Consider the following 126,641-nt stretch of genomic DNA (forward strand, 5'->3'; position numbering starts at 1 on the left):
TATTGTATAATAAACCCTATGTCATTTCCCCACAACAGCACCAATGATGAACTCCTGTCAAAACATACTCAGCTGAATTACTGCAGGTCTGGTGGTAGTAGAACATCCAGAGGTGATGACAGTTGAGGGTTATCTGAGGATAGCTTCAAGGGATCTTAGATGAATAATAAAATAATTAACAGAATAACACTGCCACTTGTCTTTTCCTACTAGCACTGACTTTGCTGATAACTACTTTATTGGAGGCAGGGTTGGGTTACTTTCTAAATGTAATCCTTTACAGTTACTAGTTACGTGTCCACAATTGTAATCAGTAACGTAACTTTTGGATTACCCCAAATAAGTAATGTACTTTTAGATTACTTTCCCTTTAAGATGCATTAGAAGAATACAAAAATGTATATTTCCAATTTAATGAATTGTATTGCAGGATAAATCTATTTTAGAGGTTACAAAGCTGGCCATAAATGGATGTTGTATTTTACTTTATGGGTTGGTTATGTAGGCTCCTTCTAAACCATTGCTTTCTACCACAGATAATAATAAAATGAGGCTATATCTCTACATTAAAAACCAAAGTCTGTCAGATTTCCAGTCATTCCAATTCATTTAATTCTCCTTGATCTTCAAAAATGGGACTTGGAAAAAGACAAATAACCCTTGGAAGACATAGCTTGGACTGTAGCCTACAAAAGCCTTTTCCTGCTCTTTTCCCTCAATCCATCAAACACATTTTATTGGTCATCATATAGTAATGATCTCTGACTTGTGCTCAGACACGCTCAGACAGACCAAACTTAAAATTGTGACTCTTTTCATTGATATTTTGAATAACACTGAGAAAAAAGAAAGGTGTTAAATATTTTTCAAAAACATAATTTCTAAATTTGATGTTAGCAAAATAATAATAATTGTACATCTTTTTCAAAAGTATCTGTTTGCAATATTTTTCTTAATAATGCAACGTATTACAGTTACAATCCATTACCCTGATTGGGGGAACATGTTCTTTGTCTGTGATATATGGTTGTCTCACCAAAAGTTATCTTAAAATGGAGGCATTAACTGTAAGTCTCTTTGATAGTAGCATCTGCTAAATTGAATGTACGTGCAAATGTAAAACCAGATTTCACAAATTCCATAATATTTTTACATTTTCTAACCTTAATCAAAAATGTTGTTACTTTAATGTACACATTTTCTCACCTTAGTTGTTGAAAAGTGATGAGAAATGAATTTGGAAATTGTAACCACGTCTTCCACTCAGTTTGTTGTTTGTTATCTGCGCAATTGTACTTTATCTTTCACTTTCACTCTCCTCTCTTCTCCCCTAAACTGCAGTACCACATAACACCACAGAGTGGCAGCACTATATCAATATATCAATGATCACCTGTATATCATAAGCAGTCTTTTTAGGCACCACAGCATTGAGAAATGGGAGCAGTGTGTTTACTCAAGCAGCAACAGCTTGGCCATAATGCCTTTTTAACCCAATGGGGCGATATCATAATGTATAACACCTGATTAAACTAACAACGCAAAATTGATTTTTAATGAAAATAATATTACAGCAAGGTACTTCAAGATCACCAGCTATGGTTAATGTACCAACTGGTGATGTCACCAGGCAGGCCAAAACTCCATCCCACCAAAACAGGCAAACATTCCAGGTGGCCTCATAGTGTGGAAATATATTGAAAACACAGAAAAATCACGTGTTTGACTGCACAGGACCATTAAAAAGGCTCTGAATATGTAGATTGTCACATGTATTTTTATGATGCTCATTAGAAAAACAAGATTTCAGTCTTGGAGGTGTGTTTCCTAAACGATTCGGCATTTTGGTAATGAGCCTATTTCACTTCCTCAAAATCCCCAGAATGAATCTAAGATAACTCAAGAATGTTTTAGTTGTGAAATTTTAAATCTAATTAAGGTGTTCGGTGCAGTGTTTCTAAAGTAAAAAATGTGTGACGTGTTGTCTTATGTAAACAGTCGGAGCTGCTGAGCAGGTCTGTCACACTGTCTATGCTATTGGATAGAGACCAATCACTGCAGTAATCAAACCCCAACCTTCATTTACCTGTTGTGACGCATGGATGTTCCAAACTCCATTTCAGCCCAGACGGACTTTATATACAAAATTGTCCTATTTACACTTTGTAGTCAATTTTGACACCCAATAACTTTTTCAGACTCATATCGAAGCAACATAGGCCATTTTTAAAGGGATTTGTTGCTTTTTAAAGGCATTCCTCTTTAAAGGACAACTCCACTTTCCAACCTCATTTCCATTATCTACAGAACATTTTTTTTTGCAAAAAAATATGAAGATCAAAAGTGAAAACATTTTAATAGCAGTGATATTCAAACACTTTGAGATTCACAGTGACGTGGGATCAATAAAATACCCTCCATTGGGCTAGAAACTCATGACAGGTTTTGAAAATCACCGTTTTGAACTTTTAATCCTACCCTGTGATGTCACAGAGAAGCATTTTTTATGATCTTAATTCTCATCTTTTTAACCACTGATCATATAAATGTGTTGTTTTCACATGTGTAGACACTGGTTTGGTGCTAGAGATGATGAAATGAACATTCAATTCTCTGGCAAAAGCCTTGGTGGACATTCCTGCAGTGAGCATGCCAAATACACGCTACCTCAACCCTTGAGACATCTGTGGCATTGTGTTGTGTGAGGAAACTGCACATTTTAGTGGCCTTTTGTTGTCCCCAGTGCACCTGTGTAATGTTCATGCTGTTTAATCATCTCCTTGATATGCCACACCTGTCAAGTGGATGGATTATTTTAGCAAAGGAGAAATGCTCACTAACAGGGATTTATACAAATGCGTGCACCAAATTTGAGAGAAATACACATTTTGTGGGTATGAAACATTTCTGCGACCATGAAACATGGGACAAACACTTTACATGTTGTGTTTATATTTTTGTTCAGTGTAGTTTAGTAACAAGCACGTTCAGAAGAATACCTCATTTATTATAGTGCATAAAAATACCTTACTGGATTGAATATCAAGACAACAACCATATTAAGATCAAAACTAATTTCACTGTTTGCATGCCAGTGATGCCATGAAATTGTTAACGACGTGTGTTTGTGTCAAATCACAAATCGTTAAACTGTTGAATAATTCTAAATCCCTGTCTTGAAAACATGATTTCAGTTGAATAAGAGAACGTCAACTTTTACAACAAGAAGATCAAACTTCCTTGACTTGTGTTTAGATTTTTACTTCTTTCTCTGTCAGGATACGGAGGAGATTTTAATTATTTTATTTAATCTTTATTTAACTAGGCAAGTCAGTTAAGAACCAATTCTTATTTACAATGACGGCCTACCTAAAGGCAAAAGGCCTCCTGCGGGGACGGGGGCCTGGGATAATTTTTTTATAAAAATACAATATAAATATGGGACAAAACACAACAAGCGAGACAACACAGCACTACATAAAGAGAGGCCTAAGACAACAACATAGCAAGGCAGCAACACATGACAACACATGGCGAGGGAACATGGCAAGGGAAATGGTGAGGGAATGGGCAGTGTGAGGCCGTGGAGGGGTTTTTGGTGGAGAGCAGACTGGTGAGTAAATCTGGACGGGTTGGTTATTCAATACACCTGTTCAACTCTTCTCACCTCTTGTGCCCTAAAATAAATGTGACTATTTCATACCTTGAAGTTATAGTATGAAGCTTGTTGTCAGGTAGTTGCCCACAAAGTAATGTAGGTAATGATGTGTAAGGGGTGCGTAACTGGTGGCAGGGAAGTCAGACGCAGGAGAGCAGAACTTGGTAATAGCCGGAGCAGTTTAATGTCAAAACCACCGGCATACAAAATAACAAACACATGGGTACAAAACCCGTCGCGCACCAGCAAACATGTGCACAGGCACTTACAATAAACAATTCCGGACAAGGACATGGGGGAAACAGAGGGTTAAATACACAACATCTAATGAGGGAGTTGAAACCAGGTGTGTGGGAAAACAAGACAAAACAAATGGAAAATGAAAAATGGATCGGTGATGGCTAGAAGACCGGTGACGTCGCCCACCGAACACCGACCGGACAAGGAGAGGAACCGACTTCGGCAGAAGTCGTGACAGTATGTGAACAGTTTATGTAGAGGTTTATTTCAAATGTAGCTCAGGAACTGTGTTGGCATGGCATTGTTGTCTGTTGACATTCCTTCAGAGCTATGAACTTTATGTTCCTAGTTTCAGGGTAGGTGATTGAACACAAAGGATTCCAGCCTTGCAACCCCCTCTGATAAAACAGTATGACATGTTCCTGACGACCCCTCACAGAACCAAACGTGATGTTCCTCAACCTACCCTTACTGCCCTAAAACATGGTATGCTCAAGCCACATCCATGTCCCCCACACAGACTTCCAATGGTTCGCCCCTGTTACAGTAATTTACAGGTCTCCTTTCTTACATCTTCAGACTCTTGTTTATTTCTAATGTGAACTGTATTTCTTTCACTGCAAATAATGACATGCTGTTGTGAACTCTCAGGTGAATCCCCCAACGGACCTCCCAAACCGTCTCCTTCGAAAAAGATTACCCAAGCTATCAAGTCATGTACGGACGCCACCACTGTCATCAGAAGCAATATCACCATTGTGTTTGTCCCTCTCTCACTACTGAATGGTCAACATGGACAGAAACATTGGTGAACTTTTATCTTTGACTGTCTTATTGCTGTGTGTACTGCAGAAAGAAAGAAATATATTTTATTGTCCACGCCAGATAGGTGCAGTGAAATGTGTTGTTTTACAAAGTCAGCCATAGAAGTACGGCACCCCTAGAGCAAATTAAGGTCAAGTGCCTTGCTCAAGGGAACATCAACAGATTTTCCGCATTGTCAACTAGGGTATTCGAACCAGCGACCTTTTGGTTACTTGCCCAACACTTAACACTAGGCTACCTGCCACCCTGGGGTAACTGAACTGGGGTAACTTTGTGGAACCCAAAACAGGAGCAGTACGTGGAGGATTGGCCTGGAGACCATCCTGAGCTCAATCCTAACTGGAAACCTGTAAGAAACATACTTATTTAATGGCTTTACTACATGTTCATTGTGTGCATTAAATGATAAACTCTTTGCCACATTCCTACCCATGCTACTATCATTTATTCAACAAACTTATTTTTCATTGACTAGCCTTAAAGTTCATTAATAACTGTTTGATTGATTATCTTTCCCCTCTTCAGTCTGGCAAGCTGAGGCTTACGGTAGGAGGGAGTCAATGAAAGTAAGGTCATCACTTCACAGTTTATCTGAAATGTGTGCATAGTGAAGGTCAGTTGATACTGAAGGAGTGAAGGTAGATGATATTTCTGTTCCTCGCACATCCGCTCTCTCTCTCTTCCGCTGTCTCGCTCCCCCCATTTCCCTCTCTCCCTTCTTCCCTCAGATGGCAGCAGACTGATGGGGGACGTGTAGAAGAACTGTAAGCGAATGGTACTGGGAAACAAGTCTTCCACTCTTTGTTTCTATAGGATGAATGAATATATCTCTTCTATACTGTCCAGATTAATATACAATGACTTGTTGTGTTTATACAGTATTAATGACGTTCTATATGTTTTCTAGGAGGGCTTTCTGGAGGAAGACTTCCCACAGGAAGTGATGTCTTCTCTGCTGATGATGAAGATAAGGAGAATTGGAGCAGAACAAACCACTATTTCTTCTTTTCATACCTGTTAACCAGATAGTTTTAAAGTCAGTTTGTTCTCTAGTATCGTAATAGTTGGTACTTCCTTTCCCCTCAACAGAACAAATCATTAAATTTAAAAATGCCCACTGTGCATCGCAGGTAAGAGTTATTAAAGAATGACTGGTGTGTTCTTTATCATGTAATTATTTGTTAGAGACAATCTTTCTCTCTTGTTGTTCTTTACGAAACATTTTCAGCTGAGTGTCTTGAAAAAGCTTCAGGCCTACATTTGCCTTAATATAGATCAAAGGCATATTTTTCATGTCTGTGTATGTTTGTAAAGAAAAAGAGCAATATATCGGTGTGCAAAATCAGTGTTGACATATTCCTGTGGTATGTTTTCCAGGAGGGCTTTCTAGATTACTTTCCTCAGAAGTAGCAGGTTTCCTATCGTCAGGAGAATGAATTTGAAGAACAGAATGGGATGGAAGACTGCAAACAGGTACCTATCTTCTTTATACCTATAGTTCTTGGTTGTTTGTAATTCTGAAAGACGCATTCAAATTTATACAGATTCTATTGCATAAATGTTGTGATGACAAAATTGGGGTGCTAACATTGATCCCTGTGGAACACCACATTTGTTTTCTGGTTTAACAGGCTGCGGGTTTGGATAAGAACTCTGAAGAGGAGGAAGAACATGAATGGACAGGTGGATTTGTATGTTTTCTTCTCATGCGTTAACACTTTAAGGAAGTTGATTGCCATTTTGTATGGTTTGGTCTTGCAAAAGAACGGATAAAACGTCTATCATTGAGACCTTTTCCATCTCCAGAAGAGAAGTAATCAGGTCAAAATAAGTTTGTGCCTCACAGAGGGTTCGCAATCAGCCTCGAAAATGTAAGGAAGGAAAAAGGAATGTGCACATGCTTCTGTATTCATGCCATTTTTAAATGTCTGTATGACGCTGAAAATATTTTTCTTGTAGAGTTCCCACGATGAACCAAAAGGTGCTCATGGATACACACCTTGCAGAGACTCCAAGGTGCTTCATGTATTTATACTGTGTATGTATGCCTGTGTGTGACACTACATTAGTTTCTTTACACTTTACACAAAACGTGCATCCACATACACAAACAAACACACGCGAGGACACACACAGTTTGTAAGCTGGTGATTGTCATGTCTCTCAGAATGGGATGAGCTGCCATCAGATGAAGACAAGACGGTGAAGGACAATCAGACACAGTATTTCCTCTTAGAGATACTAATTATTTGATAAGAACACAGGCCTACTGCTATAGCAGAATGTTTAGAGAGACCCAGCACTACTCTGGGGACTCGGAGGTCCAGAGGGCCGCTCAGATGGTCGGTGTCGAGGGCCACAGAAGGAGCCGCTGTGGCCCTCAGGGGTATCTTCAAGAGAGTGGATAAATACTTTACTAAGGATTCCTGAGCTGAAGAAGGGGTTTAAGAAAATGATGGTGTTGATGATTAGGCAGGTAGCTCAGGTGCTGCATGAGGGCCTGTTGGAGCTGAATGCTATCAGGGAGGATCTGCAGGATGCTAATGGTAGTATATGAAAAACTACAACTCCCACAATGTAACTTGTCTGATGTGTTACACGACCCCTCTCTGGTCAAACTGAGGATTTGCCTTCAGGATCTCATTTGAATGTTTTTTTGTGGGACATACACCAAACAATGACTTTCCCAACATATTAAGTTCCTTTTATATTGGTCCTCTTTAAATGAAAATAATAAACTGAACTTTTACCTTGTGATCAAATTTGTTTCAAACTCTGATTGTATTCAGCAAACAGTTCTGACAACTACCTCTTCTGACAACTATGCTGCATGGGAAGCTTTTAGTTATAAAGGGCATGTATAAATTTACTGGATTGTAAGTGAAGTAGTCAAAAACAAAAAAATTAAGAAAATCACCTGACATAACTCATATGACCATATGACTTACACTTGTGTGAGGGACAATTGTATTGTCTGAAGAATTGTGAACAGTATCTCCTCTTACTGTATCTTGGTTCGTGCAGGTGATTTTGACCTCCTCAGACCAATTAGCAGTACGCCCAGAACATTGTTCTGGGAACCAAAAGAAGTATCTCAGTTTCAAGATCCTAGCTTTGAGAGAAGAAGCCTTGTGAGGTTTCAATCAGTCATGTGCAGGAACCAACGTTAATAATGAAAAATGTAAATCATGCTTGTATGACTTGTTTGTGTAGCAGTAAATAAGAACTGAGAGGGAACGCCCTTGTCAGAGTTTTCATCAAGCTTGGATTGAGTTTGTGAACCTCTCAGGCCGTGATAATAAAGATTGATTCATTTACAGTGAGTTTGAGTCCTTAGTGGTGAATTTCCACTACACTTGATTTAAAGATTTAGCTACACCCCTCATTCACCCTCAGATACGCCCCAAGTTACTGTGTGCTGGTTGTTTGTGTTGTATCTTTAACAAAGTTATAATTTATTTTTTATTATTTTTGTAGCCAGATAAAGATATATGCTTGGTGTTATATAGGCCTATATTCATTGATCTAATGATGGTATCCTTTTAAAACCGGTTATACAGTTTTTAAATGTTAATCAATGGGCTATTTATCCTGTAATCAAATGAAATGTCCAATATTGATCAAATAAATGTGCAGTAAGGTAACTATTGTAGTTGTGTTAGTAAAGATAACAATAATTATGCATTTGAACTTATGTTGTAATCTTTCCACTGAACCTTACATTTAAATAATTTAGCAGACACTCTTATCCAGAGCGACTTACAATATCTTTTCAAGCTTGACTATCACTGATGCCAAAATAATGGAAACATAATGGAAACACTTGAGTAAATGAGGGATACAAAGTATATTGAAGCAGGTGCTTCCACACAAGTGTGGTTCCTGAGTTAATGAAGCAATTAACATCCCATCATGCTTAGGGTCACGTATAAAAATGCTGGGCAGGCTATTATTTTGGCTACCATGGCTATGCCCCCATCCACAGTGCATGAGTGGTCATTGAATGGTTTGATAGGCATTAAAACAATGTAAACCATATGCCATTGCTGTCTCAGTCACCAGATTTCAACCTAATTGAACATTTATGTGAGATTTGGAGAGATGCCTGAGAACTTGTTTTCCACCATCAACAAAACACCAAATTATGGAATTTCTCTAGCCGACATCTCAAACTATTCAACAGCACAGAAACGGGGCTTTTAGAGTTTTGACTCGACTGACTGGTGTATTGTTCCCATTTGAGCTAAGATAAACCTTACCATGTAACCGGAGCAGATAGAACGTTGAACGCAGTCATGTTTGTTCAGACCGTATTCTGTTTGTGGACGTCAGTAGGCTAGTTCCCATGTGCCGGAATTAATTATTATATACTGTATATATATTTTTTTCCATAGCCCTACAGTAAATGGAAAGTCAAAGTCATCTCAACGGTAGTTATCTGATCCCAGTGGTTATAGGGACACATTTAAAAGAGAAGATAATATACAATATCAAATATCAAACCCAATTTTATTGGTCACATACACATGGTTAGCAGATGTTATTGCGAGTGTAGCGAAATGCGTATGCTTCTAGATCCGACAGTGCAGCAGTATCTAACAGGTAATATCTAACAATTCCACAACAAAACCTAATACACACAATCTAGTAAAGGAATGGGATGAGAATATATAAGTATAAAATATATGGATGAGCAATGACAGAGCGGCTGAGATGCAATAGATAGTAAAGAATAGATAGTGAAGGATACAGTATACATTATATACATATGAGATGAGTAATGTGAGATATGTAAACATTCTTAAAGTGACATTATTAAAGTGACTAGTGTATTAAAGTGACTAATACCTGATTTGTTTGTGTGTGTCTTGTCCTTCCACATATTGTGTTTGCCATGTATCACTTTTGTGTCCCTCAGGTCAGTATGAATATCCTCAGAAGGGACAAGGCTCCTCCAGTGGTTCCACCCAGACCCAGCAGTGAGGTAGTGTCCTGTTGAGTCCAGTGAGCTCACATTACTGTATATGGTCGCGTGAATACTGATGCAAAGAAGTTTCCAATTAAATGGACGAATAAAGCGCTTGATCTTTCATTCACCCAATCATTCATTATTTTATTCATTCGGTCCATGATATTGATGTGTGCATTATGTCAGTCCACAGGATATGAGAAACCCAATCGACCACAGTAGATTACATTTAGAAAGTAACCATTTACAGTTACTAGTCACCTGTCCAAAATTGTAATCAGTAACGTAACTTTTGTTATACCCAAACTCAGTAACAAAATCTGGTTTACTTTAAGTTACTTTTAGATTATTTTCCTATACAGAGGCATTAGAAGAAGACAAAAAGGAACATTGGCAATTGAATTGTCACACCCTGATCTGTTTCAATTGTCTTGTGCTTGTCTCCACCCCTCTCTAGGTGTCGCCCATTTTTTTCCATGAACCCCTGTGTTTTGTTTTTCTGTTGCCAGTTCGTCTTGTCTCGTCATGCCTACCAGCGTGTTTTTTCATACTCCTGTTCTCTTTAGTCCCTGTTTTCTACTTCTTCCGGTTTTGACCATTCTGCCTGCCCTAACCCTGAGCCTGCCTGTCGTTCTGTACCTTTCTGACTCTGCCCTGGATTACCGACCTCTGCTTGCCCTTGACCTGTCGTTTGCCTGCCCCTTTTTTTGTAAATAAACTTCTGTGATTCGAACTGTCTGCATCTGAGTCTTATCCTGAGTTCTGATAGAATGACATCTGTTGCAGGAGCAATCACGTTAGATTTGACATAGCTTTCCATAAATGGATGTTGCATTTTACTTTGAGATAGGTATGATTCTAAACCATTGCTTTCTACTTCAGTACAGATAATAATATGATTATATCTGTATATAATAACATCTTCACATTAAAAACCAAAGTCTGTCAGATTTCCAGTCATTCCATTTTATTAAATACCCCTTGTTCTTCAAGAATAGAACTTTGAAATATTTTTACCTGTCCTGATGTAACGGCTGTCAATGTCGTTCTCCTCCTCAGACGAGGAGGAGCATGGATCGGACCAAGATGCGGAGTAGGAGGTATTCATGATTTTAATGGCAAACCAACAAACACTACAAATAAACAAAACAACATACGTGACTAACCTGCAACAGTCCTGTGTGGCCCAAACGCTAACACAGGAAACAAACACCCACAAAACACCAGTGAAACCCTGGCTGCCTTAGTATGACTCTCAATCAGAGACAACGATACACACCTGTCTCTGATTGAGAATCATACCAGGCCGAACACAACATCCCAACATAGAAAAACAAACATAGACAACCCACCCAACTCACGCCCTGACCAACAAAGACATACAAAACAAGAGAAAACAGGTCAGGAACGTGACACCTGAACATAACCCAAAAACAAAGGACTTATTAGCTTACTCTGTTGTTTATGTTGTTATTGTCATGGATGACTGATTGGGCCCATTGCTTTAAAACGTTGTTGAAAAATAAATGCTGACTCATGGAATGGCATGCCTTGAGCTCCACCGAAAAGGGATATATGCATGTGAAAAATTAGCGCCATATGTTGCTTTTGCTATAGGCCTATTGTTTGTTTTTATTGGTGACACTTTGATATCTCGATCATTTCAGCTGTTGAAGTCTATTAAAATTGCACAAGTTTGAGCATGTATCAGTTAAGACTATCGAAAAAATATTGAATTGTCACGAATTGGATTAAGCAATAAAAAGCCCCAATTGATGTTCCTAAATGAAACTCATTTTTGACAATACAATGACCACAACATCACAGAGGAGTTTATAAGGGAGGAATTCCCTCAAACTTGTATTCCATAGGCTGGGATGCACATTATCGGCGCAAAATCAAGGACTTATAGGCAGCTTAGGCTACACCTCTTCAATTCAACAATTATTGAGTTACATAAGTTACATCTGGGCTACATTTATACATTTGTGAACAGTCGTTCACAACAACTACAACCCGTATGGTGTAAATAGTTGAGAGAACAGCAGTGCAATTCACTTCAATGCTACGTAGCCAAGATAGGCTATCAATAATAAGCCAAGTGATATCAGTAGCTCATGCGAGCTACATGGCCATAGGCTACACCATTGCTGTTGTCCTTACCTTCAAGCGTTAATTCTATGGAATGCCGTTTGGGTTTTTGCGTGTCAAAAAAAGATACAAGTCAAATAACACTATTTGACACGTCAAATAACAATATGCAAACTATATGCACATGTTGGTCAATCACAAATAAGGCACATGTGAAGCCAGCTATATGAAAAACATATCATTCATTGTTAATCATCATCACCAAGAAACAAATAAGTTATGTCAAACCTTGAAAACATGAGAGACCGCTTTTTAAGTTTTGCCAGCCAAGTACAACCACCTTCACAACCACCCAGGAGGATCGGGTGGTTCAAAGGTAGGATTCATTCTGGTAGGTAATATAGTCATTTTTTTAGTAGCATATTGTGAAATAATAATGTACTGAAACAAAATCATTAAAACCTTTAAAGGAACCTATAATCATACCTGTATAGCATGAGAAAAGCCCGTATATAAAAGAAGTAGACACGTTGTAATCCAGATGCATGCCTGGATAGGAAGTGTCATAATCAATATAATGAATGCACATATGAATATAACCTGGTGAATGCTGATACACTCGAACATACTAAAGTGTACTTATGACTTTTGCCTAGCAGGGGCCCCTGTTCTTTTTTAAACTAAACTGTCAAGGTTGCGCTAATAAGATTGCGCCACCAATATAATTGGTTTAGTGATTTGTAGAGTGTTTTTATGATCTGGAGGGTCATGAGAAAGGGTGCCCAGTGTTTAATGATACGTAGGGGTGTAAGGAAGCGCGTACCAGAGAAAGAACTTAGTGTGGGAGATAATAGTGGTGCAAAGCCAATAAGAGTGATGATTAACATAAAGGGACAAACAATGAGAGGTGTGTGTACTTGAAACTGTATAAAAGGAGGTTGCTGAGACTTGGAAAAACAGTTGCTTCATGAACCAACTCGGCTTTTGGTTACTTTGTAATAAAGTCTATTTGAACTCACAAGCTCCGGTATTTGAGAAATATTATTGACTGAATATTTCCACAACATAAATACCTGGCTAAAGTCAACATTGACCGGCACAGCTACCTAAAGTTAACGCGTAATGCTCCCACCTTTCCATTATAAGCCTATCTACCTAGCTAGCTATGTTATCATTTGTTATTTAACAGTATGTCTGTTCGACTAAACTAGGCCTTTCTAAGTGCTATTATGTTGTGTTATAGCTACATGTTGTGAATGATTTTGTTGACTTTTTCTTCAAATATCACTTGAACATGAAGCGTAATTGGACTGAACTGAACTAACAAGCTAGCCTACAAAAGCAGCAGCTACCATGGGGTGTGCAAGAATGGGCAGCTTCGATTATGCTGAGTGTGATTTTTGTAACTTTTCTAATGTTTGCACCTGTCAGATTTAAACCATTCAGGAGACGGAATAATGCTGGAGTCCAAAGGCGGCAAACAGGGAGAGGCCGGGTGATAAATATGAGGGTTTGCCTGATCGCTGACTGTACCATCCAGCAGCTGAACTGGATAAGTGCATTTGCCCTATATCCATGCAGTACATGAGGACGCACACACACTGCAGTGCACAGTGCTTTGCAAGTAAGCTAGGTGTGAATCAATCTTGTGATTAAACATATACTTATTGAAGGTTATTTTACTGATTAACGATCATGGACTGTTTCCCTGTGTATATTAGGATACTTTTTATTAGATGATTTTTTTTTTTTTACATATCACAGTACCTTTAGAGTATCCAGTGTGGCAGATCAAAGTGCCCTGTAGTCATGAGGACAATAGCAGCTTCTTGAAGGTTTTGGTGGAAACATTCCCTCAGATTAATCCAAATGTAGAGGCCTGTAAAACAGATAGGAGGAGGCTTCTGGTTGCCCTGCAGCTGGACAGCACGTGTCCAGCTGCAATCAAATTAGCTGGGCTAGGGAGGTCTGCCCTGTACTTAAGATTGAAGGTATTTGATAGTTTGTGTGTTTTGCCAGTGGTAATGAATTCATTTGAAAAGAAACTAGACTTCCCTCTGTATACAAACGTAATAAAGTATTTGACTAGTATAACTAGTGATTTATTTAATTTTTATGTTAAAGGAAACTGTAATGGAGGAGACAACCTCGGAGCCAGAGACTCGGCCTCCCTTTTGCCCCACCACAAGCTTCAGTGACACTAGAGGTTTGGCATTTTTAAATGACCTTTTCCACTTTTAGCATTAAATTATGAAATATAGTATTAGTTATAGGATTCTTCTTCTAACTTAACAAGGCTTTGATTATTACTGTCCCTGTATTGATTTCAGTCTCTAGAGGAAATGCGGCCAGTCGGGGGCAATCTTGTTGTGGCCTGTAATCAGGAAGTGAAGGTCCGTCTCTCACAGTTGAAGTGTACCTATGATAAAAATTACAGACCTCTACATGCTTTGTAAGTAGGAAAACCTGCAAAATCAGCAGTCTATCAAATACTTGTTATCCCCACTGTATATATATCTATATGTATATACAGTGGGGAGAACAAGTATTTGATACACTGCCGATTTTGCAGGTTTTCCTACTTACAAAGCATGTAGAGGTCTGTAATTTTTATCATAGGTACACTTCAACTGTGAGAGACGGAATCTAAAACAAAATCCAGAAAACCACATTGTATGATTTTTAAGTAATTAATTTGCATGTTATTGCATGACATAAGTATTTGATCACCTACCAACCAGTAAGAATTCCAGCTCTCACAGACCTGTTAGTTTTTCTTTAAGAAGCCCTTGTCACGTTCTGACCTTAGTTCTTTTGTATTTTCTTTGTTTTAGTATGGTCAGGGCGTGAGTTGGGTGGGTTATCTATGTTTTGTGTTTCTATGTTGGATTTTTCGTTTGGCCTGATATGGTTCTCAATCAGAGGCAGGTGTTAGTCATTATCTCTGATTGGGAACCATATTTAGGTAGCCTGTTTTCTGTTGTGTTTTGTGGGTGGTTGTCTTCCGTGTCTGTGTGTTCCACACGGAACTGTTTCGGTTTTCGTTCGTTCAAATTATTGTTTTGTATTTCAGTGTTCAGTTTGTTCTATTAAAGATTCATCATGAACACTTACCACGCTGCGCATTGGTCCTCCGATCCTTGTTACTAGGACAGCCGTTACAGCCCTCCTGTTCTCCACTCATTACCTGTATTAACTGCACCTGTTTGAACTCGTTACCTGTATAAAAGACACCTGTCCACACACTCAATCAAACAGACTCCAACCTCTCCACAATGGCCAAGACCAGAGAGCTGTGTAAGGACATCAGGGATAAAATTGTAGACCTGCACAAGGCTGGGATGGGCTACAGGACAATAGGCAAGCAGCTTGGTGAGAAGGCAACAAACTGTTGGCGCAATTATTAGAAAATGGAAGAAGTTCAAGAGGTTGAGGTTCAGGCCAGGGCAGATGGTGAACAGATCGCCAGGTGGAATCCAAGCAGAATAGCAGCAGACAATGGGAGTAGGTGTCACCCACTTGGGAGAAGATTTTATTTCTTGAGGCAGATTTCTTGTAGAAAATGCCAGTGGATGGTCTTTGGACAGCAGTAGGGGGCTTCAGACTAAACATTACTCACTCAGATCCAGGTTGGATGGTGTTTTCAGGGATCTGGAGCATCAGCGGGTAAATAGTACCCGCAAAACACCAGTCTCAACGTCAACAGTGAAGAAGCAAAACACCAGTCTCAACATCAACAGTGAAGAGGCGACTGTGGGATGCTGGCCTTCTTGGCAGAGTTGCAAAGAAAAAGACATATCTCAGACTGGCCAATAAAAATAAAATATTAAGATTAAAAGAACACAGACACTGGACAGAGGAACTCTGCCTCCTCTTCACTGTTGACGTTGAGACTGGTGTTTTGCGGGTACTATTTAATAAAGCTGCCAGTTGAGGATTTGTGAGGCCTCTGTTTCTCAAACTAGACACACACACTCCTCCCACTCCTCTTTCTATTCGGTTAGAGCCAGTTTGCGCTGTTCTGTGAAGGGAGTAGTACACAGCGTTGTACGAGATCTTCAGTTTCTTGGCAATTTCTCACATGGAATAGCCTTCATGTCTCAGAACAAGAATAGACTGAAGAGTTTCAGAAGAAAGTACTTTGTTTCTAGCCATTTTGAGCCTGTAATCAAACCCACAAATGCTGATGCTCCAGATACTCTACTAGTCTAAAGAAGGCCAGTTGTATTGCTTCCTTAATCAGAACAACAGTTTTCAGCTGTGCTAACATAATTGCAAAAGGGTTTTCTAATGATTAATTTAGCCTTTAAAAATGATCAACTTGGATTAGCTAACACAACGTGCCATTGGGACACAGGAGTGATGGTTGCTGATAATGGGCCGATGTAGATATTCCATTAAAAATAATTTACAACAATAACAATGTCTACACTGTATTTCTGATCAATTTGATGTTATTTGAATGGACAAAAAAATGGCTTTACTTTCAAAAACAAGGACATTTCTATGTGACCCCAAACTTTTGAACGGTAGCGTATTTCACCGAAATTCCCTCATATTTATTTTAATTTATTATTTTAAGTTTATTTTGAGATGTATTACACTACTTTCAAGAGTGAACTATTTTATTGTATTTATTTTCTAAATTGTGTTAATGCTGTGATGTCATCAACAGGAGCCATGCATTTACTCCTCAGTTTGCTCAGAGCGTGATGAGGAGAGGTATGTGTTATGTATGCAACGGTCTTTTGAATGTTCACAAATGCACAAGAGAAGGCAAGCGACAGTTTTACCGTCACATTACTGTTTATAGGAATATATATTATTGTGAATGGGATAATGTTCGAATGCAACTTTGCAAGGCTAGCCCAGCTACTGCTAGCTTTGTTGCGGGAGAGGGTCTCTTTCAGTTGTAGACGGCGTGAGTTTTCTAATGATTTTCTCACGGGAATTCTGCATTCTGTTTTGTTTTTTATCAGGCAAATATACTTGTATGGGAGTCCAGGTAGCAGCATTAACGTTTGCCTTGTATTTGTATCCATTCCATGCAGGTATGTTGTGAATTGTGACGATTTTATATTTCATGTAATGTGCCCAAAATGTTGTTCATTTTGTTACCTGTTCAGGCATTTAAAAAATGGCATTGTTGCCACATAAGTATGCCTCAGTTATAATGGTACAATAGTACACTCTTACACAAATATTTAACACTTATTAGCAAAGTATTAGTGTATTGGTGTAGAACATTTATAAAACAATGTTAGTCTTGAAAATATGAACATGACCTTTTTTGTTGATGTGGGAGTTTGCTCAGAGCATGATGAGGAGAGGCAAATATACTTGTATGGGAGTCCAGACGGCAGCAGTAACTTTTGCCTTGTATTTGTATCCATTCCATGCAGTCATTAAAAGAGAGACAGACCGGCAGAATTGTGTCCAGAGCGTTGTCTTCCACCTACACCTTACCAGAACACAATGCAGGAAGAACCGGTTACATATGCCATTCAAAGGGGGAATGAGCAGACAAAAGCTTTAAGTGCCAAACCTGATTCTAATAATTAGCGGGTGGATAAGCAGAATCAGGTTAGTTATAACTGGGATTGGATTGAAAACATACAGGAGGACAGCTATCCCGGAACAGGGTTAGAGAGCCCTGCACTAGAGGATAAACTTGTACAGAATATGTCCTAATATATCCTATATAGTCCCCCAGGACACATATGACACACACAAATTGTTATATATATATAAACCTTGCTTTACTGCACCAAATCTAAATAAAGAGAACTTTTAACCCTCAATTCCTGCTTTGAGGGCACACCTTAACATCATCATCTTGGCTCAGTGCCGATGATTAGCTCATACTCAGAGCTGAACGGTAAACCTAACTTACAGGTGGAGCAGGTTTGACAGAAATTGGTTTAATTAACAATAACATTTCTGGGATGATGAAGTCATGAGAGTTGGAAATCACATGACTTTTCTATGGTGGTGATCGTTTACCACATGATTCTGGTGCCATGTGATAGAACACAGCACTGACGCTACAACCAATGAAATGTGAAACTGTAAATCACCTGTAAATTAAAATATAACCTGACGTTCTCAGCCAAACAGAAAAAGACAGAAGACAGTGGTTCAATGAGTTACTGCTTGTTTGCAGTAGTGTAAACTCTTGTTATCAAATGAGAGATGAAACAAAGGTAGAAGTACAGGATCATGTAAATGTATTTTTTTTTATAAAGGAATAAGACATTACTGTAAGTTGTAAATGAAGTTACAGAACTGAACAAAAACGTAAACGGAATGCTCTGGATCAACATGTACGACAGCATGTTCCAGTTCTCACCAATATCCAGCAACTTCACAGAGCCATTGAAGAGGAGCGGGACAGCATTCCACAGGCCACCGTCAGTAGCCTGACCAACTCTATGAGAAGGAGATGTTTTGCGCCGCATGAGGCGAATAGCGGTCATACCAGATACTGACTGGTTTTCTGCTTCACGCCCGTCCTTCTTTTTACGATATCTGTGACCAACAGATGAGTATCTGTATTCCCAGTCATTTGAAATCCATAGATTAGTGCCAAATGAAAATATTTCAATTGACTGATTTCCTTATATTAACTGTATCTCAGTAAAACCTTTTAAGTTATTGCATATTGTGTTTATATTTTTGTTCATTATATATCTTACACCTTTCTGAAACAAATATGTAATATACATCATCAGAGCCAATGACAATACTGTATCTCCTATCCCTTTCATATGACTTTTATTTGTTGAGGCTGAATAAAAGCATGTGAACAATAAACTAGCCACACAGAGCTCTATGTTCTTGTCATCTGACCATAGCACCGGTTCCAATCCAAGTACTAATGTTGTTTACCAAACTTCAGGTGTTTACATTTGATGGATGACATGAAAATCGATCTTTTTGGCCACGCTAACTAGTGGTAGGTTTGGTGTTGAAATAAGGATATAAAGCAGAAAAGAACCACATACCTACTGTAAAATATGGTGGTGGATCTGTGATGTTATGGGGCTATTTTGCTTCCGCTGGTCCTGGGGCACTTGTTAAGGTCAACGGCATCATGAACTTTACCCAGTACCAGGACATTTTAGACAAAACACTGGTTGCCTCTGCCAGGAGGCCGTAACCTTGCCGCAAGTGGATCTTACAGCAAGATTATAACCCCAAGCACACATCTAAACCCACAAAGAAATTGTTAATTGACCACAGAATCTACATTTTGCAATGGCCATCTCAGTCTTCGGACTTGAAACTATATTTTGAATTGAAAGGACAGTCCATAAGCGAATATGAAGGATATCAAGGATCTGGAAAGATTCTGTATGGAGGAATGGTCTAAGATTCCTCCCAATGGGTGTTCTCCAATCTCATAAAACATTGAAAGGTGTTTCCAATCGTTTTGATACATACATACATTTGCATAGCCTATACATACAGTAAACCCAGTACACAGGTCATGGCAAAGACAGATAAAAAAGGCAACAATAAAGGGATTGACATTAAAGGTGCAATCAGCAGTTGCTACATCCATTTTTGGACATTTAAATATATAATTACCCATTTATTCTTGACGAATAGAGCTTATAAATGCTTCATGAGCTTAGTTCAACTGCCATACCACATCAGAACCCAAAATATAAGCGTGTTTTACTCCAATGATATGAAACAATGTAAATGCAAACAAACACTACATTCAAAACATGGCTAGAACTATCATTGTGATATCATGGATGGTCAGTCCTTAGATACATAGCTCTGTCAATGAATTTGAGAGTGGTTACATTTCTCCAGCCCCATCCTTTAGCTTTTTATTCAAACAGTGGCGGGGAAGGCACTTTATTATTATTTTGTAAATAAATAATAGTTGTTCAATTTTTTAAGCTAAACATTCTGATCCGTTCCATCAGCCTCATTAATATATATGGTGTAAACCTCCACTCCACTACTTTCATACGCATCGTGGGGATGAAGAAGTGGGTATACAGCAAAGCCACTGAAAAATAAGTAGGTATACACGGTGTATACCTGCGTATACCCTCCACTACACCACTGGTGCACAGCCATACTTAAGAACCCACGAGTAGATCACAGGAATACACTTAATTATATGTAGAAGTCAGACAGGAAGACAGACAGGAAGGCAGGCAGACAGACAGACTGATATAGGAATGAAGTGGTGGTACATGAATGATCAGAATGACGCAAACAAACACAAACTGTCACCTCGTCAACAAGCTCACTGTCAACAGAATCTAGTGTGTAGTTACCATTTGTCGTTGACATGTCAGAGGCTAAACGTATCGTTTTTACCAGAAACCATCAGAGGCCTGTTGGACAAAAAAAATTAACTGACAGTTAGAGGAAGAGACGATGGAATGACAAATATGTCTTTGTAATAGTTATCATAGAGCAGTAAGAGGAATTTACTCTGGAGTGATAGATGAGCAAATATGTAAGATGGAGTACTGTTCAGGTGAGATGGGGACAGGACTTGGTGAATAGGGTTGATACTGTAACTAACTGGTGGCGCTGCTTCCTTATTGAGAGTGATGCTTGAAAACATTAGAATGAAATGTTGCAAATTGACGATGACATCCACATAGATTTACATGTGCCATTCAGAGGGTGAATGATATTTACCATCTACTTTTTGTTCTATTCAGCACTTCAAAACGAACTGTTTAGACAATTGTATCTTGTATCCTTTGGATTTAATGTTTAGTTAAAATGACAACTGGTGAGCTGATGTATTGGTGACTAAATGAAACGTTCTCATGGTGTTTTCACAGAAAACATTGATTTTGAATGAATGACCCAGGGGTGAAAGATGTGTGAAACCCCAATGAATGCACAGTCAAAGGTTCTGAACATAAGAGCATGACAAGAGATTCCATTTTAGAGTTTTGTACTTAGAGTTTTGAACATTTACCACATACTTGTGAAAATAGCACCAAAGCGATTGGAGAAAAATAAATGGTATTTTGGATCAAAATTACACCCATTCCAAACAGCTAGACAGAGTTAAACCACCTCAGGCTGCCATTCTGTTTAAACAAATGGAATGCACACTCCTCTTCCATGAAACGGATGTTTTCTGAAGAGAGAGAGTCAATATGTATTATTTTAGTTTGACATTTACATGTACAAGCTGACGTTGTGTGTGTGTGTGTTTATGTGTCTGTGTACTTAGGCCTGTGGGACTGTTGTCAGAAAAGTAACATTCAAATGAAAAGAGAAGGGGAGCGAGAGAGAGAGAGAGAGAGAGAGCGAGAGCGAGAGCGAGAGCGAGAGAGAGAGAGAGCGAGAGAGAGAACTAGATCACCTTTAATTCTTGTGGTGAAACTTGATTCAGTGTTAAGGCCCCTGTCATGTTGCTGAACAGGTGGGACTGCATTTTTGTGGGGCATCAGAAGATCTATACACCCAACCCTTCTGTCTCAACTACTATCCACCTTATCCTGGTGGCCGGATCTGTTTGTGCCTTGACCAACTCTTACGAAATGTACTTGTGATCCAGCAGTTGGTTAAGAACCAGGCTAAAGTATATCCAACTTATAACATACACTGGTTTATTTGATAGTTTTTTACAATAATCTTGTAATAGTTTTGGGTCCACCCAAGCTGGATGATCAAGAATTACATTTATTGGAATCACATACAGTTTGTTGTTTAAATTGAACTTGGCCTTTATATCAGCTCTAAGGACCAAGGACGGTCCTTAAGACTGCACCTGTCCATGGCATTGTGTGTGTGTGTGTGTGCACCTGTTGGCACATTGCTACCAGAAACTATTCAGACCTGTACAGAAACTATATGAACACACCAAGAAATGTCAAAGCTCTATCCTGCCTGTCAGCATACCTATTTATTTATTTATTTAACCTTTATTTAACCAGGTAGGCCAGAGGAGAACAAGTTCTCATTTACAACTGCGACTTGGCCAAGATAAAGCAAAGCAGTGTGACACAAACAACAACACAGTTACACATGGAATAAACAAACACAGTCATTAACACAATAGAAGAAAAAAAACAGTTCTGCCCACACATTTTCTATAGGATTGAGTTCAGGGTTTTGTGATGGCCACCCCAATACCTTGGAAGTGTGCTTGGGGTCATTGTCCATTTGGAAGACCCATTTGCGTACAAGCTTTAACTTCCTGACTGATGTCTTGAGATGTTGCTTCAATATTTCAACATAATTTTCCTTTCCTCATGATGCCATCTATTTTGTGAAGTGCACCAGTCCCTCCTGCAGCAAAGCACCCCCACAACATGATGCTGCCACCCCGGTGCTTCACGGTTGGGATGGTGTTCTTCAGCTTGCAAGCCTCCCCCTTTTTCCTCCAGATATTACAATGGTCATTATGGCCAAACAGTTCTATTTTTGTTTCATCAGACCAGAGGACACTTCTCCAAAAACTACGATCTTTGTCCCCTTGTGCAATTGCAAACCGTAGTCTGGCTTGTTTACGGCGGTTTTAGAGCAGTGGCTTCTTCCTTGCTGAGCGGCCTTTCAGGTTATGTTGATGTAGGACTCGTTTTACTGTGGATATAGATACTTTTTGTACCTGTTTCCTTCAGCATCTTCACAAGGTCCTTTGCTGTTGTTCTGGGATTGATTTGCACTTTTCGCACCAAAGTGCGTTCATCTCTAGGAGACAGAACGCGTGTCCTTCCTGAGCGGTATGACAGCTGCGTGGTCCCATGGTGTTTATACTTGCGTACTATTGTTTGTACAGATGAGTGTGGTACCTTCAGGCGTTTGGAAATTGCTCCCAAGGATAAACCAGACTTGTGGAGGTCTACAATTTTTTTTCTGAGGTCTTGACTGATTTCTTGAGATTTTCCATGATGTCAAGCAAAGAGGTACTGAGTTTGAAGGTATGCCTTGAAATTCATCCACAGGTACACCTCCAATTGACTCAAATTATGTCAATTAGCCTATCAGAAGCTTCTAAAGCCATGACATCCTTTTCTGGAATTTTCCAAGCTGTTTAAAGGCACAGTCAACTTAGTGTATGTAAACTTCAGACCCACTGGAATTGTGATACAGTGAATTATAAGTGAAATAATCTGTCTGTAAACAATTGTTGTAAAAACGACTTGCGTCATTGTAATGGCTGTCAAAGTCGTTCTCCTCCTCAGACGAGGAGGAGCATGGATCGAACCAAGATGCGGATTGATAATTGTACATGTTTAATGTAAATAACAAGAAAACACTACAAACTACAAAACAACAAACGTGACATACCTCAAAACAGTCCTGTGTGGTCCAAACACTGACACAGGAAACAAACACCCACAAAAGCCTACTGCCTATGGCTACCTTAAATATGGCTCCCAATCAGAGACAAATGAATGACAGCTGTCTCTGATTGAGACCCAATCTAGGCAGCCATAGACATAACTAGACAACCTAACAAACACTATCCCATACACATACAACACCCATAGACTAACCAAACACACACAACATACAATGCCCACCCCAACTCACGCCCTGACCAACTAAACATAATCAAAATAACATAAAAATAGGTCAGGAACGTGACATAACCCCCCCCTCAAGGTGCGTACTCCGAACGCACCACCAAAAGTCTAGGGGAGGGTCTGGGTGGGCATCTGTCCACGGTGGTGGCTCCGGCTCTGGACGCTGTCCCCACACCACCATAGTCACTCCCCGCTTCCGTATCCCCCACCCAATGACCACCCTCCAACTAAACCCACCTAACTGAAGGGGCAGCATCGGGATAAGGGGCAGCACCGGGATAAGGGGCAGCACCGGGATGAGGGACGGCAGCTCCGGGCTGAGGGACGGCAGCTCCGGGCTGAGGGACGGCAGCTCCGGGCTGAGGGACGGCAGCTCCGGGCTGAGGGACGGCAGCTCCGGGCTGAGGGACGGCAGCTCCGGACTGGCTGGCGGATCCTGGCTGGCTGGCGGATCCTGGCTGGCTGACGGATCCTGGCTGGTCATGGCTGGCTGACGGCTCTGGCTGGTCATGGCTGGCTGACGGCTCTGGCTGGTCAGATCTGGCGGAAGGCTCTGGCTGATCCGGTCTGGCGGAAGGCTCTGGCTGATCCGGTCTGGCGGAAGGCTCTGGCTGATCCGGTCTGGCGGAAGGCTCTGGCTGATCCGGTCTGGCGGAAGGCTCTGGCTGATCCGGTCTGGCGGAAGGCTCTGGCTGATCCGGTCTGGCGGACGGCTCTGTAGGCTCATGGCAGACGGGCGGCTTTGCAGGCTCATGGCAGACGGGCGGCTTTGCAGGCTCATGGCAGACGGACAGTTCAGACGGCGTTGGGCAGACGGGCAGTTCAGGCGCCGCTGGGCAGACGGGCAGTTCAGGCGCCGCTGGGCAGACGGGCAGTTCAGGCGCCGCTGGGCAGACGGGCAGTTCAGGCGCCGCTGGGCAGACGGGCAGTTCAGGCGCCGCTGGGCAGACGGCAGACTCTGGCCGGCTGAGACGCACTGTAGGCCTGGTGCGTGGTACCAGAACTGGAGGTACCGGGCTAAGGACACGCACCTTCAGGCTAGTGCGGGGAACAACAACAGGGCACACTGGACTCTCGTGGCGCACTCTAGGCCTGGTGCGTGGTACCGGAACTGGAGGTACCGGGCTGAGGGCACGCACCTTAGGGCGAGTGCGGGGAGAAGGAACAGTGCGTACCGGGCTCTGGAGATGCACAGGAGGCTTGGTGCGTGGTGCCGGAACTGGAGGCACTGGGCTGGAGACACGCACCATAGGGAGAGTGCGTGGAAGAGGAACAGGGCTCTGGAGATGCACTGGAAGCCTGGTGCGTGGTGTAGGCACTGGTGGTACTGGACTGGGGTGGGAAGGTGGCGCCGGATATACCGGACCGTGAAGGAGGACACGTGCTCTTGAGCACCGAGCCTCCCCAACCTTACCAGGTTGAATGGTCCCCGTAGCCCTGCCAGTGCGGCGAGGTGGAATAGCCCGCACTGGGCTATGCAGGCGAACCGGGGACACCACCTGTAAGGCTGGTGCCATGTACGCCGGCCCGAGGAGACGTACTGGAGGCCAGATACGTTGGGCCGGCTTCATGGCATCCGGCTCGATGCCCAACCTAGCCCTCCCAGTGCGGCAAGGTGGAATAGCCCGCACTGGGCTAAGCACGCGTACTGGGGACACCGTGCGCTTTACCGCATAACACGGTGTCTGACCAGTACGACGCCCTCTCACTCCACGGCAAGCCCGGGGAGTTGGCTCAGGTATCCTACCCGGCTTCGCCACACTCCCCTTTAGCCCCCCCCCCCCAATAAATTTTTGGGTGAGCCTCTCGGGCTTCCAGCCTCTCATACCTGCTGCCTCCTCATACCAGCGCTCCTGGGCTGTGGCTGCCTTCTTCTCCTCCCGCAAGCGGCGATTCACACCAACCTTAGCCCAGGGTCCTTCTCCATTGAAAATTTGCTCCCAACTCCATTCCTCTTCTCTCCATTTCTTTAGTTCTTGCCCTCCTTCCTCAATCCGCTTGGTCCTGTTGTGGTGGGTGTTTCTGTAATGGCTGTCAAAGTCGTTCTCCTCCTCAGACGAGGAGGAGCATGGATCGAACCAAGATGCGGATTGATAATTGTACATGTTTAATGTAAATAACAAGAAAACACTACAAACTACAAAACAACAAACGTGACATACCTCAAAACAGTCCTGTGTGGTCCAAACACTGACACAGGAAACAAACACCCACAAAAGCCTACTGCCTATGGCTACCTTAAATATGGCTCCCAATCAGAGACAAATGAATGACAGCTGTCTCTGATTGAGACCCAATCTAGGCAGCCATAGACATAACTAGACAACCTAACAAACACTATCCCATACACATACAACACCCATAGACTAACCAAACACACACAACATACAATGCCCACCCCAACTCACGCCCTGACCAACTAAACATAATCAAAATAACATAAAAATAGGTCAGGAACGTGACAGTCATGCACAAAGTAGATGCCCTAACCGACTTGCCGCACTGAAGTTTAAGAAAACAGCCCCCACAATCTTTTTATCATCATAATTTCTCTCACTGTAATGGGATAGGGTGCCATTTGGGACACAGTCTATAGGCGATCCGTGATAGTTTCTCAATATGATGAGCATGAGGGCTTTCCCCTTATATACTGTATACTGTATACTTCTGGCCCTTCTTTGGACACTGTGTTAACAACCCTCCAAACGAGCTTCAATGCCATACAACTCTCCTTCCGTGGCCTCCAATTGCTCTTAAATACAAGTAAAACTAAATGCATGCTCTTCAACCGATCGCTGCCTGCACCTGCCCGCCAGTCCAACATCACTATTCTGGACGGTTCTGACTTAGAATATGTGGACAACTACAAATACCTAGGTGTCTGGTTAGACTGTAAACTCTCCTTCCAGACTCACATCAAACATCTCCAATCCAAAATTAAATCTAGAATCAGCTTCCTATTTCGCAACAAAGCATCCTTCACTCATGCTGCCAAACATACCTTTGTAAAACTGACCATCCTACCGATCCTCGAATTCGGCGATGTCATTTACAAAATAGCCTCCAATACCCTACTCAATAAATTGGATGCAGTCTATCACAGTGCCATCCGTTTTGTCACCAAAGCCCCATATACTACCCACCACTGCGACCTGTACGCTCTCGTTGGCTGGCCCTCTATTCATACTCGTCGCCAAACCCACTGGCTCCAGGTCATCTACAAGACCCTGCTAGGTAAAGTCCCCCCTTATCTCAGCTCGCTGGTCACCATAGCAGCACCCACCTGTAGCACGCACTCTAGCAGGTATATCTCTCTGGTCACCCCAAAACCAATTCTTCCTTTGGCCACCTCTCCTTCCAGTTCTCTGCTGCCAATGACTGGAATGAACTACAAAAATCTCTGAAACTGGAAACACTTATCTCTCTCACTAGCTTTAAGCACCAGCTGTCAGAGCAGCTCACAGATTACAGCACCTGTACATAGCCCATCTATAATTTAGCCCAAACAACTACCTCTCCCCCTACTGTATTTATTTATTTATTTATTTTGCTCTTTTGCATCCCATTATTTCTATCTCTACTTTGCACATTCTTCCACTGCAAATCTACCATTCCAGTGTTTTACTTGCTATATTGTATTTACTTCGCCACCATGGCCTTTTCTTTGCCTTTACCTCCCTTATCTCACCTCATTTGCTCACATTGTATATAGACTTATTTTTCTACTGTATTATTGGACTGTATGTTTGTTTTACTCCATGTGTAACTCTGTGTTGTTGTATGTGTCGAACTGCTTTGCTTTATCTTGGCCAGGTCGCAATTGTAAATGAGAACTTGTTCTCAACTTGCCTACCTGGTTAAATAAAGGTGAAATAAAAATACAAACATGTAAATGGTTGTTGACATAATATGCTGCTATGCTGACAGTATCTCGTCTTATTGTAAAATGTCACCAGACACCTCTTTAGTTGAAAGCTTTCCTTCTACAAGGATGGAGAAGTTGTTTTCTGAGACAGAGGCAAAAGCAGAGGCAGCAGTGTTTTAGTCATGTCTCGTTAAAGTTTAGGTCTTCAGTATCAATAGAAAGTTGTTAGGGCCTTGGGAAAGGTAACATTGGGTGTGGTTTATGTCATGTAAGAACAGCAAGTGAGTTTGGTGTTAGTTGTCTTCCTATTAAGTAGTAAAGTAGTGACAGAGTACCTGAACCAGCCAGACAGGATCCAGATACCGGCAGATAAAATCAGGTGTGGCATCTTTAACCGTCAGCAGTCTCACACCTGTGACTTAAAACCAAGGTGTGTGTGTTTCTGTGTGCGTGCATGTTTGTTTCACCCTTACAATTCAAGATCAGGAGACTTGAGGTGTGTGCGTGTGTGTGAGTCATATAAATCTGCCAACGTTCCACGGTGTCCAAGTTTATTGCAGCCCTGAATGATTTATTCCTTCTCGTCTTCCATCGTCGATCTGTATGTAATTGTGTAAGTGAGAAGATAAGGAGAGGGGTATGTGTGTTCCACCACATTGATTGAACAAACCCAACCCTCTCAGGAATGTATTTGAACTAGGCCTTGGGTTCTTGTTGTATGGACTGTTATTACGCAGTAGTTCAATTCCTATTTGACCTTATTTCCTCTCCCCATTCCTATCTGCTTAATTCATAACCATTACTTCACAGCTCTCTCATACCATCAGACTTTATGAGTCATACCATCAAACACAGTCATACCATCTCACTTTATCAGTCATACATCTCACACATCTCTCACATCATACAAAATACATTTTACAAATATTTAGCATTTCATAATACACACACTACTGGGTTCATAATATTGCACTTTCTTTATCTGGCTTGTTAATGAAAATAGGACATCCATATCTTAAACTTCTGTCACCTCCAGAAACATTTTTCCATTTTAACTATAGCTAGTATGCTTTTTTTTTTATTCACCAAAACTAGTATCTAACCCTTTGGGCAACTTGACACAATCAAGATTGAATTCAAAAGACTGCCTGCCCTCATTCACTGTGTGAGGCTCAACTCAGCTAGATCAAACAAGCAAAGCAAGATTAATGTGTTACTTGAGTTGGACAGGTGTGAATGACACCATGTTATGGCCCCGGGATGAATCACAGAATAAATAAAACATTTAATTATTAAATGTCGTTTGGCTTTGAATGTGGATTATATTTAGTCCTAAATTATATTTAGTTCCCTTTCTTTGCAAATACTCTTGCCTGTAGTCGCCAGCATATTTAATACAGATATAAGTGAATGGAAGAAATTGGAGCCAGGAAGATGGGTCTTTGGGAAAAGGCAGCAGTGACTGGACACAATCTATTGTCGGAAGTCAGGAGTAGGCTTAAAAACATCATTCTTTCCATTGAGTGTCGTCGCCAGTTTACCCCTCCCCCGCGAAGCCTATGGTGTCACACGTACCTGCATGCTATTGTGAACCCCCCCCCCCCCCCCCCCCCAAAACGGAGGAGAAAGGCAGGTTTCTCCATCCATATGTTGTCCCTCCCCTCGCGAGTGTTGCTTTAAATAGCGAGAGAGAGCTCAGCTGTGACATCGACACAAAGACACTTGTTGAGAGCATCTCCTCGAGCTCACCTTACAGTCACGCTAAGGACAACTTGTTCAAGGAGAACCACGACGCTATTTTCCTTCAAGAAACCTTCAAGTCACGAAATTACAGGTAACTTTTCCATCTCTTTTATCTGATGATGACCATATAAAAAAACTCGATGTATTTGTTTTTAACGTTGTTTTTTTTTACGTTTCACTGCATGATGGCATTTTCAACAATGAGTTAGTGGTTGTTTATTATTTTCAGCTATTGGCTTGATTAATGGTTAGCCTACACTATCAGATCATAAATTATACACTTTTTGGTTTTTGTCTGATTTAATTTAATTAAGGGATCTACTAATTAACAGTGGTGGAAAAAGTACCCAATTGACATATTTGACTAAAAGTAAAGATACCTTAATAGAAAAGTCACAGTAAAAGTCTAAAAGTTTTTGGTTTGAAATATACTTAAGTATGTATTTATTAAAATATACTTAGATGTCAAAAGTAAAACAAAAATCATTTCAAATTCCTTATTTTAAGAAAACCAGATGGTAAAATTGTCTTGCTTTTTAAATGTATTTGTGGATAGCCAGGGGCACACTCCAACACTCAGACATAATTTACATACGAAGCATTTGTGTTTTGTGAGTCCGCCAGATCAGAGGCAGTAGGGACGACAAGGAATGTTCTCTTGATAAGTGCGTGAATTGGATCATTTTCATGTCCTGCTAAGCATTCAACATTTAACGAGTACTTTTGGGTGTCAGGGAAAATGTATGGAGTAAAAATAACATGATTTTATTTAGTAATTTAGGCTAGTGAAGTAAAAGTTGTGAAAAATATAAATAGTAAAGTACAGATTCCCCGCAAAACGACTTAATTAGTACTTTAAACTAGTTGTATTTAAGTACTTTACACCACTGCTAATTAATAATGTAAAAAAACAATTCTGGTCTATTTTAATTCAACAGTGTTACCAATTCACTATGCAATGTTTTGCTGTCTAGTACACCACCATGAATGAATGACCAATTACCACAATAATATTAGGCCTATGTTTATTGACAGGTATTTTAATGTATTTATTCACGCTGGCACAATAGTTTCATATTCCCAATGATACAACTCAAAGCTTTTGAAATAAGCAACATCATCGACAACATGTGCAAGCATGTATATAAAGTATAAGCATGATAGTGCAATGCATCTGAATGTTGATGATTACATTTGTAAATATTGAATTGTATTGATTTTTAACAAATACATTATTATTAGTAGTAGTAGTAGTAGGAGTTTATCCTAACCATCTGGATCTCCGTTACTCTATCAGGAATGGACAATAGCAACAGACTGATGTTCGCAGTCGTCATGGTAATAGCGTACATGGCGATGGGAGCCCAGACCCAAAACTCCACAACGGCCCCGAACGTCACAATGGCAGCTAATGTTACTACTACAGGACCCAACATAACAACGAACCTTAGCACAACACGTTCCCCGGGCGTAAACATCACAATCAATGGTACCATGGCACCCAACACAACAATGTCTCCGCCGGCTGTGGTACCTGTTGTCAACACCACCGTCACAGCTCTCACGGTGAGTTGCCTAGACTATATGTCTCACTCCGTCTCCCAGAGTCTAGAAAAAGGAAGCACACATTTCTTCTCAATCTTTCCTTTCAACTAATTATCACTACTTCCCCTCTAAACGTATCTCTCTCTCTCTCTCTCATCAAACTTTATTTAAAGTGAATTTGAAGGATCTCAACGATAAATCTCACACACTGCCATGGAAACTGAAAGCAGATTTAGCAAAGTGCCTGTTTGGGAGTTTCATTTGCACTCATATGCTACACTATTTCCAAAGAAATGACAACCATGACAGCAACTAATGATGAACTCTTCATACACAGGTAAACATCTCAAGGACAGAATGTGGAAACTCTCAGCTCTGTGCTGCTCAGCCGAAAAACTGTGATCCGGCCCTGCCTGGTTCCTGTTTCTTCGTCTCCACCCAGCAGTCCTCGGGACAGACTTTCTCCTTCCAGCTACGAGGAGTGTCCAGCGGCTACATCGCTGTAGGCTTGTCCACAAACCTCACACTGGTATGGAAAACTGCCTTCAGAATTACTATACTTTTTACAAAACAAGGGAGTTGGTGTTGGGTTATTGACATTGACATTGGGAAGAAATGGCTAAAATTAATACTTTTTAAATTATTATTTATTTGGATTCATCCTCTCTCTCCTCTACAGGATGGTAATGCCACCATCTATGTGTGCGCCAACAACAACAACAATGTGAAGTTCTTCACCGCTCTCCTCGACAAAGGAAATCTGACCATCAACAACGCAGTGAGTTGGACCAATCAGAACACAGTGTTTCATTTGTGACTTTCTGGAATAATTTTCAGGGCGTGGTTTGATTCCAGGCAAATTCAGGAAGTTAACTTTATTCAATCAGTGAGTTTTAGGAGTTAGACAAGATATTGAGAACAAAAGTATGAGTATTCCATATGAATTCCATATATTCTTGGTGGTCATAGATGTTGGATATGACCTCGGTTCTGACTCTTACTCCCTGCATATACACTTGGGTGCCATTCTGGACAGTGTCTGGGAGAGTAACAGGGTACCTGACTAATACTAATACTACACTGTAGGCTTACTGACATTTGACTAATGTTCATTGTGGTAAAACCGTTGTGTTGGGTAGCTGCCTGTGGACTCTGTGAAGGGCTCAGTCAACGGTCAGATCATCCAGTGCACCTTCTCTGCTACTGTCCCCAAAGCTACGGCCACCCGGAGCATCGACACCAGCTTCTACCTCTCCATCTCCAACGGGACTTTTATGAACGGTGAGACACTCATCCATACACGCTCCTGGTGAAGTTTCCCTTAGGTACAGATCTAGGATCAGCTCCCCCTACCCCAATCCTCACTTTAACAATTACTGGAGGAAATGCTAAACTGACCTCAGATCAGCATATAGGGGTCCGTCTTCAACTCTCTTTCTCTAACTCTCTCTCTCCTTGTTCTCCTCCCTCAGGAATACTGGGTGATCCAAATATTGTCATGCTCAGTAATATAGCTGTGGACCTGTCCAACTCCAAAACTACTGTGATCAACTCTTTGAACAGCAACACCACCCCCAGCCACGCCTTCGGCCTGCAGCACACCCTGTCTCAAGGTAATAACCACATAAGAAGCACCACTAACACTTTATAATAATAACTCATAACATGATTGTATTAATAGACTATTTATAAAGAAGTATTTCATTATTCACTTATAAACATTAAAAGCAATTGATGAATAAATAATATATAATTATTTATTACGCATTTATAAATGTGTATGACTATTCATAACGTTGTAATTCATGGAAGTTATTATAAAGTGTTACCGTAGTAACTAATATAATCCCACATTACCTAGAGTAGACAACCAATATGAACGGGTATATCATTTCCTCTCCTCTCTTACTCTCCCTTTTCCATAGCTCTTCTGACCCTGCTAGGTGTAGTAGGTTTGATGATGCTGTAATGCAGGTCTGAAGGTGAAGCACCATGCACTCAGGAATCCTGTCTTCTTCCCTTTACTCACCTTGGCCAGGTTGCATCCCTAAATGGCACCCTATTCCCTAAATACTACTGTACTTTCACTATGTAGGGAATAGGGTGCAATTCTGGACTCAATCTGATACCAGAACAAAGGACCATGTCAGATCTGAAGTTATATGCTTATAAATGCAATCATGTTTTTCCATATACTCAATAAAACACCTAGTTGAGGGTAGTAAGACATTAACCAACAGAATGGACCCAGTGATACAAGGCCAAGTACTAACATATTGTGTTGATAGACAATACCGTTTAAAGGAAAAAAAAGTATAAATTCAACTTCACATTCATCATCTCCAGCAACACTCCCAACATCAACACTTAACTTCTTCTCTCGTTGACCACAAAACATAGAAGGCCGCCATTTTAATATATGTTGATGTTGGAGTGTTGCTGGAGTTGATGAAGATGAACTGTCCCTTTAAGAAATAAGAACTGGGTGTCAAAACAGATTCTCCATATTTGTACTGTATGTCATCCCCTACATGTAACTCATTTATTTGTGACAGAGGAAGACTTTTTATAATTCTGTATTTGCTGATGTCCTGTTATGAAGGAAGACTTACGTTTGTCTGTGTTTCTTAGTGGATGTGTGTGAGTGAGAGTGTGACTGTGTGTAAATATTTGTGTAGTGATGAGAGAGTCCACACACATACCCACACTTGGGACAGACGTCAATTCAACATCTACTGCATTCCACATCGGTTCAAAGTAATTTCATTGAAATAACATGGACACATTGATTAAACCAGGGTTTGCCCAGTGGGACGTAGATTAAGTCACAAAGGCTGCATTTAGACAGGCAGACAAGTTCTTATACTTTTTCCAATAATTGGTCTTTTGAACAAAAACATCAGTTCTTTTTCAGAGCTGATCAAAAGACCAATTAGCGTGTGTGCGTGTGTGTGTGTACTATGATGAAGCCACTGGATGGTGAACTGTTCTTCCTGACAACCCTTTTAATTTAAATATTTGCATTACACAATAAAAATAAAAATGAACTTGCAATACAATCATGTTTTATTATCTTTCATGGGCATATTTTTATTGAATCTATTGACACTAAAAACCGACAACATTTAACATACTGTAATATACATGCACAATCTGACACGGCTCGTGTCAGGTAGCCAAACTAGGTAGCCAAGCGGTTAAGAGCGTTGAGCCAGTAACTAAAAGGTTGCTGGTTTGAATCCATGATCCGACAAGATGAAGAAACTGTTGACGTGTCCTCAATTAGGCTAGGCACTTAAATCTAGTTGTTCTGTATAACAAAGTCTGCTAAATGGCTATCATTTAATATAACGTTTTTTTCAAGCCACATCATGAAATCTGAAATCCTGCATCTACTATAAATCAAGTACTATCTTTCTCCAACCATGGATCCTCTACTAATCTACAAAGTCATGAAGCAGATTTTCAAATTTACTTCTATCTCCATTCATAAAAATATGAACAGAAAAGCTTATTTTTATACCTTTTCACGTAAGATATCACAAAGCATACTTAATTTGTATATATTGTTAATATTGTTTTACTACATCTGGATATATGTATCGGCTTAACAGCCTTCTTTTATTTCACCTTTATTTAACCAGGTAGGCTAGTTGAGAACAAGTTCTCGTTTGCAACTGCGACCTGGCCAAGATAAAGCAAAGCAGTTCGACATATACAACAACACAGAGTTACACATGGAATAAACAAACATACAATCAATAATACAGTAGAAACATCTATTTACAGCATGTGCAAATGAGGTAGGATAAGAGAGTTAAGGCAATAAATAGGACATGATGGCAAAAGAATTACAATATGGCAATTAAACACTGGAATGGTAGGATATGCAGAAGACGAATGTGCAAGTAGAGATATTGGGGTGCAAAGGAGCAAGATAAATAAACAAATGCTGTATGGGAATGAGGTAGATTGGATGGGCTATTTACAGATGAGCTATGTACAGGTGCAGTGATCTGTGAGCTGCTCTGACATCTGGTGCTTAAAGCTAGTAAGGGAGGTAAGAGTCTCCAGCTTCAGGGATTTTTGAAGTTCGTTCCAGTCATTGGCAGCAGAGAACTGGAAGGAGTGGCGGCCAAAGGAAGAATTGGCTTTGGGGGTGACCAGTGAGATATACCTGCTGGAGCGCGTGCTACGGGTGGGTGCTGCTATGGTGACCAGTGAGCTGAGATAAGGCGGGGCTTTACCTAGCAGGGTCTTGTAGATGACCTGGAGCCAGTGGGTTTGGCGACGAGTAAGAAGCGAGGGCTAGTCAACGAGAGCATACATGTCGCAGTGCTGGGTAGTATATGGGGCTTTGGTGACAAAACGGAGGGCACTGTGACAGACTGTATCCAATATGTTGAGTAGAGTGTTGGAGGCTATTTCGTAAATGACATCGCCGAAGTCTAGGATTGGTAGGATGGTCAGTTTTACGAGGGTATGTTTGGTGGACATGAGTGAAGGATGCTTTGTTGCGAAATAGGAAGACAATTCTAGATTTAATTTTGGATTGGAGATGTTTAATGTGAGTCTGGAAGGAGAGTTTACAGTCTAACCAGACTCCTAGGTATTTGTAGTTGTCCACATATTCTAAGTCAGAACCGTCCAGAGTAGTGATGCTAGACGGGCGGGTGCGAGCACCGATCGGTTGAAGAGCGTGCATTTAGTTTTACTTGCATTTAAGAGCAGTTGAAGGCCACAGAAGGAGTGTTGTATGGCATTGAAGCTTGTCTGGAGGTTTGTTAACACAGTGTCCAAAGAAGGGCCAGAAGTATACAGAATGGTGTCGTCTTCATAGAGGTGGATCAGAGCATCACCAGCAGCAAGAGCGACATCATTGATGTATACAGAGAAAAGAGTCGGCCCGAGGATTGTACCCTGTGGCACCCCCATAGAGACTGCCAGAGGTCCGGACAACAGGCCCTCCGATTTGACACACTGAACTCGATCTGAGAAGTAGTTGGTGAACCAGGCGAGGCAGTCATTTGAGAAACCAAGGCTGTTGAGTCTGCCAATAAGAATGTGGTGATTGACAGTCGAAAGCCTTGGCCAGGTCGATGAAGACGGCTGCACAGTATTGTCTTTTATTGATGGCGGTTATGGTATCGTTTAGGACCTTGAGCGTGGCTGAGGTGGAGAAGAGCGGAGCGGAGAAGATACGGTGGGATGGTCGGTGATCTGTTTGTTAACTTGGCTTTCGAAGACCTTAGAAAGGCAGGATAGGATAGATATAGGTCTGTAGCAGTTTGGGTCTAGAGTGTCTCCTCCTTTAAAGAGGGGGATAACGGCGGCATCATTCCAATCTTTGGGGATCTCAGACGATATGAGAGGTTGAACAGGCTAGTAATAGGGGTTGCAACAATTGTGGCGGATAATTTTAGAAATAGAGGTTCCAGATTGTCTAGCCCGGCTGATATGTCGGCGTCCAGCTTTTGCAGCTCTTTCAGAACATCAGCTATCTGGATTTGGGTGAAGGAGAAATGGAGGAGGCTTGGGCAAGTTACTGTGGGGTGTGCAGAGCTGTTGACCTGGGTAGGGTTAGCCAGGTGGAAAGCATGGCCTGCCATAGAAAAATGCTTATTGGAATGTTCAATTATCATAGATTTATTGGTGGTGACAGTGTTTCCTAGCTTCAGTGCAGTGGGCAGCTGGGAGGAGGTCCTATTATTCACCAGAGACTTTACAGTGTCCCAGAGCTTTTTGGAGTTTGTGCAACAGGATGCAAATATTCTGTTTGAAAAAGCTAGCCTTTGAATTCTTAACTGCCTGTGTTTATTGGTCCCAACTTCCCTGAAAAGTTGCATATCACAGGGGCTATTCGATGCTAATGCAGTACGCCACAGGATATTTTTGTGCTGGTCAACAGCAGTCAGGTCTGGAGTGAACCATGGGCTATATCTGTTCTTAGTTCAAATATTTTTTTTTAATGGTACATGCTTAATTAAGTGTGGTGAAGAAAGAATGTTTAAAGAATAACAAGGCAAGCACTACTGACGGAATGAGGTCAATATCCTTCCAGGATACCCGGGCAAGGTCGATTAAAAAGGCCTGCTTGCTGAAGTGTTTTAGGGAGTGTTTGACAGTGATGAAGAAACATTGTTTGACCGCAGATCCATTACGGACTCAGGCAATGAGGCAGTGATTGCTGAGTTCCTGGTTGAAGACAGTCGAGGTGTATTTAGAGGACAGTTTGGTCAGGATGATATCTGTGAGGGTGCCCGTGTTTACAGATTTAGTGTTGTACCTTGTAGGTTCCATGATAATTTGTGTGAGATTGAGGGCATCTAGCTTAGATTCTAGGATGGCCGGGGTGTTAAGCATGTCCCAGTTTTGGTCACCTAACAGTACAAACTCTGAAGGTAAATGGGGGGCAATTTATTCATATATGGTGTCCAGGGCACAGCTGGGGGCTGTCTATAAGAAACGGCAACAGTGAGAGACTTATTTCTGGAAAGGTAGATTTTTAAAAGTATAAGCTCGAACTGTCTGAGCACAAACCTGGAAAGCATGACAGAACTCTGCAGGCTAACTCCACCCCCTTTGGCAGTTCTATGTTGGAGGAAAATGTTGTAGTTGGGGATGTAAATTTCCAAATTTTTGGTGTCCTTCCTAAGCCAGGATTCAGACACGGCTAGCAAATCAGGGTTGGCGGAGTGTGCTAAAGCAGTGAATAAAACTAACTTTGGGAGGAGGATTCTGATAACATGCATGAAACTAAGGCTTTTTACTGTTACAGAAGTCAACAAATGATAATGCCTGGGGAAGAGAAGTGGAACTGGGGGCTACAGGGCCTGGGTTAATCTCTACATCACCAGAGGAACAGAGGAGGTGATGGTAGCCCAGGCCCAAAACTTCACAATGGCAGCTAATGCTACTACGGAACCCAACTTAACAATCAAATCAAATTTATTTATATAGCCCTTCGTACATCAGCTGATATCTCAAAGTGCTGGACAGAAACCCAGCCTAAAACCCCAAACAGCAAGCAATGCAGGTGTAGAAGCACGGTGGCTAGGAAAAACTCCCTAGAAAGACCAAAACATAGGAAGAAACCTAAAGAGGAACCAGGCTATGAGGGGTGGCCAGTCCTCTTCTGGCTGTGCCGGGTGGAGATTATAACAGAACATGGCCAAGATGTTCAAAAATGACCAGCAAATAATAATAATCAGAAAGAGAAAGAAAGAGAGAATTAGAGAGAGCATACTTAAATTCACACAGGACACCGGATAAGACAGAAGTACTCCAGATATAACAAACTGACCCTAGCCCCCCGACACATAAACTACTGCAGCATAAATACTGGAGGCTGAGACAGGAGGGGTCAGGAGACACTGTGGCCCCATCCGATGATACCCCCGGACAGGGCCAAACAGGAAGGATATAACCCCACCCACTTTGCCAAAGCACAGCCCCCACACCACTAGAGGGATATCTTCAACCACCAACTTACCATCCTGATACAAGGCCGAGTATAGCCCACAAAGATCTCAGCCACGGCACAACCCAAGGGGGGGCGCCAACCCAGACAGGAAGATCACGTCAGTGACTCAACCCACTCAAGTGACGCACCCCTCCTAGGGACGGCATGAAAGAGCACCAGTAAGCCAGTGACTCAGCCCCTGTAATAGGGTTAGAGGCAGAGAATCCCAGTGGAGAGAGGGGAACCGGCCAGGCAGAGACAGCAAGGGCGGTTCGTTGCTCCAGAGCCTTTCCGTTCACCTTCACACTCCTGGGCCAGACTACACTCAATCATATGACCTACTGAAGAGATAAGTCTTCAGTAAAGACTTAAAGGTTGAGACCGAGTCTGCGTCTCTCACATGGGGAGGCAGACCATTCCATAAAAATGGAGATCTATAGGAGAAAGCCCTGCCTCCAGCTGTTTGCTTAGAAATTCTAGGGACAATTAGGAGGCCTGCGTCTTGTGACTGTAGCATACGTGTAGGTATGTACGACAGGACCAACTTGGAAAGAAAGGTAGGAGCAAGCCCATGTAACACTTTGTAGGTTAAGTAAAACCTTGAAAAACCTTGAAATCAGCCCTTGCCTGTCACGATCGTGTGGGAGTGAGACGGACCAAAACGCAGCGTGTGGAAAATAAGCCATCTTCTTTTATTTATGAAGAAGGCAAAACGAAACAAAACACTTACAAACTATCAAAACAACAAACGACCGTGAAGCTATAAACGTAGTGCACACACACAGGCTACAAACGTTCACCATAGACAATTCCCCACAACAAACTAAAGCCTATGGCTACCCTAAATATGGCTCCCAATCAGAGACAACAGAAACCAGCTGTCTCTAATTGGGAACCCATTCAGGCAACCATAGACTTTCCTAGACAACTACACACAACATAGACACAGCTAGACAACTATACTAAACATAAACCCAACTACTCTAAATAAACCCCCTAAACCTTACAATCACCCTGGACACTACAAAACCCACATGAATACCCATGTCACACTCTGACCTAACCAAAAATAATAAAGAAAACAAAGAATACTAAGGCCAGGGCGTGACATAGCCCCCCCCTTAAGGTGCGAACTCCGGGCGCACCAGCACAAAGTCTAGGGGAGGGTCTGGGTGGGCATCTGACCACGGTGGTGGCTCAGGCTCAGGGCGAGGTCCCCACCCCACCATAGTCAATCCCAGCTTATATCTCCCCCTACAAATGACCACCCTCATATTACCCCCACTGACACAAGGGGCAGCACCGGGATAGAGGAATAGCTCAGGACAAAGGGATAGCTCAGGACAGAGGGATAGCTCAGGATAGAGAGGTAGCTCAGGATAGAGAGGTAGCTCAGGATAGAGGGGCAACTCCGGACTGAAAGGCAGCTCCGGACAGAGAGACAGCTCCGGACTGAGGGGCAGTTCTGGATAAATAGCCGCTCTGGGCTGAGGGACAGCTCATGACTGGCTGACGGCTCTGGACGCTCATGGCTGGCTGACGGCTCTGGACGCTCATGGCTGGCTGACGGCTCTGGACGCTCATGGCTCACTGACGGCTCTGGCAGATCCTGTCTGGTTGGCGGCTCTGGCAGATCCTGTCTGGTTGGCTGCTCTGGCAGATCCTGTCTGGTTGGCGGCTCTGGCAGATCCTGTCTGGTTGGCGGCTCTGGCAGATCCTGACTGACGAATGGCTCTGACGGCTCTGTACAGACGGGCGGCTCTACTGGCTCGGGACAGACGGATGGCTCAGACGGCGCTGGGGAGACGGATGGCTCAGACGGCGCTGGGGAGACGGATGGCTCAGACGGCGCTGGGGAGACGGATGGCTCAGACGGCGCTGGGGAGACGGATGGCTCAGACGGCGCTGGGGAGACGGATGGCTCAGACGGCGCTGGGGAGACGGATGGCTCAGACGGCGCTGGGGAGACGGATGGCTCAGACGGCGCTGGGGAGACGGATGGCTCAGACGGTGCTGGGGAGACGGATGGCTCAGACGGCGCTGGGGAGACGGATGGCTCAGATGGCGCTGGGGAGACGGATGGCTCAGACTGATCCTGTCTGGCGGAAGGCTTTAGCGGCTCCTGTCTGGCGGAAGGCTCTAGCGGCTCCTGTCTGGCGGAAGGCTCTGTAGGCTCATGGCAGACGGGCGGCTTTGCAGGCTCATGGCAGACGGGCGGCTTTGAAGGCTCAATACAGACGGGCAGTTCAGTCACCTTTGGGCAGACGGCAGACTCTGGCCGGCTGAGACGCACTGTAGGCCTGGTGCGTGGTGCCGGAACTGGAGGTACCGGGCTAAGGACACGCACCTTCAGGCTAGTGCGGGGAACAACAGGGCACACTGAGTTCTCAAGGCGCACTATATGCCTGGTGCGTGGTACTGGACTGATGGCACGCACCTCAGGACGAGTGCGGGGAGAAATAACAGTGTGTACAGGACTCAGGAGACGCACAGGTGGCTTAGTGCGTGGTGCCGGAACTGGAGGCACTGGGCTGGAGACACGCACCATAGGGAGAGTGCGTGGAGGAGGAACAGGGCTCTGAAAACGCACTGGAAGCCTGGTGCGTCGTGTAGGCACTGGTGGTACTAGGCTGGGGCGGGGAGGTGGCGCCGCAGGCGTACTGGCTCTCTTGAGCACCGAGCCTGCCCAACCTTACCTGGTTGAATGCTCCCCGTCGCCCGACCAGTGCGGGGAGGTGGAATAACCCGCACCGGCCTATGTAGGCGAACCGGGGACACCATGCGTAAGGCTGGTGCCATGTAAGCCGGCCCAAGGAGACGTACTGGTGGCCAGATATGTAGGGCCGGCTTCATGACATTTGGCTCAATGCCCAATCTAGCCCTACCAGTGCGGGGAGGTGGAATAACCCGCACTGGGCTATGCACCCGTACAGGAGACACCGTGCGCTCTACTGCGTAACACGGCGTCTGCCCGTACTCCCGCTCTCCACGGTTAGCCTGGGAAGTGGGCGCAGGTCTCCTACCTGCCCTTGGCCCACTACCTCTTAGCCCCCCCCCCAAGAAATTTTTGGGTAGTACTCACGGGCTTTTCAGGCTTCCAGCCACGTCTCCTTGCTGCCTCCTCATATCTCCGCCTCTCTGCCTTCGCTGCCTCCAGCTCAGCTTTGGGGCGGTTATATTCTCCTGGTATTTCTCGGTCCAGAATTTCCTCCCAATTCCAATAGTCCAGTGTAGGTGGGTCCTGTTGTTGTTGCACACGCTGCTTGATCCGATGTTGGTGGGGAATTCTGTCACGATCGTCTTTAGGAGAGAGAGATGACCAAGGCGCAGCGTGTGAGAAATACATCTTCCTTTTAATATAGATGAAGACGTAACACGAAAAGAAACACTTACAAAAAAACTAAAAAAAACAAACGACCGTGAAGCTATAAACGTAGTGCACAGGCTACAAACGTTCACCATAGACAATTCCCCACAACAAACTAAAGCCTATGGCTACCTTAAATATGGCTCCCAATCAGAGACAACAGAAACCAGCTGTCTCTAATTGGGAACCCATTCAGGCAACCATAGACTTTCCTAGACAACTACACACAACATAGACACAGCTAGACAACTATACTAAACATAAACCCAACTACTCTAAATAAACCCCCTAAACCTTACAATCACCCTGGACACTACAAAACCCACATGAATACCCATGTCACACCCTGACCTAACCAAAAATAATAAAGAAAACAAAGAATACTAAGGCCAGGGTGTGACATTGCCTTCACAGGCAAGCCAGTGTAGAGAGGCTAGCACTGGAGTAATATGATCAAATTTTGGTACTAGTCAGGATTCTAGCAGCCGTATTTAGCACTAACTGATGTTTATTTTGTGCTTTATACGGGTAGCCGGAAAGTAGAGCATTGCAGTAGTCTAACCTAGAAGTAACAAAAGCATTGGTTAATTTTTCTGCATCATTTTTGGACAGAAAGTTTCTGATTTTTGCAATGTTACGTAGATGGACAAAAGCTGTCCTTGAAACAGTCTTGACATGTTCGTCAAAAGAGAGATCCGGGTCCAGAGTAACGCCGAGGTCCTTCACAGTTTTATTTGAGACGACTTTACAACCATCAAGATTAATTTTCAGATTCAACAGAAGATCTCTTTGTTTCTTGGGACCTAGAACAAGCATCTCTGTTTTCTCCGAGTTTAAAAGTAGAAAGTTTGCAGCCATCCACTTCCTTATGTCTGAAACACATGCTTCTAGCGAGGGCAATTTTGGGGCTTCACCATGTTTCATTGAAATGTACAGCTGTGTGTCATCCGCATAGCAGTGAAAGTTAACATTATGTTTTCGAATCCCCAAGAGGTAAAATATATAGTGGAAAAAATAGTTGTCCTAAAACGGAACCTTGAGAATCACTAAAATGTACAGTTGATTTGTCAGAGGACAAACCATTCACAGAGACAAACTGATATCTTTCCGATAGATAAGATCTAAACCAGGCCAGAACTTGTCCGTGTAGACCAATTTGGGTTTCCAATCTCTCCAAAAGAATGTGGTGATCGATGGTATCAAAGGCAGCACTAAGGTCTAGTAGCACGAGGACAGATGCAAAGCCTCGGTCTGACGCCATTAAAAGGTAATTTACTACCTTCACAAGTGCCATCTCAATGCTATGATGGGGTCTAAAACCATACTGAAGCATTTCGTATACATTGTTTGTCTTCAGGAAGGCAGTGAGTTGCTGCGCAACAGCTTTTTCTAAACTTTTTGAGAAGAATGGAAGATTCAATATAGGCCGATAGTTTTTTATATTTTCTGTGTCAAGGTTTGGCTTTTTCAACAGAGGCTTTATTACTGCCACTTTTAGTGAGTTTGGTACACATCCGGTGGATAGAGAGACGTTTTTTATGTTCAACATGAGGGCCAAGCACATGAAGCAGCTCTTTAAGTAGTTTAGTTGGAATAGGGTCCAGTATGTAGCTTGAAGGTTTAGAGGCCATGATTATTTTCATCATTGTGTCAGGACATATAGTACTAAAACACTTAAGTGTCTCTCTTGATCCTAGGTCCTGGCAGAGTTGTGCAGACTCAGGACAGCTGAGCTTTGGAGGAATACGCAGATTTAAAGAGGAGTCCGTAATTTGCTTTCTAATGATCATGATCTTTTCCTCAAAGAAGTTCATGAATTTATTACTGCTAAAGTGAAAGCCATCCTCACTTGGGGAATGCTGCTTTTTAGTTAGCTTTGCGACAGTATCAAAAATAAATTTTGGATTGTTTTTATTTTCCTCAATTAAGTTGGAAAAATAGGATGATCGAACAGCAGTGAGGGCTCTTCGATACTGTCTTTCCAAGCTAGTCGGAATCCTTCCAGTTTGGTGTTGCGCCATTTCCGTTCCAATTTTCTGGAAGCTTGCTTCAGAGCTAGGGCATTTTCTGTATACAAGGGAGCTAGTTTCTTATGACAAATGATTTTAGTTTTTATGGGTGTAACTGCATCTAGGGTATTGCGCAAGGTTAAATTGAGTTCCTCAGTTAGGTGGTTAACCTGTTTGGCGTGCAAGCCCGACGTCGGTACACTTATGACAACAGCCAGCTCAAAGTGCAGGGCGCGAAATTCAAAATATATATTTTTTAAATATTTAACTTTCACACATTAACAAGTCCAAGACACCAGATGAAAGGTACACATCTTGTGAATCAAGCCAACATGTCCGATTTTTAAAATGTTTTACAGGGAAGACACAATATGTAAATCTATTAGCTAACCACGTTAGCAAAAGACACCACTATTTTTACTCCATCAGTTTTTTACTACATCAGTAGCTATCACAAATTCGACCAAATAAAGATATAAATAGCCACTAACCAAGAGACAACTTCATCAGATGACAGTCTGATAACATATTTATTGTATAGCATATGTTTTGTTAGAAAAATTTGCATATTTCAGGTATAAATCATAGTTTACATTGCAGCTACAGTCAGAAATTGCACCGAAAGCAGACAGAAAAATTACAGACACCAACGCCAAATAACTAAATACTCATCATAAAACATTTCTGAAAAATACATAGTGTACAGCAATTGAAAGACAGGCATCTTGTGATTCCAGACAATATTTCTGATTTATCAAGTGTTTTACAGCGAAAACACAATATAGCGTTATATTAGCTTAGCACAATAGCAAACATAACAACAGCATTGATTCAAGGCAAAAATAGCTATAACGTATAAACCACCAAAATGTATGAATTGTTTCACTAACCTTCTCAGAATTCTTCAGATGACAGTCCTGTAAAATCATATTACACAATGCATATAGAGTTTGTTCGAAAATGTGCATATTTAGCGGCACAAATCGTGCTTATACAATGAGAATAGTGTCCATAACGTCAAGCAATCTGTCCGGCGCCATCTTGTAAAGGCACCTTTTCTTATCGAAAACTATTCATAAACTTGACAAAAAAAATACAGGTTGGACAGCAATTGAAAGACAAATTAGTTCTTAATGCAATCGCTGAATTACATTTTTTAAATTAACCTTACTGCGCAATACAGGCTGCGATAACGCAAGGCTACACTGCAGGAAATGGCGTCTTATGCATTTGACATTTTTCAACAGAACAATGAATTATCAGCATAAATAGTTCTTACTTTTCGATGAACTCCCATCAGAATCTTGGGAAATGTGTCCTTTGTCCAAAAGAATCGTTGCTAGGTTGGAGAACGTCGTCTTCAACGTTGCAATTAGCAGTAAACAATAGCCATGTGGGCCAGAGATACCCAACTTCCTACAACGTCACGAAAATAAATACCCGAAAATCGCAATATACTGACATAAACTGATATAATTCGGTTTAAAATAACAACATTACGATGTCTTCAACACCTATATCGAATAAAAACAGAGCCGGATATATCTAGGAGCTAATACGGGAGCTTCTAAAATGACATGCCAAGACCCTCCCTGCGTCAGAGCGAAGAGTGGAAAGATGGGACACTTCGGTTCCAAGCAATTTATAACCTTTGGGAACTACATAGAAACTCCATTTCAACTCTCCCTATTCGCTGACACCCAGTGGAAGGCGTATGCAGTGCATCTCAACCAATAGAGGACAGGCAAATTAATACACAGGTCTCAGAACAGCCAGCAAAATTCTGCATTCTGACATACACATAGGAAAATTGCTCTAAGTCCAGTTCTGTTTCACCCACAGATATAATTCAAACGGTTTTAGAAACTAGAGAGTGTTTTCTATCCAATAGTAATAATAATATGCATATTGTACGAGCAAGAATTGAGTACGAGGCCTTTTTGAAATGGGCACCTTTTATCTGGCTACTCAATACTGCCCCTTGAGCCCAAAGAGGTTTAACTGATTTTTGTCCTCTGACGTCCTTGGGTAGGCAGAAGGAGTCTGGAAGGGCATCAAGGAATCTTTGTGTTGTCTGAGAATTTATAGCACAACTTTTGATGCTCCTTGGTTTGGGTCTGAGCAGATTATTTGTTGCGATTGCAAACGTAATAAAATGGTGGTCCGATAGTCCAGGATTATGAGGAAAAACATTAAGATCTACAACATTTATTCCATGGGACAAAACTAGGTCCAGAGTATGACTGTGGCAGTGAGTAGGTCCAGAGACATGTTGGACAAAACCCACTGAGTCGATGATGGCTCCGAAAGCCTTTTGGAGTCGGTCTGTGGACTTTTCCATGTGAATATTAAAATCGCCCGAAATTTGAATATTATCTGCTATGACTACAAGGTCCGATAGGAATTCAGGGAACTCAGTGAGGAACGCTGTATATGGTCCAGGAGGCCTGTGAACAGAAGCTATAAAAAGTGATTGAGTAGGCTGCATAGATTTCATGACTAGAAGCTCAAAAGACGAAAACGTCTTTTTTTTTTTTGTAAATTGAAATTTGCTATCGTAAATGTTAGCAACACCTCCGTCTTTGCGGGATGCGTGGGGGATATGGTCACTAGTGTAACCAGGAGGTGAGGCCTCATTTAACACAGTAAATTCATCAGGCTTAAGCCATGTTTCAGTCAGGCCAATCACATCAAGATTATGATCAGTGATTAGTTCATTGACTATAACTGCCTTTGAAGTGAGGGATCTTAATCTACATTAAGTAGCCCTATTTTGAGATGTGAGGGATCAGGATCTCTTTCAATAATGGCAGGAATGGAGGAAGTCTTTATCCTAGTGAGATTGCTAAGGCGAACACCGCCATGTTTAGTTTTGCCCAACCTAGGTTGAGGCACAGACACAGTCTCAATGGGGATAGCTGAGCTGACTACACTGACTATGCTAGTGGCAGACTCCACTAAGCTGGCAGGCTGAATAACAGCCTGCTGCCTGGCCTGCAACCCTATTTCATTGTGGAGCTAGAGGAGTTAGAGCCCTGTCTATGTTGGTAGATAAGATGAGAGCACCCCTCCAGCTAGGATGGAGTCCGTCACTCCTCAGCAGGCCAGGCTTGGTCCTGTTTGTGGGTGAGTCCCAGAAAGAGGGCCAATTATCTACAAATTATATCTTTTGGGAGGGGCAGAAAACAGTTTTCAACCAGCGATTGAGTTGTGAGACTCTGCTGTAGAGCTCATCACTCCCCCTAACTGGGAGGGGGCCAGAGACAATTACTCGATGCCGACACATCTTTCTAGCTGATTTACACGCTGAAGCTATGTTGCGCTTGGTGACCTCTGACTGTTTCATCCTAACATCGTTGGTGCCGACGTGGATAACAATATCTCTATACTCGCCAGTTTTAGCTTTAGCCAGCACCATCTTCAGATTAGCCTTAACGTCGGTACCCTGCCCCCTAGTAAACAGTGTATGATCGCTGGATGATTCGTTTTAAGTCTAATACTGCAGGTAATGGAGTCGCCAATGACTAGGGTTTTCAATTTGTCAGAGCTAATGGTGGGAAGCTTCGGCGTCTCAGACCCTGTAACGGGAGGAGTAGAGACAAGAGAAGACTCGGCCTCAGACTCAGACTCGATGCTTAATAGGGAAAACCGGTTGAAAGTTTCTGTCAGCTGAATGAGCGACACCGGTTGAGCATTCCTACAGCATTTCCCTCCAGAAGCCATGAGAAAGTTGTCCGGCTGCGGGGACTGTGTGAGGGGATTTATACTACTATCTGTCTGTACTTACTGGTGGCACAGATGCTGTTTCATCCTTTCCTACACTTAAATTACCCTCGCCTAACGAGCGATTGCGTCTGAAGCTGGGCTTGCAGCACAGCTATCCTCGCCATAAGGCGATCGTTCTCCTGTATATTATGAGTACAGCGACTGCAATTAGAAGGCATCATGTTAATTTTACTACTTAGCTTCGGCTGTTGAAGGTGCTGACGAACCATGTCCAGATAAAGCGTCCGGAGTGAAAAAGTTGAATGAAAAAAAAAAAAGTTGTGAGGGAAAAACTAAAAATATAAACGGTAACTAAAAAGTAAAAACCGTAAAGTTGACAGGTAGCAAAGTAAGGTTGGCAACAAAACACACATCAACACGTCTGCAAGTTCAAGAGGAAGTGACGACAACAAGGAAAGAAGACTCACTGCCAAAGGTGCTTCAACAAAGTACTGAGTAAAGGGTCTGCATACTTATGTAAATGTTATATTTCCACATTTTTTTACCTGTATAAATTTGCGAACATTTCTTTGAATCTGTTTTTGCTTTGTCATTATGGGGTATTGTGTGTAGATTGATGAGGGAAAAAAACAATTGAATACATTTTAGAATAAGGCTGTAATGTAACAAAATGTGGAAAAAATCAAGGGGTCTGAATACTTTCCGCAGAAAATGTATACAGATTTTTATTGTTGACATATATACACTTTGGGCCTTGACTAACCCTGGACATAAAGCCTGACCAGGAAAATCTCAGCACTTAGTGAAAGTGCAACATTGGCACCATTTCATACTACTGATGACAGAATATTCTGTCCTGCGTCCTCTGAGCGACACAGAGTCACGATTCAAATACCTGCCGACTCGTTACAACCTTGGCTTTAAGCACAACATTTTAATGCCTGTGTGACAAAGAGAAAGTGGTCTTGTTTAAATTCTACGAAATTAAACTTTTTCATGTTGGGAACTGTAAATCTGAGCTCGATATTGTTGCATTCTCTAAGTTCCACCCTTTCATATGCCTGATCGCAAGAGGGACTCCGATGCTAATAGCCAGAGGAAATCGATCCTTTGTCTGGATAGGCCAGAAAATGTGACATGTCACCTCTTATGCAAATGAGGTATCCGATTGCAAACTCTCCATCTCACCTTCTCGCAGGCAGCAACAACTGAATGGGGAGACTCAGCTGTTTCACTGAGCATAAAGCCGATATCACATGAAGCAATCTGGACTAAATGTATGATGCTTGCAACAATGTTGCATCGGTGTTTCTCTGTGTGTCACGTCCCCAAAAATGTTCTGCAACTTAGTTGCATCACAAGAGATAGACTCAAACTTATTTCACACAACTGACTATACTGTGTCCAATCAGTGAGCAGAACAAAGTGTGCATGTCATATCATTGTTCACAGAGCACTGTGCTCACAAAGTGGCGTTCGGGACGGATCCAGAAATGCTACTAGTCCCCTATTTAGGGACTTGACATCGAAAAGGTTTTAAAAATATAAAATTTTCAGAAAGGTTGTCACAATAACTTGTCATGTGATGTTAGAGTATTGTGGGTAATTAAACATTTTAGACTTTATGTTACCTTACACAATGTTGTATGCATGTCTGTAGAACGAGAAGAAAATGTCTATATTTATATGAAATACTTTGTTATATTTGCTGTAATGGATCATGATAATCAGGTTCAAAAACCGCTGTGAAAATGGACTATTGCGGTGTCATGGTGTATTTGTAAAGTAGATCCACTGTAGATTATTTCACATTGATATCACAGTAGCAGGGGGTTAAGAACCCATCACACCTACTCCCTACCAGCTCCCCAAGAGCTGTAGATGTAGTAGGAATAGTAGTTATTGTAGTTGCACAATCGTTGTTGTAGTAGTAGGAGCAATAGTTGTTATAGTTTGAGTTGTTGACGAAATACGTTGTTATAGTAAGAGTTATAGTAAGAGCCGTAGTTGTTGTAGTAGGAGCAGTAGTTGTTGTATTAGGAGCTGTAGTTGTTGTAGTAGGAGCTGTAGTTGTTGTAGTAGGAACTGTGGTTGCCTTAGCAGGATAAGTATATACTGGGATTGGATTGGAATAGTTTTATACTCTATATTATGTACATTTCAACAAGTAATAAAAAATAAACACTAAACAAAACATAATTGACAAGAGAAAAGATACATACATATATTAATAAATATGCACGACTACAGTATATAACAAAATACAGTGTTATTGAACAAAAATGGCCAAATCAATAAAATGTTGAACTTGGCTGTAAAGTCCTCCTTTGGTAGCTCAGCAGGTTTAGGGCAGAAGGTTGAAGAGGTTCCAACAGACCAACGTCATCAACAGGCCTGGAAAAACGAACAAACCAAAAATTTTAAAAAATCAAGAAAACCCTGGTTACTTTCAACAGGACTTTTCAACACTGACACCTACTGGTTGACTCAAGTAGTCATCAACAGGCTCAACAGCATTTAATCCTACAGACTACAGTGCAATGACCACAGTCCACAATGACCACACTGCACAATGACCACAGTCCACAATGACCACAGTCCACAATGACCACAGTCCACAATGACCAATGTGCACAATGACCACAGTCCACAATGACCACAGTCCACAATGACCACAGTGTACAATGACCACAGTCCACAATGACCACAGTCCACAATGACCACAGTGTACATTGATCACAGTGCACAATGACCACAGTCCACAATGACCACAGTCCACAATGACCAAAGTGTACAATGATCACTGTTTACAATGACCAAAGTGTACAATGACCACTGTTTACAATGACCACAGTCCACAATGACCACAGTGCACAATGACCACAGTCCACAATGACCACAGTGTACAATGACCATAGTCCACAATGACCATAGTTCATGATAATTGACCAAAAGTCGACTTCACTCACCGTGAAAAAGGGGTTTCCTACAGCTTGAGGAAACCTGACTGGAGAGGCCTGTCAAAAGTGTGATGGAGGAAGGGCCAAGATCACCTGCAGGAGAAGACCAAGGAAACACGTTTTGGAAAAGTCCACAATCTTTCAAAGTCACAGAACACTTCCTCTTTCTTAGGTGTCTGTGTGTGTGTGTGCTTGTGTATGTCTGTGTGTGTGTGTTTATGTGTGTGAGTGTGTGTGCCTGCAGGTGTGCATTCATGTCTTCCTACCTTGCCAAGACTACAATGTAAGGACTACAATGTCCTGACAATTCACACGAGTATGTGTGTGTGTGTGTGTGTGTGTGTATGTGTGTGTGTGTGTGTGTGTGTGTGTGTGTGTGTGTGTGTGTGTGTGTGTGTGTGTGTGTGTGTGTGTGTGTGTGTGTGTGTGTGTGTGTGTGTGTGTGTGTGTGTGTGTGTGTGTGTGTGTGTGTGTGTGCACGCTTGTGTACGAGCACTCTTGCATTATGCAAAAACAGTTGTGTTATCATAGTCAGCAAATGTACATTTTAAATAGCATTTTATGGTAGACATAAAAGCATTTATTTAAGAAGATGCACTCCTGAATCTTACCATTATCCCCAACAGATCCCCGGACAAAGAACACTTTTTGAAGACCAGTATCTATTACACGTCTGGGCGTTAGGGTCAAGGTTTTGAGCAAAAGTGGAGCCAAATTATCAGGGATGATGAAACTAAATTGGATTATTTTTATATCAGGATCATAAGCAAGTTCTTTGTACGTCACTTCCACCTGAAAGAAAAGTATGAAATAATCAAACTATTATATAATGTAAGTTCAAACAGGACTGTCTGGTGCACCCGAGGAGAATGAATCCATTGTATCGGTAATTGGTAATATCACTAAAGGCTTAAACTTACTTGTGTTTTGTTGATAAATGTGGCTCCATTGTACAAGGCCTTTTGAACTGTAAATGTTCCACTTTCGTACACAACAATCATTGACTCATTGGACTGAAAAAAAATCAACAATATTTAACATCAGCAAGTTCATCAGATTTTGTTGTTGTAATTAATGAAGCATGTTTTGTTGATGAATGGAGAGGTTCCTGTAATGTCTAAGCATCTGATTTCTAAGTGGTCGATGTGGGTTGCCATACACAAGGTCACTGGTTTGAATCCCTTCCTAACCTTAACAAATTAGAATGACTTGCCTTAATTTAACTAATCGCTAAACGTACTTGCTTAAACTTTACACCTTCATTGCCGTTCTTCAAATAAAATGAAATAAGGAAAACTGGATGTGTTGTGTTACCTTGATTTGATTAGTTAGTATTTCACTGATGATCCCCAGGTATCCCTGAAGTGTCTCTGCAGGTGCACTAATCTCCACTATGTAAGGTGGGCTGGTTGTGACAGAGATGTAAGTGCAGTTCCTGGGGTCATCTGTAGCATCGCAGCCCTTAGGTTCAGAGTAGCGATTTCTTTCTCTCAAACTCTGTGTGGAAAACAGGCACTTAAACAAATATACAGTTGAAGTCAGAAGATGACATACACCTTAGCCAAATTCATTAAACAGTGTTTTTTTTTTTACAATTCCTGACATTTAATCCTAGTAAAAAATCCCTGTCTTAGGTCAGTTAGGATTCCCACTTTATTTTAAGAATGTGAAATGTCAGAATAATAGAGTGATTTATTTCAGCTTTTATTTCTTTCATCACATTCCCAGTGGGTCAGAAGTTTACATACACTCAATTAGTATTTGGTAGCATTGCCCTTAAAATGTTTAACTTGCGTCAAACGTTTCGGGTAGCCTTCCAAATTGGGTGAATTTTGGCCCATTCCTCCTGACAGAGCTGGTGTAACTGAGTCAGGTTTGTAGGCCTCCTTGCTCGCACACGCTTTTTCAGTTCTGCCCACAAATTTTCTCTAGCATTGAGGTCAGGGCTTTGAGATGGCCACTTCAATACCTTGACTTTGTTGTCCTTAAGCCATTGTGCCACAACTTTGGAAGTATGCTTGGGGTCATTGTCCATTTGGAAGACCCATTTGCGACCAAGCTTTATTTCCTGACTGATGATCTTGAGATGTTGCTTCAATATATCAGCATAATTTTCCTCTCCTCATGATGCCATCTATTTTGTGAACTGCACCAGGCCCTCCTGCAGCAAAGCACCCACACAACATGAACATGATGTGCTTCACGGTTGGGATGGTTTTATTCGGCTTGCAAGCCTCCCCCTTGCCTCCCCCTTTCCTCCAAACATAACGATGGTCATTATGTCCAAACAGTTCTATTTTGTTTCATCATACCAGAGGACATGTCTCCAAAAAGGACAATCTTTGTCCCCATGTGCAGTTGCAAAACGTAGTCTGGCTTTTTTACCGCGGTTTTAGAGTAGTGGCTTCTTCCTTGCTGAGTGGCCTTTCAGGTTAAGTTGATGTAGGACTCGATTTACTGTGGATATAGATACTTTTGTACCCGTTTCCTCCAGCATCTTCACAAGATCCTTTGCTGTTGTTCTGGGATTGATTTGCACTTTTCGCACCAAAGTAGGTTCATCTCTAGGAGACAGAACGCGTCTCCATCCTGAGCGGTATAAAGACTGCGTGGTCCCATGATGTTTATACTTGGGTACTATTGCTTGTACAGATGAACGTGGTACTTCAGGCATTTGGAAATTGCTCCCAAGGAAGAACCAGACTTGTGGAGGTCTACAATTTATTTTCTGAGGTTGTGGCTGATTTCTTTTGATTTTCCCATGATGTCAAACAAAGAGGCACTGAGTTTGAATGTAGGCCTTGCAATACATCCACAGGTACACCTACAATTTACTCAAATGATGTCAATTAGCCTATCAGAAGCTTCTAAAGAAATGACATCATTTTCTAGAATTTTCCAAGCTGTTTAAAGGCACAGTCAACTTAGTGTATGTTAACTTCTGACCCACTGGAATTGTGATACAGTGAATTATAAGTGAAATAATCTGTCTGTTAACAATTGCTGGAAAAATTACTTGTGTCATGCACAAAGTAGATGTCCTAACCGACTTGCCAAAACTATAGTTTGTTAACAAGAAAGTTGTGGAATGGTTGAAAAATGAGTTATAAAGACTCCAACATAAATGTATGTAAACTTCCGACTTCAACTGTACTACAAAAAAGATAAAGCGCTCACCTTTTTGTTTAAAATGTATATAAATAGCTGAGGTGTACTATACTCACTTTTGAGGACACAAGCTCAATTACATAGTACAAGTAATATGAAAATAATAAATATCATATTCAATCATTTTCCTATTCAACAAAAGTGGGTGAATCGGGCTTGAAATAATGTAAATGTTTTTAAATATAGTAGCAATCAAATTCTAAAGAACTTACTATTTCATTTCACCTTTCTTATAACTGTCAAATAAAAATGATTACTTAGTGACAGTGCAAGATTGGCACCATTTCATACTACTGATGAAAGAAAATATTCTGTCCTGCGTCCTCTGAGCGACACAGAGTCACGATTCAAATACCTGCCGACTCGTTACAACCTTGGCTTTAAGCACAACATTTTCGTCCCTGTGTGACAAAGAGAAAGTGGTCTTGTTTAAATTCTACGAAATGAAACTTTTTCATGTTGAGAACTGTAAATCTGAGATCAATATTGCTGTATTCTCTAGACCACCCATTCATATGTCTGATCGCAAGAGGGACTCCGATGCTAATAGCCAGAGGAAATTGATCCCTTGTCTGGATAGGCCAGAAAATGTGACAGTTTGCCTCTTATGCAAATGAGGTATCCGATTGCAAACTCTCCATCTCACCTTCTCGCAGGCAGCAACAACTGAATGGGGAGACTCAGCTGTTTCACTGAGCATAAAGCCGATATCACATGAAGCAATCTGGACTAAATGTATGTTGCTTGCAACAATGTTACATCGGTGTTTCTCTGTGTGTCACGTCCACAAAAATTGCTTGCAACTTAGTTGCATCGCAAGAGATAGACTCAATCTTATTTAATACAACTTAGCAAACAGTGTCCTATCAGTGAGCAGAACAAAGTGTGCATGTCATATCATTGTTCACAGAGCACTGTGCTCACAAAAGTGGCGTTCGGACCGAGTCCACAACTGATACTATTCCCCTATTTAGGAGACTTGACATCGAAAAGGTTTTAAAGCTATTTAATTTTCAGAAAGGTTGTCTCAATAACTTGTCATGTGACATTAGAGGATTGTGGGTAATTTAACATTGTAGACTTTATGTTACCTTACACAATGTTGTATGCATGTCTGTAGAAAGAGAATTTAATGTCTATATTTGTATTAAGCACTTTGATATACTTGCTTTAATGGATCATGAGGATCAGGTTTAAAAACCGCTGTGAAAATTGACTGTTGAACTACAAGAGACCACACCAGCCAATCTGGAATTAGCACTACACTCAACAATGCCTGCTAAATTAAGTTAAAGTAGTACAAGTATTCTGTATTTATACTTGTGTCTGAGGACGTTACCGTAAGTCTAAGAGGAATTGGAGCAGTAGTAGTAGTTTGAGTTGTTGATGTATTAGGAGTCATAGTAGTAGGACTAGGAGTAGCAGATGTAGCAGTAGGAAGCATAGTTGTGCTGTTCAAAGCTGTTTGGTGAAGGATCACGATTTGATGTTGTAGAGCTGTAGTAGTTGTGGTAGGAGCAGCAGCTGTTATAGTAAGAGCCGTTGTTGTTGTATTAGACGCTGTCGTTGTTGTATTAGGAGCTGTGTTTGTTGTATTAGGAACAGTAGTTCTAGTCTTAGGAGCTGTAGTTGTTGTAGTAGGAGCAGTAGTTGTTGTTGATTTAGGATCTGTAGTTGTTGTATCTGGATATGTAGTTGTATAAGAACCTGTAGTTTTTGTATTAGGAGCTGTAATTGATGTATTATGAGCTGTAGCTATTGTATTAGGAGCAGTTGTTGTTGTGTTTGGTGCAGTGGTTGTTGGTGTCTTAGGAGCAGTAATTGTTGTATTAGGGGCTGCAGTTGTTGTAGTCGGAGCTGTGGTTGTTGTACTAGGAGTTTTAGTTGTTGTATTAGGAGTTTTGGTTGTTGTATTAGGAGCTGTGGTTGTTGTACTGGGAGCTGTGGTTGTTGTATTAGGAGCTGTGGTTGTTGTATTAGAAGCGGTGGTTGTTGTATTAGGAGCTGTGGTTGTTGTATCTGGATATGTAGTTGTATAAGACCCTGTAGTTGTTGTATTAGGAGCTGTGGTTGTTGTATTAGGAGCTGTATTTGTTGTAGTAGGAGCTGTAGTTGTTGTATTAGGAGCTGTTGTTGTGGTAGTAGGAGCTGTAGTTGTTGTATTAGGAGCTGTATTTGTTGTATTATGATCTGTAGTTGTTGTAGTCGGAGCTGTGGTTGACTTTGTAGGAGCAGTAGTTGTTGTAGTAGGAGTTGTCGTTGTTGTATTAGGAGCAGTGGTTGTTGTAGTAGGAGCTGTAGTTGTTGTTGTAGTTGTAGTGGTTTGAGCTGTAGTTGTTGTAGTAGGAGCTGTAGTTGTGGTAGTAGGAGCTGTAGTTGTTGTATTAGGAACATTGGTTGTTGTAGTTGTAGTGGTTTGAGCTGTAGTTGTTGTTGCAGGAGCAGTAGTAGTTGTTGTAGTAGGAGCTGTAGTTGTTGTAGTAGGAGCTGTAGTTGTTGTAGTAGGAGCTGTAGTTGTTGTAGTAGGAGCTGTAGTTGTTGTAGTAGGAGCTGTAGTTGTTGTAGTAGGAGCTGTAGTTGTTGTAGTAGGAGCTGTAGTTGTTGTAGTAGGAGCTGTAGTTGTTGCATTAGGAACTGCAGTTGTTGTAGTAGGAGGTGTAGTTGTTGTATTATGATCTGTAGTTGTTGTAGTCGGAGCTGTGGTTGACTTTGTAGGAGCAGTAGTTGTTGTAGTAGGAGTTGTCGTTGTTGTATTAGGAGCAGTGGTTGTTGTAGTAGGAGCTGTAGTTGTTGTTGTAGTTGTAGTGGTTTGAGCTGTAGTTGTTGTAGTAGGAGCTGTAGTTGTTGTAGTAGGAGCTGTAGTTGTTGTAGTAGGAGCTGTTGTTGTGGTAGTAGGAGCTGTAGTTGTTGTATTAGGAGCTGTAGTTGTTGTAGTAGGAGCAGTAGTTGTTGTAGTAGGAGCTGTAGTTGTTGTAGTAGGAGCAGTAGTTGTTGTAGTAGGAGCTGTAGTTGTTGTATTAGGAGCTGTAGTTGTTGTAGTAGGAGCAGTAGTTGTTATAGTAGGAGCTGTAGTTGTTGTATTAGGAGCGGTGGTTGTTGTATTAGGAGCTGTGGTTGTTGAATTAGGAGTTGTAGTTGTTGTATTAGGAGCTGCAGTTGTTGTAGTCGGAGCTGTGGTTGACTTTGTAGGAGCATTAGTTGTTGTATTTGGAGCTGTGGTTGTTGTAGTCGGAGCTGTGGTTGACTTTGTAGGAGCATTTGTTGTTGTAGTAGGAGCTGTATTTGTTGTAGTAGGAGCTGTAGTTGTTGTAGTAGGAGCAGTAGTTGTTGTAGTAGGAGCTGTAGTTGTTGTAGTAGGAGCTGTAGTTGTTGTATTAGGAGCTGTAGTTGTTGTATTAGGAACATTGGTTGTTGTAGTAGGAGCTGTAGTTGTTGTAGTAGGAGCAGTAGTTGTTGTAGTAGTTGTCGTTGTAGGAGCTGTAGTTGTTGTAGTAGGAGCAGTAGTTGTTGTAGTAGGAGCTGTAGTTGTTGTAGTAGGAGCAGTAGTTGTTGTAGTAGGAGCAGTAGTTGTTGTATTAGGAGCTGTAGTTGTTGTAGTAGGAGCTGTAGTTGTTGTAGTAGGAGCTGTAGTTGTTGCATTAGGAACTGCAGTTGTTGTAGTAGGAGCTGTAGTTCTTGTATTAGGAGCTGTAGTTGTTGTAGTAGGAACTGCAGTTGTTGTAGTATGAGGTGTAGTTGTTGTATTATGATCTGTAGTTGTTGTAGTAGGAGCTGTAGTTGTTGCATTAGGAACTGCAGTTGTTGTAGTATGAGGTGTAGTTGTTGTATTATGATCTGTAGTTGTTGTAGTCGGAGCTGTGGTTGACTTTGTAGGAGCAGTAGTTGTTGTAGTAGGAGTTGTCGTTGTTGTATTAGGAGCAGTGGTTGTTGTAGTAGGAGCTGTAGTTGTTGTTGTAGGAGCAGTAGTTGTTGTAGTAGGAGCTGTAGTTGTTGTAGTAGGAGCTGTAGTTGTTGTAGTAGGAGCTGTAGTTGTTGTAGTAGGAGCAGTAGTTGTTGTAGTAGGAGCTGTAGTTGTTGTAGTAGGAGCAGTAGTTGTTGTAGTAGGAGCTGTAGTTGTTGTAGTAGGAGCTGTAGTTGTTGTAGTAGGAGCAGTAGTTGTTGTAGTAGGAGCAGTAGTTGTTGTAGTAGGAGCAGTAGTTGTTGTAGTAGGAGCTGTAGTTGTTGTATTAGGAGCTGTAGTTGTTGTAGTAGGAGCTGTAGTTGTTGCATTAGGAAATGCAGTTGTTGTAGTATGAGGTGTAGTTGTTGTATTATGATCTGTAGTTGTTGTAGTCGGAGCTGTGGTTGACTTTGTAGGAGCAGTAGTTATTGTAGTAGGAGTTGTCGTTGTTTTATTAGGAGCAGTGGTTGTTGTAGTAGGAGCTGTAGTTGTTGGTGTAGTTGTAGTGGTTTGAGCTGTAGTTGTTGTAGTGGGAGCTGTAGTTGTTGTAGTAGGAGCTGTAGTTGTTGTAGTAGGAGCTGTTGTTGTGGTAGTAGGAGCTGTAGTTGTTGTATTAGGAACATTGGTTGTTGTACTAGGAGTTGTGGTTGTTGTATTAGGAGCTGTAGTTGTTGTACTAGGAGCTGTAGTTGTTGTATTAGGAGCTGTAGTTGTTGTATTAGGAGCTGTAGTTGTTGTACTAGGAGCTGTAGTTGTTGTATTAGGAGCTGTAGTTGTTGTATTAGGAGCTGTAGTTGTTGTAGTAGGAGCTGTAGTTGATGTATTATGAGCTGTAGCTATTGTATTAGGAGCAGTTGTTGTTGTGTTTGGTGCAGTGGTTGTTGGTGTATTAGGAGCAGTAATTGATGTATTAGGGGCTGCAGTTTTTGTAGTCGGAGCTCTGGTTGTTGTACTAGGAGTTGTGGTTGTTGTATGAGGAGCTGTGGTTGTTGTACTAGGAGCTGTGGTTGTTGTACTAGGAGCTGTAGATGTTGTATTAGGAGCTGTGGTTGTTGTATTAGGAGCTGTGGTTGTTGTATTAGGAGCTGTAGTTGTTGTACTAGGAGCTGTCGTTGTTGTATTAGTAGCTGTAGTTGTTGTATTAGGAGCTGTGGTTGTTGTATTAGGAGCTGTAGTTGTTGTACTAGGAGCTGTCGTTGTTGTATTAGGAACAGTGGTTGTTGTACTAGGAGTTGTGTTTGTTGTATTAGGAACTGTGGGTGTTGTACTTGGAGCTGTGGTTGTTGTACTAGGAGCTGTATTTGTTGTAGTAGGAGCTGTAGTTGTTGTAGTAGGAGCTGTAGTTGTTGTAGTAGGAGCTGTAGTTGTTGTATTAGGAGCTGTAGTTGTTGTATTAGGAACATTGGTTGTTGTAGTAGGAGCTGTAGTTGTTGTAGTAGGAGCTGTAGTTGTTGTAGTAGGAGCAGTAGTTGTTGTAGTAGGAGCTGTAGTTGTTGTAGTAGGAGCTGTAGTTGTTGTAGTAGTTGTTGTATTAGGAGCTGTAGTTGTTGTAGTAGGAGCTGTAGTTGTTGTAGTAGGAGCTGTAGTTGTTGCATTAGGAACTGCAGTTGTTGTAGTAGGAGCTGTAGTTGTTGTATTAGGAGCTGTAGTTGTTGTAGTAGGAACTGCAGTTGTTGTAGTATGAGGTGTAGTTGTTGTATTATGATCTGTAGTTGTTGTAGTAGGAGCTGTAGTTGTTGCATTAGGAACTGCAGTTGTTGTAGTATGAGGTGTAGTTGTTGTATTATGATCTGTAGTTGTTGTAGTCGGAGCTGTGGTTGACTTTGTAGGAGCAGTAGTTGTTGTAGTAGGAGTTGTCGTTGTTGTATTAGGAGCAGTGGTTGTTGTAGTAGGAGCTGTAGTTGTTGTTGTAGGAGCAGTAGTTGTTGTAGTAGGAGCTGTAGTTGTTGTAGTAGGAGCTGTAGTTGTTGTAGTAGGAGCTGTAGTTGTTGTAGTAGGAGCAGTAGTTGTTGTAGTAGGAGCTGTAGTTGTTGTAGTAGGAGCAGTAGTTGTTGTAGTAGGAGCTGTAGTTGTTGTAGTAGGAGCTGTAGTTGTTGTAGTAGGAGCAGTAGTTGTTGTAGTAGGAGCAGTAGTTGTTGTAGTAGGAGCAGTAGTTGTTGTAGTAGGAGCTGTAGTTGTTGTATTAGGAGCTGTAGTTGTTGTAGTAGGAGCTGTAGTTGTTGCATTAGGAACTGCAGTTGTTGTAGTATGAGGTGTAGTTGTTGTATTATGATCTGTGGTTGTTGTAGTCGGAGCTGTGGTTGACTTTGTAGGAGCAGTAGTTATTGTAGTAGGAGTTGTCGTTGTTTTATTAGGAGCAGTGGTTGTTGTAGTAGGAGCTGTAGTTGTTGGTGTAGTTGTAGTGGTTTGAGCTGTAGTTGTTGTAGTGGGAGCTGTAGTTGTTGTAGTAGGAGCTGTAGTTGTTGTAGTAGGAGCTGTTGTTGTGGTAGTAGGAGCTGTAGTTGTTGTATTAGGAACATTGGTTGTTGTACTAGGAGTTGTGGTTGTTGTATTAGGAGCTGTAGTTGTTGTACTAGGAGCTGTAGTTGTTGTATTAGGAGCTGTAGTTGTTGTATTAGGAGCTGTAGTTGTTGTACTAGGAGCTGTAGTTGTTGTATTAGGAGCTGTAGTTGTTGTATTAGGAGCTGTAGTTGTTGTAGTAGGAGCTGTAGTTGATGTATTATGAGCTGTAGCTATTGTATTAGGAGCAGTTGTTGTTGTGTTTGGTGCAGTGGTTGTTGGTGTATTAGGAGCAGTAATTGATGTATTAGGGGCTGCAGTTTTTGTAGTCGGAGCTCTGGTTGTTGTACTAGGAGTTGTGGTTGTTGTATGAGGAGCTGTGGTTGTTGTACTAGGAGCTGTGGTTGTTGTACTAGGAGCTGTAGATGTTGTATTAGGAGCTGTGGTTGTTGTATTAGGAGCTGTGGTTGTTGTATTAGGAGCTGTAGTTGTTGTACTAGGAGCTGTAGTTGTTGTATTAGGAGCTGTGGTTGTTGTATTAGGAGCTGTAGTTGTTGTACTAGGAGCTGTCGTTGTTGTATTAGGAACAGTGGTTGTTGTACTAGGAGTTGTGGTTGTTGTATTAGGAACTGTGGGTGTTGTACTTGGAGCTGTGGTTGTTGTACTAGGAGCTGTATTTTTTGTAGTAGGAGCTGTAGTTGTTGTAGTAGGAGCTGTAGTTGTTGTAGTAGGAGCTGTAGTTGTTGTATTAGGAGCTGTAGTTGTTGTATTAGGAACATTGGTTGTTGTAGTAGGAGCTGTAGTTGTTGTAGTAGGAGCTGTAGTTGTTGTAGTAGGAGCAGTAGTTGTTGTAGTAGGAGCTGTAGTTGTTGTAGTAGGAGCTGTAGTTGTTGTAGTAGTTGTTGTATTAGGAGCTGTAGTTGTTGTAGTAGGAGCTGTAGTTGTTGTAGTAGTTGTTGTAGTAGGAGCTGTAGTTGTTGTAGTAGGAGCTGTAGTTGTTGTAGTAGGAGCTGTAGTTGTTGCATTAGGAACTGCAGTTGTTGTAGTATGAGGTGTAGTTGTATTATGATCTGTAGTTGTTGTAGTCGGAGCTGTGGTTGACTTTGTAGGAGCAGTAGTTGTTGTAGTAGGAGTTGTCGTTGTTGTATTAGGAGCAGTGGTTGTTGTAGTAGGATCTGTAGTTGTTGTTGTAGTTGTAGTGGTTTGAGCTGTAGTTGTTGTAGTAGGAGCTGTAGTTGTTGTATTAGGAGCTGTAGTTGTTGTATTAGGAACATTGGTTGTTGTAGTAGGAGCTGTAGTTGTTGTAGTAGGAGCTGTAGTTGTTGTAGTAGGAGCAGTAGTTGTTGTAGTAGGAGCTGTAGTTGTTGTAGTAGGAGCTGTAGTTCTTGTAGTAGTTGTTGTATTAGGAGCTGTAGTTGTTGTAGTAGGAGCTGTAGTTGTTGTAGTAGGAGCTGTAGTTGTTGCATTAGGAACTGCAGTTGTTGTAGTAGGAGCTGTAGTTGTTGTATTAGGAGCTGTAGTTGTTGTAGTAGGAACTGCAGTTGTTGTAGTATGAGGTGTAGTTGTTGTATTATGATCTGTAGTTGTTGTAGTAGGAGCTGTAGTTGTTGCATTAGGAACTGCAGTTGTTGTAGTATGAGGTGTAGTTGTTGTATTATGATCTGTAGTTGTTGTAGTCGGAGCTGTGGTTGACTTTGTAGGAGCAGTAGTTGTTGTAGTAGGAGTTGTCGTTGTTGTATTAGGAGCAGTGGTTGTTGTAGTAGGAGCTGTAGTTGTTGTTGTAGGAGCAGTAGTTGTTGTAGTAGGAGCTGTAGTTGTTGTAGTAGGAGCTGTAGTTGTTGTAGTAGGAGCTGTAGTTGTTGTAGTAGGAGCAGTAGTTGTTGTAGTAGGAGCTGTAGTTGTTGTAGTAGGAGCAGTAGTTGTTGTAGTAGGAGCTGTAGTTGTTGTAGTAGGAGCTGTAGTTGTTGTAGTAGGAGCAGTAGTTGTTGTAGTAGGAGCAGTAGTTGTTGTAGTAGGAGCAGTAGTTGTTGTAGTAGGAGCTGTAGTTGTTGTATTAGGAGCTGTAGTTGTTGTAGTAGGAGCTGTAGTTGTTGCATTATGAACTGCAGTTGTTGTAGTATGAGGTGTAGTTGTTGTATTATGATCTGTAGTTGTTGTAGTCGGAGCTGTGGTTGACTTTGTAGGAGCAGTAGTTATTGTAGTAGGAGTTGTCGTTGTTTTATTAGGAGCAGTGGTTGTTGTAGTAGGAGCTGTAGTTGTTGGTGTAGTTGTAGTGGTTTGAGCTGTAGTTGTTGTAGTGGGAGCTGTAGTTGTTGTAGTAGGAGCTGTAGTTGTTGTAGTAGGAGCTGTTGTTGTGGTAGTAGGAGCTGTAGTTGTTGTATTAGGAACATTGGTTGTTGTACTAGGAGTTGTGGTTGTTGTATTAGGAGCTGTAGTTGTTGTACTAGGAGCTGTAGTTGTTGTATTAGGAGCTGTAGTTGTTGTATTAGGAGCTGTAGTTGTTGTACTAGGAGCTGTAGTTGTTGTATTAGGAGCTGTAGTTGTTGTATTAGGAGCTGTAGTTGTTGTAGTAGGAGCTGTAGTTGATGTATTATGAGCTGTAGCTATTGTATTAGGAGCAGTTGTTGTTGTGTTTGGTGCAGTGGTTGTTGGTGTATTAGGAGCAGTAATTGATGTATTAGGGGCTGCAGTTTTTGTAGTCGGAGCTCTGGTTGTTGTACTAGGAGTTGTGGTTGTTGTATGAGGAGCTGTGGTTGTTGTACTAGGAGCTGTGGTTGTTGTACTAGGAGCTGTAGATGTTGTATTAGGAGCTGTGGTTGTTGTATTAGGAGCTGTGGTTGTTGTATTAGGAGCTGTAGTTGTTGTACTAGGAGCTGTCGTTGTTGTATTAGTAGCTGTAGTTGTTGTATTAGGAGCTGTGGTTGTTGTATTAGGAGCTGTAGTTGTTGTACTAGGAGCTGTCGTTGTTGTATTAGGAACAGTGGTTGTTGTACTAGGAGTTGTGGTTGTTGTATTAGGAACTGTGGGTGTTGTACTTGGAGCTGTGGTTGTTGTACTAGGAGCTGTATTTTTTGTAGTAGGAGCTGTAGTTGTTGTAGTAGGAGCTGTAGTTGTTGTAGTAGGAGCTGTAGTTGTTGTATTAGGAGCTGTAGTTGTTGTATTAGGAACATTGGTTGTTGTAGTAGGAGCTGTAGTTGTTGTAGTAGGAGCTGTAGTTGTTGTAGTAGGAGCAGTAGTTGTTGTAGTAGGAGCTGTAGTTGTTGTAGTAGGAGCTGTAGTTGTTGTAGTAGTTGTTGTATTAGGAGCTGTAGTTGTTGTAGTAGGAGCTGTAGTTGTTGTAGTAGTTGTTGTAGTAGGAGCTGTAGTTGTTGTAGTAGGAGCTGTAGTTGTTGTAGTAGGAGCTGTAGTTGTTGCATTAGGAACTGCAGTTGTTGTAGTATGAGGTGTAGTTGTATTATGATCTGTAGTTGTTGTAGTCGGAGCTGTGGTTGACTTTGTAGGAGCAGTAGTTGTTGTAGTAGGAGTTGTCGTTGTTGTATTAGGAGCAGTGGTTGTTGTAGTAGGATCTGTAGTTGTTGTTGTAGTTGAAGTGGTTTGAGCTGTAGTTGTTGTAGTAGGAGCTGTAGTTGTTGTAGTAGGAGCAGTAGTTGTTGTAGTAGGAGCTGTAGTTGTTGTAGTAGGAGCAGTAGTTGTTGTAGTAGGAGCTGTAGTTGTTGTAGTAGGAGCTGTAGTTGTTGTATTAGGAGCTGTAGTTGTTGTAGTAGGAGCTGTAGTTGTTGTATTAGGAGCTGTAGTTGTTGTATTAGGAGCTGTGGTTGTTGTATTAGGAGCTCTGGTTGTTGTACTAGGAGTTGTGGTTGTTGTATTAGGAGCTGTGGTTGTTGTATTAGGAGCTGTGGTTGTTGTATTAGGAACTGTGGTTGTTGTACTTGGAGCTGTGGTTGTTGTACTAGGAGCTGTGGTTGTTGTATTAGGAGCTGTGGTTGTTGTACTAGGAGCTGTAGATGTTGTATTAGGAGCTGTAGTTGTTGTATCTTGATATGTAGTTGTATAAGACCCTGTAGTTCTTGTATTAGGAGCTGTGGTTGTTGAATTACGACCTGTAGTTGTTGTATTATGAGCTGTGGTTGTTGTAGTAGGAGTTGTAGTTGTTGTATTAGGAGCAGTGGTTGTTGTGGTAGGAGCTGTAATTGTTGTAATAGGAGCAGTAGTTGTTGTGGCAGGAGCAGTAGTTGTTGTAGTAGTTGTCGTTGTAGGAGCAGTAGTTGTTGTAGTAGGAGTTGTAGTTGTTGTGGCAGGAGCTGTAGTTGTTGTAGTAGTTGTCGTTGTAGGAGCAGTAGTTGTTGTAGTAGGAGCAGTAGTTGTTGTGGCAGGAGCTGTAGTTGTTGTAGTAGTTGTCGTTGTAGGAGCAGTAGTTGTTGTAGTAGGAGCTGTAGTTGTTGTGGCAGGAGCTGTAGTTGTTGTAGTAGTTGTCGTTGTAGGAGCAGTAGTTGTTGTAGTAGGAGCTGTAGTTGTTGTAGTAGGAGCTGTAGGAGCAGTAGTTGTTGTAGTAGGAGCTGTAGTTGTTGTAGTAGGAACTGTAGTTGTTGTAGTTGTTGTAGTAGGAGCTGTAGTTGTTGTAGTAGGAGCAGTAGTTGTTGTAGTAGTTGTCGTTGTAGGAGCTGTAGTTGTTGTATTAGGAGTTGTAGTTGTTCTGGCAGGAGCTGTAGTTGTTGTAGTAGTTGTAGTGGTAGGAGCTGTAGATGTTGTAGTAGGAGCTGTAGTTGTTGTAGTAGGAACAGTAGTTGTTGTACTAGGAGTTGTGGTTGTTGTATTAGGAACTGTGGTTGTTGTACTTGGAGCTGTGGTTATTGTACTAGGAGCTGTGGTTGTTGTATTAGGAGCTGTGGTTGTTGTATTAGGAGCTGTAGTTGTTGTATCTGGATATGTAGTTGTATAAGACCCTGTAGCTTTTGTATTAGGAGCTGTGGTTGTTGAATTAGGACCTGTAGTTGTTGTATTATGAGCTGTGGTTGTTGTATTAGGAGTTGTATTTGTTGTATTAGGGGCTGCAGTTGTTGTAGTCGGAGCTGTGATTGACTTTGTAGGAGCATTAGTTGTTGTATTTGGAGCTGTGGTTGTTGTTGTCGGAGCTGTGGTTGACTGGGTGGGAGCATTTCTTGTTGTAGTAGGAGCTGTAGTTGTAGTAGTAGGAACAGTAGTTTTTGTAGTAGGAGCTGTAGTTGTTGTAGTAGGAGCTGTAGTTGTTGTAGTAGGAGCTGTAGTTGTTGTAGTAGCAGCTGTAGTTGTTGTAGTAGGAGCTGTAGTTGTTGTAGTAGGAGCAGTAGTTGTTGTGGTAGGAGCTGTAGTTGTTGTAGTAGTTGTCGTCGTAGGAGCAGTAGTTGTTGTAGTAGGAGCTGTAGTTGTTGTAGTAGGAGCTGTAGTTGTTGTAGTAGGAGCAGTAGTTGTTGTAGTAGGAGCTGTAGTTGTTGTAGTAGGAGCAATAGTTGTTGTAGTAGGAGTTGTGGTTGTTGTGGCAGGAGCTGTAGTTGTTGTAGTAGTTGTCGTTGTAGGAGCAGTAGTTGTTGTAGTAGGAGCAGTAGTTGTTGTGGCAGGAGCTGTAGTTGTTGTAGTAGTTGTCGTTGTAGGAGCAGTAGTTGTTGTAGTAGGAGCTGTAGTTGTTGTGGCAGGAGCTGTAGTTGTTGTAGTAGTTGTCGTTGTAGGAGCAGTAGTTGTTGTAGTAGGAGCTGTAGTTGTTGTAGTAGGAGCTGTAGGAGCAGTAGTTGTTGTAGTAGGAGCTGTAGTTGTTGTAGTAGGAACTGTAGTTGTTGTAGTTGTTGTAGTAGGAGCTGTAGTTGTTGTAGTAGGAGCAGTAGTTGTTGTAGTAGTTGTCGTTGTAGGAGCTGTAGTTGTTGTATTAGGAGTTGTAGTTGTTCTGGTAGGAGCTGTAGTTGTTGTAGTAGTTGTAGTGGTAGGAGCTGTAGATGTTGTAGTAGGAGCTGTAGTTGTTGTAGTAGGAACAGTAGTTGTTGTACTAGGAGTTGTGGTTGTTGTATTAGGAACTGTGGTTGTTGTACTTGGAGCTGTGGTTATTGTACTAGGAGCTGTGGTTGTTGTATTAGGAGCTGTGGTTGTTGTATTAGGAGCTGTAGTTGTTGTATCTGGATATGTAGTTGTATAAGACCCTGTAGCTTTTGTATTAGGAGCTGTGGTTGTTGAATTAGGACCTGTAGTTGTTGTATTATGAGCTGTGGTTGTTGTATTAGGAGTTGTATTTGTTGTATTAGGAGTTGTATTTGTTGTATTAGGAGCTGCATTTGTTGTAGTACGAGCTGTAGTTGTTGTAGTATTTGTAGTGGTAGGAGCTGTAGTTGTTGTAGTAGGAGCTGTAGTTGTTGTATTAGGAGCTGTAGTTGTTGTAGAATGAGCAGTAGTTGTTGTAGTAGGAGCAGTAGTTGTTGTAGTAGGAGCAGTAGTTGTTGTAGTAGGAGCAGTAGTTGTTGTGGTAGGAGCTGTAGTTGTTGTAGTAGGAGCTGTAGTTGTTGTATTAGGAGCTGTAGTTGTTGTAGTAGGAGCTGTAGTTGTTGTAGTAGGAGCAGTAGTTGTTGTAGTAAGAGATGTGGTTGTTGTATTTGGAACTGTGGTCGTTGTACTTGGAGCAGTGGTTGTTGTATTAGGAGCTGTAGTTGTTGTATTAGGAGCTTTGGTTGTTGTATTAGGAAGTGTAGTTGTTGCATTAGGAACTGCAGTTGTTGTAGTAGGAGTTGTAGTTGTTGTATTATGATCTGTAGTTGTTGTAGTAGGAGCTGTTGTTGTTGTATTAGGAGCTGTAGTTGTTGTATCTGGATATGTAGTTGTATAAGACCCTGTAGTTTTTGTATTAGGAGCTGTGGTTATTGAATTAGGAGCTGTAGTTGTTGTATTATGAGCTGTGGTTGTTGTATTAGGAGTTGTATTTGTTGTATTAGGGGCTGCAGTTGTTGTAGTCGGAGCTGTGGTTGACTTTGTTGGAGCATTAGTTGTTGTATTTGGAGCTGTGGTTGTTGTAGTCGGAGCTGTGGTTGACTGGGTGGGAGCATTTGTTGTTGTAGTAGGAGCTGTAGTTGTTCCAGTAGGAGCAGTAGTTGTTGTAGTAGGAGCTGTAGTTGTTGTCGTAGGAGCAGTAGTTTTTGTAGTAGGAGCTGTAGTTGTTCTAGTAGGAGCTGTAGTTGTTGTAGTAGGAGCTGTAGTTGTTGTTGTATTAGGAGCTGTAGTTGTTGTAGTAGGAGCTGTAGTTGTTGTAGTAGGAGCAGTAGTTGTTGTGGTAGGAGCTGTAGTTGTTGTAGTAGTTGTCGTTGTAGGAGCAGTAGTTGTTTTAGTAGGAGCTGTAGTTGTTGTAGTAGGAGCAGTAGTTGTTGTGGTAGGAGCTGTAGTTGTTGTAGTAGTTGTCGTTGTAGGAGCAGTAGTTGTTTTAGTAGGAGCTGTAGTTGTTGTAGTAGCAGCTGTAGTTGTTGTAGTAGGAGCTGTAGTTGTTGTAGTAGGAGCAGTAGTTGTTGTGGTAGGAGCTGTAGTTGTTGTAGTAGTTGTCGTCGTAGGAGCAGTAGTTGTTGTAGTAGGAGCTGTAGTTGTTGTAGTAGGAGCTGTAGTTGTTGTAGTAGGAGCAGTAGTTGTTGTAGTAGGAGCTGTAGTTGTTGTAGTAGGAGCAATAGTTGTTGTAGTAGGAGTTGTGGTTGTTGTGGCAGGAGCTGTAGTTGTTGTAGTAGTTGTCGTTGTAGGAGCAGTAGTTGTTGTAGTAGGAGCAGTAGTTGTTGTGGCAGGAGCTGTAGTTGTTGTAGTAGTTGTCGTTGTAGGAGCAGTAGTTGTTGTAGTAGGAGCTGTAGTTGTTGTGGCAGGAGCTGTAGTTGTTGTAGTAGTTGTCGTTGTAGGAGCAGTAGTTGTTGTAGTAGGAGCTGTAGTTGTTGTAGTAGGAGCTGTAGGAGCAGTAGTTGTTGTAGTAGGAGCTGTAGTTGTTGTAGTAGGAACTGTAGTTGTTGTAGTTGTTGTAGTAGGAGCTGTAGTTGTTGTAGTAGGAGCAGTAGTTGTTGTAGTAGTTGTCGTTGTAGGAGCTGTAGTTGTTGTATTAGGAGTTGTAGTTGTTCTGGTAGGAGCTGTAGTTGTTGTAGTAGTTGTAGTGGTAGGAGCTGTAGATGTTGTAGTAGGAGCTGTAGTTGTTGTAGTAGGAACAGTAGTTGTTGTACTAGGAGTTGTGGTTGTTGTATTAGGAACTGTGGTTGTTGTACTTGGAGCTGTGGTTATTGTACTAGGAGCTGTGGTTGTTGTATTAGGAGCTGTGGTTGTTGTATTAGGAGCTGTAGTTGTTGTATCTGGATATGTAGTTGTATAAGACCCTGTAGCTTTTGTATTAGGAGCTGTGGTTGTTGAATTAGGACCTGTAGTTGTTGTATTATGAGCTGTGGTTGTTGTATTAGGAGTTGTATTTGTTGTATTAGGAGTTGTATTTGTTGTATTAGGAGCTGCATTTGTTGTAGTACGAGCTGTAGTTGTTGTAGTATTTGTAGTGGTAGGAGCTGTAGTTGTTGTAGTAGGAGCTGTAGTTGTTGTATTAGGAGCTGTAGTTGTTGTAGAATGAGCAGTAGTTGTTGTAGTAGGAGCAGTAGTTGTTGTAGTAGGAGCAGTAGTTGTTGTAGTAGGAGCAGTAGTTGTTGTGGTAGGAGCTGTAGTTGTTGTAGTAGGAGCTGTAGTTGTTGTATTAGGAGCTGTAGTTGTTGTAGTAGGAGCTGTAGTTGTTGTAGTAGGAGCAGTAGTTGTTGTAGTAAGAGATGTGGTTGTTGTATTTGGAACTGTGGTCGTTGTACTTGGAGCAGTGGTTGTTGTATTAGGAGCTGTAGTTGTTGTATTAGGAGCTTTGGTTGTTGTATTAGGAAGTGTAGTTGTTGCATTAGGAACTGCAGTTGTTGTAGTAGGAGTTGTAGTTGTTGTATTATGATCTGTAGTTGTTGTAGTAGGAGCTGTTGTTGTTGTATTAGGAGCTGTAGTTGTTGTATCTGGATATGTAGTTGTATAAGACCCTGTAGTTTTTGTATTAGGAGCTGTGGTTATTGAATTAGGAGCTGTAGTTGTTGTATTATGAGCTGTGGTTGTTGTATTAGGAGTTGTATTTGTTGTATTAGGGGCTGCAGTTGTTGTAGTCGGAGCTGTGGTTGACTTTGTTGGAGCATTAGTTGTTGTATTTGGAGCTGTGGTTGTTGTAGTCGGAGCTGTGGTTGACTGGGTGGGAGCATTTGTTGTTGTAGTAGGAGCTGTAGTTGTTCCAGTAGGAGCAGTAGTTGTTGTAGTAGGAGCTGTAGTTGTTGTCGTAGGAGCAGTAGTTTTTGTAGTAGGAGCTGTAGTTGTTCTAGTAGGAGCTGTAGTTGTTGTAGTAGGAGCTGTAGTTGTTGTTGTATTAGGAGCTGTAGTTGTTGTAGTAGGAGCTGTAGTTGTTGTAGTAGGAGCAGTAGTTGTTGTGGTAGGAGCTGTAGTTGTTGTAGTAGTTGTCGTTGTAGGAGCAGTAGTTGTTTTAGTAGGAGCTGTAGTTGTTGTAGTAGGAGCAGTAGTTGTTGTGGTAGGAGCTGTAGTTGTTGTAGTAGTTGTCGTTGTAGGAGCAGTAGTTGTCGTTGTAGGAGCAGTAGTTGTTGTAGTAGGAGCTGTAGTTGTTGTAGTAGGAGCTGTAGTTGTTGTAGTAGGAGCAGTAGTTGTTGTGGTAGGAGCTGTAGTTGTTGTATTAGGAGCTGTAGTTGTTGTATTAGGAGCTTTGGTTGTTGTATTAGGAAGTGTAGTTGTTGCATTAGGAACTGCAGTTGTTGTAGTAGGAGTTGTAGTTGTTGTATTATGATCTGTAGTTGTTGTATTAGGAGCAGTGGTTGTTGTGGTAGGAGCTGTAGTTGTTGTAGTAGGAGCTGTAGTTGTTGTAGTAGGAGCAGTAGTTGTTGTAGTAGGAGCAGTAGTTGTTGTGGTAGGAGCTGTAGTTGTTGTAGTATTTGTCGTTGTAGGAGCTGTAGTTGTTCTAGTAGGAGCAGTAGTTGTTGTAGTAGGAGCTGTAGTTTTTATAGTAGGAGCTGTAGTTTTTGAAGTAGGAGCAGTAGTTGTTGTAGTAGTTGTCGTTGTAGGAGCTGTAGTTGTTGTAGTAGGAACTGTAGTTGTTGTATTAGGAGCTGTAGTTGATGTATTAGGAGCTGTAGCTATTGTATTAGGAGCAGTTGTTGGTGTATTAGGAGCAGTAATTGTTGTATTAGGGGCTGCAGTTGTTGTAGTCAGAGCTGTAGTTGTTGTAGTAGGAGCAGTAGTTGTTGTAGTAGTAGGAGCAGTAGTTGTTGTAGTAGTAGGAGCAGTAGTAGGAGCAGCTCTTGTAGTGGTGACAACTGAGGACAGTCGGTTTACTGTCACGCTAGGCACTGCAATCCAAAATACCCTGGAGGTCTGCATAAATGTTGACCTTGAAGAGGAAATAGATAATAGTACCAATATTAGACTGCACACAAAATTCCTGCAATGTTCCATTGTTGTAGGAATTCCAGTGCTCATTCGATCCTGATTCTGCAGATCCTTTTCTGGAAATCCTTGAGGTTATCGGAACATTTCTGGAATTTTGCAACCCAGGGCAAACATTTAGAGGGGAATCACTGGGTAAAAGTAGTTTAATCAACATTTTTTCTAGTAATTTCAACCCCAAATATCTATGTGATGACCTTGCATCCTCATAGAAAACTGAAAGGGTTTGGAGAAAGTAATCAACGTAAGGTCATTTCTACTACTCAACCAACGGTAAATGAAATCTAGATGTTGAACTGATGTCTGTGCATTTGGTTCATGCACCAAAATGTTTTTATACAACAAATAGATGTATAGTACTGTATTCTTTCCAACAGGCATGGCACCTCTGCAAACATTTTTGACAAATATATGTGATTTCAGTTGCGTCCTACAGAAAAATCATGTAAAAAAGAACTGTGTTGTGTTTGTGATGGCTTTATACAGAGACTATGGTTGCCAAATTCCAGTAACTTCCAAACAGGATTTATGGAAAACCTGGGAATTTGGAGAAAGTTACTGTAAATGTACAACTCTAGTAGAGACTCACTTGACTACGATGTTGCCCAATGAGGCTGAGGATGGTGATGTCCAGGTGACTGTTACTGATGTTTTAGCCTGGTTGTTGCTTTGACTCACCCCAGAGGCCTAACAGTAAAATAACAGGTAAAGCCAATCAATAAAGAACAATGACTTTGGTACATTGATGTAAGGTAAGGCACTGATCATTTCTTATTGGTGGTTCTAGCTACGTAAAGGTAACAGACTCTTGTCTAGGGTTGAACATTTACGTTAACTTGCCCAAAATACCCAGGTTTCAAGCAGTAAATCTGTAATCCACGAACTAGATTTCTGCAAAGCCTTGTAATTTTGGGAAGTTACCAGAATTGTTGCAACCCTAGTTTTCAGCACTGTGTAGCCTGACCAGTAAAAACTCTCCTATTATTTGGCTCAAGTCAGTTTCATTTGACATATTGATGAGTCATTATAATCCAATAAGTCAGTATGTAAATTGGTAACAGTGAAGACTGTGGCCAGAATGTCCTGTGCTGTATTGTAACTAGTGTTGCAAAATTCCAGAAACTCTCTGAAAATATCCCAGGTTTTCCAGAAATCCCAGTTGGAGGATCTCATGATTCAGGAGGGTAGGAGCAGGGTGGGAATCCTCCAACTGGGAAAGTTTCAGGAAGTTTACAACCCTAACAGTAACTCACTGTGATCCCATTGCACGGCACAAGAACGATCCCAGTCCTACTGCCGAGAGAGAACGTTCCCACAGCGGTGTTCTGTCCTTCCTCATGGGCCTCCAGAAGAAACCCTTTATAGCTGACTTTTCCTGACAGAGTCACTGAGAAAGAGAGAGAGGGAGAAATGGAGAAAGGGAGACAGAAAAATGTAAAAAGGGAGTGAGAAGGAGAAAGAATGAGATATTGAGTGCTAAAACGCTGGATGATATGTCTTTGGACTAAGTCATGATTCCCTGCCTCTTAGCAATCTTATATTGTCACGTTAACTGTGCTGAAATATGCTATGTGAAAGGTTCATGTCTGAGCAGGGACGGACTGCCAAAGGTCAATTCTGGTAAATGGTCTATCTCAAATCAAATCAAACTTTATTTGTCACATGCGCCGAATACAACAAGTGTAGACTTTACCGTGAAATGCTTACTTACAAGCCCTTAACCAACAGTGCAGTTCAAGAAGAAGAAAATATATAACAAGTAGGCTAAAATAAAAAGTAATAATAAAAAGTAACATAATAAGCCCTGTTAAAATGTTTATTTACATTTTCTCACAAAATTAACATTTTTTGCAGGTGCCTCAAGGAATGAAATGGGTTGTGTATTAGAAATGTCCAGACAGATTACTGTTCCCACTCCGTTCCTTCATCTGAGCCAATACAGTATGGATCGGGTAAGCCTAATAGTGTGTTCCTACCATCTTGGTGACTCACCTTGGATGGTGTCTCCTGGCTGGTAGGTGGTCTGGTTGACAGTGACAGTGTATGGTGAGGAAGAGCTCTGCCCTGTGCTGCCATGAAAACTATTACCAGGTAGCATTGAGCCACACTGAGAAGCAATGGAAGATCCTCCCCTACTGAAACCCTCCACTTGTAGAGCAGTCAGAGAGAGGAGAAGGCAGAGAAAACCCACCATGTCTCTATATAGCAGATCTACAATGTGTGTGGTTTGTGTGTGTGTGTTTGTGTGTGTATGTGTGTGTGTGTGTGCGCGCGTACGTGTGTGTGTGTGTGTGCGAAAGGGAGAGAGAACAAGAGTTAGGAGAAAGAATACAGGATATCTCATGTCATTTGACATGTGACCCAATGAATCAATTTATAAAGACACATCTACAAATGATAATATTTCTAATGAGATTATAGCCATTTTATAACTACAAACATACAGTATATAGGTAATGAACAGTTGCCCGGGCAGTACAGACAATGGAACTCAAACACCTGTGGAAATATAAACTCTGACCTTTTGTCATTAAAGCTCTCTTGTTTAGACAGAAAGTTTAACAGCAGTAACAACTATATAACTAGTCATAATTACACTGTAATAATAATTAAGTTTAAATAACAAATCTACAATGTTAACATATAAAGGTAGGGGAAAACCCCTGGAATGATCTTAATGTAAGAGCATACATGAGCCTCCATGTTAGAAGATATTGAAACAAATATCCAGTCTTGTTCAATAGAACTTCATCCAAAAGAAAGACAAGTATTCAGGTGAATTGTTTGGTGCCAAATTATGTATTAGGCTTTTTATTATCTGTCTCTAGCATGACGTCTTAAACCCTAATTTCTAACGTTACTGAGGACAATTATTATTATTGCTATTAAAACAACAAAAATACATTTCAAAGACAATGTGAATGGGTGCTCGCATCAGTGGTGCTCTGGTCAGTGGGAGCACTCGTCCCCACCTGCCTAAGATGCCGGTATGGCGTTGTCCCCTGCCCAAAGGGATTTTCCAGGGCGGGAGGGACCAAGCCCTGCCTGATGCCCAGGCTGGTATGGAAGCGAGCGCATCCATATGTCACGCCCTGATTAGTTTCAACTGTCTTGTGCTTGTCTCCACCCCCCTCCAGGTGTTGCTCGTCTTCCCCATTATCCCTTGTGTATTTCTGTGTTTTCTGTCTGTCTGTGCCAGTTCATCTTGTTTGTTCAAGTTTACCATTGTTTGTCCTGTCAGCTCCTGTCTTTTCCTAGTCTCTCTTTTTCTCATCCTCCTGGTTTTGACCCTTGCCTGTCCTGACCCTGTACCCACCCGCCTGACCTCTTACCTCTGCCTGTCCCTGACTCTGAGCCTGCCGTCGTGTACCTTGCTCCTGCCCTGGAATATCGACCCCTGCCTGCCTTGACCTGTCGTTTGCCTGTCCCAGTGTTACGATAAACATTGTTACTTCACACCGTCTGCACTTGGGTTTTACCTTGATTCCTGATACCATAAACACCACGACCAGCACACACACCTCTCAGACCGTGAAACCAAAACATATAACTAAACACACATTCTCACCCTGATCGGAGGAGCTTAAACATTTATACTGTTCATGTGTCTATGTATTTATTCCAACACATTAATTCCAACCTTCAGACAGTCACAGATCAACCCATCTTTCCCGGTAAATCATCATCCTACCATTTTCTCCTGCAACACTTCCCTCCATTCACTAGTGATGGACAATTATTTGTTAGTGTTATTAACATAGGCTTGTTAAATAGTTAGTAGTGAAAGTAGTTCATGAAAAGATAAACCATGGCTTACCAGGTTGATTTAACTTCAGCTAGACGAGTGTTGAATTGAACTGTTTCAAGGACATGATGTACAACTAAGTGTGAATCAGAGCTTGGCACACAGAGACCATATATGTCAAGTCCCACGTCATGGTAACAAAAATAAAAACCTGTCTTCCTCTACTTATCAAGAACTCCAATTCCTTGTGACCTAGTAACACACACACACACACACACACACACACACACACACACACACACACACACACACACACACACACACACACACACACACACACACACACACACACACACACACACACACACACACACACACACACACACACACACTTGTTTGACATGTTTTGAGTGCCCCTTGGCAAGGTTACATAGCTGTGACATGACAATAATGTTCATGTTAAAATATCACAGTAGATTGTTGTTTATCTAGCAAATTATTCATGTAGCTGTTTAAGACATATAATTAGCAAAGGAGGTCCTACAGTAAGGTATTATATATGGATCTTAATGTAGGTCCTTCACTATGAAGCAATAAAAGCTACATTGTTTCCAAATATAGTTTTATTTACTTTTGACACGCCTTACGCAGGAGGAATTCCAGTCTGACTCTGAATCAAGTCTGGTTGGTTTCACATTTGGATCTAATAGAAGAACCAAGTAAACAACCAAATGATAGGACACTGACACATACATTCCCTTTGTCATCAAGTCTCTGTTGACACGGCAATGACAAATCGTGTAACACATTTGTAAAACCCACAACAAGAAAGCTCTAATTAAATGTTTCCTCATTATGATTTGTGTTCAGAATCCAGAAGCAAAGTAACTCTACTCTTGAATTGTATTGCAACAGAGTGGTTGTGCTGCTGGTTCATTTTCAACTGTTCTGCCTGCGGCTAGGGAACCATGACCTGTTCAGCGGACGTGCTACCTTCTACCGCAACTGCTTTCTCGACCTCTGAACGCTCTGCTATGAAAGCCAACTGACATTTACTCCTGAGGTACTGACCTGTTGCACCCTCAAATACCACTGTGATTATTATTTTACCCTGCTAGTCGTCTATGAATGTTTGAACATCTGAAGAACAATCTGGCCTTAAATGGCCATGTACACTTATGATCTCCACCCGGCACAGCCAGAAGAGGACTGGCCACCCCTCAGAGCTTGGTTCCTCTTTAGGTTTCTTCCTAGGTTCCTGCCTTTCTAGGGAGTTTTTTCTAGCCACCATGCTTCTATATCTGCATTGCTTGTTGTTTGGGGTTTTAGGCTGGGTTTCTGTACAGCACTTTGTGACATCTGCTGATATAAAAGGGCTTTATAAATACATTTGATTGATTGATCGAACAGCGATCCTGGTTTCAAAAAACAGATAAAGCAACTCCTTTCCCCTATTTGACCTAAATAGTTTGTGTGTATGTATTAGTATGTAGTCTACATGTGACTTTTTAATTTTAATTTAAACCTCACTAAGGTAGGGGTCACTATGTTCACCTCCGTATGAAAAGCGTGCCCAAAGTAAACTGCCTGTTACTCAGGCACTGAAGCTAGGATATGCATATAATAGATAGAAAACACTCTAAAGTTTCCAAAACTGTTAAAATAATGTCTGTGAGTATAACATAACTGATATGGCAGGCGAAAACCTGAGAAAAATCCATCCAGGAAGTGGGATTTTTTTATGTTTGTAGTTTTCCATTGACTCCCTTTACAGTATCCAATGACATAGGACTCAGATTGCACTACCTATGGCTTCCGCTAGATGTCAACTGTAACGTCTGGAGAGTGATGGGTGTGGAGTCAGACGCAGAGAGCAGAAGGTTTACGGGAAAAACGCTTTAATGTCCTTTCATAAAGTAACCAGTTAAAAACATGGGTGAAGCCCAAAACACAGGCGCAACAAACCCAAAACCATAGTTACTAAAAAACCCGGACAGCGAAAACCCAAAAGAACACAAACACCACATACGTCAAATAACAACAAGCCCGCACAAACACCAGCGGGCTAAACAAACTTAAATAACACCCATCCCAAAACCCCAACAAGGAACAGGTGAAAACAATTAGACAAAAACAAACGAAAAGGAAAAAGGGATCGGTGGCAGCTAGTAGACCGGCGACGACGACCGCCGAGCGCCACCCGAACAGGAAGGGGAGCCACCTTCGGTGGTATTCGTGACATCAACAGCCTTTAGAAATCGTTTCAGGCTTGTATTCTGAAAAATGAGAGAGTAAGACCACTCTGAATGAGTGGACCCTGCAGTGTCCCAGACCTGTTTCCTGCCCGCGACCGAGAGCCGCCTTTCTTGTTTTTCTTTTATATTGACGAAGCTATTGTCCGGTTGAAATATTATTGATTATTATGACTAAAAACAACCTGAGGATTGATTATAAACATCTTTTGACATTTCTCTACTAACTTTACTGATACATTTGGGATTTTTCGTCTGCCTGTTGTGACCGCCTTGGAGCCATTGGATTACTGAACAAAACGCGCCAACAAAACGGATGTTTTTGGATATAAAGAGGGACTTTATCGAACAAAACAAACATTTATTGGGTAACTGGGAGTCTTGTGAGTGCAACCATATGAAGATTATCAAAGGTAAGTTATCGCTATTTCTGACTTTTGTTACTCCTCTACTTGGCTGGTAACTGTTTGTAATGTTTTGTGAGCTGGGCGCTGTCCTCAGATAATAGCATGGTTTGCTTTCGCCGTGAAGCCTTTTTGAAATCTGACACTGTGGCTGGATTAACAAGAAGTTCATCTTTAAACCGATGTATAACACTTATATGATTTATGAATTATTATTATTATGAGTATTTCTGGTTTTGAGTTTGGCTCGCTGCTATTTCACTGGGTGTTGTCAAATCAATCCCGTTAACGGGACTGGCGCGCGAAGGGATCACTAAGAAGTTAATAGAAAGTCACCCAGTAAAATACTACTTGAGTAAAAGTCTAAAAGTATTTGGTTAAAAATATACATAACTATCAAAAATAAATATATTTGTTATATATACTTAGGTATCAAAAGTAAAACTATAAATCATTTAAAATTCCTTAAATTAAGCAAACCAGATGGCAAAATTTTATTTTTTATTTATTTATGGATAGACACGTGCACACTCCAACACTCAGACGTTATTTACGAACTAAACATTTGTGTTTAATGGGTCCACCAGATCAGAGGCAGTAGGGATGACCAGTGATGTTTTCTTGATAAGTGCATGAATTGGACAATTTTCCTGTCCTGCTAAGCATTCAAAATGTAACGAGTACTTCTGGGTGTCAGGGAAAATGTATGGAGTAAAAATAACGTTATTTTATTGAAGAATTTATGCTAGTAAAGTAAAAGTAAAAGTTAAGAAAAATATAAATAGTAAAGTAGTACTTTAAAGTAATTTTATTTAAGTACATGTGAATAAATTGATGGTGTATTATATTTCAACAAAGTTCCCCATTCACTATGCAGTGTTTTGTTGTCTAATGCACCACCATGAATGAATGATCAATTACCACAATAATGGTAGGCCTATTTTTATTCACTGGTATGTTAATGTATTTAATTCACGCTGGTACGATAGTTTTTATTCCCATTGATACAACTCAAAGCTTTTGAAATAAGCTTGTATCATCGACAACATGTGCAAGCATGTATATAAAGTATAAGCATGATAGTGCAATGCATCTGACTGTTGATGATTACATTTGTAAATATTTAATTATATTGATCTTTAACAAATACATTATAATTAGTAGTAGTAGTAATAGTAGTAGGAGTATATCCTAACCATCTGGATCTCCGTTACTCTATCAGGAATGGACAATAGCAGCAGACTGATGTCCGCAGTCGTCATGGTAATAGCGTACATGGCGATGGGAGCCCAGACCCAGAACCCCACAATGGCCCCGAACGTCACAATGGCAGCTAATGCAACTACGGAACCCAACGTAACAATGCTCCGAATGTAACTATCAGCCAATGGTACTATGGCACCCAACACAACAATTCTCTGACAGGCTGTGGTACCTGTTGTCAACACCACCGTCACAGCTCTCACAGTGAGTTGCCTAGGCTACATGTCTCACTCGGTCTCCCAGAGTCTCTGACTAGAAAAAGGAACAACACATTTCTTATCACTCAGTTTTTCCTCCCAACTAATTATCACTACTTCCCTTTAAACCTATCTCTTTCTTTCCTCTCTCTCTCTCTTAATAATTGATAAGCATTAAAAGCAATTTATGAATACATAATTACGAATAACTTATAAAGCATTTAGAAACATGTACGACCATTTATAACGTTGTAATTTATGGAAGCTATTAGGTTTACCGTATTAACTAATCAAATATAATCCCATATTACCTAGAGTGGACAACCAATATGAACGGTTATCTCTCTCCTTCTCCTTCTCTCTCTCTCTCTCTCCTTCTCTCTCTCTCTCTCTCTCTCTCTCTCTCTCTCTCTCTCTCTCTCTCTCTCTCTCTCTCTCCTTCTCTCTCTCTCTCTCTCTCTCTCGCTCCCTCTCCCTCTCCTCCATAGCTCTTCTGATCCTGCTAGGTGTAGTAGGTTTGATGATGCTGTAATGCAGGTCTGAAGGTGAAGCACCATGCACTCAGAAATCCTGTCTCCTTCTCTTTACTCACCTTGGCCAGGCTGCATCCCCAAATGACACCCTCTCCCTTTCACTATGTAGGGAATAGGGTGCAATTCTGGACTCAATCTGGTAACAGAACAAAGGACCATGACAGATCTGAAGTCATATGCTTAAATATGCAATCATGTTTTTCCATATACTCAATAAAACACCTTCTAGTTGAGGGTAGTAAGACATTAACCAACAGAATGAACCCAGTGATACAAGGCCAACTACTAACATATTGTGTTGATAAACTGGTATTACAAGGCCAACTACTAACATATTGTGTTGATAGACTGGTATTACAAGGCCAAGTACTAACATATTGTGTTGATAAACTGGTATTACAAGGCCAACTACTAACATATTGTGTTGATAGACTGGTATTACAAGGCCAACTACTAACATATTGTGTTGATAGACTGGTATTACAAGGCCAACTACTAACATATTGTGTTGATAGACTGGTATTACAAGGCCAACTACTAACATATTGTGTTGATAGACTGGTATTACAAGGCCAACTACTAACATATTGTGTTGATAGACTGGTATTACAAGGCCAACTACTAACATATTGTGTTGATAGACTGGTATTACAAGGCCAACTACTAACATATTGTGTTGATAGACTGGTATTACAAGGCCAACTACTAACATATTGTGTTGATAGACAATACCATTAATAGGAAAAATGTAATCAATTCAAATTTGTATACATCATCTCCAGCACCACCCCAAACATCATATGTGAAAATTGTATGTTTCTATGGGGATAGAAGTATATGGAGGACATTTTTTAAATGATTTATTAAAGATACATTTCAACTTCACATTCATCATCTCCAGCAACACTCCAACATCAACACTGACCTTCATCTACCTTGTTGACCACAAAACATAGAAAGCAGCCATTTTAATATACAGTGATGTTGGAGTGTTGCTGGAGATGATGAAGATGAACTGTCCCTGTCCCTGTCCCTCCCACTTCTTACGGCTGAGATCCCGTTAATGGGATCGATATGACAACAGCCAGTGAAAGTGCAGGGTGCCAAATTCAAAACAATAGAAATCTCATAATTAAAATTGTTAATCCCACCACAGTGTCCGATTTAAAAAATACTTTACGACGAAAGCACACCAAACGATTATGTTAGGTCTGCACCTAGTCACAGAAAAACCCAGCCATTTTTCCAGCCAAAGAGAGGATTCACAAAAAGCAGAAATAGAGATAAAATTAATCACTAACCTTTGATGATCTTCATCAGATGACACTCATAGGACTTCATGTTACACAATGCATGTATGTTTTGTTCGATAAAGTTCATATTTATATCCAAAAATCTTAGTTTACATTGGCGCATTATGTTCAGTAATGTTTTGCCTCCAAAACATCCGGTGATTTTGCAGAGAGCCACATCAATTTACAGAAATACTCATAATAAACATTGATAAAAGATACAAGTATTAAACATGGAACTTTAGATAAACTTCTCCTTAATGCAACCACTGTGTCAGATTTTTTTTAAACTTTACGGAAAAATCACACCATGCTATAATCTGAGTACAGTGCTCAGACCAAATAAGCCATAAAGATATCCGCCATGTTTTGGAGTCAACAGAAGTCAGAAATAGCATTATAAATATTGATGATCTTCATCAGAATGCACTCCCAGGAATCCCAGTTCCACAATAAATGTTTGTTTTGTTCGGTATAGACCATCATTTATGTCCAAATATCTTAATTTGTTTGCGTGTTCAGTCCAGTAATCCAAATTCATGACGCACAGGTCAGACGAAAAGTCAAACAATTCCATTACAGTTCGTAGAAACATGTCAAAAGATGTATAGAATCAATCTTTAGGGTGTTTTTAACACAAATCTTCAATAATGTGTCAACCGGAGAATTTCTTTGTCTTCAGAAATGCAATGGAAAGCAGGTTGCTATCACGTGAGCGCGCATGTTCAGCTCATGCCAGACACCTGACTCAAAGAACTCTCCTTCCCTCATTCTTCACAGTAGAAGCATCAAACAAGGTTCTAAAGACTGTTAACATCTAGTTGAAGCCTTGGGAGTGCAATATGACCAATATCCCACTGTATATTGGATAGACAAACCTACAAACCTCAGATTTCCCACTTCCTGGTTTTTGCCTGCCATATGAGTTCTGTTATACTCACAGACATCATTCAAACAGTTTTAGAAACTTCAGAGTGTTTTCTATCCAAATATAGTAATACTATGCATATCTTAGCCTCTGAGAATGAGTAGCAGGCAGTTTACTCTGGGCACCATATTCATCCAAGCTGCTCAATACTGCCACTCAGCCATAAGTCATAAGTGTCATCCCCTACATGTAACTCATTTATTTGTGACAGAGGAAGACTTTTTATAATTCTGTATTTGCTGATGTCCTGTTATGAAGGAAGACTTACGTTTGTCTGTGTTTCTTGGTGGATGTGTGTGAGTGAGAGTGTGACTGTGTGTGTAAATATTTGTGTAGTGATGAGAGAGTCCACACACATACCCCCCACTGGGGACAGACGTCAATTCAACATCTACTGTATTCCACATCGGTTCAAAGTAATTTAATTGAAATAACATGAAAACGTTGATTCAACCAGAGAACTGCCCAGTGGGCCGTAGATGAAGTCATAAGGGCTGCATTTAGACAGGGAGACAATTTCTGATATTTAAAAAAAAAAAAAAATGGTCTTTTGAACAATAACATTAAATCTTTTCACATCAGATGTTTTTAATAGCTGATCAAAATACCAATCAGTGTGTGTGTGTGTGTGTGTGTGTGTGTGTGTGTGTGTGTGTGTGTGTGTGTGTGTGTGTGTGTGTGTGTGTGTGTGTGTGTGTGTGTGTGTGTGTGTGTGTGTGTGTGTGTGTGTGTGTGTGTGTGTGTGTGTTTGTGTGTTTGTACGCACAATGATGACTCCAGTGGATAATCTGTCGATGTGTCCTTTATTAACCAAGGCACATACATCTAGTTGCTCTGAATAGGTGTGTCTGATAAATGACTATAATTTAATGTAAGCGGTTTTTCAAGCCATGTCATGTTTGCTGAAATCCTGCATCTACTAGCACTCACTTCTGTCATCATGAAGTGATTTAAGAGGCTAGTTAAGGATCATATCACTTCTACCTTACCTTGACACCCTAGACCCACTTAATCTGCTAACCACCCCAAAAGATCCACAGAAGACGCAATCGCCATCGCACTGCACATTACCCTATCCCAACTGGACAAGAGGAAAACGTGCGTCAGAATGCTGTTCATTGACTACAGCTCAGCCTTCAACACCATAGTACCCTCCAAGCTCATCATTAAGCTTGCGGCCCTGGGTTTGAACTCTGCCCTGTGTAACTGGGTCCTGGACTTCCTGAAGGGCAGCCCCCAGGTGGTGAAGGTAGGAAACCACACCTCCACTTCGCTGATCCACAACACAAGTGCTCAGCCCCCTCCTGTACTCCCTGTTCACACATGACTGCGTGGCCACGCATGCCTCCAACTCAATCATCAAGTTTGCAGACGACACAACAGTAGTAGGCCAACGATGACAAGACAGCCTACAGGGAGGAGGTGAGGGCCCTGGCAGAGTGGTGTCAGGAAAATAACCTTATAACAATACGAAGGAGCTGATTGTGGACTTCACAAAAAGTAGAGGGAGCATACCCCATCCACATCGACGGGACCGCATTGGAGAAGGTGGAAAGCTTCAAATTCCTTGGTGTACACATCACTGACAATCTGAGTTGGTCTACCCACACAGACACTGTGGTGAAGAAGGCGCAACAGCGCCTCTTCAACCTCAGGAGACTGAAAAGATTTGGCTTGGCCCCTAAGACCCTCAGAAACTATTACAGATGCACATTTGAGAGCATCCTGTCAGGCTGTATCACCGCTTCGTACGGCAGCTGCACCGCCCGCAACCGCAGGGCTCTCCAGAGGGTGGCACGGTCTGCCCAATGCATCACCCTGCCTGCCCTCCAGGACACCTACATCACCCGATGTCACAGGAAGGCCAAAAATACCATCAAGGACATCCAATAACTGAGCCACGGCCTGTTCATCCAGCTTACATCCTGAAGGCGAGGTCAGTACAGGTGCATCAACGCTGGGACCAAGAGACTGAAAAACAGCTTCTATCTCAAGGCCATCAGACCGTTAAATAGCCATCACTAGCCAGCTACCACCTGGTTACTTAACCCTGTACCTTAGAGGCTGCTGCCCTATACACATAGACATGGAATCACTGCCACTTTAATAATGGATCACTAGTCACTTTAATAATGTTTACATACTGCTTTACTCATCTCATATGTATATAATGTATTCTATTGTATTTAGTAAATGCCACTCGGACATTGCTCGTCCTAATATTTAAATGTTTCTTAATTCCATTCTTTTACTTTTAGATTTGTGTGGATTGTTGTGAATTGTTAGATACTACTGTACTGTTGGAGTTCAGAACACAAGCATTTCGCTACACCCGCCTTAACATCTGCTAAATATTTGTATGTGACCAATACATTTGATTTACTCTAAATCAAGTTCTGTCTACAACCGTGTGTCCTCCTCATTCCCACACCTGGCTATGCTATTCCACAAAATCATGAAGCATATTTTCAATATGACTTATTTCTCTATTCGTAAAAATATGAACAGAAAAGCTCATTTTTACACCTCTTCACATTGAATGTGTGATGGGTCCGCACTCAAAAAGATATCACATAAAGCTTAGTTCATTTTTTATATATTGTTATTATTTTTACTACAACATGATAGCAGTACACAGACGTTTAGGCTTAACAGCCTTCTACAGTGTGTAGGTTCACAACTTTCTCAATCAGAAACAGTATTTATTACAGGGAAGACAGGTGAGTAAGTGGTGAGCAGCCGGTGCTTCTAATCAGCGTTGCGATTCATCAGCCAATCAGGGATGTGGCTCCACTGGTTTACCTTTATATGTGTTACCATCACAATGTCTGCGTTTCCACAGGAAGCCCAATTGTGATTTTTTTTCCACTAAATTGTCTTTTGACCAATCGCATCAGAACTATTTTTTCAAAGCTGATCTGATTGGTCAAAAGACCAATTAATACAAAATATCAGAATTGGGCTGCCCGTGTAAACGCAGCCAAAGAAATACCGAAATATAATAGCATAAATAGCATAAATTCTATTCAAAATATATGTGGACATTGTTATTGCATAAGAGTACACATTTCTTCACTTCTCTGGCTTAAGGTTTTCTAGAGGCATTCAAAACCCAACGCTCAGTTCCATATCAAATACTTGAAGTACTTAACTTGTACTTTCAGCTCCTAGTGGAGCGAATAGCCTTAAGGATCAGATACAGAGCATGTGTAAAACATCCTAATAAATCATATTTTCAGGACACAAAAACATTCATTAACGTATTTACATTAGCATTGATAAGTATATACTGGGATTGGATTGGAATAGTTTTATACTCTATATTATGTACATTTCAACAAGTAATAAAAAATAAACACTAACCAAAACATAATTGACAAGAGAAAAGATACATACATATATATGAATAAATATGCACGACTACAGTATATAACAAAATACTGTGTTATTGAACAAAAATGGCCAAATCAATAAAATGTTGAACTTGGCTGTAAAGTCCTCCTTTGGTAGCTCAGCAGGTTTAAGGCAGAAGGTTGAAGAGGTTCCAACAGACCAACGTCATCAACAGGCCTGGAAAAACAAAGAAACAAACAAGAAAACCATGGTTACTTTCAACAGGACTTTTCAACACTGACACCTACTGGTTGAGTCAAGTCGTCATCAACAGGCTCAACAGCATTTAATCCTACAGACTACAGTGCAATGACCACAGTCCACAATGACCACAGTCCACAATGACCACAGTCCACAATGACCACAGTCCACAATGACCGCAGTCCACAATGACCACAGGCCACAATGACCACAGTCCACAATGACCACAGGCCACAATGACCACACTGCACAATGACCACAGTCCACAATGACCACACTGCACAATGACCACACAGTACAATGACCGAAGTCCACAATGACCACACTGCACAATGACCACACTGCACAATGACCACACTGTACAATGACCACACTGTACAATGACCACACTGCACAATGACCACACTGCACAATGACCACACTGCACAATGACCACACAGTACAATGACCACACTGTACAATGACCACAGTCCACAATGACCACACTGTACAATGACCACAATGCACAATGACCACACTGCACAATGACCACACTGTACAATGACCACACTGTACAATGACCACACTGTACAATGACCACAGTCCACAATGACCACACTGCACAATGACCACACTGTACAATGACCACACTGTACAATGACCACACTGCACAATGACCACACTGCACAATGACCACACTGTACAATGACCACACTGTACAATGACCACAATGCACAATGACCACACTGTACAATGACCACACTGCACAATGACCACACTGTACAATGACCACAGTCCACAATGACCAATGTGCACAATGACCACACTGTACAATGACCACCCTGCACAATGACCACACTGTACAATGACCACACAGTACAATGACCACAATGCACAATGACCACAGTGCAAAATGACCACAGTGCAAATGACCACACTGTACAATGACCACACAGCATAGTGACCACACTGTCCAATGACCACAGTCCTCACTGACCACAGTCCTCAATGACCAAATCAAATCAAGTTTATTTTATATAGCCCTTCGTACATCAGCTAATATCTCGAAGTGCTGTACAGAAACCCAGCCTAAAACCCCAAACAGCAAGCAATGCAGGTGTAGAAGCACGGTGTCTGGGAAAAACTCCCTAGAAAGGCCAAAACCTAGGAGGAAACCTAGAGAGGAACCAGGCTATGAGGGGTGGCCAGTCCTCTTCTGGCTGTGCCGGGTGGAGATTATAACAGAACATGGCCAAGATGTTCAAAATGTTCATAAATGACCAGCATGGTCAAATAATAATCAGGAATAAATGTCAGTTGGCTTTTCATAGCCGATCATTAAGAGTCGAAAACAGCAGGTCTGGGACAGGTAGCACGTCCGGTGGACAGGTCAGGGTTCCATAACCGCAGGCAGAACAGTTGAAACTGGAACAGCAGCAAGGCCAGGTGGACTGGGGACAGCAAGGAGTCATCATGCCCGGTCGTCCTGACGTCCTGACTACAGTCCTCAATGACCACAGTCCTCAATGACCACAGTGCGCAATGACCACAGTGCGTAATGACCACACTGCACGATGACCACAGTCCACAATGACCACAGTCCACAATGACCACAGCCCACAATGACCACAGCCCACAATGACCACATAGCACAATGACCACAGAGTACAATGACCACACAGCATAGTGACCACACTGTTCAATGACCACAATGTTCAATGATCACAGTCCACAATGACCAAACTGCACAATGACCACATTCTACAATGACCACAGTCTACAATGACCACAATCTACAATGACCACCCTCCACAATGACCACCCTGCACAATGACCACAGTCCACAATGACCACAGTGCACAATGACCACAGTGCATGATAAATGACCAAATGTTGACTTCACTCACCGTGAAAAAGGGGTTTCCCACAGCTTGAGGAAACCTGACTGGAGAGGCCTGTCAAAAGTGTGATGGAGGGAGAGCCAAGATCACCTGCAGGAGAAGAACAACACATTTTACAAAGTTACAGAACACTTCCTCTTTCCTAGGTGTGTACAGTATGTGTGTATATGTATGTGTGTGTGTGTGTGTGTGTTTATGTCTGTGTGTTTATGTCTGTGTGTTTATGTGTGTGTGTATTTTTGTGTGTGTGTGTGTATATGTGTGTGTGTGTATATGTGTGTGTGTGTGTGTGTATATGTGTGTGTGTGTATATGTGTGTGTGTACGAGCACTCCTGCATTATGCAAAAACAGTTGTGTTATCATAGTCAGCAAATGTACATTTTAAATAGCATTTGATGGTAGACATAAAAGCATTTATTTAAGAAGATGCACTCCTGAATCTTACCATTATCCCCAACAGATCCCCGGACAAAGAACACTTTTTGAAGACCAGTATCTATTACACGTCTGGGCGTTAGGGTCAAGGTTTTGAGCAAAAGTGGAGCCAAATTATCAGGGATGATGAAACTAAATTGGTTTATTTTTATATTAGGATCATAAGCAAGTTCTTTGTCCGTCACTTCCACCTGAAAGAAAAGTATGAAATAATCAAACTATTATATAATGTTAGTTCAAACAGGACTGTCTGTTGCACCCGAGGAGAATGAATCCATCGTATCGGTAATTGGTAATATCACTAGAGACTTAAACTTACTTGTGTTTTGTTGATAAATGTGGCTCCATTGTACAAGGCCTTTTCAACTGTAAATGTTCCATTTTCATACACAACAATCATTGACTCATTGGACTGAAAAAAGATCAACAATATTTAACATCAGCAAGTTCATCAGATTTTGTTGTTGTAATGAATGAAGTATGTTTTGGTGATGAATGGAGAGGTTCCTGTAATGTCTAAGTATCTGATTTTTAAAAGGTTGATATGGGTTGCCATACACAAGGTCAGTGGTTTGAATCCCTTCCTAACCTTAACAAATTAGAATGACTTGCCTTAATTTAACCAATCCCTAAACATACGTGCTTAAACTTTACACCTTCATTGCAGTTCTTCAAGTAAAATGAAATAAGGAAAACTGGATGTGTTGTGTTACCTTGATTTGATTAGTTAGTATTTCACTGATGATCCCCAGGTATCCCTGAAGTGTCTCTGCAGGTGCACTAATCTCCACTATGTAAGGTGGGCTGGTTGTGACAGAGACGTAAGTGCAGTTCCTGGGGTCATCTCTAACATCGCAGCCCTTAGGTTCAGATAGGTGCTTTCTTTGTCTCAAACACTGTGTGGAAAACAGGCACTTAAACAAATATACAGTTGAAGTCGGAAGATGACATACACCTTAGCCAAATTCATTAAACAGTGTTTTTTACAATTCCTGACATTTAATCCTAGTAAAAAATCCCTGTCTTAGGTCAGTTAGGATTCCCACTTTATTTTAAGAATGTGAAATGTCAGAATAATAGAGTGATTTATTTCAGCTTTTATTTCTTTCATCACATTCCCAGTGGGTCAGCAGTTTACATACACTCAATTAGTATTTGGTAGCATTGCCTTTAAAATGTTTAACTTGGGTCAAATGTTTCGGGTAGCCTTCCACAAGCTTCCCACAATAAGTTGGGTGAATTTTGGCCCATTCCTCCTGACAGAGCTGGTGTAACTGAGTCAGGTTTGTAGGCCTCCTTGCTCGCACACGCTTTTTCAGTTCTGCCCACAAATTTTCTATAGCATTGAGGTCAGGGCTTTGAGTAGGCCACTTCAATACCTTGACTTTGTTGTCCTTAAGCCATTGTGCCACAACTTTGGAAGTATGCTTGGGGTCATTGTCCATTTGGAAGACCCATTTGCGACCAAGCTTTATTTCCTGACTGATGTCTTGAGATGTTGCTTCAATATATCAGCATAATTTTCCTCCCCTCATGATTCCATCTATTTTGTGAAGTGCACCAGGCCCTCCTGCAGCAAAGCACCCACACAACATGATGCTGCCACCCCTGTGCTTCACGGTTGGGATGGTTTTATTCGGCTTGCAAGCCTCCCCCTTTTTCCTCCAAACATAAAGATGGTTATTATGTCCAAACAGTTCTATTTTGTTTCATCAGACCAGAGGACATGTCTCCGAAAAGGACAATCTTTGTCCCCATGTGCAGTTGCAAAACGTAGTCTGGCTTTTTTACCGCGGTTTTAGAGCAGTGGCTTCTTCCTTGCTGAGTGGCCTTTCAGGTTATGTTGATGTAGGACTCGATTTACTGTGGATATAGATACTTTTGTACCCGTTTCCTCCAGCATCTTCACAAGGTGCTTTGCTGTTGTTCTGGGATTGATTTGTACTTTTCGCACCAAAGTAGGTTCATCTCTAGGAGACAGAACGCGTCTCCATCCTGAGCGGTATAAAGACTGCGTGGTCCCATGGTGTTTATACTTGGGTACTATTGTTTGTACAGATGAACGTGGTACTTCAGGCATTTGGAAATTACTCCCAAGGAAGAACCAGACTTGTGGAGGTCTACAATTTATTTTCTGAGGTTGTGGCTGATTTCTTTTGATTTTCCCAAGATGTCAAACGAAGAGGCACTGAGTTTGAACGTAGGCCTTGCAATACATCCACAGGTACACCTACAATTTACTCAAATGATGTCAATTAGCCTATCAGAAGCTTCTAAAGAAATTACATCATTTTCTAGAATTTTCCAAACTGTTTAAAGGCACAGTCAACTTAGTGTATGTTAACTTCTGACCCACTGGAATTGTGATACAGTGAATTATAAGTGAAATAATCTGTCTGTTAATCAATAGGGGGTGCTGTTTACACTTTGTAGAATTTTTGTTCCCAAATTAAACTGCCTCGTACTCAATTCTTGCTCGTACAATATGCATATTATTATTACTTTTGGATAGAAAACACTCTTTAGTTTCTAAAACCGTTTGAATTATTTCTCTGAGTGAAACAGAACTCATTCTGCAGTACACTTCCTGTCAAGAAGTGAGATTTCTGAGATCGAGGTCTCTGTTCCAGGGTCGGTTTATAAATTCCCTTGTAAGCTATGGGGCTACATGCACTGCATACGCCTTCCCCTAGATGTCAGTAAGCGGTGAGACTTTGAATGGAGTGGATAGCACCATCTGGGGGAGTATAAAGCCTCTTGGAACGGAAGGACCAACCTTTTCGACGTGGCGCCTGACGCAGGAGGTACACCAGCATGGCGTCCTGAAAAGCTTTCGGTTTAGCAGTTCTATATCTCCGGCTCTGATTTAATTTGTTTTTTGTCTTAAAAACTTCATAAGGTAGTTAATTTAAACCGACTTATAGCAGTTTATATCAGTTTATTGCGATTTTCTGGAGTTTCTTTGTCAGGCGTTATCGCGAGTTGGGCACCTCTCCGGTACATCGGCGTTGGCAGCTAATTTCTACAGGAGTAGAGGACATCTTTCAACCAAAAGACGATTGTTCTGGACAAAGGACCACTTGCCCAAGATTCTGATGCAAGATCTTCCAAAAGTAAGAGCTATTTATGATGTTAATTCGTACTTCTGTGGAACAGTGTAAAATTATTAGTCCGCCATTAATTTCAGCATGGTCTCGCTGTAACGCACGCTGTATGTCGAGTAACGTTAATTTTAAAAATCTAACACAGCGGTTGCATTAAGAACTACTGTATCTTTCATTTGCTGTCCAACCTGTATTTTTTAGTCAAGTTTATGATTAGTTATCGATTAGATTAGGTGCCTCTCCAAGATGGCGCCGGCCAGATTGCCTGAAATGTTGCTACTAATCACATTGTATAACCACGATTTGTGCCACTAAATATGCATATTTTCGAACAAATCCTATATGCATTGTGTAATATGATGTTACAGGACTGTCATCTGATGAAGTATATGAAGGTTAGTCAAAAATTATATATCTTTTGCTGGTTTGTTAGGATCGCTAACCTTTGCTGCTGGTAAACGGCTTGTGTTTCTGGCTATTGTGGTAAGCTAATATAATGCTATATTGTGTTTTCGCTGTAAAACACTTAAAAAATCTGAAATATTGGCTGGATTCACAAGATGTTGGTCTTTCATTTGCTGTACGCTGTGTATTTTTCAGAAAAGTTTTATGATGAGTATTTAGGTATTTGACGTTGGTCTCTGTAATTATTCTGGCTGCTTCAGCACTATTTCAGATTGCAGCTGCAATGTAGAACTGTGATTTATACCTGAAATGTGCACATTTTTCTAACAAAACATATGCTATACAATATATATGTTATCAGACTGTCATCTGATGAAGTTGTTTCTTGGTTAGTGGCTATTTATATCTTTATTTGGTCGAAATTGTGATAGCTACCTATGCAGGGAAAAAAGTTGTGTCTTTTGCTATCGTGGTTAGCTAATAGATTTACATATTGTGTCTTCCCTGTAAAACATTTTAAAAATCAGAAATGATGGCTGGATTCACAAGATGTGTATCTTTCATCTGGTGTCTTGGACTTGTAATTTAATGATATTTAGATGCTAGTATTTACTTGTGACGCTATGCTAGGCTATGCTAGTCAGCTTTTTTACTGATGGGGGTGCTCCCGGATCCGGGATTGGGACCAATTAGAAGTTAACAATTGCTGGAAAAATTACTTGTGTCATGCACAAAGTAGATGTCCTAACCGACTTGCCAAAACTATAGTTTGTTAACAAGAAAGTTGTGGAATGGTTGAAAAATGAGTTATAAAGACTCCAACATAAATGTATGTAAACTTCCGACTTCAACTGTACTACAAAAAAGATAAAGCGCTCACTTTTTTGTTTAAAATGTATATAAATAGCTGAGGTGTACTATACTCACTTTTGAGGACACAAGCTCAATTACATAGTACAAGTAATATGAAAATAATAAATATCATATTCAATAATTTTCCTATTCAACAAAAGTGGGTGAATCGGGCTTGAAATAATGTAAATGTTTTTTAAATATAGTAGCAATCAAATTCTAAAGAACTTACTATTTCATTTCACCTTTCTTATAACTGTCAAATAAAAATGATTACTTAGTGACAGTGCAAGATTGGCACCATTTCATACTACTGATGAAAGAAAATATTCTGTCCTGCGTCCTCTGAGCGACACAGAGTCACGATTCAAATACCTGCCGACTCGTTACAACCTTGGCTTTAAGCACAACATTTTCATCCCTGTGTGACAAAGTTAAAGTGGTCTTTTTTAAATTCTACGAAATGAAACTTTTTCATGTTGGGAACTGTAAATCTGAGATCAATATTGCTGTATTCTCTAGACCACCCATTCATATGCCTGATCGCAAGAGGGACTCCGATGCTAATAGCCAGAGGAAATTGATCCCTTGTCTGGATAGGCCAGAAAATGTGACAGTTTACCTCTTATGCAAATGAGGTATCCGATTGCAAACTCTCCATCTCACCTTCTCGCAGGCAGCAACAACTGAATGGGGAGACTCAGCTGTTTCACTGAGCATAAAGCCGATATCACATGAAGCAATCTGGACTAAATGTATGTTGCTTGCAACAATGTTACATCGGTGTTTCTCTGTTTGTCACGTACCCCAAAAATTGCTTGCAACTTAGTTGCATCGCAAGAGATGGACTCAATCTTATTTAATACAACTTAGCATTTTTCCCCCTATTTAGGGGACTTGACATCGAAAAGGTTTTAAAGCTATTTAATTTTCAGAAAGGTTGTCACAATAACTCGTCATGTGACTTTAGAGGATTGTGGGTAATTCAAAGTTTTTGACTTTATGTTATCTTACACAATTTTGTATGCATGTCTGCAGAAAGAGAAGAAAATTTTGATATTTGTATTAAGTACTTTGTTATATTTTCTGTAATGGATCATGATGATCAGGTTTAAAAACCGCTGTGAAAATTGACTTTTGAATTACAAGAGACCACACCAGCAAATCTGCTGTATTCTGCATCTCTTGACATTAGACTCTATTGCTGAGTTTTGCTACATGTTGGCAGCTACAGTATATCTCCTCTAAGTCATGATGGAATTAGCACTACACTCAACAATGCCTGCTAAATTGAATTAAAATAGTACAAGTACTATGTATCTATACTTGTGTCTGAGGACATTACCGTAAGTCTAAGAGGAGTTGTAGCAGTAGTTGGAGTTGTTGATGTATTAGGAGTCATAGGAGTAGGACTAGGAGTAGCAGATGTAGCAGTAAGAGCCATTGTTGTGCTGTTCAGAGCTGTTTGGGATAGGTCCAGTAGATGTTCTGTTAGGAGCTGTAGTTGTTGTAGTGGGAGCTGTAGTTGTTGTAGTGGGACCTGTAGTTGTTGTGTTAGGAGCTGTAGTTGTTGTATTAGGAGCCGTAGTTGAGCAATAGTTGTTGTTGTAGTAGGAGCTGTAGTTGTACTATGACCTGTAGTTGTTGTACTAGGACCTGTAGTTGTTATACTAGGAGCTGTAGTTGTTGTATAATGAGCTGTAGTTGTTGTATTAGGAGTTGGAGTTGTTGTACTAGGACCTGTAGTTGTTGTACTAGGACCTGTAGTTGTTGTACTAGGACCTGTAGTTGTTGTACTAGGAGCTGTAGTTGTTGTATAAGGAGCTGTAGTTGTTGTATTAGGAGCAGTAGTTGTTGTAGTAGGAGCAAGAGTTGGTGTTGTTTGAGCTCTTGTAGTGGTGACAACTGAGGACAGTCGTTTTACTGTCACGCTAGGCACTGCAATCCAAAATACCCTGGAGGTCTGCATAAATGTTGACCTTGAAGAGGAAGACAGATAATAGTACCAATATTAGACTGCACAAAAAAAATCCTGCAACGTTCTCAAATTACCCATGTTATTCAAAATCCATTGGTTGTAGGATTCCCAGTGCTCATTCAATCCTGATTCTGCAGATCATCCATTTCTGGAAATCCTGAGAGTTATCGGAACATTTCTGGAATTTTGCAAACCAGGGCAAACATTTAGAAGGGAATCACTGGGTAAAACTAGTTTAATCAACGTTTTTTCTCGTAATTTCAACCCCAAATATCTATGTGATGACATTGCATCCTCATTGAAAACTGAAAGGGTTTGGAGCAAGTAATCAACGTAAGGTCTTTTCTACTACTCAACCAACGGTAAATGAAATCTAGATGCTGAACTGATGTCTGTGCCGTTGGTTCATGCAACAAAATGTTTTTATACTACAAATAGATATATAGTAGCCTCATGCCTTCAATAGGCATGGCACCTCTGCAAACATTTTTGACAAAATATATGTGATTTCAGTTGCGTCCTACAGAAAAATCATGTAAAAAAGAACTGTGTTGTGTTTGTGATGGCTTTATACAGAGACTATGGTTGCCAAATTCCAGTAACTTCCAAACAGGATTTCTGGAAAACCTGGGAATTTGGAGAAAGTTACTGTAAATGTACAACTCTAGTAGAGACTCACTTGACTACGATGTTGCCCAATGAGGCTGAGGATGGTGATGTCCAGGTGACTGTTACTGATGATTTAGCCTGGTTGTTGCTTTGACTCACCCCAGAGGCCTAACAGTAAAATAACAGGTAAAGCCAATCAATAAAGAACAATGACTTTGGTACATTGATGTAAGGTAAGGCACTGATCATTTCTTATTGGTGGTTCTAGCTATAGTACGTAAAGGTAACAGACTCTTGTCTAGGGTTGAAAATTTACGTTAACTTGCCAAAAATACCCAGGTTTCAAGCAGTAAATCTGGAATCCACGAACTAGATTTCTGGAAACCTTGTAATTTTGGGAAGTTACCAGAATTGTTGCAACCCTAGTTTTCAGCACTGTGTAGCCTGACCAGTAAAAACTCTCCTATTAGTGGGCTCAAGTCAGTTTGATTTTATTTTAAATATTGATGAGTCAATATAATCCAATAAGTCAGTAGGTAAATTGGTAACAGTGAAGACTATTGTAACGATCGTTGTATTGTGGAAGAGAGGAGGACCAAAGTGCAGTGTGGTGCGTATCCATAATTTATTAGAATACTTCTCAATAATAACAAAAACAATAAACAGACGAAAAACCAACGACGCTACAGTCCCGAACTAGTGAACACAGAAAAAAAACAGGAATACACGAACAGGAACAATCACCCACAAACAAACAGTGAAAACAGGCTACCTTAATATGGTTCCCAATCAGAGACAATGACAAACACCTGCCTCTGATTGAGAACCATATTAGGCCAAACAACAAACCCAACATAGACACAGAAAACATAGAATGCCCACCCAGCTCACGTCCTGACCAACTAAACAAAGACTAAACAAAGGAAATAAGTGGACTAAACAAAGGTGGACATCTGTCCACGGTGGCGGCTCTGGCGCTGGACGTGGCCCCTACCCCACCATAGTTAATTCCCGCTTCCGTGGCCTCCTCTTAACGGCGACCCTCCAAATTAACCCCACTGGACTGATGGGCGCCTCTGGACTGAGGGGCAGCTCCGGACTGAGGGTCAGCTCCGGACTGACTGACGGCTCTGGCCGGTCCTGGCTGACTTACGACTCTGGCCGGTCCTGGCTGACTGACGGCTCTGGCCGGTCCTGGCTGGCGGACGGCTCTGGCCGGTCCTGGCTGGCGTACGGCTCTGGCCGTTCCTGGCTGGCGGACGGCTCTGGCCGGTCCTGACTGGCGGGCGGCTCTGGCGGCTCCTGACTGGCGGGCGGCTCTGGCGGCTCCTGACTGGCGGGCGGCTCTTGCCACTCCTGACTGGTGGGCGGCTCTGGCGGCTCCTGACTGGCGGGCGGCTCTGGCGGCTCCTGACTGGCGGGCGGCTCTGGCGGCTCCTGACTGGCGGGCGGCTCTGGCGGCTCCTGACTGGCGGGCGGCTCTGTTGGCTCCTGACGGCTCCTGACTGGCGGGCGGCTCTGGCGGCTCCTGACGGCTCCTGACTGGCGGGTGGCTCTGGCGGCTCCTGACTGGCGGGCGGCTCTGGCGGCTCCTGACTGGCGGGCGGCTCTGGCAGCTCCTGACTGGCGGGCGGCTCTGGCGGCTCCTGACTGGCGGGCGGCTCTGGCGGCTCAGGACAGACGGGCGGCTCTGTCGGCTCCTGACTGGCGGGCGACAGACGGGCGGCTCTGACGGCTCAGGACAGACGGACGGCTCAGGACAGACGGGCGGCTCTGACGGCTCAAGACAGACGGGCGGCTCTGACGGCTCAGGACAGACGGGCGGCTCTGACGGCTCAGGACAGACGGGCGGCTCTGACAGCTCAGGACAGACGGGCGGCTCTGACGGCTCAGGACCGACGGGTGGCTCAGGACAGACGTGCGGCTCTGACGGCTCAGGACAGATGGGCGGCTCTGACGGCTCAGGACAGACGGGTGGCTCTGACGGCTCAGGACAGACGGGCGGCTCTGACGGTGCTGGGCAGACGGGCGGCTCTGACGGCGCTGGGCAGACGGGCGGCTCTGACGGCGCTGGGCAGACGGACGGCGCAGGCGGCGCTGGGCAGACGGACAGCTCAGACGGCGCTGGGCAGACAGGCAGCGCAGGCGGCGCTGGGCAGACGGGCAGCGCAGGTGGCGATGGGCAGACGGGCAGCGCTGGGCAGACGGGCACACCTGTAGGGAGGAGACGGAGAGACAGCCTGGTGCGTGGGGCTGCCACAGGACCCACCAGGCTGGGGAGACCTACAGGAGGCTTGGTGTTAGCAGGTGGCACCTGAAGGACCGGGCTGTGGGGGAGCACTGGAGCTCTGGTGCGCAGTCTTGGCACCACTCCCCCAGGCTGGATAACTACTCTAGCCCGGACCCTCCAGAGTGCAGGCACAGGTTGAACCGGGCTGTGGGTGAGCACTGGAGATCTAGTGCCTACTACGCGCAGCTCTCCCTTAGGCTCCACTCCCACATTTGCCCGATACGAGCGGAGCGCAGGCATAGGACGCACTGCACCCTCCCAGCTCCCCGGAGACACAGCACGCAGAGCCGGCGCAGGATACCCTGGACCGAAACGGCGTACCGGAGACCAGACACGCTGAGCAGGCACAATACGCCCTGGCTGGATGCCCACACTCGCATGACACTTTCGGGGGGCTGCCCTATAGCGCACCGGGCTATGGGCACGTACTGGCGACACCGTGCGCTTAACCGCATAACATGGTGCCTGACCAGTAATGCGCTGCTTATAATAAGCACGAGGAGTGAGCTCAGGTCTGCTACCTGGCTTAGCAACACTCCCCGTGTGCCCCCCCCCAAAATTTGGGGGCTGCCTCTCGTACCTGTCGCGCTGCCGTGCTGCCTCCTCATATCGCTGGCTCCTCTCCCCGGCTGCCTCTCGTACCTGTCGCGCTGCCGTGCTGCCTCCTCATATCGCTGGCTCCTCTCTCCGGCTGCCTCTCGTACCTGTCGCGCTGCCGTGCTGCCTCCTCATATCGCTGGCTCCTCTCCCCGGCTGCCTCTGCTCTTCTAGCTGCCTCCACCTGTTCCCATGGGAGGCGATCCCTTCCAGCCAGGATCTCCTCCCATGTGTAGCAACCTTTGCCTTCCAAAACGTCTTCCCATGTCCATTCCTCCCTCTTGCGCTGCTCTTGCTGCCGCTGCCTGTTACCACGATGCTTGGTCCTTTTGTGGTGGGTGATTCTGTAACGATCGTCATATTGTGGAGGAGAGGAGAACCAAAGCGCAGCGTGGTGCGTATCCATAATTTATTAGAATACTTCTCAATAATAACAAAAACTATAAACAGACGAAAAACCAACGACGCTACAGTCCCGAACTAGTGAATACAGAAAAAAAACAGGAACACACGAACAGGAACAATCACCCACAAACAAACAGTGAAAACAGGCTACCTTAATATGGTTCCCAATCAGAGACAATGACAAACAATGACAAACCTGCCTCTGATTGAGAACCATATTAGGCCAAACAACAAACCGAACATAGAAACACAAAACATAGAATGCCCACCCAGCTCACGTCCTGACCAACTAAACAAAGACTAAACAAAGGAAATAAGGTCAGGAACGTGACAACTATGGCCAGAATGTCCTGTGCTGTATTGTAACTAGGGTTGCAAAATTCCAGAAACTCTCTGAAAATATCCCAGGTTTTCCAGAAATCCCAGTTGGAGGATCTCATGATTCAGGAGGGTAGGAGCAGGGTGGGAATCCTCCAACTGGGAAAGTTTCAGGAATTTTACAACCCTAACAGTAACTCACTGCGATCCCATTGCAAGGCACAAGAACGATCCCAGTCCCACTGCCGAGAGAGAACGTTCCCACAGCGGTGTTCTGTCCTTCCTCATGGGCCTCCAGAAGAAACCCTTTAAAGGTGATGGTTCCTGACAGAGTCACTGAGAAAGAGAGAGAGGGAGAAAGGGAGGGAGTGAAATGGAGAGAAATTTAAAAAGGGAGAGAGAAGGAGAAAGAAAGAGATATTGAGTGCTAAAACGCTGGATGACATGTCTTTGGACTAAGTCATGATTCCCTGCCTCTTAGCAATCTTATATTGTCACGTTAACTGTGCTGAAATATCCTATGTGAAAAGTTAATGTCTGAGCAGGGATGGACTGCCAAAGGTCAATTCTGGTAAATGGGCTATCTCAAATAAAATCAAACTTTATTTGTGACATGTGCCGAATACAACAAGTGTAGACTTTACCGTGACATGCTTACTTACAAGCCCTTAACCAACAATGCAGTTCAAGAAGAAGAAAATATTTAACAAGTAGACTAAAAATAAACGTAATAACAAAAAGTAACACAATAAGCCCTGTTAAAATGTTTATTTAAATTCTCACAAAATTAACATTTTTTGCAGGTGCCTCAAGGAATGAAATGGGTTGTGTATTAGAAATGTCCAGACAGATTACTGTTCCACCTCCGTTCCTTCATCTGAGCCAATACAGTATGGATCGGGTAAGCCTAATAGTGTGCTTCTACCATCTTGGTGACTCACCTTGGATGGTGTCTCTTGGCTGGTAGGTGGTCTGGTTGACAGTGACAGTGTATGGTGAGGAAGAGCTCTGCCCTGTGCTGCCATGAAAACTATTACCAGGTAGCATTGAGCCACACTGAGAAGCAATGGAAGATCCTCCCCCACTGAAACCCTCCACTTGTAAAGCAGTCAGAGAGAGGAGAAGGCAGAGAAAACCCACCATTTCTCTGTATAGCAGATGTGTGTGTGTGTGTGTGTGTGTGTGTGTGTGTGTGTGTGTGTGTGTGTGTGTGTGTGTGTGTGTGTGCGTGTGTGTGTGTGTGTGTGTGTGTGTGTGTGTGTGTGTGTGTGTGTGTGTGTGTGTGTGTGTGTGTGTGTGTGTGTGTGTGTGTGTGTGTGTGTGTGTGTGTGTGTGTGTGTGTGTGTGCGAGAGAGAGAGAGAGAGAGAGAGAGAGAGAGAGAGAGAGAGAGAGAGAGAGAGAGAGAGAGAGAGAGAGAGAGAGAGAGAGAGAGAGAGAGAGAGAGAGAGAGAGAGAGAGAGAGAGAACAAGAGTTAGGAGATAGAAAAAACAGGATAAATAAATCCATTTACAAAGACACATCCATAAATTATAATATTTCTAATGATATTATAGCCATTTTGTAACTACAAACATACAGTTATAGGTAATGAACAGTTGCCCGGTCAATACAGACAATGGAACTCAAACACCTGTGGAAATATAAACTCTGACCTTTTGTCATTGAAATTCTCTTGTTTAGACAGAACGTTTATTAACAGCAGTAACAACTTTATAACTAGTCATAATTACACTGTAATAATAATTAAGTTTAAATAACAAATCTACAATGTTAACATATAAAGGTAGGGGAAAACCCCTGGAATGATCTTAATGTAAGAGCATACATGAGCCTCCATGTTAGAAGATATTGAAACAAATATCCAGTCTTGTTCAATAGAACTTCATCCAAAAGAAAGACAAGTATTCAGGTGAATTGTTTGGTGCCAAATTATGTATTAGGCTTTTTATTATCTGTCTCTAGCATGACGTCTTAAACCCTAATTTCTAATGTTACTGAGGACAATTATTATTATTGCTATTAAAACAACAAAAATACATTCCAAAGACAATGTGAATGGGTGCTCGCATCAGTGGGAGCACTCGTCCCCACCTGCCTAAGATGCCGGGATGGCGAAGTCCCCTGCCCAAAGGGATTTTCCAGGGCGGGAAGGACCAAGCCCTGCCTGATGCCCAGGCTGGTATGGAAGCGAGCACACCCATATGTCACGCCCTGATTAGTTTCAACTGTCTTGTGCTTGTCTCCACCCCCCTCCAGGTGTTGCTCGTCTTCCCCATTATCCCTTGTGTATTTATACCTGTGTTCTCTGTCTGTCTGTGCCAGTTCGTCTTGTTTGTTCAAGCTTACCATCGTTTGTCCTGTCAGCGCCTGTCTTTTCCTAGTCTCTCTTTTTCTCATCCTCCTGGTTTTTGACCCTTGCCTGTCCTGAACCTGTACCCGCCCGTCCCTGACTCTGAGCCTGCATGCCCCTGACTCTGAGCCTGCCTGTCCCTGACTCTGAGCCTGCCTGCCGTCCTGTACCTTGCTCCTGCCCTGGATTATCGACCCCTGCCTGCCTTGACCTGTCGTTTGCCTGTCCCTGTGTTACGATAAACATTGTTACTTCACACCGTCTGCACTTGGGTTTTACCTTGATTCCTGATACCATAAACACCACGACCAGCACACACACCTCTCAGACCGTGAAACCAAAACACAAAACATATATAACTAAACACACAATCTCACCCTGATCGGAGGAGCTCAAACATTCATACTGTTTATGTATCTATTCCAACACTCATTAATTCCAACCTTCAGACAGTCACAGATCAACCCATCTTTCCCAGTAAATCATCATCCTACCATTTTCTCCTGCAACACTTCCCTCCATTCACTAGTGACTGACAATTATTTGTTAGTGTTATTAACATAGGCCTGTTAAATAGTTAGTAGTGTAAGTAGTTCATGAAAAGATAAAACATGGCTTACCAGGTTGATTTAACTTCAGCTAGACGAGTGTTGAATTGAACTGTTTCAAGGACGTGATATACAACTGAGTGTGAATCAGAGCTTGGCACACAGAGACCATATATATCAGGTCCCACGTCATGGTAACTGTCACGCCCTGACCTTAGGTTTCTATGTTTTATGTATTATTTTAGTCAGGTCAGGGTGTGACGAGGGTGGGTATGCTTGTTTGTCCTGTCTAGGGTTTTTTGTATATCTAGGATGTTTGTTAGTCTAGGTTTATTATAGGTCTATGGTGGCCTGAATTGGTTCCCAATCAGAGACAGCTGTTTATCGTTGTCTCTGATTGGGGATCCTATTTAGGTTGCCATTTTCCTTTTAGGTTTTGTGGGTTATTGTCTATGTGTAGTTGCATGTCAGCACTCGGTTTAAATAGCTTATTTGTTGTTTTGTTAGTTTAGTGTTTATTAAAGAAGAATGTATTCAAATCACGCTGCGCCTTGGTCTCATCATTATGACGAACGTGACAGTAACAAAAATAAATACCTGTCTTCATCTACTTCTCAAGAACTCCACTTCCTTGTGACGTAATCACACACACACACACACACACACACACACACACACACACACACACACACACACACACACACACACACACACACACACACACACACACACACACACACACACACACACACACACACACACACACACACACACACACACACACACACACACACACACACTTGTTTGACATGTTTTGGAGTGCCCCTTGGCAAGGTTCCATAGCTGTGACATGACAATAAATGCTCATGTTCAAATATTACAGTAGATTGTTGTTTATCTTGCAAATGTTTCATGTAGCTGTTTAAGACATTTAAATAATAAAGGAGGTCCTACAGAAAGGTGTCACGGATCGCTAGGAGTGGTGGGTGTGGAGGTAGGCGCAGAGAGCAGTGCTTCCAATGAATACGTTTTATTCAGCTGGGTCCAGCCAACAACCAGGCAAAATGACCAGTAAACCTATAAGTCCCCCAACCAGGGAAAATAACGGACAGCAAACACGTAAGAGCAAAACAATAATACACCACTGACATAAAGGATAAGCCCGCACAACAGCAGGCAACAACAAATAAGATACAGGTGAAAACCATCAAGACAAAACCAACAGAAAAGAAAAAGGAATCGGTGGCAGCTAGTAGACCGGTGACGACGACCGCCGAGCGCCGCCCGAACAGGGAGAGGAGCCACCTTCGGTGGAAGTCGTGACAAAAGTTATTATATATGGATCTTAATGTAGGTCCTGCACTATGAAGCAAACAAAAGCCACATTGTTTCCAAATATAGTTTTATTTACTTTTGACATGCCTTACGCAGGAAGAATTCCAGTCTGACTCTGAGTCAAGTCTGGTTGGTTTCACATTTGGATCTAATAGAAGAACCAAGTAAACAACCAAATGATAGGACACTGACACATACATTCCCTTTGTCATCAAGTCTCTGTTGACGCGGCAATGACAAATCATGTAACACATTTGTAAAACCCACAACAAGAAATGCTCATTATGATTTATGATCAGAATCCAGAAGCAAAGTAACTCTACTCTTGAATTGTATTGCAACAGAATAGAATCTCCTCCCCCAAAGTATATTATTCTTCATATTTTTCATTTCATTCTGCAACTTTTTCTTTTTTTTCCTAGCCTTTGGAATATGTTTTTTCCAGGACTGTGAATATTTCAGCATACTCTCTATGCCAAATGTCCTCCCCTATATGGTTTAGAAACCAAGTTGCCTCTCTCTTGTCTCTCTCTGCCTTCTCAGGTCCTGAAGCAGTGTGGATTTTCTATAGCAGCAGACGGCCATAGAGAGGCGCTGTGGAGCTCCAGAGGCTCACACTCCACTCACTGGCTCCAGATCAAGAATCAGCTTCCCCTCCCCCAATCATAACCATAACCAATAGTGGGGGAGATGAACAAATGGCCCAAGATCAGCGGCTAGGGGAAACTTCACCCCATTGACTGATTCTGTTGGAGAGTGTACAATCGGTTTAATCATTGCTCTGTTTTAAGGACTTGAACACTATTTTTGTCTGAAAATGTAATAATTAAATAAACATGTAACAAAAAACTTTGTTTTTATGTCACTTAAAACTAGTTAGGGTGTAAAATGCAATATCAATCAACTAACAATTGCAACTCTGTTGATGTGCAGCAACTTGTTAGGGCCAGGTTTGGGGTTTAAGGTCAAGGTTATGGTTAAAGTTATGGTTGGGGGGGACAGGGATCGGTTATGGTAAGGTTAGGGATAGGGTTAAGGTTAGTGAATAGTCAGATGAACAATTTCTTGAAGTTTGTTGGGAAACCATATGTAGGGGGACTTAGCTAATAAAGTGCACAAAAAAAAAAAATCTAGATATTTACTTAAAGATTAGAATAAGGGTCCAGAGAGTTTTATGAACAACATTATCTTGTGCTTTGAATATTGAAATGCATCTGTTGTGTTCCATGCCTTTACGGAAAGTAATATGTTGACAGACTAAACAGAGTACAAGACGAGAAGCTATGATTTACATGTTGCTAAGGCAACAACTTGACATGATAGATTAACAGACTTCATCCATAAAGTATAGTGATGAAGAGACATGCAGGCAGACCTTGGAGTGAGGAGTCACTTCACTGATCAAGACTGACTGAGATATCCTACTATTAAGAGGTGAGTGATACTTTTTACTGTAATAACTCAAAATAATTACATTCTTTACATTTTTCTCCCTATTTCTAATGTTATTGGAATGTGGTTGCTTTTGAATGCACCACAAACTGAAACAATACATTTCCACCAGTGGTGGGAAAATAACTAAATTGTCATATTGAGTAAAAATATCAGAACTCAGGATAAGACCCAGATGCAGACAGTTTGAATCACAGAAGTTTATTTGCAAAAAAGGGGGCAGGCAAATGACAGGTCAAGGGCAGGCAGAGGTCGGTAATCCAGGGCAGAGTCTGAAAGGTACAGAACGGCAGGCAGACTCAGGGTCAAGGCAGGCAGAGGTCAGTAATCCAGGGCAGAGTCAGAAAGGTACAGAACGGCAGGCAGACTCAGGGTCAAGGCAGGCAGAGGTCGGTAATCCAGGGCAGAGTCAGAAAGGTACAGAACGGCAGGCAGACTCAGGGTCAAGGCAGGCAGAGGTCAGTAATCCAGGGCAGAGTCAGAAAGGTACAGAACGGCAGGCAGACTCAGGGTCAAGGCAGGCAGAGGTCGGTAAATCCAGGGCAGAGTCAGAAAGGTACAGAACGGCAGGCAGACTCAGGGTCAAGGCAGGCAGAGGTCAGTAATCCAGGGCAGAGTCAGAAAGGTACAGAACGGCAGGCAGACTCAGGGTCAAGGCAGGCAGAGGTCAGTAATCCAGGGCAGAGTCAGAAAGGTACAGAACGGCAGGCAGGCTCAGGGTCAAGGCAGGCAGAGGTCAGTAATCCAGGGCAGAGTCAGAAAGGTACAGAACGGCAGGCAGACTCAGGGTCAAGGCAGGCAGAGGTCAGTAATCCAGGGCAGAGTCAGAAAGGTACAGAACGGCAGGCAGACTCAGGGTCAAGGCAGGCAGAGGTCAGTAATCCAGGGCAGAAAGGTACAGAACGGCAGGCAGGCTCAGGGTCAAGGCAGGCAGAGGTCAGTAATCCAGGGCAGAAAGGTACAGAATGGCAGGCAGGTTCAGGGCAGGCAGAATGGTCCAAACCTGATGAACTAGAAAATAGGGACTAGCGCAAACAGGAGTACAGCAAAAAAGAAACACGCTGGTAGGCTTGACGAGACAACACGAACTGGCAACAGACAAACAGAAAACACAGGTATAAATGCACATGGGATAATGGGAAAAATGGGCGACACCTGGAGGGGGGTGGAGACAAGCACAAGACAGGTAAAACAGACCAGGGTGTGACAAAAAGTACAAGAAAAAGTATACATAATTTCAATTATTATTATTTATATATTTTTTCAGATAGCCAGGGGGCACACACCAACACTCAGACATAATTTACAAATGAGGCGTTTGTGTTTAGTTAACCGCCAGATCAGAGGCATTAGAGATGACCTGGAATGTTCTTTTGATAAGTGCATGATTTGGGCAATTTTCCTGTTCTGCTAAGCATTCAAAATGTAACGAGTGTGTCAGGTGTCAGGGAAAATGCATGGAGTAAAAAGTACATTCATTTATTTTAGAATGTAGTGGAGTAAAAGTAAAAGTTCTTAAAAATATAAGTGGTAAAGTAAAGATACCCCAAAAACTTACTTAAGTAGTACTTTAACCTTTTCACACCTGAGTTCCAAATATCAAATTCAAATTCAAATTCAAGCTGCTTTATTGGCATGAAAAACATTGTGTCGATATTGCCAAAGCAACAATGTATACAATATACATTGTAATACAATTCTAAACAATGACAAATAATAATATAGAATGGCAGTAAATAATAATACAAAATTAAATATTAAAATAGTAACAATAAATGGTAACAGTCAATAATGGAATGTAATGTAATAAATATTTTTTTTAAATAAAAAAATGAAACTATAACTAACTTATAACTAAATAACGGTCATCTTCACCATTACATCGGTACTACAACTACTATCATCATTATCACTACTACCACCACCACCATCATTATACTGCTATCATTACCATTACCACCCATACCACTACTATTTGGAATGATAAACAACAATAACAATAATAATAGTAATAACAATAACAGTAATAACAATAACAGTCATAATAAGTAAGTTACTGCTTACTATGCAGATGTTATTATTCAGTGTCCCTCAGGCTATGGCAGGCAAATACATATTTGGCTGCAAGAGGAGCCATTGCTCCTTCGCCCATGAGTATTTTTAGTTTTTCCTCTGGGTTTAATAAGTTAAAATTTGGTATAAATGTAATCATTTCTGTGAATAATGAATCTCTTGCTGAGGAATATTTATCACAGTAAAGGAGAAAGTGCATCTCTGTTTCTACCTCCCCTGTCAGGCAGTGATCACATACACGCTCCTCTTTGGGTAGCCATGTCTTTTTATGTCTGCCGGTTTCTATTGCCAATCGGTGGTCACTCAGCCTGTACTTGGTAAGAATCTGTCTCTGCTTCGTATCTCTGACAGAGTAGAGATAATCAGCCAATTCATATTCTCTGTTTAGGGTCAGATAGCAATTTAGTCGGCTTTGGGATTTTGTTTCGTTTTTCCAATGTTGTAAATATGAGTCCTTTGATTGGTTCATGATTTTGTTTATTGGAATTCTTTCTTTTGAAGCAGTGCTGGTGTCAGCTTGGTTGGTTAGGTCCAACACCAGCTGACTGAGAGGGATCGTTTCTGGGCTCAGCTCTTGGGTTTGAAGTGCTTTAATAAATTGCAGACTCGAATTTGGACTTGATTTCAGATGTAGCCAAAATTTTAATGATCTTTTCTGTATTTTCATTATTACTAGAAAGCGGCCCAAAATATCTAAATATAAATATCTCTAACGGACTCCCCAGCATGAGTTTTTTATCCACGTGATGTCAGAATGCACTCACTGTTCCAAAATGGGATTATTACGCAACATGACAGTTAACACGTGCTGCCTGATAATTATCTATAGGCCATGTTTCAACTTGTCCATTTCAAATTATTATCTAACAAGTTGTATTTTCTAACAACATTGAGGTGTGTTCTGCCTCTTCATGAATTCACATAGAAGTAGCCCATTTCTGCGTTGCGGATAATTTATGGTTGAGGCTTTACTTTACTGAGCCGGATAAACTTCTCTATTCGAGGAGTGCCCACCGCACTTCACTCATGAATGCGCAGATCAAGTATGCATATATTTGCGCAGTCTTGCAAGAATTGGAAAATGTTCTTGCTGGCGCATGCTTTGCCTTCTTGTTGTTTTCTTTACACATAATCACTTAGGAACGCACACATGTCCAATCAAAGTAAGTTCCTTATTTTCTGTATATCGTGTTGTCGTTTCTACAGTATTGCAATGAAACAGCAGGGAGCAGGTCTCGAACCCTCGACCCCCTAGCCCGAGATCCGGCGCGCTGTCGACTGTGTCGCAAAAGCATGCTCGTGCGGCAGAGTCGATTTCCGAGTCGTTACACTATGTATGTAAAAAGCATAATGTATTTACAGTTTTATTCACTTGTTTTTAATGCATTCCGATTATTGCATATATTGTAATGGACACCTATGATGTGTGTAAAATACTTTTTTGAAGGTTGTACTGATTAAGTTAAACTATTTGCCAGCTATATGTGGCGCAATGTTTGTTGACATAATACAATGCATTCTGGGTGTCACGTAATCCTTCAAACCAAAGATGTTATAATGAGGTGAAGGAATGTTTCACTCATCTTTCGGATAAACTTCCGGAAATGAATGAAGGGAAGTGGATGATCGTAGACGACACACCCCTTCAACATGCATACTATAAACAGACCAAACGAATCTTCTCTCCTCTTATAATCTTTGGTTGATGAAAAAAAAAACACGTATGGCGGCGCGCACAAACAACCCATCGTCAGATTACTTTCGAATTATAGAAAGTGTTTTACTCAGTTATTTCGATCAATGGTGAGTTTGCCCGTGATGTGATTAATTATAAATAGCCATTGTTATTAGCTAATTCATATTGTAGTTTCTGTCAGCCAGAGCTATAAAAATATGACCGCTTGTGTTATGTACATCTTTCCTCATCGGTAGGACAAATGTAGTGTTAGGATTTATGTTTATGCACTATAGCCTGTTAGCATATTGTTTGAAGATGAATATTGTTTTGTTACACACACACACAAACAATACAGATGGGGGTGTGTGTGTAGGTGTAAGGACTGACCGACACAGGCCATAAAAGCTGTGGACAGTCTGGAGAGGGGAGGGGTGCATCTCTCTAGGCCAACCAGGAGGTTAGAATACTGGACAATACCATATTAGGAACTGTTTCAGTGTAGAATCGACAGACACAAGACAGATCTAATCTACCCAGCAACCAGATGTGGACAAAGGGAAGCGCCAAGGGGCTTGGACAAATCCGAGGGCCAGCAAAGGCGGGGCAAAGTCTAAACCGCGCCCAGCCTCTACTGTGATAGGCCAACAGACGCGTTGGAACTACGTCATCACGGTATAAGAACAGCTGTTTACGTACTTCCTGCCAGTTCCCTGTGTACCCTGCGTGGTGATACAGCGAACCCGTATATACGAAAATTGCATTTGCCATTCATTGTTTGCGGTAATTAAACATAATTAAAGAAAGTTAGCAGACCTTGCTTTTTATTTATCCTGACACCGGATGTGTTACACGCAGCGTTCACAGTAGCCTACATTTGTTCTGGTTTGGATGATTGTGTTATGGTGTAGCTACTTCTGTGAATGTCTGAACATTGCATACAAAAATAAACTGCTCACATTCTGGACATAACTTTGTAAGGACTTTGTTTGTGCCAAATGTTTCTGAAAAAAGTGTGTGGCCATCTCAAATGCTGATTGTTGCGTCATACCGAAAGGGGACGTTCTAAATAAGCATTCTAATCACACCGGTTTGATCGTACGCTACAGGGACATGTGTTGGTACATGTGAGAAGGTTTCAAAGTATTTTTACCTAAGTACTTTACATCACTTGATTTCCACGAGCATTGCTACATTCTCCAAAAATGCTAAGCATCAGAGTTTCGACGTTGCTCAATAATCAGCTAACTAATTTAAAAAGGGTTGGGACAAAATGTTATTTTTTATTTGTCTTGTTTTTGCTAGTGATCTGTTTGTAGTTGCTAGTGATGACTGTAAGTCAGTGTTAGGCTCCTGCCCTATGGTACCCATCACCTGTTTCTGTAGTGTGAGGCAGCTTGATGTACAATACTCTCCCCTTTACAGGACACTAGGCTATCACAGGGCCTTACCCCTAATCACTCTCCTTACTACTGAGTGCCAAGTAGAGAGGCATAGCATACCTTTTTTCAGGCTTTGGTAGAGTATGACTCGACCGGGGAATTAACCCCCAACCTCAGGGTGGACACTCTTAACAAGGCCACTAAATTGGTTCAAACTGTACAGTAGACTGTATTTTGATTTATCCAATTTGAAATGTAGCTAATCAGTAATATAAGTACACCTGTTTTAGTATCACTGTATTGCAGATGGGCATCCTCATCATTACTGTTATTGTTTTTTTACATGTTACCAATGTTGGTGTTTTATTGATACTACCAATTAGAGGTTGATCGATTAATCGAAATGGCCGATTAATTAGGGCCGATTTTCAAGTTTACATAACAATCCGTAATCAGCGTTTTTGGACACGATCATGGCCGATTACATTGCACTCCACGAGGAGACTGCGTGGCAGGCTGACTACCTGTTATGTGAGTGCAGCAAGGAGCCAAGGTAAGGTGCTAGCTAGCATTAAACATATCTTATAAAAAACAATCAATCTTAACATAATCACTAGTTAACTACACATGGTTGATGATATTACTAGTTTATCTAGCTTGTCCTGCGTTGCGTATAATCGATGCGGTGCCTGTTAATTTATCATTGAATCACAGCCTACTTCGCCAAACGGGTGATTTAACAAGCGCATTTGCAAAAAAAGCACTGTCGTTGCATCAATGTGTACCTAACCATAAACATCAACGCCTTTCTTAAAATCAATACACAAGTATATATTTTAAAACCTGCATATTTAGTTAATATTGCCTGCTAACATGAATTTCTTTTAACTAGGGAAATTGTGTCACTTTTCTTGCGTTCTGTGCAACAGAGTCAGGGTATATGCAGCAGTTTGGGCCGCCTGGCTCGTTGAGAACTGTGTGAAGACCATTTCTTCCTAACAAAGACAGCCAACTTTGCCAAACGGGGGATGAATTAACAAAAGCGCATTTGCAAAAAAAGCACAATCGTTACTTAACCATAAACATCAATGCCTTTCTTAAAATCAAAACAGAAGTATATATTTTTTTAAACCTGCATATTTAGTTAAAAGAAATTCATGTTAGCAGGCAATATTAAACTAGGGAAATTGTCACTTCTCTTGTGTTCATTGCACACAGAGTCAGGGTATATGCAACAGTTTGGGCCGCCTGGCTCGTTGCGAACTAATTTGCCAGAATTGTACGTAATTATGACATAACATTGAAGGTTGTGCAATGTAACAGCAATATTTAGACTTATGGATGCCACCCGTTAGATAAAATACGGAACAGTTCTGTACTTCACTGAAAGAATAAACGTTTTGTTTTCGAAATGATTGTTTCTGGATTTGACCATATTAATGACCTAAGGCTCGTATTTCTGTGTGTTATCATAATTAAGTCTATGATTTGATCGAGCAGTCTGACTGAGCGGTGGTAGGCAGCAGCAGGTTCGTAAGCATTCATTCAAACAGCACTTTACTGCGTTAGCCAGCAGCTCTTCGCAATGCTTTAAGCATTGCGCTGTTTATGACTTCAAGCCTATCAACTCCCGAGATTAGGCTGGCAATACTAAAGTACCTATTAGAACATCCAATAGTCAAAGGTATATGAAATACAAATGGTATAGAGAGAAATAGTCCTATAATAACTACAACCTAAAACTTCTTACCTGGGAATATTGAAGACTCATGTTAAAAGGAACCACTAGCTTTTTTACATGGCACATATTGCACTTTTACTTTTTCTCCAACACTTTGTTTTTGCATTATTTAAACCAAATTGAACATGTTTCATTATTTATTTGAGACTAAATTGATTGAATTGATGTATTTTATTAAGTTAAAATAAGTGTTCATTGTTCATTCCGTATTATTGTAATTGTCATTATTACAAATATATATACAGTGGGGCAAAAAAGTATTTAGTCAGCCACCAATTGTGCAAGTTCTCCCACTTAAAAAGATGAGAGAGGCCTGTAATTTTCATCATAGGTACACTTCAACTATGACAGACAAAATGAGAAAAAAAAATCCAGAAAATCACATTGTATGATTTTTAATGAATTTATTTGCAAATTATGGTGGAAAATAAGTATTTGGTCAATAACAAAAGTTTATCTCAATACTTTGTTATATACCCTTTGTTGGCAATGACAGAGGTCAAATGTTTTCTGTAAGTCTTCACAAGGTTTTCACACACTGTTGCTGGTATTTTGGCCCATTCCTCCATGCAGATCTCCTCTAGAGCAGTGATGTTTTGGGGCTGTTGCTGGGCAACACGGACTTTCAACTCCAATTTTCTATGGGGTTGAGATCTGGAGACTGGCTAGGCCACTCCAGGACCTTGAAATGCTTCTTACGAAGCCACTCCTTCGTTGCCCGGGCGGTGTGTTTGGGATCATTGTCATGCTGAAAGACCCAGCCACGTTTCATCTTCAATGCCCTTGCTGATGGAAGGAGGTTTTCACTCAAAATCTCACGATACATGGCCCCATTCATTCTTTCCTTTACACGGATCAGTCGTCCTGGTCCCTTTGCAGAAAAACAGCCCCAAAGCATGATGTTTCCACCCCCATGCTTCACAGTAGGTATGTTGTTCTTTGGATGCAACTCAGCATTCTTTGTCCTCCAAACACGACGAGTTGAGTTTTTACCAAAAAGTTCTATTTTGGTTTCATCTGACCATATGACATTCTCCCAATCTTCTTCTGGATCATCCAAATGCTCTCTAGCAAACTTCAGACGGGCCTGGACATGTACTGGCTTAAGCAGGGGGACACGTCTGGCACTGCAGGATTTGAGTCCCTGGCGGCGTAGTGTGTTACTGATGGTAGGCTTTGTTACTTTGGTCCCAGCTCTCTGCAGGCCATTCACTAGGTCCCCCCGTGTGGTTCTGGGATTTTTGCTCACCGTTCTTGTGATCATTTTGACCCCACGGGGTGAGATCTTGCGTGGAGCCCCAGATCGCGGGAGATTATCAGTGGTCTTGTATGTCTTCCATTTCCTAATAATTGCTCCCACAGTTGATTTCTTCAAACCAAGCTGCTTACCAATTGAAGATTCAGTCTTCCCAGCCTGGTGCAGGTCTACACTTTTGTTTCTGGTGTCCTTTGACAGCTCTTTGGTCTTGGCCATAGTGGAGTTTGGAGTGTGACTGTTTGAGGTTGTGGACAGGTGTCTTTTATACTGATAACAAGTTCAAACAGGTGCCATTAATACAGGTAACGAGTGGAGGACAGAGGAGCCTCTTAAAGAAGAAGTTACAGGTCTGTGAGAGCCAGAAATCTTGCTTGTTTGTAGGTGACCAAATACTTATTTTCCACCATAATTTGCAAATAAATTCATAAAAAATCCTACAATGTGATTTTCTGGATTTTTTCCCCTCATTTTGTCTGTCATAATTGAAGTGTACCTATGATGAAAATTACAGGCCTCTATCATCTTTTTAAGAGGGAGAACTTGCACAATTGGTGGCTGACTAAATACTTTTTTGCCCCACTGTATATATATATATATATATATAAATCGGACGATTTAATCGGTATTGGCTTTTTTTGGTCCTCCAATAATCTGTATCGGTATCTGCGTTGAAAAATCATAATCGGTCAACCTCTACTACCAATGTTGCTGTTTTCAGCCTACTACCAATGTTGCTGTTTTTTTTAGCTTGTTTACGCTGTATTGCTTTGGGTGTATGTGTGGGTGCGTCCGTATTTGGGTGCGGTTGTGAATGTGGGCAGGCATGTGTGCTTGCAGGTGTATATATTTTTTATTTATTTTACCCTTATTTTACCAGATAAGTTGACTGAGAATTAATTCTCATTTACAGCAACGACCTGGGGAATAGTTACAGGGGAGAGGAGGGGGATGAATGAGCCAATTGGAAGCTGGGGATGATTAGGTGACTGATGGTATGAGGGCCAGATTGGGAATTTAGCCAGAACACCAGGGTTAACACCCCTACTCTTATGATAAGTGCCATGGAATCTTTAGTGACCACAGAGAGTCAGGACACCTGTTTAACGTCCCATCCCGAAAGACGGCACCCTACACAGGGCAATGTCCCCAATCTCTGCCCTTGGGCATTGGGATATTAGTTCTTTAGACCAGAGGAAAAAGGGCCTCCTACTGTTCCTCCAACACCACTGATAATATAGACATCACTGGGATGGTACTATAAAAACTGCTTAGTCATTTAACATTTTCATATTGGTTTAAAGTTCTTTCTATGACATCATTTAAATTATGTCAGTAAATGTAAATCATTGGGTGTTATAAACAAGCTGCTTTGCCATGTAAAATGTTCATATTTGATTAACAGTAGTTTGTAGAATATAATGGAAAGTTTGGTTTTGCTGTTATTCCAAGTGAGGTCAATTCTAAGTTGAAAGATATCAGCATAGAGTCACCTCTAATTTACAGCACATCAGGAGATACATGACTGTTGAGGTCAGACTGACCGTAATAGCATCCTAGCTAGCTGTATACAGTTGGTGACTGGAGACCATCAAGTATGTTATGTATGCATGGACTGTATGTGCGGTTTGTCTTTACAGACAGGAGACAAGTGGTTGAATGAAGCCTCCACCATTAACCATGCAGTGGATTCAGTCTCTCTGCTCCTTAATAGGTAAATATCTTCTGAGTAATTTCAGTATGCCGACAAACAACTGTATACAAATGATTATTGGCACAACGGCAGCCAATACTGCCTCGCTTTCAGTATTATACCTTGTGGCGTACAGCAGATCAGCCACCAGGGGGAGACTCGTTGAGGCCTGGTAACAGATGGAGTATACATCACGAGGCGGTGGCTCCATCTGCTGGACGTGCCAGGTCTCGACGGGCTCTCCGGACAGGACTAATTGGGGCTGATTGGGAGCTGGTGAGTAATCAAGGGCGGATTGCTCACCGGCTGTGCGAGGCCCATAAAGGCAGCACACTGGGGGAGGACTGGGGGAAGTGAGGTGACTTCCATGTAGTTGGAGACGGTTACCCGTACTAAGACGAGGGAGTTGAGTTTGTGCCCGACAGGAAGCCCAGGAGACGGTATCCGGAGAGAGTCTCATGGGGGAGACCTATTTTCTTTTTGATATATTTAATAAACATCCTTGTACCCGAGCTAATCATACTCTGTCCGTGTCTGATCTATGTAAACGTCTTGACCAAACCCCCTGGTCTGCCACAACCTATAATCTAAACCAGTATCTGGCCAGAGGAGACTACAAGGAGTATGACGAGTCCTCTCTAGGCCAGAAAGAGAACGTACATTTTCCCATTAGACAACTCTGCAAGCGTTATGTCAAAACACTTTTGTGAGTGGAAGTAATGAGTGATTTTATTGGAGGTGCTGAAGAGGTGGATTTTGCACATGCACACTAACAATACATAGATTCTTTCCATAATTGTTTTTGGGGTTGCTTATAAAAATTGTTGAACCTTTTTTGGAAGTACTTACCGGGCAGCACAGCAGTAAATTATATTTGTTCAGCAAAACTCCGTATTCGGTGATGGATGAACGTATTTTGACATGATAATGCTTGCAGAGCTATCTGGCCTAGAGGGGACTCGTCATATTCCTCCTCTGCCCAGATACTTGTTCACTGATGATGATTATTGTCATTGTCCCTTATCCTTACAATCATTTTTATTATTATTACTATTAATGTTACTTATATTTCTTATTATTGTCCTGTTTTTACATTACATAGCAACAGTTGGTAATCATATCTCTGGTTCACTATAGTGCCTCTGCAACTACTGTTATCAATAGTGCAAAATGACGTACTGTATGGTGAAGCTAGTAAGATGATTTTGATGAATGCAAATGATTACTTATCCACAGGTGAAGTGTTGCTAGCTCGTATGGCCAGCGCTGACACAGGTGATACAACAGTCTATTTTATTGTCATATTGTTTTATTCTACAGTATTATTTTAAATCCCAATAGATTGAAGGAAAAGGAAACCGCACACTGCTCTTGATAGTATCACCGATATTTAATAAGCTTACGTATCGGCCACACGGCCTTCGTCAGAGCTTTTGGGATTTTTTTAAAGTTGCACCCTTATGTAGACCTGGCTCCACCCACATCCGTTCTACACATCGAAGGGGGTTGGAGGCAAAGGAAAATAAATAAGTGCTACCAAATATAACAATGTGCAATTCATAAATATTACAAAAGTGTATAAATAAGGCGTATTGAACACTTCTGTATAATCTCAATGAGGACATAGCAAGTTCATTAGTCATTGGGTACATCATATGAAAAACGTCAGAATAATCTACAAGAGACACACATTTCATGTTCCAATTCACAGCATAACATACAAAGGCATTTCATCATTAAGTCCTTTTGGAAACAATGTCTGGAGGGTGAAAATCCAAAAACATTCTCTTTTACTCAGAGTATTATTAATATCACCTCCCCTGTCTGATATCTTAACTTTCTCTATGCCACAAAATCTAAAGGTGGAAATGTCATGCTTCATGTCATTGAAATGTACAGCGACTGGATAATCCCTGTCGTTTCTCCTGATTGAACTTTTATGTTCACTAATTCTCTGTTTGAGAGAGCGGGTGGTTTTACCGACATAACAGAGCCCACATGGACATTTAATAATGTAAATAACATGGGTGGTGGAACACGTAATAATGTCATTTATTTGGAACCTTTTTCCTGTGTGTGGGTGGCAGAAATATTCACACTTCATCATATTGTTGCACTGTGCGCATCCTCTGCATTTATAGCTACCATTTGGTAGAGGGCGTAAAAGTGCTTGGCTAATTTTCTTAAGTGGCTGGCAGTTGGCATGAACCAATTTATCGCGTAAATTGCGACCTCTCCTATACACAATACGTGGTGGATATTTAAATTCAGCCGGCAAAGCTGGGTCCGATGATAAAATATGCCAGTGTTTCTTGACCACCTCTCCCACTTTTCGCGAATTCAAAGTATATGTAGTTGTGAACATTACGGAATGTTCTGTAGCTTTTGTGTCTCTTGTAGATTATTCTGACGTTTTTCATATGATGTACCCAATGACTAATGAACTTGCTATGTCCTCATTGAGATTATACAGAAGTGTTCAATACGCCTTATTTATACACTTTTGTAATATTTATGAATTGCACATTGTTATATTTGGTAGCACTTATTTATTTTCCTTTGCCTCCAACCCCCTTCGATGTGTAGAACGGATGTGGGTGGAGCCAGTTCTACATAAGGGTGCAACTTTCAAAAAATCCCAAAAGCTCTGACGAAGGCCGTGTGGCCGATACGTAAGCTTATTAAATATCGGTGATACTATCAAGAGCAGTGTGCGGTTTCCTTTTCCTTCATCTTGTTCAATTGATGCCATGCACCTGCAAATAAGATTGCTCAGATGTGCGAGTGCCTTTTTGTATTTAAATCCCAATAGATTGACAACTTTTTAATATTTTATTATTAAAGATATTATAGGTTGTCATTGGGAAATAGGAAGTTGCCATATCTACAATATGTTTGTAACGTATACAGCGGGTGTCAGAAAGCAGGCGCGGAAGGTGAATTTAACAATGAACGGATGCAAAGGAACAAACATGAGAAGCGTACTGACCGTGGACAGAAAAACAACACCTCGGGACTGATGACAACTGAGGGCTAAATAAAAGGGGAGTAATCAGGGTAGTGATGAAGTCCAGGTGTGCCTAAATGATGGGTTTCCAGGACCGGTGGTTTGTGAACCGGCGACGTGGAGCGGGAGTAGACGTGACAATGTTACATGTGAACACTGTAAGATTATTAGCAAAGGTTCAACCAGGATTCAATTAACCATGTGTCGTGTCACGTGTGATTTTTGTGATTTAATTTGACATTTCTGTGTTCAAATGTTTTTCTCTTTGTCACTGCAGTAAATGTAGCGTTGAAAGGAGTGGCCAGCCAGTCATCACCGAATGGGTATGGCAATGCTCACAATGCCGTTGATGGGAACAGAGAATCAAACTATCACAAAAGATCCTGCACCCACACTGAACAGGAGACCAACCCCTGGTGGAGAGTGGACCTGCTGGATCTGTACAGAATGACAGCTGTCAACATCACCAACAGAGGAGATGTTGTTCCTGAGAGACTTGATGGTGCTGAGATCCGCATCGGTAACTCACTGGAGAACAACGGCATCAACAACCCCAGGTGATACATAGACATCTGTACATTGTTATGTTCTGTCTTGAAGGTGTTTGGATACGTTGGTCTTCATCCATGCTTCTGTAGATATATGTGAAACGCACTGAGTCTACAAAATATTAGGAACACCTGCTCTTTCCATGACAGACTGACCAGGTGAAAGCTATGATCCTTTATTGATGTCACTTGTTAAATCCACTTCAATCAGTGTAGATGAAGATGTGGAGACGGATTAAAGAAGGATTTTATAGACAATTGAGACATGGATTGTGTGTGGGCCTTTCAGAGGGTGAAAGGGCAAGACTAAAGATTTCAGTGCCTTTGAACGGGGTATGGTAGTACATAGGTGCCAGGCTGGCACACCAGTTTGCTGGATTTTTCATCAACAGTTTCCCATGTGTATCAAGAAGGGTCCACCTCCCAAAGGAAATCCAGCAAAATTGACACAATTGTGGAAATCATTGGAGTCAACATGGGCCAGCATCCCTGAGGAATGCTGTCGACACTTTGTAGAGTCCATGTTCCAACGAATTGAGGCTGTTCTGAGGGCAATATTAGGAAGGTGTTCTTAATGTTTTGTACACTGTGTATATTTAAGACTGATTGTATTCTGTGTGGTACATTGTGGAGCATCCTCATTCACTCTCATGCTCTCTCTCCCCCGGCCCCCCCTCTCTCTCCCTGCACCACCCCTCACTCTCTCTCTCTCCCCCACCCACTCTCTCCCCATCCCGTTTCCCTCTCTCCATCACCCCCGTTTCTCTCTAACACCACCCCCCCTCTCTCCACCACCACCACCTCGTTCTCTCTCTCTCCCCCCACCCCTCACTCTTTCTCTCACACTCACTCTCTCCCTCATGCCCTCCCCCTAACTCTCCCTCTCCCCGCTCCACCCATCACTCTCTCCACCCCCCCCTCTATCCTGCTCTCTCTCCTCCAGCCCCTCTCGCCCTTCCCCTCTCACTCTCGCCCTTCCCCTCTCTCTCCTCCACCCCTTCTCTCTCGATGTTTCTCTCTCTCTCTGTGTGTTTCACTCTCTCCTTCTGATGTGTTGTCATCTCGAACATCCCAGCAGGAGAGACCAACAGCTTCCAGTGTAATGAGATGAAGGGTCGCTATGTTGTTGTGGTCATCCCTGGACAGAACAAGATTCTCACTTTGTGAGGTGGAGGTTTACAGCATTCTTGCATGTAATTATCTGCAACTATCTTCACTTTTCACATGAAGCGTTAGGTGTATGTAGTTCACACTAGATCAGAACATTCAGTGCCTTCAAGAAAGTATACACACCCCTTAACTTTGAGATTTAAATAGATTTGTCTTTTTTTGTCAACGATCTACACAAAATACTCTAATGTCAAAGTGGAAGAAAAATTTGAAGTGAGAACCATTTTACCTTTGGATGGTTTTTCCTAGAACTAATGAACAGTTCCATCAGCCTTATTACCCTTTAAAATGTTATTATTTATGACAATACATTACATACAGAACCAGTCAAAAGTTTGGACACACCTACTCATTCCAGGGTTCTTATTTATTTTGACTGTTTTCTACATTGTTGCATAATAGTGAAGACATCAAAACTATGAAATATCACATAGAATTTTGTATTAACCAAAACAGTGTTGAACAAATCCAAATATATTTTATATTTGAGAGTCTTCAAAGTAGCCGCCCTTTGCCTTGATGACAGCTTTGCACACTAATAACTCAATAAGAATAACAATAACGAGGCTACAGTCGTGGCCAAAAGTCTTGAGAATGACACAAATATACATTTTCACAAAGTCTGCTGCCTCAGTTTGTATGATGGCAATTTGCATATACTCCAGAATGTTATGAAGCATGATCAGATGAATTGCAATTCATTGCAAAGTCCCTATTTGCCATGCAAATGAACTGAATCCTCCAAAAACATTTCCACTGCATTTCAGCCCTGCCACAAAAGGACCAGCTGACATCATGTCAGTGATTCTCTCGTTAACACAGGTGTGAGTGTTGATGAGGACAAAGCTGGAGATCACTCTGTCATGCTGATTGAGCTCAAATAACAGACTGGAAGCTTCAAAAGGAGGGTGGTGCTTGGAATCATTGTTCTTCCTCTGTCAATCATGGTTACCTGCAAGGAAACACGTGCTGTCATCATTGCTTTGCACAAAAATATTTGCCAGTAAGATTACACCTAAATCAACCATTTATTGGATCATCAAGAACTTCAAGGAGAGCGGTTCAATTGTTGTGAAGAAGGCTTCAGGGCGCCCAAGAAAGTCCAGCAAGCTCCCAGACCGTCTCCTAAAGTTGATTCAGCTGCGAGATCGGGGCACCCCCAGTACAGAGCTTGCTCAGGAATGGCAGCAGGCAGGTGTGAGTGCATTTGCACGCACAGTGAGGCGAAGACTTTTGGAGAATGGCCTGGTGTCAAGATGGGCTGCAAAGGAGCCACTTCTCTCCAGGAAAAACATCAGGGACAGACTGATATTCTGCAAAGGTACAGGGATTGGACTGCTGAGGACTGAGGTAAAGTCATTTTCTCTGATGAATCCTCTTTCCGATTGTTTGGGGCATCCGGAAAATAGCTTGTCCGGAGAAGACAAGGTGAGCGCTACCATCAGTCCTGGGTCATGCCAACAGTAAGGCATCATGAGAGCATTCATGTGTGGGGTTGCTTCTCAGCGAAGGGAGTGGGCTCACTCACAATTTGCCTAACACAGCCATGAATAAAGAATGGTACCAACACATCCTCCGGGAGCAACTTCTCCCAACCATCCAGGAACAGTTTGGTGACGAACAATGCCTTTTCCAGCATGATGGAGCACCTTGCCATAAGGCAAAAGTGATAACTAAGTGGCTCGGGTAACAAAACATCGATATTTTGGGTCCATGGCCAGGAAACTCCCCAGACCTTAATCCCATTGAGAACTTGTGGTCAATCCTCAAGAGGCGGTTGGACAAACAAAAACCGACAAATTCTGACAAACTCCAAGCATTGATTATGCAAGAATGGGCTGCCATTAGCCAGGATGTGGCCCAGAAGTTAATTGCCAGGGCGGATTGCAGAGGTCTTGGAAAAAGAAGGGTCAACACTGCAAATATTGACTCTGCATCAACTTTATGTAATTGTCAATAAAAGCCTTTGACACTTATGAAATTATTGTAATTATACTTCAGTATTCCATAGTAACATCTGACAAATATCTAAAGATACTGAAGCAGCAAACTTTGTGGAAATTAATATTTGTGTCATTCTCAAGACTTTTGGCCAAGACTGTAGATGAAGGGGAGGTGACAGGTTAAAGAATAATTTAAGATAATTGAGACATGGATTGTATGTGTGCTATTCAGAGGGTGAATGGGCAAGACAAACAATTTAAGTGGGTTTCATCTGGCAAGTAGAGTCAACTGTGAGGCTTGCAGAATGCTGAGAATCAACCGGGGCATCGCCATCTGGTGGTCTCTCTAAAGAGAACAGGCTCAGAGTCATTGGGATTGCATGTTTGCGGTAACATCAACCCAACCTCTTGCCTGCAAAAAAGCTATTTGGACACTCCTGGTGCAAAACAATATTTAATTTCAGAAAAGGAAAAAAATGGTTTAAGGTTAGGGTTAGTTTCAGGGTTATATTTTGCAGGTCAGGAATGTCCTTATAGCCTCTCCCTCTTGCCTGCAGAAATATGCCCTGGGCCATAGCCACGGGAAGTAGGGGTGCTGAGGTTGCAGCAGCACCCCCTAAAAAAAAAATGTGACACTTATTTTCCTCACAAAAAAATGGTGCACTGGGCCTGTATTAGTGGACAGATGATAGCCTTTGTCGTAAATTTGACAAAAGCTGGATCCCTTCTGAAGCGTGACATTTTTATTTCCAAAAAAATTTAGGTCTAGAAGAGAACTAACAAGTGCAGCGTTTCTCAAACTAGGTCATTACATTTTTTGCCTGAGCAGTACACAGCTGATTCAAATAGTCAACTAATAATTTATCTTTGAAAATGTGTCAATCAACTGCATAGTGTTAGAGCAAACATCAATATGTGCACCCATTGGTGTCCCAAGGACCACGTTTGGAAAACACTGCACCAAAAAATCTACATTTGTTTGTTTTCTTCCAGACCTAAATATTTGACTTCTGATGTGATTCAAGCACTGACATGGACTCTCAAAATGCAATATATATTTTTTTATCCCTAAACAATTGTACTTTTGATAGTGAAAAACTAAAACTCTAAACCATAAAATAAACATTTTGAAAACATAATTTGGGGGCCCACCTTAGCATTGTTTATTAACCAATATTTTACCAGGAATATTGACAGTGTACTACTTTATCTTCTATACTTACGACTTGGGGAAGAATTTCACGGGAGAGAAGAAAAGGACGTTCCTATTTGAAAGCTAGAATAAAATGAGTAGCTTAAGACATGTTTCTTTTTTTTAAGTAGCTCTCATGCTAGAAAAGGTTGTAGACCCCCATCGAGAGAATATAGTAGACGGTTGCTGTAAAAAAGTGATTGATCAGTTTTTCCTGTGTTTATGTCCTATTAAGGACATCCTGTTCGGATGTTCTCACGCTATTTAGGGTGTGCTTATGTAACTTGATAGTGCAGCTGTTTCTTTGAAGTAAAGCAAATGTTTGAAAACATTTTTTTTGCCTGATTGTGTGGTGTAGTGACCTTCTTGAACTTAAAGAAAATGTGATTGAATATTTGAAACAGTTGGGAATTTTTGTAGTGAACTTATGATGCTGTTGTGTAGTGAGCTTGTGACCCCTTCTAGAATGAAAAAGTAATTTCCGTGTAGGTCTGAGTATTAGTAAGTGTTAGACTTGTCCTGTGAACACTACGAACGACAAGAAACCTCAAGAGAGATAAACCATTGGTCTCCTAGACCAAACCAATTCTAAACTCAGCAAAAAAAGAAACGTCCCTTTTTCAGGACCCTGTCTTTCAAAGATAATTTGTAAATATCCAAATAACTTCACAGATCTTCATTGTAAAGGGTTTAAACATTGTTTCCCATGCTTCAATGAACCATAAACAATGAATGAACATGCACCTGTGGAACGGTCGTTAAGACACAGCTTACAGACGGTAGGCAATTATTAAGGTCACAGTTATGAAAACTTAGGACACTAAAGAGGCCTTTCTACAGACTCTGAAAAACACAAAAAGAAAGATGCCCAGGGTCCCTGCTCATCTGCGTGAATGTGCCTTAGGCATGCTGCAAGGAGGCATGAGGACTGCAGATGTGGCCAGGGCAATAAATTGCCATGTCCGTACTGTGAGACGCCTAAGACAGCGCTACAGGGAGACAGGATGGACAGCTGATTGTCCTCGCAGTGGCAGACCAAGTGTAACAACACCTGCACAGGATCGGTACATCCGAACATCACACCTGCGGGACAGGTACAGGATGGCAAAACAACAACTGCCCGAGTTACACCAGGAATCCCTCCATCAGTGCTCAGACTGTCCGCAATAGGCTGAGAGAGGCTGGACTGAGGGCTTGCAGACATCACCGGCAACAATGTCACCTGTGGGCACAAACCCACCGTCGCTGGACCAGACAGGACAGGCAAAAAGTGCTCCTCACTGATGAGTTGCGGTTTTGTCTCAGCACGGGTAATGGTTTGATTCGCGTTTATCGTAGAAGGAATGAGCGTTACACCGAGGCCTGTACTCTGGAGTGGGATCAATTTGGAGGTGGAGGGTGCGTCATGGTCTGGGGCGGTGTGTCACAGCATCATCGGACTGAGCTTGTCATTGCAGGCAATCTCAACACTGTGCGTTACATGGAAGAAATCCTCCTCCCTCATGTGGTACCCTTCCTGCAGGCTCATCCTGACATGACAATGCCACCAGCCATACTGCTCGTTATGTTGGTGATTTCCTACAGGACAGGAATGTCAGTGTTCTGCCATGGCATGCGAAGAGCACGGATCTCAATCCCATTGAGCACGTATGGGATCGGAGGGTGAGGGCTAGGGCCATTGCCCCCAGCAAGAACTGGCAATTCTGGTACACTCCAAGAGGAGGAGATGCACTGCAGTACTTAATGCAGCTGGTGGCCACACCAGATACTAACTTACTTTTGATTTTGACTCCTTCTTTGTTCAGGGACACATTATTCATTTTCTGTTAGTCACATGTCTGTGGAACTTGTTCAGTTTATGTCTCAGTTGTTGAATCTTGTTATGTTCATAAAAATATTTTCAGCAAACATAACATGTGTAAACATGTTATGTTTGCTGAAAATAAACGCAGTTGACAGTGAGAGGATGTTTCTTTTTTTGCTAAGTTTGTGTATTTTGTCCTTCATGTCTGGGCCTCAATGACAACCATCGATGCCATTCTTTGTGATGCACCTGATTGTTTTAATGGTGGGATTGATATGAGTGAGGGCCATATTGGTTACATTTTCCAACCGGACGATTCAACAGTGAAGATTTTCACACACAGCTGCCAAAAACACCCTCAGCCAAAAAAGTTTTTCTCCTGCGTTTCGCATGAGAGCAAGTCTTATCTTAAGCCTTTCTCTATGTCAGATCGAACAGGCCCTCAGTGGAACATCCCTGCCTGGGTACGCTTTGGAAGAGGAAGTCTGCGAGGGGGAGATTTGAAAGCCATACGAATCTCTTCAGTGATGTATAGTCCAGACTCCAAAGTGACAATTTTAGGTTGTTCTGAATTCACTAGCACAAATGCCACCAAATCTGTCTGTGCATTCGTTTGAAAATACATACGTACTGAGGTCAACTATTTTGTGCCTGTCTTTAGCTTCAGGTGGCGAAATTGTTTTCAAGTGCTTGATATGATAAAACAGGGGCAACATTTTTCCCACCATCGTGAACCTTTATGATGATGGTTCCTTCTGTCCTCAAGACAGAACTTAGGCTTAGCGGTAAGAAGGTTGATCTATCATGGAAAAGAAAACGAATGAAACCTGGAAGGCCATGGATAGCCAGCGTGGAAGAGGTCTGAAGAGGTCAAAACCACCAGGTGAAATTAACAGACAATCATCTGTTCTCATTCTTATGATCAGAATCAGAAACGGCTTTCTGTATTTGCACAAATCAATTAATTGGTAACCCAATCATTCCTGATATTAACCCCTTGTCTCCCTTCCACCCCACCCCCTTACCCTCTCTTATTTGCCTCCCCCCATCCTCCTCTCCCTCTCTCCCCCAATAGTGACGTGCCCTCCCAATGCTGAGTACATAGAGTGTGGCCCAGCCTGCATCCCCAGCTGTAAGGAACCCTCCACCAACTGCACTGGCTCCTGTATCAGTGCGTGTTTCTGTAAGCCAGGCTTTGTGTTCAAAGGCAGACGCTGTGTCCCCATAGAAACATGTGGCTGTCTGGAGGGAGGTGACTACTATGAGGTACGAGACCATCTGGGATTGTTAGTCTGTGGTTAAGAATGTACTTTGTGACAGAATATGACACAATATAATGTGATATACAATATTGTGTATGATATACCATACGGCATACCATACGATATATGATACACCATATACGATGTGATACACAATATGATACGATATCATACGATACGGTACTTTTACTGTCCAGAATGTCCACTCATGTGGAAATTGATAGTACTCCTCTCAGCACATCTATGTCTAAGGCCTTCACAGCTTGAAGACTGATGAGGCTGTTGGGTTACAATAGGCCCCAGAAAAGGAGGAAAATGCTCATTCTTCTTTTTCTCTAAGAAAATAATACAAAAATAAGTATGCATATAAACATGTATTGTGTAGTAATGTGTAATATTGTTTAATAATATGTATGATTTGTATAAAGATTTAGATAAAATTAAAACGATTTTAAAAGAAAAATGCATTTACCTTCAATGAATGTCTCTGGACCTCTGTCTCTCCTCCGTGTGTGTGTGAGGCCGGGTGTCAGGTTACAAGCTAGGAAGGTTTTACAGAGAGAGAGAGCCTGACCCCAAGGCCTTCTTTCTAAGACAGATACATCTAGAAAACATTATTTCCTACAACAAAATAATAATTGGAATATGTTTAAATGTGTGGGTGTGAGCGTGTATGTTTGAAACAAGTTTTTTTACACCTGTTGAACAAACAAAAGAGTTCTCAGCAAAATTCCATGGTCAACAGGAAGGGTTCGTTGGAGGGTCCCTTATACACTAGGTCACTATATGTACATAAGGGGAACCCCCAAACAACTGTATTTTCTTCCCGAGGATGTCCGTTGGGAATGTCCGAGGATGTCCAGGGTGTCCGAGGATGGAATGTACGTTGTATGTCTCAGCCAATCACACCCTCTTTGAGAGGGTTATTGTATTCTTTTTAAGATGGTCCTCTTTTAATGCTGACCTAAACAGATCAATTTTACCCTATAAAATAGAGTCCGCAGGATTCTCAGTCCACCACAAAAACAGCTAACAGAGGACCAGGAAAACCTGAAGACAGAAAATCTAAAGAGAATCCTTGAATGTTTTATTCCTCATGGAGCATTTTGAAGATGAGTTGAATTTCCAATATGAGGAAGGGTTTTATATGTAACTATGCATATTTTATATATATATATATTTATGTTGTATATTATAAAAAAATAAAATTATAATGTATTATATAAAATTATATAGTATATAATGAACGAGATGTTGTGTAATTGATTTTCTTTTCTTTTTTAACATATATATCTATTTATTATACTGTTTTTACCAAACAAATTTCAATTGATGTGCCACGGTGTTTCAGAACCATGAAAGTGCATGGCAAGGCAAGCCCCTTCTCAAGAGTGGACCACTGGCTCCACCTAGTGGAGGGTCAGTTATATCAGTCAAAGAAAAAAATGAGTGATGAGCTATTATTTAAATGTGTCATATTACTCTTTCTTTAAAAAAATATTTAACAGTGTTTTAATAATTGGTTTCTACAGACTTTTTTTAAAGACTGGAGGACATACAATTTTCAAGAAATAATTTTAGTACTATATTGTATTTTATGTAAAATATCTGCATTTAAGTAATATATATATATATATTTTTTTTAATAATATAATAATGTAATTCTCTACAGGTTACCCTACATTTACACAGGAGGTACCCGAAGTAATTGATGTGGATCAAGAACCAACACCCCCAACAGAAGTGATTGTTATAGAGGATAACGATTTTAAGGTTTTAACAGACAGAAACTGTATCTTTACTCAGTCCCTCCCCGTCAAAGATATTTTAGACGTGAGTCAAAAATAAAATGAGTAAAAATCTTTATATAATAAGCAATAAACAAAAGGTTTACTATATAAAAATAAAAAAATATTTTGTTTAGAGCTGACACTACTTTCAGTGTTCAGCCCCAGGCAGTGGCGGATTTAGGTATGGGCGACATGGGCAGCCGCCCAGGGCGACATCTTGCCAGGGGCGGCACGGGGCACCCGCACAAATGTTTTTGTAATGGTGACATTTGCGCAATCGGTTTTCTATCGCTCATTTGCACGTCACGTCAATGATATCATGTCTGCACACCACCAAGGTTAATTGCTTTGGTTTTGACTCTTGGTTGACAGTGTTGAGGGAAGGGTAATGTAGTCTTGACTCTTGGTTGACAGGGTTGGGGGATGGGTATTGTAGTCTTGACTCTTGGTTGACAGGGTTGGGGGATGGGTAATGTAGTCTTGACTCTTGGTTGACAGGGTTGGGGGATGGGTATTGTAGTCTTGACTCTTGGTTGACAGTGTTGGGGGATGGGTAATGTAGTCTTGACTCTTGGTTGACAGTGTTGGGGGATGGGTAATGTAGTCTTGACTCTTGGTTGACAGTGTTGGGGGATGGGTAATGTAGTCTTGACTCTTGGTTGACAGTGTTGGGGGATGGGTAATGTAGTCTTGACTCTTGGTTGACAGTGTTGGGGATGGGTAATGTATTGATGCTCCAGTGCCAAATCAACACATGGATAAGAAAAGGTCAAAGCCATCAGGTGTCCAGTTTATGAAAAAGAGGAACGAAGAAGAGGAGAAACACACCAAAGATAAAGGTATGCAGCTACGTCATCTCTTTATGAGTAGAATATTATGCATGTAATTAAATAGTATAACACTTATGTTTGTTAGCCTATGTTGCTATGTTATTACACATAGGGAAACAATATTCAGTTTTCTGTCCAACTAGCTTACATAACATTGGATATAATTTCACACAGTTTCATCATGATAATGTGTGTAGCCTGCAGTAAAACGATTACAACCTAACTAGCACATTGTTGATTTGGTTAATTTTCATTGTGACATAAAGGTTTTCTGTGATTGTATTGACTAGGTCCTGAGCTCAGTAAGGGGAATTTCCAATGCTGTAAGCTAACTTAAAAGACATCTATATTATGCTGATATTTTGTATCTTTTGTGATATATTGAGTCTTTTGGGGTGTCCTATGCCTAGAATTAGCCAAGGAGGTTGTA

General features: G+C 41.7%; 3 protein-coding genes and 3 long non-coding RNA genes across 11 annotated transcripts in view; 2 read left to right on the plus strand and 4 right to left on the minus strand.

Annotated features, from left to right (window-relative positions):
- Positions 1 to 1,312, minus strand: part of LOC139561689 (uncharacterized) — a 23,983-nt gene extending 22,671 nt beyond the window's left edge. For both annotated transcript variants that reach the window (XR_011672189.1, XR_011672188.1), the window contains exons 1-2: positions 1,207 to 1,312; positions 69 to 154 (exon numbers count right to left, since the gene is read on the minus strand). This is a non-coding gene — a long non-coding RNA (uncharacterized lncRNA). The remainder of the gene's footprint in view (positions 1 to 68; positions 155 to 1,206) is intronic.
- A 27,556-nt stretch (positions 1,313 to 28,868) lies between these two features.
- Positions 28,869 to 78,529, plus strand: LOC139561686 (putative ferric-chelate reductase 1). Of its 2 annotated transcripts, none has more exons than XM_071378943.1 (7): positions 28,869 to 29,007; positions 30,214 to 30,482; positions 30,799 to 30,990; positions 31,141 to 31,239; positions 31,601 to 31,742; positions 31,934 to 32,074; positions 78,427 to 78,529. In XM_071378943.1, the coding sequence occupies exons 2-7, from the start codon at positions 30,216 to 30,218 to the stop codon at positions 78,468 to 78,470; spliced, it is 885 nt and encodes a 294-aa protein (XP_071235044.1). In that variant the 5' UTR covers positions 28,869 to 29,007; positions 30,214 to 30,215; the 3' UTR covers positions 78,471 to 78,529. The 2 variants fall into 2 exon arrangements, with proteins under 2 accessions (XP_071235044.1, XP_071235043.1); XM_071378942.1 differs by lacking the exon at positions 78,427 to 78,529 and adding an exon at positions 32,387 to 33,520.
- On the minus strand, positions 47,736 to 57,132 carry LOC139561678 (mucin-2-like; the record flags this gene model as incomplete). Its single annotated transcript, XM_071378920.1, has 6 exons — positions 47,736 to 49,419; positions 49,995 to 50,078; positions 50,597 to 50,777; positions 50,906 to 50,998; positions 51,300 to 51,482; positions 54,493 to 57,132. Coding segments are annotated over 6 exons (3,231 nt in total), but the record flags the coding sequence as incomplete, so codon positions are not given.
- Positions 70,666 to 72,278, minus strand: LOC139561691 (uncharacterized). The gene is made up of 3 exons (XR_011672192.1): positions 72,070 to 72,278; positions 71,331 to 71,464; positions 70,666 to 70,764 (listed from the first exon to the last, which is right to left on the minus strand). It is a non-coding gene; the product is annotated as an uncharacterized lncRNA (long non-coding RNA).
- Positions 78,530 to 83,275: 4,746 nt separating the features above from the next.
- On the minus strand, positions 83,276 to 100,200 carry LOC139561680 (uncharacterized). Of its 3 annotated transcripts, XM_071378926.1 has the most exons (11): positions 100,132 to 100,200; positions 98,101 to 98,306; positions 97,362 to 97,495; positions 93,620 to 93,717; positions 92,703 to 92,941; positions 92,308 to 92,579; positions 87,315 to 87,497; positions 86,921 to 87,013; positions 86,612 to 86,792; positions 86,172 to 86,255; positions 83,276 to 84,261 (listed from the first exon to the last, which is right to left on the minus strand). In XM_071378926.1, exons 2-11 carry the CDS (start codon positions 98,300 to 98,302, stop codon positions 84,212 to 84,214), a joined length of 1,536 nt encoding a protein of 511 aa, XP_071235027.1. In that variant the 5' UTR covers positions 98,303 to 98,306; positions 100,132 to 100,200; the 3' UTR covers positions 83,276 to 84,211. The 3 variants fall into 3 exon arrangements, 2 of the variants coding, with proteins under 2 accessions (XP_071235027.1, XP_071235026.1); XM_071378925.1 differs by having other exon boundaries at positions 92,308 to 92,941; XR_011672186.1 differs by lacking the exons at positions 86,612 to 86,792; positions 86,921 to 87,013 and having other exon boundaries at positions 92,308 to 92,941.
- A 15,317-nt stretch (positions 100,201 to 115,517) lies between these two features.
- On the plus strand, positions 115,518 to 120,854 carry LOC139561693 (uncharacterized). Of its 2 annotated transcripts, none has more exons than XR_011672193.1 (3): positions 115,518 to 115,830; positions 115,950 to 116,229; positions 117,296 to 120,854. It is a non-coding gene; the product is annotated as an uncharacterized lncRNA (long non-coding RNA). The 2 variants fall into 2 exon arrangements; XR_011672194.1 differs by having other exon boundaries at positions 117,299 to 120,854.
- The last annotated feature ends 5,787 nt before the right edge of the window (positions 120,855 to 126,641 follow it).

This window comes from Salvelinus alpinus, chromosome 31, assembly GCF_045679555.1.
Source record: "Salvelinus alpinus chromosome 31, SLU_Salpinus.1, whole genome shotgun sequence".
Taxonomy (NCBI): Eukaryota; Metazoa; Chordata; class Actinopteri; order Salmoniformes; family Salmonidae; genus Salvelinus; species Salvelinus alpinus.

What these genes read in the sequence shown, in the direction of transcription:
- LOC139561680 (XM_071378925.1), bottom strand. Translation starts at nt 98,302, where the DNA reads ATGGTGGGTTTTCTCTGCCTTCTCCTCTCTCTGACTGCTTTACAAGTG. An exon ending in CATTTATCAACAAAACACAA is followed by an intron (nt 86,793 to 86,920) that starts GTAAGTTTAAGT and finishes CTTTTCTTTCAG; the next exon opens with GTGGAAGTGACGGACAAAGA. An exon ending in GGGATCTGTTGGGGATAATG is followed by an intron (nt 86,256 to 86,611) that starts GTAAGATTCAGG and finishes CTTCTCCTGCAG; the next exon opens with GTGATCTTGGCTCTCCCTCC.
- LOC139561686 (XM_071378943.1), top strand. Translation starts at nt 30,216, where the DNA reads ATGGACAATAGCAACAGACTGATGTTCGCAGTCGTCATGGTAATAGCG. An exon ending in CCACCGTCACAGCTCTCACG is followed by an intron (nt 30,483 to 30,798) that starts GTGAGTTGCCTA and finishes CTTCATACACAG; the next exon opens with GTAAACATCTCAAGGACAGA. An exon ending in ATCTGACCATCAACAACGCA is followed by an intron (nt 31,240 to 31,600) that starts GTGAGTTGGACC and finishes TGTGTTGGGTAG; the next exon opens with CTGCCTGTGGACTCTGTGAA.